The sequence below is a fragment of the Aristolochia californica genome, unplaced genomic scaffold, assembly GCF_029961685.1.
Source record: "Aristolochia californica isolate CCGP_79_NKW_82.1479 unplaced genomic scaffold, dmAriCali1.0.hap1 SCAF_14, whole genome shotgun sequence".
In the NCBI taxonomy this organism is placed as follows: Eukaryota; Viridiplantae; Streptophyta; class Magnoliopsida; order Piperales; family Aristolochiaceae; genus Aristolochia; species Aristolochia californica.
The window spans coordinates 6,909,456-7,033,853 of NW_027181815.1; the positions used below are offsets into that span (position 1 = coordinate 6,909,456).

The window sequence follows — 124,398 nt, forward strand, 5'->3', positions numbered from 1 at the left end:
AATTGGTTTGCATTATCTGCCCATTATTTTGACAGGCATCCGTAATGGGATTCCCATCGGACCTCAGGTCAGTTCATCCTAAACTTTTCAATTAAAAACAAATAAAGAGGAGTTTCTGAATTGAATTGGACTAATTCCTAATGGAACTTCGTATAGGCGGCTACAAAATGGCTGTATGTCTACCCACGAGGAATTCGAGATCTTTTGATGTACACTAAGAAGAGATACAACAATCCAGTTATTTACGTAACGGAGAACGGTATTATTGTACTGTGAGAAATATCCTCTTATTACGAGAATTGGACACAGGAGGAGGCTGAATAAGTGAACTGTTTTCAATTCGCAGGGATAAGTGAATTCAACAATGAGAAACAGACGCTGCAACAGGCCCTGCAGGATCATATGAGAATCGACTATTATCACGGGCATCTTCGTAACGTCCAAGAAGCCATCAGGTTTGAACACACACGCTTGCTTTTGTTTACTCATGTACACATAATTTATCAACATTATCATTTCCGATTCCGAGCACTCTACTCTCTTCTCATAGTGATGTAATAATTGTCGGACATTTAATAGGGCTGGCGCAAGGGTGAAGGGTTACTTTGCATGGTCGCTTCTGGATAACTTTGAATGGGCGGATGGCTACACAGTTCGGTTTGGAATCAATTATGTGGACTACAAAAACGGGTTGAAGCGGCACCGAAAGCAATCCTCCTACTGGTTTGAGAAGTTCCTCAAGGCACACTCAGATGAATCTGCAATCCATGTTACGTAATAATTTGCTCTAGGTGAAACAATTAGGTGTGCCTGTGTGCGGTTTAAATCAAGGATTCTCTTATATACTCTCGAGTAGTTTGGCTTAAGGATTTTTTTATATTTCAGTTTTTAAAGCCCGATCTTATTTACTCTGTATGGTCCTTTTTCATGTTATAGCCATCCTATCTTTTCACAGGAGATAATGGTGGAGCTGAACCCATAAGTTTGGTGGTCAAGCAAATATTGGCCGCCCTATATAAAATAACGTTATAGGTCATTATTACGTGTTAGACAGCATCGTTTCCAGAAGAGATTAGAGATATATCTCATCCAGAGTAGCGAAAATCTTGGTCGACATAAGCGAGGAGCGATTCTCCTTCCTCTTACCAGGTAACTAGAGGATTTTTTCTCTTCGTTGTTCTTTCCAAATTAAGAATTAAAACGCTGCCATTTTCTTTCTTTAAGACTGCCATGAATTAATAAACAACCTTTCGAGCTGGGTTGCCGGGTTCTCATAAAGGTTCAATCGGAATACCCTGGTGCCCCACTGGTTTCAACCCTGATCTGGGTCCGCGGCTAAGAGCGATTCTGCTCAATGAACTACGGATTTCATATATGGTTGGTGAGTGAGAATCACACCACATGGTAATGATCCTTAGCTTCATTGACCCTCAGTCCTTGGTGAGTATCCACTCACCATGAGAGCCTGTGTTGGAAAGCGGCTATCCAGATTCACCCGAAAACAGCCTCATCCTGTGAAAGGATCCTTCGATTTCATCGGATTAAATCACTATACTAATTATGGAACAATTGGCTGTTTTTCAAGTACAAGCAATAACAATGGCAAACAAAATCAGTAAGCAAACACTTCAAGAACTAAAGGAGAATTAGCATCAAGGTACTTGAATTAGACCAACCGGACATATAATAAGGAATTACAAGTCCAAAAGAATCAGAAACATACTAATTTCGGCCATTTATCTGATCGGGAATCAGGTAAATAAACATAAATGAAATACTCTTACTTTTATCAGATGGAACAGAAACAGAATAACAAAACAGTAGTTAGAACAATATACAGAATAACTTATTCTATCTTGTCCATATACCATTTACACCCTAGTCAGGTCCTAACAGAATGATTGATTGACTTCCTATAAGACATGGTTATTACATACTAGAAACTTTTAGGTGGACCAAGCTTTAGATGATACGAAAGAACAGAATAGATATTTTGTTTGTACATGATAACATCTACCAGCAGTTGTTTATGCATTCTGAATCCTTGGTCAAAAAGCTTCTATGTGGAAAGAGATTCATTTGAGGGTACCTTAGGAAGGATAAGAAATTGGCACATCAAATGCAAAGACAGGAGAAAATGCATCTATAACCAAACCAATTCTTTTTTACTGCTCTCTCTACTACATCACAACCAGTGGAGAGCAAAGCATTATAATCGACAGGTAACATTCATGATAACAGATGAATTCCCCCAAAGTTATGTGTGAACTTACAAAGATGGTTAATCTGAACCAGGCAGTCATAACTAACCTCAAAAGATCTTCAACTAGCATTTATACCAGAATAGTATTTTAAAGATATAAAGCAAAAGAATTTGTGGGGAAGAGACATATTTTGTCATATCAAACAATTAACAAAAGTAGTTAAGCAAGAAAGTGAGGGTGGATCATTTAACTTAAAAAATAGTAATAAATACTTCTAAAAAGCAATGCAGCACAAGGCAATGAATGTAATTAATAGAAAGCTGTAAATATTTTCAATGCCCTTTCCTGTTCCACCTTTGTGAACAAGCTTGTTGCAGGCAAAAGTTCAAATTCCAAACATGCTTCTTTACCTACAGACCACTTCTTTTATACCTTCTTTATCTGTACACGGATGGAAGAAAAAACATGCTCTCTTCAAGCTGGGTAAGTGCAGCTCATTGTCCATGTAGATATCTCCCAAAACTGAATAAAGACCCACTTCTAGCTTCGGCTCATGAGATTCAACAGATTCATATCTACCGGCATACAAAATAGAAAATTTTTCATTCACAAGTAAAGCAAAAGAAACTCTTTTTTTTTTTTTTAAATGTATAGTGAAATGTAAAGATCTGAATATCTGATAACTGGTGTCTAAACTGCTGTTTGAAATTTGTAAGAAAATCCATATATTGGAGTACACAGGAATGGCGCCAGATGCACCTAAACTCAAATCCAAGAACATAGAAAGGTCATCTGCACTGACACTCAGTTTTTCGAGTCCCTGAAGAACTCAGATCTCAAGTTTGAATAGTAGATTTTGGTCATATGTAGGCAAAAAGTTTGAAAGAGGAGACCAAGAGGGAAAATCAAGATGGTGCACCTAGAGGGAAGATCTAAAGGGGCAGATGAAAGTTCAAGTGAGAGGGTGGGCAGTAGCAGGGGCAGGGGAGAAACATTTTCACCGATGACAGCATGCTGTCACCACTACAGTATTCACAAAACAGCATTTAATCAAGTTCTGTGAGAATGAATATCTCCTGTCAACACCTTAGTGCCATCCATTGCCGGAACAATATCCTCATCTGTCATGATGGATGAAATGTTATGGGAGCCGTCTGCTCACTAACATTAACCCAGTTACAGTGGCCAGCAAGTGCTTTCGCATGGCCAATATGTAATTCTGTCTTGTAATTTGAGGGCTTTAGATACATTGTCTTGCTCTCATCCCTATTTTTTCAGAACGATAAACCATAAGCTTCCAAATATATGGAGCGTGAGAACTACCAAGAGGAAACAATGAATGTAAAAGCAGGTGATAAGAACAACCTGTTTTCATTTGGTGCAAATTTGGAACAGAGTGTTACACCTCAAAGTTTCAAAGTTGTGTATAATTAAAAAAATAGCCTAAATGTTCAAACTACAGAAATTTATATTTCATGAAGTTAGACTACTCTGAGCAAATGGCCGGATCCTACAAAAAGAAAAAAAAATGGAAAGAATGCCAATGTAAGCCAATTTACATTGATGGCCTGCCTCCAGTTTTCATTGCCTGATACTGCTTTTGAAATGCTGGATTCATCACGCACGAGAAGATTGATGGCTTAGGTTTTTTGGATTTAATCCCAAATATGAATGACCTCAGTGGAATTCGAGTCCGACCCATTGTGTGCCTCATGCTGGGGAAGTGGTACTGACTGTGGTGACTATGTCTGAAGCCTGGTTCCCCATATTTCTTCCTTAATTTGGCAAGGATCTTCTCAACTTCAGATAGAAGACCCATTACATACTCTAGACCTACCTGAAGCTCTTCTGAAACCATATTATTTTCTTGTTCTATGTTCAAAACCTCTCCCTGAAATTTTGCAGCTTGTAAAGCTGTGAATTCTACTTGTGCATTATCCAAACCCATCTTTAAAACTTCTGAAATCTCTTCTTGAACCTTTGCTAAGGATGATAGTTTGAGCCGCAGTTCTTCTTTAAGCATAGCATTTTGACTTAGCCAGCCAGACATTTCAGCCCTTAGTTCCTTCAGACTTCTGTCTACATTAGCAATGTCTGGTTTCTCCAAAGTGGTTGTGGAGTTAGAACTACTGCTTGGTTGTTTTTTCCTTTCCTTAAATTTTGAGCATTCAGTCTTTAACCCCTGTATTGATATCTGGAATTTCTGTATCTGGTGGAAGGAATTACTAAACCTGAGCCAAAATTCTAAGTTTTCAGCTAATAGTCCATCTATGTCTCTTCGAAATTTGTCTTCAACTGATGAAGGAGAATTTGGTTCATCAGCAGGAAACATCTCGCTTTGTTCTTCCGTTGGGAGGGGTCTGATTGAATCGTCTGTTCTTTCTGTTGAACCTCCTATTTGATTGTTGGAAGCCGTTTGGTTTGAATCATCTGTTGTCAAAACAGGCAACGAAGACTGTGATGTGTCAAGCTTGCTTCGCTGCCTGCAATGCTGTGATTTTTTTATTTCTGCCAGATGGCAATCAGTACCTTCATCACCATTTTCCAAAAGATTCATCTTTTGCTTAAGGGACCTAATCTCCAAATCCTTCATGGTGTTTGCACTTTTTAATTCTCTTACTTCTGCCATTGTTCGAAAGATGGTTTCTTGGTTCTTCTTTTCTACTTCAGAAAGCCTTTTCTTGACATCCTTATAGTTTCGAAGAATGGATGTGTACTCTGTTAGCAAGACCTTTTCCCTATTTTCCAACCCATTAAAGAATAATTGCTGCCACACTGGATCTTCGAGCTCCATCTCTGGTCCTTGTCCGTCTATTTTGTTAGGAACATTAGTGCTTACTTCACTCCTGGATGAACTCTTCCTCTCAATTTCCTCCTTTTGTTCAAATGCTTCTTGGTTGACTTCAACATTAGTCTCCTTAAATTGATCATGAGCTTCTTCCGGACAAGGTTTGGGATTCATGGTTTCATTTATTTCTTTTTTTGCTCTTACCATCATGTCCTCTGAGCTACTTGAGTCATTTGGAAGGGATATCTCATATCCATTTTCTTTGAAGGCTTCACTTAAGTGGATCTGGGTCTGACCATTGTGATCATTAACTGAGAGACTGAGATCCAGACTCCCATGTAACTCGTTATCAATCTCTTTTACCTTTTCACTCAAATTACAGCCATTAATCACACCGATCTTATCCTCTTCCAAAGTTTGCAAACTTTTATGAAGTTCATCAGTCTCCAATCTTAATCTCTTTATAAGAGCAGTCTGTGAAGAAACTGAATTATCCAAACTTAGTACTTTGTTCACAAGCTCATCAATCTTCTCTGCCAGTTCAGACACAAAGGGAGAAGCATCCGGATTCATGTCACAGTTTTCTTTTACTTTCTCATGTATAGATAAACCCTCTTGGTGAAGAATGTCAAAATTTTCCACTGAAGTCTTTGTAGCAGAACTAGATATGTCAGTATCATCAAAAATCTTATTTTCTGGAGGATTTTCCAGAGACTCCCCTTTAAGAGCCTTTAGTTTCTCCTCCACATTCTTCACCCTCTCAGATTCAACTTTCGACTCTTCAACAGATCTTTTCTGTTTCTCTTGCAACTGGGCCAAGGTTTCCTCACACGACTTCAAAGCTGTGGCTGCCATTATAGCTCGAGCTTCATCATCCTCAATCACTGAATCTACATTAAACTCATCTTGCAATTTAAACACTTCCTCTTGCATCTCAGTTATGTGAGACTCGATATCCCAATATTTCTCCACGGCACTCTCGTATGAGCTTTTCACAAATTCTTTCTCTGTCTGGAGAACCAAGATGCCTTTTTGAAGCTTATCTATCTCCTCACGTGCCTTGTCATCGACCAAACTGGTACTGAGAATTCCCTGATGTTGTGGTATTTTGGGAGGTAATTCAAGTTTATTCCCTTTCTTTGGCATCCTGATATTTAATTTTGGGATATCTGGTAAATTTTTTGGAGCTTTTGGGGGATCTACATCAGAAACAAGTTTTTTCTGCATGCCGTCTTCATCATCTTCTTCATCCACAGGGAACTGAACTTGATCGGGGAACACATTAGCTATGGTGTTATTGGCATTTTGCAACTCTCCTGAGATATGATCATATCTTTCAGCCAAGGCTCTGTAAGCCCGATAAGTTTCTTCTACAAAATTTATAAGCTCGGGCCTTTTCCTGTAATACATTTCAGCTCTCTTGGCAAAGGAATCTGCATCCTCTTCAATAAGTTTTAGGATGGATGTCACCTTATTCTCCATATCTGCAGTTGAAAAATTCATTACAGATAATCATTACCGTTACTGCCGCTTCTGCGGCTATTACTTCAATTACCTCTATTATCAAAAGTGCTGAAGATCAACAAACTCTTCTAATTGTTTAAACATACTGCGTTTAGGACGAGCAAGACCAAATAGAAGAGACAACTGTATGATGAAATGAGAAGTATTAAGGCTATGCAATTTACTTTTCATTTTTCAGTAAAAGCTGAAATATGTAGCTCCACAAAAGCTGCCTCCCAGGCAGTAGGATGAACATGATGTAGAATTGTAAAGCCAAATAATTTTTTTTTTATATTTGCTTATAAAAAGAGAAGAAAGATTTCATTAAGACAGTCCCCAAGGGAAAGAAAGATACAGCCAAGACAGGCACAAAGAAAAAAAAAATATAAAAAGATATTGAAGAGCACACAAACTATTAGATATTGCAAAACTATGAATTCAACAATTAGAATTTGTTTTGGTTTACTTTTCTTTGACTAAGTTAATAATTTCTAACTCGTTCACTTATATCCCTCTGTCTCCTCTGTTTCTTTCTCCATTTTTTGTTAGATCAATATTGAGAAGTACTTTTCCACCTTCCATTTTTATATTCAACAAAGACTTAGGAACAACAAAATTTTGAGGGTGGTTCAAAACTATGGAAATTCTGTATGGAGAGAAGGGATCTGTTGTCAACTCGAATCACTCAAAGAAACCCGAGAGCATAAGGCTTCACTAACTCGAAATCCTAATGTTTTTGATATCATATATAGCATGCAAGATATCCAGAAACTCAACCAATTCAAGATTTTATGATTCCAAGCTTGCAATAGAAAATCTTTTTTCCGTTTTCTGATCTTTGGAACTATCGTTACGTTGAACGGGTACCATATAGAATGGCGGGTTGTTAGAGAAATGAAGAAATAAAATTTGAATTATTTTCCTTTTGGGTTCACGGTGGACCACAGCAATGAATCTTGCTGCACTTCCCAATTTTAGTGAGAACATATAACCCATCGGCTGAAACTGCCAATCCACTGGAAATTTCGTAACCGGTGGAGAAAACTTTGTCACTCACCTATCCAACAATCAAGGCAAAAGAAGTCATCTAAGATCAAATGACAAGAAACGGAAGCAAAAATACCTTGGAGGTTTTGCTCCAGCCATTTGGATTGTCTTGTTCTGATGTGGCTGACCAACCACCAGGAATATGCATTATTTGCGGCTCTGTGCAGCATATTTCCACTCTCTCTCTCCCTTTCTCTATCTTCTCTGAAAGTCTAGAACAAAGGCATTGACTGTTCCCTGGAAGAGAGAAACTCGAGTCGCTGTCTGCCACTTTTCTTTATTGTACAACATCGACAGAAAGATGGAAATTCTTAAGGAAGAAAGGAGAAGGAAAAGGAAGGAGAGCTAAAAATAGAGAGTTGTTAGTAGCTATAATGGAGGACTGAATTTGTGGGGGTCTGAGGACAAAGAGCTGCGCGAGACTTGTGGGGAGGTGGGTGGGCAAATCGTCGGAAAGGCGCCGAAGAAGGGGAATCCGCATTCTGGGGCGACATTCGCCATCTATAGAATCAGAGAAGACGTGCATGTCATTATGTGTCTCACTTGCCTTCACCTTAATTAATCATTGCCATCTGTTTCAGCAATCGTAATAAAGTAAGCCAACCAGTCATTTCTATTGCTAATTACTATCACAGGAAAGGGCGGGAACGCTGGATTACCCCGAGTTATCCGGGCTTAGTTCGTATGTGACCGGAAAGTTAAGGAAACAATACCGGACGAGAGAAGTTTTGGGCCTTAGGTATTATATAAGCAATTGATTCCAAAACGGCAACTGAGAAGACATAATTGGTTGGTCCTTTCACCATGTTCGAAGAACCCTTTTCCACTTCGTCGTCAACTCTCACGAGGTCTGAAACTCTCCTGGAAATAAAGGTGGCCGTCACTTTCACTTTTCGCACGTTTCTTCCTTCCTTTCCGAGTTGGGAATTTCACTTAAATATTTATTTAAAATAAAATATTTTTAAAAATATCAATGTCATCAAAATATTTCTAAAATTACCCAACTTTGACCGCTTATGTGTCACCACGTCATCTGTGTAATAAACATAAATCGACACGTCGTCTGCCACATCATTATTTTACCATGTCATCTCCCACGTAAGCTAACATGTCATTAAATAAAAATTAAATAATCCTCACTGTATTCCACTGCATTGTTTTTCAAAATAAATTATTTTAAATGCCTTATGTGTTCCCTCCCATCTTTCTCTCGCCCTCTCGCCGCGCCGCTTGGCCTCCTCTCCTCTCCTCTCGCCCCCTCTCCTCTTGCTCTCTCGCCGCCGCTTTGCCTCGGCTTCCTCTGGCCTTGCCGTCTCTCCTCTTGCTGTCGTCGCTTGGCCTCGACCTCCTCTCCTCTCCTCTCACCCTCTCATAGCTGCTTGCCCTCGGCCTCTCTCCTCTCACTGCCATTGCTCAGCCTCGGCTTCCTCTCCTCCCCTCTCCTCTCCCCTCCTCTCCCCCCTCTCCTCTCCCCTCTCGCAGTGCCTACTGCCGCCGCTCCCCATCGCTCGGCCTCAGACTTCGCCCTCGACGCCCCCCTCTCAAAAAATTAAAAAATATTTTAAATCGATAATAAAATATGTTAAATTAGTAAGAGTAATTTTTTTAATTAATTATATATTTATTTTATTTTTAATTATTTTAAATATAAAATAAAAATAAATTTGAAAAAAACATATTGATAAATTTGATTTTTAAACTCAAAACTAAAATTTTCAAAATTTTTTATTAAAATAAATTTTAAATCGATAGTAAAAAGGTGTTAAAATGGTAAGAGTAAGATTTTTTATAACTTATTATTTTAAATATAAGGTAATAAAAAGTGTACTGGTACATTTATTTTTTAAACTCAAGTAAAATTTTTATATTTTTTCAGTTAATAAATATTTTTAATTGATAATAAAAGGTGTTGTAAGATTTTTAATTAAATAATATATATTTTTAATAATTTTATTATTTTTTAATTAATATGATAAAAATTATACAAATAAATTGTATTTTTAAACTCTAAAATAATTTTTAGGCTTCGGTACATAACATTTATTACTTTTGCCAAAGATGAATGTCCAATATTGTAGATATTAGGTAATAAAAAATATATCTGATTTTTTTATTTTTTAAAAAAATATTTAATTTTTATTTAATGACGTGTCAACTTACATGGCAGATGACATGGTAAAATAATGATGTGGCATACGTGCGTGTCGATCTATGTTTACTGCACAGATATTGTGGCGACACATAAGCAGTCAAAGCTTATGTATCACTTTTGACTGCACACATAAGCATTTGACCGGTCAAAGTTGGATAGTTTTAGAAATATTTTAATGACGTCGGTATTTTTAAAAATATTTTATTTTAAATAAGTATTTAAGTGAAATTCCCTTCCAGAGTTTTAACCCGAACATCATGGCCGTGACAGGCCTCTGATCGGAAAACTTGCTGTCACTGCGAACGTATGATAGCTGCCTCACATCTTTTCCGAATCAAAGAATTTTATCGCACCTGCCATTGTTGGGATCAAGATATGGAAACTAAAATCCAATGTCACGTAGGTTGCAGGGACATCTAGAATCTTAGAACATGATGAAATGAACTGCTATGAAGTAATTAAGCGCAAACATGAGATGCGGGTCTGTCAAAAGTTAAGATTATATTTTTTAACTATACCACGCCGGTGTTCGTTGTTTCTCGCCGTATCTATTCGAAACTACACCTGACTAACGATTGCAGTTCGAGGTCCAGTACTTTGTAAGTTGGTGCAAAGTCTTTATCACCTTCTTTCCAACCTTGGAAAACTCCATCATTCTGTTCCTTCTTAAGCTGGTCAAGTCCTTTCCAGTCGTTCTTTTCATCATTTGTCTTGCTGAAGAGTCCTCCAAGTAGAATGTAGTTCAGATCACCAAACCAGAAGACTTTTTTATGTCGAGTTGCATGTCAGGCAACCAAATTACTTTGTTAAAACTTAGAAAGATAAAATCAACATTAGCAACATAAAAAAACATGGAGTGCTGGGAGTAAGATGGTTTTATTGAGATACTTTTACTAAATTACTCGTTTTTAACAAATATTAACGAAAATAACTAACATCCAAACTTAATATAAGTAATACCGAACTTTGATCAATCAATTACAAAGGTGTACAATGGAAGATGACACTCATTTTTTTACCGTTATTGCGGCACCATATCAGCACCCTAAGGAATTAACACCATGTCACCTGACTCATCATCATGTTGCCATGTCATCCGACATATGAACGACATGACATCATAGCACGTCATCATATCCGTGTCAGCACTCTACATGAGTTTACCGTTTTTTCTCTTATTTTCCTCTCATTATTAATTTAAGTTCTTTAATATTTTTAAAAATATTTTTAAAAAATAATTCATGGCTTTAAAAATATTTTTCTTATGTAATCAATACCATACATTACCTATTTAATATAATCTTTGTTAAAAATTTATTTAGTTTTTAACAATCTTAATTTTTGGTATATATTTAATTACCTACTTTTTATAATAAAAAACATAAAATTTATATAATAATTAATTAAAAATTATTTTCTTTTAAAAATATTTATTGGTACGTGTGTCACCTTCTATTTATTGTAATAAAATATCTATTTTTTACATTAATTATTTAAAAAATCTAATGTAATTAACATCTTTTATTATCAATTTAATATATTTTTTAATTTTAAAAATATATTATAATTTTTTTAGTGTTAAAAAATCTTATTTGTAGGTGCATGTTTTATTACCTTCTATATACAATAAAAAAAATATAAAATTAATTTTTAAAAATAATTAATATACAAATTTGATATTTAATACGATTAATAAAAGGAAATGAAACTTGTATCGACAAGTAAGATTTTTTTAAAATTAAATTTTTTTTTAAAAATTAATTAGAAAATATCTTCTATCCATAATGTAAGGTTTAATCAAATTAAAAGAATGTTTTTGTACCAACTAATATAAAAAATTTATATTTTTTTTCAATAAAAACAAGGTAATGAAAAGTGTGCCAACAAATAAGATTTTTAAAAACTAAACTAATTTTTTCCAAATTATTTTTTAAATTAAAATATCTTAAATTGATCATAAGAAATTATTAATCAAATTAAATTGAATTTTTACTAATTAATATATAAAATTTATATTTTATTTCAATAAAAAGAAGGTAATAAAGAATGTACTGATAAACAAGATTTTAAATAAATAAAATTATTTTTAAATATTTTAAAATTTTGAAATATCTTAAATCGATAATGAAAGGTGTTAAGTAGATTATAATTTATTTTAATTAATTACTATACTAATTTTTAATTTTATTAAAAGAAATAGAAGATAATCAAACACGTGCAGACAAATAAGATTTTTAAAAACTAAAATACTTTTTTAAAATTTATTAAATTTTAAGCTATCTTTAGTCAATAATGAAATATGTTAAATAGAATATAATATGATTTTTATTTAATTAATATACAATTTAATAATTTTTATGATAAAAAAGAAGGTTATAAAATATGTACAAACAAATAATATTTTTTAAAAATAAATTAAAATTTTAAAAAATATTGCATTAAATTAAAAAATATCTTAAATTGATAATAAAAGGTATTAATTACATTATAAAAATATTTTTAATTTAATTAATTAATTTTTTAAATTTTTTAATAATGTTAAATAGAAGGTAATGAAGTGTTTAAGATTTTTAAAACCAAAAACTAATATTTTTAAAATATTTTTTAAATTACGAATGAACTTAAATCAATAATAAAAAGAAAATGGAAAAAAATGTATGTTGATGTGGAGTGCTAAAGCGGCCTGTGATGATGACATGTCATTCACTTGTCAAATGACATGGTGATGTGATGATGTGTTAGGTGACATGGCTTTAATGCATTCAGTTGCTGAAGTGGCACCACATTAGTAGTCTAAGCCGATGTGTCGTTTTGGATGGTACACATGGGTTGTTAATCGGTCAAAATTGGGTATTTTTTTTATTCAGTTTAGAAGTTGGTTATTTTTGTTAACATTTGTGGGTAATTTATTAAAATTCTTTTTTATTAACAACTTACTCGTGTCCCAATGTTATGTGGGGAACCTGGATTGTTTATCACCATGTTGAAGTAGATGAGGGAAAGACATTTCGTACGAAAATCTTGGCTACCTTAGAATTCCTTCTCATTTCGTCATCTTTTTTTCTCACCAGAAGTCAAATGAGTTACAATGAAGCAAAAACTTGTTCCTTCAATGCACATGCTTGCTCACAGCTACAAAGCCCTTCATTACCGCAACCCACCATGCAGACCTTTACACAGGGAATTCGGCGTGCAAATACTAATAAAAACATCAACCATCTTGCTCACCAGTATTACGTTGCATCGGCTGTGTAAAACAAGGAAGTTTAGTTTTCCGTATGTTGATTTCTATTGAATGAAGAGGTAATTTATACAAGCGTTTTACAATCTATAATCGCGATTCTCACTATTTTATACAATCCATTTACAACGGTTGAGTTTATCGTTGATTTCTACCGTGATTTTCTCAACACTCCCCCTCAAGTTGGAGAATGAATATCAAGAACTCCCAACTTGCACGTCATAGTTGAGAAGGTTTCCTTTCCCAATGGCTTGGTGGACACATACACAAGCTGATTTGTTAAAACAACATATTTGGTTACAACCAAACCATCTTGTATTTTGTCTTGAATAAAATGACAATCTATCTCTATATGTCTGGTTCTTTCATAAAAAACGGTATTGGCTGCTATGTGTAAGGCAGCTGTATTATCAGCTTCGGATGTAATATTCTCAACTCTATCAACAATGACCATAGCCAGGATAATTCACAACATATACTTGTCATGGTTCTATATTTGGCTTCTGTTGAGGAGAGATACGGTTTTCTGCTTCTTTGTTCGCTAGGAAATAAGCTAAGATCTGTAGTGGATCTACGAATCAAAAAATGCTCGCAAGGATACATCATTTTGAGAAAGAAAAAAGAAACCTTGTCCTAGACTGCTTTTTAAATAACGCAACACACGCAAGACAACTTCCATGTGTGGTTTGCGTGGTGCATTCATGAATATGCTTAACACATGGACCAAATAGGTAATATCCAGTAGGGTGATAGTCAAATAAATTAGGCATCCAACAAGTCACCTATACTGAGATGGACCGTTAAACAATTCTCCTGAATTTGAAAGCTTTATGTTTTGCTCCATTGGAAATTTCACAGGTTTAGTACCCAAAAATCCACCATCTTTTAAAATTTCCAAAGTATATTTTCGTTGTGAGATGGAAATACATTTCTTTGACCGAGACACTTCAATACCCAAAAAATACTTCAAATCACCTTAATTTTTAATCCAAAAATGGCTATGCAGAAAGTTCTTGAAAGCTAATATGGCATTGACATCATTACCCGTAATAAAAATGTCATCAACATGTATCAACAAAGCTGTAAAAGATTTTCCTTTCCGATATGTGAACAATAAGTAATCTGCTTTGGATTGAACATATCCAACTACTTGGATAGCTGTAGAGAATTTGGCAAACCATTGTCGAGAAACTTGTTTTAAGTTATATAACGACTTGTGAAGGCGGTACACAAGATTCTCTCCCTATCGTTGAAACCCAAGAGGTGGAGACATATAAATTTTTTCATGGAGATCACCATGAAGAAAAACATTGTTGACATCAAGTTGATGAAGATACTAAATTTGAACGGCTGCTAAAGCCAATAAACAATGAATAATAACCATTTTAGCAGTGGGAGAAAAAATGTCATGGTAATCTATACCTTCCAGTTGTGTGTAACCTTTCACAACCAAATGAGCTTTGAAATACTCAATAGTACCATCCGAGTGTTGTTTGATTTTATAAACCCAACGACACCCGATGGGTTTCTTACCAGGAGGAAGAGAAGTGAGGGACTAAGTGTGATTGGCTTCTAAAGTGACAAATTCAAATTGCATTGCTTCGTGCCAAAGGAATGAGAAGATACTTCCGTATAAGATGTAGGCTCAATATCTTAATTGACAACAATAATATAAGAATAATGTTATGGTGAGTAAAGATGATAAGAGACAAAATTGCTAAGAGGATAACGCGTACCTTTTTGTGATCCTGATGACAAATGCAACAAATGGTTGGGAGACGTCACTTGGTTGTAGATATAGTCATGTAAAGTCGAGGGAGGGTTATGAGGAAGTTAGGAACGGTCTAAAATAGGTTCGGAAGGAGTAGCAGATGATGGTGGAGAGGGAATTGGAGTTAGTGGTAACGATTGTTGGGAAGGATCGGGTACAGAAATAGGAATCATCGGGGCTGAATTTGAGGGAGTGAATGGAATAGATTCATAAGGGAAAATAGTTTCATGAAAAACAACATCACGGCTAGTGAACATTTGATGAGTGGTAAGATCATATAGCTCGTAAGCTTTCTGACCAAATGGATAACCAAGCAAAATATAATGTTTGGCTTTAGGAGCGAATTTATGGGGGATGTGAGCATAAACAAGACACCCAAAAACTCAAAAATGGGAATAAGAAGGGAGCTTGTCATAAAGTCGTTCAAAAGGAGTTTGGCGGGAAAGGAGTGGTGTGGACAAATGATTAGTTATATGAACAACAGTAGAAACACATTCTGCCCAAAAATGCAAAGGAAGGTGGGTTTGAAAACGAAAAGCTCGAGCTGACTCAAGAATATGGCGGTGCTTGTGCTCTACAACCCCATTTTGTTGGGGAGTATAGACACAAAAATGCTAATAAGTGGTCCTTTTTTGTTTAAAAAATTTTCACAAGGAAAAGAATTATCCACCATTATCAACCCGAATGTTGGCTATAGAAACATGAAATAGTGTTTAGACAAAAGAGAAAAAATTGACAAGTAAATGTTGTCTTTCACTTTTGTGATGCATAAATAATACCCATGTGAATCTAGAATAATCATCCACAATAGTCAAAAAATATTTTGCACTAGAAAGAGAGGTTGTTTTAAAAGGGCCCCAAATGTCGCAATGAATTAATTCAAAAGGTCTAATAAACGAAATTGAACTAACAGAAAAAGAAAGTCTACTTTGTTTGGCAAAAGCACAAGCATCACAATCATTATTAGACTGGAAAGAGATATCTAACAGATGTTTTGCCATAAAATCTAATCTAGAGGAAGATAAATGTCCCAGTCGGTGATGCCACAAGGTGGTGGAGGAGGTGACATGATGATCGGGTGAACGACATGATGTGGTTGTTGCAGATGGAGATGGAGGCATTGGCTTCTCTGATGCTAACACAACCAAACGATAAAGTTCATCTTGTTGTTCACCCAAACCAATTGTCGTTTTCATCATCAAATCCGGCAAAATACACCAATGAGGGAAAAAAGATTACTGAACAATTGAGATCTTTGGTAATTCGACTCACCAGCATTAAATCCACCTTAAAGGATGGCACACCAAGCACATTTTTTAAAGTAACAACGAAAGTCAAAGGTAAATTCCCAATAGAAGTAATTGGAGCTTGTTCTCTACTTGGCATAACAACTAGTGGCAAAAGAGTGTTCTTGCTGTTGTTGGTGAGCAAAGTTGGAGATGAAGAAATGTAGTATGTTGCACCACTGTCAACAATCAATGGATGAAATCTCAATAATCTTTGTAACAATCCTGAGGAAGTGGTAGCATCATTAACATTAGGATTGGCGGATAGTGTTATCCCTTTTCCTTACATAATAGATAGGATTTGTTGGATTTGCAAAGTTGAGAGACCAGTCATCACTGATGGCACTTCTTGCAATATTAGACCCTCCTTGACATTGTTGACGGAAGACTAATGACTATTGTTGCGTTTGAAATGAGTACTTCCTTGAATAGGCCTTTTTGAAGCATGTTTAGGGTGATCTGGTGGGTACCCATTTAGCTTCTAACATGTTTTTCAGACATGATGGTCACGATCACAATAAGAGTAGTGCAAATGTTTTTGATTAGGAGTATAAGAGAAACTTTGTCCACATTGAACAACCAAAGCTACTGGTTCAGTCCGTTGAACAACCATGGTTGAGTTCTCTGTCGTCTCAAGTACAATCCCAAGACTTATTTGCTTCTCTTCTTGTACAATGGAAGAGTCAGCTTTGGCAACATCAAGAAGTGAACTCATCAATAGAATTTGCCCTCGAACTGCACTGTAGGACTCATTGAGGCCCATGAGAAATTGCATTAGCTTGTGTCTCTTATGGTCTGTCCCACAAGAGCAAACCATGTGATTATAGGATCATAGTTCATCCCATAATCTTTTAGGCTTTGTGTAATAAGCCGCAACAATCTTCTGATCTTGATCAAGATAAGCAATGTCCTTCTCAATCTGAAAAATATGTGGGGCATTGCTTTAATAAAAACGATCTTGAAGGTCTTCTATACCTCCTGGGCGGTGGTCGAAAAAATAATGTTGTCTGCAATATCCGATGTGAGTGAATTGAGAATCCAAGAGAGGATCATATCATTACATTTTCTCCATGAAGCATACTCGTCTGGTTAGTTTGTGGCTGTCGACATTATGATGGTTTCATCTATAAACCCTAACTTGGATTTCGCATTCAAAGAAATCATCATGGCTCTACACCATGTCGAATAATTTTCTTCATTGAGAGGTTTGAAAACAAGCACTATTATTGGATGATCGAAATGGTGAATAAAATATGGATTGATAGCATCAAGTTTGCCTCCATTCAAAGCTTGATCGTTCATCATGATGATAGGAAACAGAGATAAAAGGGAAGACAAAGAATAATTTACCTCGAGCAGAGATTGATAGTAGAAAACCAGGTTTGAGTTGACTTGGTAGAAAAACTGTTGTGGCTCAATTCGACTCGGACCTTGGGAAAAGACACTAATTTAATTCAGCGCAGTAGCACCAAGGTTTGTTGTACATCTTCTTGTCTCTCACTTCGGAGCAGAGCAAGAGAAAAAAATTGAAGAAGCAACGAACAACAGGTAAACGACGGTGAACGGAAACATGGCGACGGAAAATAGTGAGCAGCGAAGCTCGACGAACGGAGAGAAAAAAACTTTGGTGAAATTTATGAGAGAAGAAAAGGCTAAAATTGCTCAACCTCTTGGCCGACAAGGGAGCGAGAGTGGCAGAGCGACTGCTCTGATACAATGTAAAACAGGGAAGTTTATTTCTATTTAATAAAGAGATAATTTATACAAGCATTTTACAATCTATAATCGTGATTCTTGAGATTTTATACAATCCATTTACAATGGTTGAATTTATTGTTGATTTTTACCTTGATTTTCACAATACATCGGACTCTCGAATAAAGAGTCCACCTGTAAATGGACTCTTGGTGGGGAGGGGGGTTCTGGTTCTCTCTGCCCGTGAAATAGAAAGGACTTTTCCGACGACTACAGTGCTTGTTGCAGACTTTTCCCTCCAAGGGTATCCATATTTTTTGTCTAAAGTTCTCCTGATGAGTGTGTTCCATCTTGCTGTTGGGGTTGGATCTTGTGTTCTAATGACTTTGCTTGTTTGAAAGGGCACTATCTCTTGAAACTTGCTACAGTTTCTTCTTTTGTGGTTATATTGAGGTTTATGATGAGACCGAAAATCGCGAGTAGAAGACATACCCGAGGACGTAGATGTTAGCTGCATCCCTGAGATTGAGCTAGTCATCTAAATCCACACCCAAGCTCCCCACTGGAGGTCTCCCAGCTAGGTTCCATGTGCCCACAAAGATTCTGACAGAGAGTCGTGACGTTATACTTGGTTGAATCAAATGGAAGCTCAAATAAAACCGTGGCTAATAGACAATCCGTCATGCCTGAGCTCATTGGTACTCCTAATGCCGTCACTCATCTCCATCGACCTAACAAAGTCTTCATTATCATTCGTTGTATTCTGGACAATCATCGTCTGCATTATCTACTGTTAGCGTGAGCTGTTAAACAGGAGGAGGAAAGATCCGTTTATGGTAGTATTCTTTTTGTCATGGAGTATCCATGCAATAAGGAAGAAAAGTTTGTAATTTTTCAAATTCTCTTCTTGTATTGTAAATCAAAGAGAAATTCATTCGGAAATAAAAGGATTTTCTGTTTATCATGGTAACAGAGAGGGTCAATAACCTAGCGATCTGATCATCATTCTTGCTCTAAAAGGTATTATTGATTCTAAAGGTATATCAATTCTGCCAAGAAGAAGCTGAAACCCAGCATCTTACAACACGCAAGGTATATTTCTTTCTCTAAGGAGATATGTGTTAGATTTATTATCAGAAGTTGGATTACTAGATTGTAAGTCGGCCAACAATCTGATTGTCCAAAATCACAAACTTGGAGAGTATGCAGATCAAGTGCTAACTAATAAAGAAAAATATCAAAAGTTGGTTGGTAAGCTAATATATTTATTCCATACTCGACGAGACATTGTTTATGTTATAAACATTGTGAATCAATTGATTCACAGACGTAGTGAAGATCATATGGGAGCCGTAATTTGGATTATTCGCTATCTAAAGTCCTCTCATTGAAAATGCCTTATGTTCTAAAAAAATCATCATCTAAATATTGATGAATACACAAATGTAAATTGGGTTGGGAATATTATTGATAGAAAGTTTACCTTGGGATATTATACCTTCATAGGAAGCAATCTGGTCACATGGAGAAGTAAGAAGCAAAATATAGTGTCATTACCCAATGCTGAAGCCGAGTTTAGAGGAATCCCCAAGGGTATGTGTGAACAACTTTGGCTTAAAAGACTGATAACTGAGATTGGATTTGCTCCTAATACCTAAATGAACTTAAAATTATAAGGGTATTTTCTTAAAAGATTAGGCTTATTTAGACAAGAAACAAAAAAATGTGTCAAACTCAAAATCTTAAAGTTGAAAAGTCTATTGGAGGTTTGAAGGTCCAATCAGCATGTGAACAAAGCACTAGAAGCCCATTATCTATCCTTCCATGAATAGGAGCCAACTTGGTCCAACCTAAATTTAATTTGGGCTCCTCTTTCAAGAATTGCCCGGCTTTCTCTCTTCTTTCTTATGTAGCAAAGTCAACAGAAGATGACCTAACATCCAAAACGGTATCGAAGTAGAGGATCTAGGACCTGTAATTTTTTCACTGCTCACAGATTACCCTTTTGCCATCGATCAAAGATCATGATCTACCTCACAAAGTTCAAATAGTCTGAGTGATGAAGAAACGAGACCTAATCGCTTTAATCTTGAAGCAGTCTTCCTCGGACATAATGCCTGTTTAATCTCAGAAAGCGCAAGAAGAAGAACAAATATAAAAGAAAAATTAGAAGTGGATAGAAGAATGTCGTTTAGCTCTTTGTGATGCCCTGGAAGTTCTGACAAAGCCCTCACCTTTCCCCACTGAAAGCCCTCCTTAACCACCCACAAGAATGTTATAAACTGTCATTCACTTATGGTCCAGCAACAGGCAATGCAAACCGTCCACATGGTGGGTTCCATTAGCAACGAGGACATATGTATTTTTCTCTATTGGTTTAGATATCTACAAAAAAAAAATTATTTTCTAAAACAGAGCTTAGGAAGTTATCTGTATTTTGTCATGTAAAACTCCCCACTACGCATGGAGCCAAAAGGACTGATGCATGATTGCTCCACAATCATGTAAACTCCCCACTACGAAAGCGTCTCTTCCAAGGTCCCATCTGTATTACCCATATTCACAGGGTCAAATCGGAGGCCAAGCAATGATTCTTGCTGGTTACGTTTCAAAAGGGTCACAAGAAGCGAGTTTACTAAAAATATGTTTGGAAAGAACAAGCCACACAGCAGGTCTCAACTACAAAGTGGTTCTACCCACTCAACTACAAAGCAGTTTTATTTTTTGGCTAATGACGTCCATAGTGTAGTTGTAGACTGTATGTAAGCCAAAATGCTAGCAAGGTTGGCATCATTAAGTGAGGGAATTTAGCATCTTTGCATATTTTAAATTTCAACGCCAGAGCTCAGTTCAGAAAATCACAAGTCAACATATGATTGAAGCTGACTGAGTTCCGAACAGTCAAATGTGAGGAGCTACTGCGACTGTAACTATGGAATGAGAAGAGACCCAGAAAGAAAAAAATCATAAAAAGAAGATGAACTTTCTGAAAACGATACCCGCCTGTAGAGTCCATTTTGTCTAGATTTGCGTGAGAGACACATGGCACAGTTCTATAAGTGACATTGGACGTTTTCAAGCATGGATAACAGAATTCAGGGACCGCATATGCGTCGCGCTTGGCCATGTGAGGAGGCTGCTCCTCTGTCAGCCGGCAGAGAGCGACCGATTCCTCTGGACAACGCCCATGTGAATATTTGGATGTAACTGGCAGGCTGCAGCTGTAAATTTTTGTGGCTCTTCAGCAAATAAATCCCGCTAGTGGTGATTCAGATTGTTTTGTAAAGCTCAATCTTCTACATGAAGCACGGGTTTTGGGTTTTCCAGTTTTTGGTAAAATGGCTTTTTCGACTCTCACTCTCAGATAGGGGCTCTATTTGTTAAACGAAACAGATGATGCAGGATTGCGGCCTATAGAGAGAGTTAGCGAGTTGCTTGAACGCGTAACAACGAGGCTGCCCTGTTTAGTTCGACAGCAACTCTTTTGACCACGGGAAAAAAAAATACAAAAATGGGGCCCGACATTGCTAGATCTGAACTCAAACAATGAATTAATTGAAGATAGTACTGAAAAAGGAGAAGTGTTAATTTACATTTTTGACGAGGGTCCTGTTCCAACTACCGACCTAATCAGGTGACTAATTTGCACAATTGAGGACCCCATTAAATTATTGTGTGTTTCTGAAGTTAATTGTACTCTTTCTCAGGTTGTAGTAAAAATAATGAAATTCGATTTTTCTTAACATAAAACAAGAGCGATTTATAGCCCTAGGAGTTTACTAATATGTGGTCAAAAGTAAGAAAGGGGAGTCCATTAATATTTGTCACCTTTGTCACAAACTTTTTAAAAAGAAAGACGGTGGTGCTCACAGGCTTTCTTCAACGTCCAAGTAAACCGTGAAATTGCAGTTTCTGTCGATTCATATATTAAATTTGGTTCTCTTGGAATTGAAGAAAGGCCAGAAAAGAGAGTGAGATACATCACAATGGGTTATTCCGCACCTAATTGTACCGTTCATTCTGGAAATGGGCGTCTCACCAAATGTTAGGAAAATGTCACATTTATTGGTGACCACACAAATATGTGTCTATTAAATGAACAGGAACTTCTTTTTGGCTTTTTTGTCCCAATTTTTTGCTCGGAAATTTCCATAACGAATTGCATCAATTAACGCTCATAAGGATGTGGTAGAAAAACCAATCACATGACGCATGGAAATCTTGTGCAATCCTAAGGTTTATGGGCTTAATAGCCAGCGATCGTGGGATTGTAATTGGAACCGCATACGGCACTTGAAGAACCGAGCTGGCAATGTCCTGTTTGGTTTACTTGTCACCGATCCAGCTCACCAAATAAATGGAATAAATATTTTGGTAATAAATAATGATTAAACAAAATTTGTCAACGACATATTCTATGTACTATTTATGAACTTAGAGATGGTTAATATGAAAATTAAAAATCCATTCATTAAATTTCATATACGATGCAAGATTTATAGGAATATAGCACATGGGAGTCACATTTGGATTAGGGTGGCCCATACGAGACACATGGAGGCACATTGCGATGATCCGGTTTTCCCATGTGGTGGGCCCTGTTTTCTATCGTTTGGTACCTGCATCAGGCGCAAGGAGAGTATCAATCCACCTCAATCATTTGATTGGCTCTTCAAAATGGATAATTAAAAATACATTTTCACATGGATGGAACCCACCCCACCACTCGTTGCGGTTACACTTTCACGGTTTTACCTCCTCGGTACACGCTGGAAGTCCCTAACTAACCCCTCGCGCCCTTTTTCTTCTGGTTTTTTTTTTTCGCGCCACTTTAATAACTTCTCTAATTCACAGCGGCCTTAATTCTGTTTAATTTTCTGAGTTGACAAGTGAATAGAAAGAAGAGAGGAGAAAGAGATAAATCACTCCTTGAACTAGTACAGAAAAACAAAAAACGTAGCCAGCAGTTGAGTGTAGTGAAAAGAAGACTCTCTCTCCGTCTTTCTTCTGCACTCTTCCTGGCATATAGATTTATAACTCCCTGGAGACAACCCGCTGGAAAACCAAGACGACGGAGGGAGGGAAGAAACCCAAGGATCCGGTCGGAATAATCTCCGCCGGTGGTCGGTGGAGTCGACATTCACTCAATCTTAAATGCCGGAAGCTTCCTCGAACGCGCGGTCTTCGTTCTTATCCCTGGCAATGGCGGCCTCAAAGCCTTCACAGAAACGTTCCACTCGATCCTCTTCTCCTGCCGCTGATCTCAAGTACAGAACCATCTCCTGTCTCAACAAGCTTTCAGATCGGGACACCTTCACAATAGCATCCACCGAGCTCGAGGCGATAGCGCTGACGCTGACTCCGGATTCATTCTCTCCGTTTCTTTCCTGCATTTATGACACAGACTCTTCGCACAAGTCGCCGGTAAGGAAACAATGCGTCCGGCTTTTCTCCACCTTGGCGGTGGCACACGAAAACGCGCTCTCGCCCTTTATACCCAAAATGCTGCAGAATGTTCTTCGCCGCCTCCGGGACCCGGATTCCGCCGTGAGGTCCGCATGCGTCGATACGATCAGTACCGTTGCCTCGCGTGTTACAAAGCTCCCATTTTCGGTTTTCCTGAAGCCATTTTCCGAGGCCATTCTGATCGAGCAGGACTATAATTTGCAGATCGGGGCGGCGATGTGTCTTGCGGCGGCTGTTGAGGCAGCGCCGGATTCCGACCCCGCGCAGTTGCAGCGGATATTGCTGAGATTTTTTAAGCTTTTAAAGTGTGACAGCTTTAAGGCGAAACCGGCTCTGATTTCCTTGATAGGGAGTATAGTGAGTGTTGGCGGCTCTAGGAGTGGAAGTTTGCTGGGCGTTCTGGTTCCTTGCTTGGTGGACTTCCTGAGCAGTGAGGATTGGGCGGCAAGGAAAGCCGCGGCCGAGGCGCTTTTGAAGGTTGCGGTGGCCGAAAGAGATTTGGTGGGAGAGTTTAAGGATTCGTGTTTGACGGTGTTCGAGGCACGTAGATTTGATAAGGTTAGGAAAAAGAAACGCGATGCATTTACAGTTTGTTTTCTTATTTTCAGTCCGTATGCATTTTTGTTTGTCGGTGCTTGTTAATTTTCTTTTTTATGATGTAGATTAAGGCTGTGAGAGAGACAATGAAGCAGATGATAGATGCGTGGAAAGATGTTCGTGCCGTTCCCTTGAGTGTTGCCTCACAGCCAGATCAATCTAGGTCGTCTTCCAGAGGTATTGAGTCTTATCAGTATTCATAGGAATCCCTTTGCTGGGCTATTTGATAATTCATTTCATTATTTTGTTCCGTTCATAACTATGCATATATAACCTGATGGGAATCGTAAGAGAGCGTTTAAAACTACGCATACTAGGTTCTTTTTAACAAATAATCAACGAGTATGTCTGTTTATATGGGCTTTATCTTTCATTATAGGCTATGGATGTGCCTTGTTTTTCTTTTTGTTTTCCTTTTATTTAATAAGTAATGTAGGTAATTTTTTTAACGGGTAGCTCATGAATTGTATAGAGAGTGGGGCAAGTCTACAAATTTTAAATTCTTGCTTTTATTTGGAGTTGAAAATCTGTTGGTTCTTGCGGTTGCTTATATTATGGAGAGAACACTGGCAGCTATATTCATTGAGAAGTCCCATCGTTATGCCTGCCTAAGCATTTATTTTGGTGTGATTTAGAAAATGCAAGTGACGGGCACTTCGCTAGTGGTCTTCAAAGTTCCAGCACTATAAAGACAGACTCATTATCTAAGGAAAGAAGGTATTCATCCACAAATAGATCACCTCCACCCTTGGTAGGTAATGCTTCTACTACCAATGGCCGAAAGAATGGTGAGAGAAGAGTCATCTCTCCTTTGTACCAAAAGGTTGACCGCAATAAGCCCACAGATTGGAAGATCGAGATTGCCATTCCACATGATTCACCTTTGAAGGTCATATGTGAAGACAATCACCAGAGCGGTATGAGGAGGGATAGTCAGGTTATTGAACAAAGAGACAGCAACTCAAGAGTACAGCCCGAAGTCAAACGAGATAAAAATTGTGATGAGAAAACACGCAGGTTTGGTGGGTTGAGATCACAATCGCGTGTGGTTCCATTATATGATAGAGAGAGTCCAGAATCTACTGGTGTGGTTAGTAATGTGATGGAAGGATCTCAAGAAAGTCAAAAAGCTGGCGATTTGTCCCTAATCCGTGAACAACTTGTGCAGATTGAAAACCAGCAGTTGAGTTTATTAGATCTTCTTCAGGTATGCCCATGGAAATGCATCATGCTTTCGTTTTTGTGGCTCTTAAAATTTCTTGTCACTTGTAGAAGAGAAACAATTTGCTGTATGGTAAAGAGCTTGATTTTGCTTTGGATTACCATCATTTTGAATCAGAAGAGATAGTGGCAAAGATGTATACGTTGTTGGTTGATCCTCGTTTTTATTCTTAGGATTCTGAATTCATTCAAATGATTCTTCTTCATTTTACTCACGATTTCTTGTGTGTGTTAATGTCTGAGCTTTTGCCCATCCACATACTCATTCTATTTTGCAGCCTTCCAATTGATATCATTGCAAAAGCTCAAGTTGTTAGAACAGCTTAATTTTTGGTTTTATGTTCTGTTTTTTAAGAATTTGCCCTTTTTGCACCTGTCCCACTTTTTTCTTATTGGAAATTTTTTGAAGATGTCCTCTTTGAATAAATGGAGAAGAAAATAGAAGTGCCTTCCACTTGTTTGGTTGAAAGTACCTTTCAACTAATGTGGGGCATTTTTTCGTAGGACTGGATGAAACTTGGCCTGTCATTTGAGTATATCTTTGTTGCAGTAATGACACCTTTGCCTTGCGCACACATGATCTCTCAAGTTTATGATACTATGACAAGTTCAGTTGACTTCAAGATAATGTGTCAATACTCGGATCATTGTGGTCAACCTTGTTTTTGTATGGCTGATCAGGTCACTCATTTGATAATATATTTGTGAAGGCCAAAATTTTTGTTTTAGGTAATTACCAATGGAATGAATGTTATAAACTACTTTTTGTTTTGCCTGCCACTTGTTGGACCGCTTCTGTTTGGGTCCTTTTCTTGTGTCAACAATGAGAGAGAGATTCCACTAAAAGAGATTGTTCTGTTTAATAGATTAAAAAGCCATAAGAAGTGCGGAGCATAGCCTGTGATTTTTTCTTTCCATCATATCCTATGGTCTTTTTGTTCAAAAAGTAAATTATGAATGTTGCTCATAGCGTCATCTCCTTGGGCACTTAATTACATGTAGTTCTTGTAGAAGAGATTGTAGTTTCATTATGAAATGCTTGGCTTGACTTCAATGTTCTGTTTCTCCCATCCGTAGAAATTTATTGGGACCTCACAGAACGGAATGAGGTCTTTGGAGACAAGAGTCCATGGCCTTGAGATTGCGCTGGATGAGATCTCTCATGACTTAGCTGTCTCAACAGCAAGGATGACGAACTCTGACACTGAAGAAAATATATGTTGCAAGTTACCTGGTGCAGATTTCTTGAGTTCAAAATTTTGGAGAAGAGTGGAGACAGGAAGATGCTCGAGTTCTCGGTTTCCATCATCTGGTGTGCTACAATCAGCCGGTGACTCTTATATGCTGGAGAATCGCAGATTCAGATCCCGTGGGGGTTTTGTAGTGAACCCATTGGCAGAAGTCCACTCACAGTCAATAACAAGTTCAGAGGTTTGTTCAAACAGAACACCAGCAAGTTTAGTATCACATGAGACTGGAAGAAGGCACGCTAGTGATGGTGTAAGAGTTCCTGAAGTTGCACCTGTGACCTAGGGTTTGCCAGCCAAATTGGTTGCCAGGTAATGCAAGTCCTCATCATTGACTATCATGAACAGTTTAATTAAGAGAAATATAAGAAACATAATTTTCATAATTGCTGCAGTTGTGGTGGTAGTTTGTGGTATGGGTTTTTGGTCAAACGTGCACCGACGTATGTTTGAGCTCACCAAAATGTGCCTGTCACTAAATTGAAGGGGTTCATTTAGCCAGAAGAGTACATACTGGTATTTCTCCTACAGTGAGTTGTTGTCCAGCTGCATTCCTTTGCTTGGTTCGTTCGCAACAGCTTGTGTTTCTCGCTATCATTTAATCAATCGATTCCTTCGTTAATTCGTCGAAGAAAAAAACACTTGGGAATGTTATTGCTCCTGTTTCAAGTTTTGATTGATTTGTCCAGCTGTGGGAAAATGGCAACCGTATTGATGGAAATTGCAGGCAAGTATTTATTAATGAGAGAGGGGGCGTGACGGATCATTGTTATGAATGGCAATGGAAGCAAATTGAATACAGCATACTCTTTTTAAGTTTCAGCAGTACAGAGTCGGTTGGAGCGATGTACTCAGTGGCAATAAAGTCTTATTTTTATTCACGCGAAGAGTCTCTAAATCCTAGAAGCCAACCAGTGGTTCTGGCTCTCAACTTTTTTTTTATGTTTTACTTTTACTACAGCTGCTAGTTGGCTGAAAACCATGACTATATTAACCAAAACAGTAGCATCTGGCCCTGGGACAAATCTTATGCAAACGCCATTGTTCGATTGTCGGCGAGACTTATTTCGTCTCTTTCCCGTCTGATGTTCACGTTTCATGGTTGTGTCACGGAACGCCACATGGAGTCCTGATGCCTGAAAAAGACAGTGTTGTGTTGGGGAATCTCGCCGACAGTCTCCCAATTTGCTCAAAGAGAACACTCGATTTATTATGAGTTGCCTAAAATCGATAGTTTGATTATTCGGAAAAACAAATAAAAATGAGAGCGTTATTTTGATCCTCGTCGACGTCAAGGCCCCAACTCCTTTTGTTTGATATTTGATAAGCGTGAGTGACTGACAACACTTTATTTTCTCTGTTTTTTGAACATTTTATCGACTCTGTAGTCTGTTCCTGCTGTGTTTTAAGAATTAAGACCATCTTTCACTTCGCTTTACGCTTTATTTCTTTGGATGTGGCAGTATCGCAGAGTGGTGTCCTCTCTGCACAAAAGATTTCAAGGCTCCCGGAAAGTTACCATCTGTCGGTGGATGAACTGTTGTTTAACAACGTCATTATTCTTCTAATTTCGCATGCCTTAGAATACTGATTTCCTGCATTCATGCCATTACAGATAAACAAAAAAAATCCTACTCACGGGTCTATAATGCTTATGAGTTAGGAGGTGGTGTAAAGGAAAAGGGTTTGCTGGATGATCCAATGACATCTGTGAACTAAAAGCGGCCGTCACATATGGTTCATAAAGGGAAGACGAGATCGTTATTTTGGTTTTATCACATCAAGAGTCCTGACAATTAAACATCGACCTGCTTCTCATTAACTTGTTTCAAAACTTCTTACCAAAAAAACTTCATTTTTAAACCCAAATATACTAAAATGGTTGTATGTCGTTTAGGAGTGGCAAAAATCCACCCGTGTATATTTTGTCTCCTTTGAGATTTTCTTGAGCTAGCATCTCTGAGTGAAACAAGTTATCCATGAACATGTGAGATCTGACGACTTTGATTACCATATTATATTTGGGATTTGCTCACAAAACGGTGTGTCATTGGGATCGGATAATACTAGGCCAGGGGAGTTGGACAAATAAGGATACTTCCTATGAAGTTTTTAAGCTATTCCAGCAGCTACACGTTACAATATTGACAATAACAAGAAGATCCTAGAATCCCTACTCCGAGTCCATGTTAAATTCTCATGATTAAGTAATTTAAATGTTTGACTTGAGTGTGAAGTGAGAAGGAACCAAGAAGGGAGAAGAAGATGATGAAGAAGATGCAAGAGTGGGTTAGGGCATGAGTTCGACCCTAACCTCTCCTCCTTGACTTTATTTCATTATTTTGTATGCAAAAATTATACTAATACCCCTAGAATGGGCTTAGAGAACAAAAAGACAAGTAAAAAACGAAAAAACTACGTAACTAGTAATTTGAACTTCAATGAATGATTTCAAAGTATATATTGTGGCTTTGTACTCGACTAAATATAATCAATTTATTTCAAATTAATATGTGCATGTAAATAAATGGGTTTGAAATCTTATTCCCATATTTCCATTTTTTTTTTAAAAAACTATTGCAAATGCCCCAATAAATTAGGATATAAGCATGTAAAATATGATTTGAAAATGAAGAAGGTTGCTAATTTAGATTTTGGGCGGTAGTTAATCTCACATATACTCATAATATAATGGTTGAATAAAAAATGATGTTAAAAACACATGGCACATGTTCAACAAACTGCGTTCCCAAGTACTCAATCAAGGTTTATAATACCAACACTCAAATACTTAGCTCAATGAAGACAACTTCCAAATTTGGCTTGGATGAGGCTAAAATTTCTCAAAACAAGTGTGAGGGCTTAGGAAACTTGGTTATCACTATAGGAAGAGGGAGGGAAAGTTTGTTTGGAGCAAGTTTGGGTTAAATACTACAATTCCCAACATAAAAAACTAAGTCGTTATGAGCGGATAATGTCATTTTTTGAATTTAGTAAAAATAGGTGAAAACAAGGTCCAAATTTTTTGAAAAAATAATCAATAAATCTTGTTTTTATTGTTAGACATGTTGGTAGGTCATTCACAAAATCTGGTGACTTATAGCCTTCTAAATCTGCTTCTGGCATTTTGAAAAGTTGAATTTTTACAACAAGGGTTTGAATCATGTGCCAAAGATTAGATTCCATTCCTTCTAGCAATATGATTTTGTAGTCAAATCCACCTTTGGATTTTACTCAAAATTTCAAATCTATAATTTGTGCCAAAATTTTTGTAACTAGGGTTTCACCTCCTTTGTGTTGTTTTTCACTTAGAGGGGTTTGAATCCACCTATGGGCTCAACTCCTATAGTGTGTGTTTTCAGTATTGGCTTCATTCCATTTTTAATTCCAAAAGTTTCTTTTACTAGGGTTCACATCTCTTTCCTTTCCTCTACTTGCTTTGGGATTTGCTTCCTATCATTTGGGTTCAAATCCTCCTACTGGGTTCTATACCTCACATTGGGTTCTATAACTCCCATTGAATTATATTCCTTTTTTCATAAGAACTTTTTACTCTCTCTGTCATGACAAGGGTTTGAATTCTTCCATAGGAGTCAATTCATTTTTTTCCTTTTTCACCATATGTTTGAGTCTTTTTTGTTTTTTTTTCACTTCAAAGCTTCATCTTTTTCACGGGGTTGCATGAACTTGACTCCTTTAGCCATTGATACTTAATTTGATTGCTTGTTTTACCTGTTTTACTCTTCTTACCTTTTCTTGGCCGGCTTGCTTCCTTGTCTTGTAAAAATAATTCTCCTTCCTCTTGGTTGGGAAAATAGTGTTGCTATGCTGTTTGGTTGGTGTGCTTTAGACATGAATTGCCTATTCCTTTTTTATGTATGGCGTCGTTCAAACAATCTTTTGCTACTCGAATGGATGTACTACCAAAAATTTCCTTTTAAGGCTTATTGAACTGCACAATATTCTCTAACGCACATCATCAGTACTATAGTATTCGTTATCATCAAAATTATTTCAATGAGGATCTTGAAACCAACACCACCTTGTCCCCCTATTCCCTTTCCTTTTTCTCTTCCTCTCTCTTCCCCCCATTTGCTTGGTCATCTTGCCCTATATTCTCTATCTCACTAATGATCCAACAAGATCCCCCTCTTACCATACATCAACAACATCCAATATTAAAAAAAAAACACATATCTAGGTTGCAAAGGAGTGACCCAAGTGGAGAGCTGCTAAGTGGAGATGCTGGAGGAGAGACATCGGGGAGCGATACTAGAGGAGGGCTAGGCAGGGACACCAAGAGCCTCATGGTGAGAGAGAGGATTGCTTAGGATAGCTAGAGTTTTTTAGTGATTTTTTCATGGGAGTACGAGAGTTTTTTTTTTTAACTTTAAGTAATCCTTTGAACAATTAAATGAATAATTTCTTAATAAAATATTCCCAGATATAAGATATTTTTTAATGGGGAAGTTTAAATTTTGTCATTTACAACATTTTAAAGGTAGAATATTAACAATGAAATAAATATTTTGTCATTAAAAATTATTTTTTGAAATTTTTTAATGAAAATTAAATTTTATAATAAATAATTTTTTTTAACATTTTACCAATGAAAGAAAGATTTTTGTCTGCCAAAATAAAATTATAAACTCTTTAAAAATTAAATGATACTTGTCATTAAAGAAGTTCATTCCAGCATTTTAAAGTTTCACAGGGGCGAACAGCTTTTTCTTACAGTATCCTAATTTCATAGGTAGTGAATCCCCTTTTAATGACAAGAATACATTTTCATCATAAAAATTTGTTACAAAATTACTTATTTACCAATGAGATAGTCGGTAATAATGAGATTTAATCATAAAAAAATTTCTTCATTAAACAATCGTTGTTAAAAATATTTTGTTTTCATAGTGAGCTATGCTACATCCAAATTTAGATCGCAGCCCTCAATCATCCTTCTTGTGGAGACATATGAAGCACGACACGAATAGTAGAAGTCCCATAATTCTCTTAATTTAATTATGAACTAATCCATGAGCAAGCACCTTTGCTGGTTCTCTTTCATTTAGTTCAGCTAGCTGCAAGATTTCAAGTCATGCAAGCACCATCACAGGACAAACTGGTTGAATCAAACCGGTCTTTTACAAAATATTGACAATTTAGCAAATAAGCTAACATATTATCCTAATCGTAATTACTCTTGGATATTGTATCAAATCCCTAGCCATCTATTTAGAGTTGTAAAAAAGCAAGAATATTTGAATGAGCACAAGAATAATACATTAGTACATGAGAATGCTAACAAGTTCCCGTGAGTATTTTACTGAAGTCTGCATTTTTATTTTTTTTAAGGGAGATTACTCAAATTAAATCGTCAGAGATCAGTATTATATGCCTAAATACTAAATAATATGCAACTTGGGCAACGGATATATTCCAGCTTGATTGTTGCATGGCTTCAGAGAGTTACCTAAGATAGAAGAATCTGCAATCATATAAGTACTCTTGTATCATGGCTCAATTGAGAAGGCCTTTATTTTTCCTCCTTCCCTGTTGAGAAGATCCATGGTCTTGAAATCATGGGCATTTTTCAAAGGTTCCCTCCCCACCCTCCACCCCAAAGCAGAAAAAACAAGAAGAAACCACTTCATTAGTATCGCATCACCATGACTGCCAGAGGCTACACCTTAATAAAGACTTACCAGTTGGATCAACAGATTCTGTCCTGCAAAGCAACAACAGATGGATATACCACACCTGCACTTGATTTTTACCATGACGAGGCTCTGAAAGCACCAATCAGAGAAAAAAAAAAAAACTGAAAGAAAGAGAACAGAGAACAAATGTCTAGAGAGGTGGATGAAGAGTTTGACGAACTCTGAGAGTGATATTGGCGCGGCTCAATCTGAGATCAGTCTTACAATTGAGTGTAGAACCATCTTCGGATTGAACCTCACCAATATCGCTTTCTTCTCCTTCCCCGCCAGATGTTCTCTACTTTCCATGAAATCGCCGCAACAAAATTGAGTAGGGCCAGAGAAAAGTATGAGCCACCTCCTGTAGCACTAATTAATGGAATTAGAGAACATGTATATAGCGGGATCGAGTTGGGAGTAATGGAAGCGGTTAGTGGTGGTCTTTCTACTGGAAATTGTACTGGAAGAAGTGGAGCACGCAAAAGCATGATTTAGTGATCTGACGAGGACGCATATGAGTGAAGAAGCAGTGAACACAATGGTGACTTAATTTAGGGTTGGGGGTTTATAGTGCACATACGCCCCGGCATGACCGTAACCCAATATTATCCAAACAGAGAAAGAGACGACGGTGAATTGTGGTAGACTGTTGGGATCCTTTAAGAAGGGCTTTGGATTGAGACTAGATTGTAAGGTCGAGTTGGGCGTCTTGTGTGAGCCGAAGAATAGAGAGAAACTCCGGCAAGTACTCCTTCAAGTGTCATGGTCTTGCATGAAAATGGTTTTGATTTGGAAGTATTCCTGCAATGAAAGATTAACTGTGAGTACGAAGGATGGAAGGCAGGAGTGGAAGACTAAGGCAAGGATTGATTTGAAGGGAGGAGGTAGAGAAGTGGGGATGAGGATGCAGTCGAGGAGGAAGGGAATGTATATGAGAGGAGAGGTTGCCTCGGGATGGGGAGGAGGAGAAGGTGAGTGGAATGATGGAGAAGGGAGCAAAACTGCTTTTAGGAGGATGTCATGCCTTAGATTGTACTCATAAAATCAAACCCTTCAAGCTTGCGCATGCACCTGCAATATTCGCCACCAAAAACACCAAACGACCCCTTTTGCTCCTGACCATTCCAACATATTATTATCTCTGCTGAGACTTGGTTTCCAAGCTTGTTGAGTGCATATTTACCCCAAAAGAATTTCGTGATACGAATGTGTTGAGATCCTCTGTGATGTCTGTGGACCTCCAAGCTTGGATCAACTACTCAAATTAAGCACCGGGGAGGAGATTTTGTGTGTGAAATTGAGCATGGTTGACTGTTGACTTGGTGAAGGTGGTCATGAGAGGTTCTGGTCTTTTTATGGTAAGGGAATGATGAATGAATGGGATGGGATATAAAGAAGGAATGTGAGAATCTTGGGAACAACAGCGCAGAATGTCAGCAAAGGGCTTGTCTTGAAAGAAGTTTCGGAAGGTACGTACAAAAGGGAAGGACCCTCTCTCACTCTTACTAAGAGCCAGTAGCCAACCCAAAGCGGGGACAACGCCGCTGAAAGAGCTCTGCTTTGGGCTCTATGAGGGAGACAACATTGGGTTGCTACCCTTTTTATTTCTCCCCACTCTTTCTTCTTTTCTAAGGTTTTTAGGGACCTTTTCTAAAGCACATTGCTCGTATATACGTACCCGCAGAAAATAAATTAAGGGGACCTCTTTCCTCATGATTTGAGTGGCGATCAGTTGGCGTGCCACCTCCCTTTGAGATTCCCTCACGCCTTAAGGTTTTTTTCTTCTACTACTACTATCCAAGGCCTTTCTCTTTCACTCCCTCGTCCCATTTTTTTTGTCTTCTGTTTGAAATCTAAACATTGTCCGCTCTCTACTAATTAACTGAGAGGGAGACCCACCATTTGTGGCCACCATTGAGTATAACAGTGAGACCGAATGTTTTTTCATGTCGATCCCACTGCTTCCACCAATGAGGTTGCTGACAACATGTCTTTTTCAATTTACATCATCCACCAGAAAGCAAATTTGAACTAGATCATTGCAGCATCTCAATGACCTGCTTTCACGTTGAAAGCAGAAACAAGGACAAACGGAGCTTCAGGTATTCATGCACGCCGAGTCCCACCAGCTTCTACTGCACCAATTAAACTAGTTTCAGTTAAGAGCGGTCTTTAGTAATTGATCTGGGTTAGTTGAACCAACAGGAAGCTTGGTTTTATTTGATCAACTGGGTCTATATGTAATCCCTGTAAAAAAGAAGAAGCCTTATTGTTTTTTGACTAATGAAACAGTTTCCAAGTGAACATTATCCTGGGAGACCTGTTAAGCAAAGAGACACCCATGTTTTGCTCTTGCCATAAACTGCTCGCCTTGTTGGGTCCACCCTGGAGTTTCTTTGAAAACCCTCATTCCACAATGCCACCTGCTAGATAGCATGAGCCCATAAAATAATATCACGTACTCCTCTTCCCTCTTCCCAGGGAAGAAGAGTATTCTGGAGGGGTAATCAGAGGATACTTTTTCCGTGCGGTCGACGAAGGTGAGAGATGGGACCGTCTCTCTGTAGCTCCGTTGGGCATGGGGCTCAATAATAATGAACTTTGAAAGGGGTATGTTTCAATCATGCAAGGCAATTAGGCTAAAGTTCTTGTCACTTTGTGGAGACAAGAAAGACACCTCTCCATCCTTGAACTCGAGTTGCTATGCTTCATGTGGGACTCTGCACAAAGTGCAACACTTTTTCTATCTATTTACGAAGTGTAGTCTATGAGCTTCAGAGTTCATTCCATGCAATCCACAACGCCGTGATTCACATTGGCTACTATCCCGTATACTATCACATGACGTATGACAGTAGAGCTGAGGCCTGAGCAGCAGTAAAGGGAAAATTATGCTTTACTGTTTTACGCCTTTTCTTTTTGAATTTCAATGCTCAAACTTCCTCCTGAGAAGATGTCTTTGGTTCCTCAGGATTAAAGGCATTCTTTTAGGTTTTTGCTTTTGGTGTTTTGGACAAGATGACGGTCCCCACTCTTGCTGCACTAAGAAAGGCCTTCTCAGTGCCCAATGTCAAATAGAACGGGCAGTGCTGAACTACACAAATGACCAAACACCAAACAGAGCTTCTGGCGCAACGAAAAAACAGGCCGGCCAAGCGTCCTTGACCTTAAGTGCTTAGTGGAAAGTATATTATATCGGGTTTAAGATTCTGCTTCTTAAAAAGAAAGGAAAAAGCACTAGGGATACCAAATGGGAATGAGCTAGGGAGATACTTGTCTTTCACAAACCTCGTTTGAAGACCAAAATGAATTTAAACCTCTTAATTTTTCCTTATAATATGAATTATCCAAATGGTTTCTTTAACATTTGGCAGAAGCTATTGATCATTGTTTTTTTCTATATACTGTTAAGTTTTCCTTGTGCTTCGTGTTTCTATATCCCATTTCAGTAAAAGAGCAAGGTGAGTTAAATCCCTTATATTGGAATGGAACCTTGAACAAATCTAAATCAGGAAAGATAGAAAACCCAACCAGACCAACCAGTAAACACGAAAGACAAAACGGTTGATCAATGGTATTTTGTTTTTGTGAACGTAAACTAGTAACGGGTGGCAAAATTAAGTTGTATTAGGTCATGATGTTTCTAGCTTTCTGCCATTAATAATGGCTTGGGCTAAATAACACAATAAGGAGGTGTGACCACTCAGGTTTTTCATAGAAACTGGATCTTTCATGGGCAAAGACTTGCAGATATGATTGTTCTTACCATAAAGGGTACAAAAGTCTATCATCAATAAAGAACATATTCGTCCGTCTGTCGTCCATTGAGCAACCAACTCATTTTCCAGAACGAAATGGCAACACGTCACTTGCAGCGGTTGGAGGGAGCATGAGGAAGAAGGGAGAAAGAGAGAGGGGGACAAATTGATCAACTTCTCCGTATAGCTTTCTAGGGAGAGGAGGGTTTTTCAGCCTCTTCTTGCCCGAAATTTCTCTTTAGAAAATGACATGATTTTTTAGGGAGATATATCTTTCCCGAAAATGAGTTTCCAGCATTTTTATATGCTTCCCTCTCGAAGACATTTCATAGTTGACACATCCTGATGCTACGTTCATCTATAGATGAGACTGGGGTAGCCCAAAATAAAAAACAATTCTTATGGAGTAAGACTTTCATCAAGTATGCTACAAAAAGTCAAGCTAACGATCCTGTATAACGTGCAAAAGGAACTCATTTTATGTGCGATACTTGAAGACCATTATCTCATTGATTGTTCATCTGCTAAATATCTACATGATCATATTTCAGTGTTCATGCACCATATAATTCCTCCCAAGCATGCAAAGCTTAACACACCCAAGAGAAATGGAAGCCAAAACCATTTCTTCGGAGGTTTCGTTTTCCCAACTCTGTGATAAAGTATCTTCAGAATGTGTAGCTAGCCTTAGAGACCACATCCCTGAGTTTACCAATTTGGTTGCATTTGGCCTCTGTTTTGCCAGGAACTGTTCAGCACTAATAACTGAATAAAGAAAATTCAGCCTCTTCAGCAGGTGTTCCTCAGCCAGGCAACACGAACCCAACCCTTGTAAGATCTTTTTCTTCCCATGGACCAAAATCTAGCATGAGCGAGCCAATGCCTCAAGAAATGTGTCGATTTGAACTCTTTATGCCTCAAGAAATGTGTCTCCTGATCATTGAGGGTGCAATAGCTTTCTTCCTCTTGATCACCAGCAACTTCTTTTTGTTTTTTAACTTTGCAGTTTGTTCCTCGGACATTTGGCCCTGTCATGGATCTTTAGAGAATGTCATTAGAACCATGATTTGGAATATAGGGTCAATGTTTTTCATTTAACAGATCAAAGAGTTGTGGAGATCCACCCAATCAATGCCTGTAGCTTCCAATACCACTCTTAACTCTACATGCCACATCTGACAATTTAGGCATGTCATTGAAAAGTTATTACATGAATAAGACATGGCAACATTACTGCAAAAATTCAACAAGCTTAGCCATCTGTCGACAAAGTTCAAATGGGCAGTTCTGGCAGAAATGTCCACAACTAGAACAAAAGTATTTGATTGGATGGATAAGGATGCCCTGTTATAGAAAACGTTGCCATGGCTCATCCATAATGGCATGCAATCAACTTTAGATATAGTAAAGAGAGTAGCAAAGAAGATGCCTTACATAGGATGCCCTATGAAAGCTGTGTTTTGATATCTTTGTTCTTTCTTCACAACTGGACTGTAATTAACTGAGATATGCCTAACGAAATAAAGCTGCAATAAACAAAAAAGCGGGTAAAAAAATGGAGAACAAAATGGAGGGTTTGCATAAGGATAAAAATGGAAATAAAATCTATGAGAAAAATCTGGACGGCAACTACTTCTGTTTTATTACAAGTATGGAAGCAACTGAGAGATTAAACCTCATCCAGCTTAGAAGTACATTTAATGTGATGTGTGTATCCCACTTGAAAAATGCAACTTACACTGACACCTAAACCAATTGTGGTGATCATCTGAGAATTTCATTAGTATGCCTACTGTAACAGCTCCAACAAAATATGTAATAAAATAAAAATAACATTATCATTATTAATAAGAATAACAAAATGGATAACCAAAAAGCAGGCCAAAACATTTACCTCATTAAGACAATACAAATATTAGAAAGTGAATACTACCTATAAAAGGTATGGTATTTCCACACAGAAAATACTCTTTCATTTCTAAACCAGCTGAAATATTCCCTTTCTTTTTCCTTTCCTTGTACATTTCGAATAATTTTAAAAGAAATACGAAGTGTAAATTCTTTTATCTTTAGATGGTCCAATTTCAGTAAGGTATCATAGAGAACATGAATGGAACCTTTAAAGAAATTAGATGGCAATTGAATTTTGGGCACATATCTCATGTTCAAGAGATTTTCACCTTCCTTTGAATCTGCATTGTACTATCTACATTATAGAGTTGTGACATTACAAAAAAAGTTAATGTCTGCAATTCACATTAGCAATTGTCTTCTGATAGTCCATTCATTGGATGGTTGATCAAGGATTAGTGCCTTGTCGCAGGTGACCCACTTGTTCTTAGATTTGAGGTATTAGATTAGGAGAGAAGAACCAGATTAAAAAGTGAAGGCCACTTGTACCACTTGAAAGCCCAACATTAGCTATTAAGAGAATCACCAAGAGAGAGGCCGAGGCAGAAAGATTAAAGATGGGGCTTTTCATATGCTGAGGATAATTTTGAAGGAACAGAGAAAAAATTTGGTGCTACATATGGGCAGCTTAATGAGTCTGTTGGGTCAAAGAGACAGGTAATTGGACAAACTCAGATAAAACCTAGTACGCTCCTTAAATTTTCTAGTCATTTGTCACATCTTTGGCTAGGCCAAGAGATTTGAAATAGGAAAAGCATTTAAAAACTGCTGCCTTGAATAGAAAAGGAAGATGCATGACGATTTTATGAAAACTAACCCATTGTAAGCTCCTTCAGTGCATGTAATTTCATGTTTTTTGCTTGAATGCAATTCTCCAAAAAAATTTCTCTAAATTTCAGTGCTTGTCATGAAAATGTGGCAATTCTATCGATTCTTAAATACACTAAAAAGAATTGGAAACTTACAAATCAATTGAGGCTACAACCTGTCAGCAGACATGCATTTTAGCTACAGCAACAACAAAATCATCTTATGATCAATAAAATGAAAAAAGTGTTAGCTGCCCTTTATAACTTTGAAAGAGGTCTTAACAACTTCTCATGGTTTGAAAAGATTATGTTCTTTGTAGAACCAGGAAGTGACTTTTTTTGCCACACAGTGGTGTTTTGGCAATGATGTTAGGACGTTCTCTCAGGCTTGTTATTCAACTGGCTCATATTCATGCCAGGATCATACCTCCTTTACTTATCCAACTCCAAATAGTTCTTAGTAGAACAGTTCTGCATTCAGGAATTGCTCCCAAAAGAATTCTGTAAAATGATAACTCATTAGATTTTTGACATTCATTGAAGTTTACAATGAAGTCCAACCTATACCTGCTCTCTGCCATTTTTTCAGTTCAAGTGTTATGAAGCCAAATCATCCACTTTTCCCCTTCAATGTTTCACTAACCTTCATATCTCAAACATAACTGGCTTGGACTTCTCAATGAAAGAAATTTAAATGCACTTCTCAATGAAAGAAACTTAAATGCATTGCATAGCACATATCTAAGTTTCATGTCAAGCAAACCAATACCCTGATGAAGATACAGAAAATGCGTGAAAAATGAACCTTGTGATAATATGTTATCCCTCCATTTCAAACGAAGGCTCAAATAAAGTGAAGCAATATTGAGCATATAGTTCAGAATGAGCTCTTCTCTTTTAAGAGTTCATCGTTCTCAACTTTCAGCAAAAGCAACGTCAGTTAGAATGTGTGCAATACATAATGGGATGACCACAAGAGTCTTGCATCAATTAATAAATGGAAAACAACTCAAGAGATAGTCTAGTTTGAGGAAAGACATCAAACTCCAGAATAAGAAAAGCGCGGGCATAAGGAGACGACTTAAGAGTGCATGAGCAAGAGAATAATGACGTTTCCAACACAGAGGAGGAGAACAGTTACAATTTATAACGAACATAAAAGAACCAAAGTGCACATAATTCCAGACATTCATCTTCGTAACAAAATTGAGACGAACCTGATCACCATCTTGGACGCCAAACGTACGGAGAGAGACTTTGTTGTTGACCAATTTATCGCTTTTGTAGCATAAGCAGAAATGGCCCCATAGAAGAGACCTGAACGAAACACATTACCCTTGTTGTATAATCTATTATCACAAAAGCCATGACGATAATGCTCCATGGAAATGCGAAAGTTACAGACAGGGGCTGCAAGAATCCAGACAAATTTGGGAAGAAACAAACAACAAATTTGAAATTATGTGGAAATTTGCTTTCGTTTGCAATGAGTGTGTGTGAGAAATATCATATTTTAACGAAGCGGCTCTCAGTCATTACCACGAAATGTTGTCATCCTCCTCATTGGGGTAACGGGAGAAAACCTCCTCGACGGCTTGCTTGAGCTCCAAAACTGATGCCTTCTTCACAACTTGGACATCTGCGGGAAAATGCGTTTGATTTTTTTTTATTTTTTTATAAAGATATATTAATAATGAAGCTAAACAAAGCGGGAAAAGATAGCGAGAAATCAGTAAGAGAAGTACCGAAAGAAGAACCGTCCAATTTGAGGATATTGAGCTTGAGGAAGATATCATGGGGCAGGCGGCAATAGGTGAAGCTTCGTCGTGGAAGGCAGTCATTGCTTATTGGAGACAGAGGCGCACTCGACCAACCCTCCGCCAGAAACAGAGCTCCGTCGTCGCACTCAATTCTTTGCATAATAATCCCTCTAGAGTCCCTCTAAATGTCCCGCTCCTCGGAACACTTTCAACGAGGTAGAGCGGCCGCCAGTGATTCCCGTGAAACACAGCAGACAGATGAGCTGCAGAAGGAGGAAGGAAGATTCCTGGGGGAAAGGAACACGCTTTGTTTGGAGAAACAGTTCCTTCTACTGTGGATATTTTCCTTTTTGGTGGAGACGAAGAAGAAATATTGGAGAGGGAGGTGTGAAATATTGGAGATGCTTGCCGTGGGTTTGGCTGGGCTTGGAAAGCGGGCAGTTACGTATGCGAACTTGGACTATTTGCATTTGACCCAATCAACGCCGGCCCGTAAGCCCTGTTAAAGTACGAGAACTGAATGAAGTTCCAAACGCCTATTAGGCTCCAATTTTGGATCATGCAACAGGAAGCTCAACCAACCAGATTTTTTTGGAACACCGAGATCCCATTTTTTGGTAGTGACAAGATTGGACTTCCTGCCTCTTTAATGGGGTCTTCCATTTCTTCCAAACACTTAACCTTGTCGTCTTCCAGGCTTCCTTCTAAGACGAATATCAGAACGGGTCCCCATCCCAGCATGCAGGGAAGGGAGAGAACAGCAGCAACACCGCTTCGGCCCTCTCAACATTGGAGCTTGTGATACGGAAGTTTCGCTTCCTGTCCAAAGTAATCAAGTTAATGTTACTAATACTAAGCTTCACGTTCTGCATGGCACTCCTCTGGTTCATAATACATTCACTGTGAACATTTGACGCCGAGCTCCCTCTTATACTGTCGAAAACAACGTTATGGATCTTCACACGCAATGGAGACTGCATTAACCAAAGAGAGATTAATCAGAATCTCAATAAAAGATTAAAATCTTTAGAAGACGAGTGTTCTCAATCTGATATTTGTTAAGAGTTATATCGTAAAAATAATACACAATTTACATTACCTCATGTCAAAGTTTAATGCTTTTTCAACGTTATTTAAATCATTCCTTTAATGGATTCAATATGATAATCATATTTACTGCAGAATATCAGTAAAGTATTCTCATGTCATTGTTGCTAATTCCATCTATTCTTATTTCTTATGCTTCATTGAAGAAAAAACTATTTCATCTTCATACTGGATTACTGCAGAAGCGGAAGACAGGATGCATTCTTACCTTGAGGCAAACCTATATAAATCTTGTTGTATTTCCGTGCTTGCTTTTTTTTTTTCTCTGCGATTATTATTATTATTTTTTTGCTAGTTTGGAATTTGGGCGTCTAATTCCTAAAAAAAATTAATGATCTAAGATAGAATTGTGAACCTGGTGTGTCTTTAGTGTTAATGCTTAGTTGTTTCGTGTGTATTTTGCCTTGAGCTTTAAACTTTCATAAAATTTGCAAGACACACTAGCTCAAAGAATTTTAGTGTGTGCACACCTATTCAACCCCTCTCCCTCTGTAGGTTTATACCTCTTGTAACCTAAAAACACATGCATGAACTATTTAATTACTTCTCCCAACTAATTTCACAATGACGAATATCTATTATTTAGAAAGTTTTTCAACTTAAGATCAATTAAAGTTAGTAGTGGATCAAGCTAGACATAACAAAATTGAGAACATGAATAAATGGTCTAAAAGAGAGGATAACTCTAGATGGATTAATGCTCTCAGTTCCTCCCTTTATTTGATCCCTTTATAGTTAAACTTAAAAGTAAGACTAATTTCACAAGTTCATATAATAGATTTAATTCAATAAGGGATAAGATAATATTCTCAATCTATGGAACAGACGATTTAGTTGAACCTAGACTTAATGAGCTAGATTCACCTAGAGTGAATATAACAAAAGGACCCTAGTGTAGAAATGTTCCATTAAGGTATAAGAAATCTTCTTTGGCTAAGGTAGAAATTCAACCTCTAAAGTGAATGAATCAGTTAAGCACATATTGAGATTTAACTAGCTAGTATTAAAAATAAAAAAAATAAAACAAAAGAATGAAGAAGAAAACAAGAAAGAAAGTGAACCTGACATTGATCGTTTTTAAAGTTGTTAAGCCACAAGAGAACATTCTATTAAGGCCCAAATGCTCATGAAAACTAGTCATAAAAATAGTAAGAGATATTTTTTATCAACCAATCAAAATGTAACTAAACCAGTAAAACATATTGAATGAATTAAGCTTTACTCAAAGTGGTTATTATTTTACAAACATATTCTATAAAAGCCCCATAAATTATGCGGGAAATGAACCCTTAATTGTATCCTTCTTGAAAGAAGTTCTTTTGCTATTTGACAGAAGCACAAGCTTGATTGTACTAGCATATCGGCTCGATCCATGCTTGCATCTGTAACTTCTAGACTTGGATAGAAAGGGAGTATTTCCCTTATCGAAATGACTCTACCATATGGCACAATCATGGTCGTAACTGAACAAGTACAAAGGTGTGAAGTTAGGTCCAAGGCACATCCCAAAATGACTAACCAACTTAGGAAGTCTCTTTCCGAACTATTAAACTCAAAATCTTTGTATGGGAAGATATGGAGGATTGTCATTTTATACGAGAAGATCATATACATCATTTGCAACAAGTTGGGAGTTCATGATATTCTCTCAACCCTAGCTTGAGGGGGAATGCCGAAAGATGGACCCGAGCTCACACGACCAAGAAAGACCCACATATCCAAGAGTGTTGGAAGAGGGGCCCAAACCCATAAGATATGGACCCACCATGATCACACGAACTTGTGAGACCCACCATGATCACATGAGGTGGCATCTACATCAGCTGTGAATGTTCACGTGAGGTAGGACCCACAGGTGATGCAGTGGAGATTTCTTTATTCTACAATCCAAAGAGTTGTGACAAATGTCTTTTCTGGTTCAACCTAAAGACTATTTTCAGAATCTTCTTTGTTGTCAAGAAAACAAAGGGTTTGTCGTCTAAGTATATTATTATTTAGACCTTAGATACCAAACTTGCGTAATTAAATGCAGTAAGATACCACGTTGAAGAGGCAGATTAAGAAGTCTCAAACAGGAGTCGGTGAAAGCATCTGCATCAGCTTTGAATGTTCAGATTAATTACAGTGGACGAAAATACTTGTCTAGTGTTGTCAAAAAGCCGTGAGATTCTCGCAGTCTTGAATATGATGGAATATATGATTAGATGATTCAGAGATGCCAAGACTTAACCGGAATATAAATGGGCAAGGTAACGCCGGTTTCTTACGTTTGCCTTCTCGAATGAATCACCCAATTAACTTCATCATTGGGGTACTAATTTGAATACAAACCCACCGCTCTTTAATTAGTCTATACCGTAAAATTTGTGTTAACATCTAATACCTAGGAATTAGAAAGCAGAGATGGAGTAGAGAGGATCACAGCAGCACTTACCCTTTTCCATCTTCCTCTTTCTTCGATCCGACGTCACGTCGATGGGGCACCCACAGTCTGTACCAAGACTCAACCGAGATCCAGATTAATTTGATTTGTTTAGTGGGTGGCTTTTTGGATATTTCTACTTAAGGCGAAAATTAAACTGACGGCGAATTTCAGTCAAAATTTTAGAAGTTTTGAATATGATATAAAGAGTCGTCACGGACCGGGATCTTTTACTGAATTCGATCAAATTGTTAGTCTTTTTCCCGTCACACGCAGGCAGCTTTCGGCTTCGCCAATGTCACTGATGTATCTATTCAATCGATTTTGATTCCTGGAATGATGCATCCAGTAGGGCCATTTTAGACGACTTTTCAACTGTGCTAGTAGATGCATCCAACTTTCGAAAATCTAGCGCATTTATGTCATCCAGATCATAACCAGGAAGATGAATAGAATATCACTGCTCGGACGTAGGAGAATTCAACTCAGTCGTTAGATGTTGATTTCCGGAATCATTGATGTGTTGTCATGCATAATTGATTGTTTTTATTGAATTGTTTGTTTCTGATAGATAGGAACAGACACAAAGAACCAGCTAATAATACATGATTTCAGCTCATGCTTAGTGATGCTAATGCCGAAGAGCAAAAGGGATCTCTTTCTTCCTTTCATACATTCACATTCTTACAGTCAGATTAGCTCGACTCTATTGATCACCAACCCCTTGTTTTATTTGCACGTCAAAAGCTGAGTTTTTTTCTTTACAAACCAACTACGGCTAGATAAAGAAGAAGGCAGGGACGAAGAATAATTCAATCTTCCGCTTAGATCGGATTCCTTGACCCGATACGTAACGGTGTTGAGAAAACCATACACTGATTTCCTGCAGACTAAGAATGATATATCCATACGATTTATAACTTAAAAACTTAAGAGAGGTAGAATTCTAAACGTCAAATGGAATATTTTCACAGATTCTGACCGTTGACCGTTGGATCATCCTCCGTGCTCGAGCTTGAAGAAGGTCGCCGAAATTTTTGAACTTCGTCATTCTATTTCTTCACTTCCAACAACTGTACCAAATACAGGTACTTTTACATTGCAAGCGAAGGGAAAAGGAAGGTAACCAACGCAACCCGCTTGCGATGGAAAACGAAACAGTACTCATCGTCATTTATTTGTCACGACCTGTGATGCAACCATGGGTGACGCACAAAGAAATGAATGTCGTCTAAGAAGATTTTTAGTGAACAATTACTGATAAGATCTGGCTCATTAATTCCAAGTGGTGGCAGCCCTCTTTTTTTAACCCAAGATTGAGAGCTACTCTAATCTTCTTATGAGAACTCATTAATCACTTAAATTTAAATGAATCTCCAATAATAAAAATCATCTTTTGTCATCTTAATAAATTCTCATCAAATTTCTACTCAACCATCATAAAGGAATAAACGGATAATTGGCTCTACTGAGTTAGATGGGTTTTGACTGTTAAGTAATAGTTCTATACGGATTAGTGAATATAAAGATATTGAGTTTATTAATTGAAAAAGAACATTTCTAGAGTGGATCTTGGTCAAGCGATGGAGTCGGCTAAGCATCTGCGTCAACTGGATGTTTGGATTAAATATAGTGGAACCTGGACGACCAAAAAACACTGGGGACCATGGACTTTCCAAGTCTGCAGCTGACATATCACAAACAAACTTATTTTTATCCTAAATAAACTTATGCATGCATCCAACACCCAGATAAAATTTAGACATTTTTGTGCAGATAATGACCTAAATTATATATATATATATATATATCTTTGTCGCCTATATGCCCAAATCATACTTGTAAACGTTTCAATGAGGTCTTTATCGGAACTCGGATCAAATAAGAGATGAGTGTCGTTAATCTTCCCATTTTCCCCAAAAACAAGAAAAAGGAAAACACTATTAACGATGAGCGGCTGACGAGTTTGGGCTTGGGGACGATGATCATCGAGTTAAACGGAGCATTCTTTTCAATTGTTATTTTCCTTTTAAGTTATTCAGTGCGATGTCGAACGTCTTAAGCAGATGTCCAGTTCACCAGTAAGAGGAACTCATCATACTCTAAACTGAATCGAAAAAGAAGAAACAAAGAAAGAAAAACTCACAAAACGACATCCATATATTTAAAGTATAATATGCACATACCAGAGCAACCAAATCATCCCCCCTCCTTTAAACATCCAAGTCCGAAGACACGCATATAAGTTTTTATATACAGACACGACGACAACCCTAACCATTTATCCCCATTCTAAACAACCAGTGCTTAATTGCACTCTGGACGCAGAGATACTATTACCCTAGGATGAAGACGAGGGAGGAGGAGGCTTTGGTGCATTTGATATTGGATTCGTCCCTCCCAAGCAGGAAGTATTTTCACGGAAGACGGATCCAACGCCGTGGACGATGGCTGCAGCTGCTTTCTTTGTCACTGAACCTCTCTTTGGCGGAAACCTCGCAGTCCCAACGTTCCGTTGGCCTTCTTTGCCTCCTTCTCCATCCTGCTCAGCCCAGACCCTGCTCGTACTCGCCATGGCTCGACTATCTGTTTTGTTTGCTGAGAGTACGACAGAGCAAGCACGACGATATGAGTCGACACGAAGAAGATGAGTCGATTTTATAGTAAAAAGGAAACTTAGCGCACAAGAAAACATCGACGTCTTGGATGTCCAGAGATTGTGTTATAGTCACGTACAGGCGCACCTAAACTATGATGTCACTTCAGTTTCTAATAAAAACGCTAAAGCTGCCCAATCTCCTGTGTGAAAGGCAGTGATTCTCGTACTTGACTGTAATACCAGGGTTTCTCATGCTTTCACTCCATAACTAACAAGCCCATTCAGGTAGATCATAGTTGGGGGCAATTATATTGATGGCTTCTTCCAAAAATACTCCATACGATCAGGCCACCATTTTTAACATAAGCTTCGTATAACTTTTAATAGGGAGAATTAATTTATTCTTGGCAGAAGAAAAGATAAGACCATTTGAATTTATTTAGAAAAATACCCAATTTTGACCAGTCAACTGTACATGTGTACACAACTTTGACCGGTCAGTTGTGCATGTGTATAGTCAATGGTGACACGTAGGATTTGACCGATTATGTGTCGCTACATCATCATGACACATCAACACTCGGTGAGTCGATTGACATGTCAACTGCCATGCCACCATTCTGACACATCATCACCCAAGTAAGATGCCACATCATTAATTAAAATTTTTATATAATTTATTATTTTAAATATAAGGTAATAAAAAGTGAAATGATAAATTTGATTTTTAAAATCTAAAATAATTTTTAAAATTTTTTTAATCGATGATAAAAGGTATTACATGGATGACAACGCGGTTTGCCATGTTATATTTTAAACTGTGGGGTTTTTTTTGTCATTTAATGACATGGCATCTTACTTGGGTGATGAATGGCAGTCGATGTGTCAATCGACTCACCGAGTGCTGATGTACCATGATGACATAACGACGCGTAATCGATCAAAGTCTACGTGTCACTTTTGACTGTACATATGTATAGTTGACCGGTCAAAGTTTGGTATTTCTCTAATTAAGTTCAAACAATCGTCATTCATCTAATTAACTTTTAAAAATTGGGAAAAACCCTAAATTTCTCTTATTTGAATTGTAAGAAGTAACGAGAAGTAAGTTATTATTAATGTTTATACTTAATTTTTAAATAATTTCGTTTCTTTTACAAATGCATAATTTGTAAGACTAAAACTTCTCCGAAATGAATAAAAATGTCTACATAATTTCGTTTTAAACATATTGAAAGGCGGGTAACTCAGGATATATACCACCCAAATTATTAGGTCTACTGGACTGAGCATCTGCTGTGGATGTCGCAAACTAAGTCTTTATCAAGACTAGTTCTGGATGAAACAATTTTGTTTGATTTGTGTAGTAGGTTATTGTCTGCATATCGGCTGAATCCAATTGGATGGCTGGTCAAGTTTAAATTTAGAAGGTTGTACATCGGTCCATAATCAACTAGATGAAGTCAACTGGTTTGAATATGAAATAGAGTTAGGCATCTTATCTTTACTGTCTTCCAATCGTGCTACCATCTTTTGCACCGTTCATACGGGTCAATGGTTTGAAACATGCTTGATGGGTTTCCATTCAGATGACTTTTCAAGCTGAACTAGCAACTTGTAACTTTCAAAGATCTTGCGCCAATCACCCAGATCGTATTTCATATCTGGGAAATCAAGACAGCACGGCTAAGATATTGGAGAGTTCAATCAAGTAATTATAACTGCACTTGGTTGTTTTATTGAAATGCTGGTTTCTGAGTAAAAACCAGCAGCTCTCCTATATTCGCACACTCGCATTCTTTCAGTCAAACAGACTCCTGACTCGTGAGTCTCCAGTCCCGAGTGCTGTGTGTTGATCGATCACCGACGTCCCTGTTTGTTTTATTTGCACGTCAAAAGCTGAGTCTGTTTCTTTACAAACCAACTACGACTGGAATAGACCAGGAACAAAGAATCAATCAGTCTTCTGCTGAGATTGGAACCACTACTCAAGCGAGCAGAGAATAAACACAGGAGAAACGGAAAAGGCCCAGGTAAAGCAGGTAGGGGACCAAGGGGACCACAGTGCCGTGTCCAGATTTGCTGCTCGATGGTCTCATTTCATATTATGCAAGATTATACTCTTTGAATTTCTCCCTTTTAGACCAGCTGTGCCATGGACCATATTATTGTTTCTAGAACCTTAGTTCGCGCACTGCAACCCACAAGTTCATTGAACTCAATTTTGACTTGACTGTGGTCAGTGATTCTGTCTTTTTTGCTTGAATCGGAAACTTGAACATGCAAAATTCTTCTGCATTGGAAAAGAGAAAAAGGAAAAGAAACAGATGTGCCAATATTTTCTTGTCTTTGGACCATAACAGTAGTAACTGTTGATTTTAGATGAGGTCGATTTAATCAGAGACAAAAAAAGGGGAAGAGTGAAGAGAGAAAGAAATGCCAAGGAAGAAGAGAGAAAGAGAGAGGAGAGAGGGACGATTTGCATGAGAGGAGATAAGTGGACGTGGAGAATGGGAGGATTAGGATTTTGAGAGTTTTCCCTAATCTTCCCCCTTTAACCTTTATTTATATGTGTAAATGAGTAATATTTATATTAATACCTTTTACCCTAAATAGTGTGGAATACGGAGAAGAAATTAAGAACTTTTACATTAATGCTACTATAAATAAACTACCTTATTGTGTTATAATCTTAGTATAACCCTTTTTTTTTCTTACAATGAATATATCATTGATTATAATTTTGTCCGTGAAAAAAGACACCACAGTATACCTCAAAGTTCACCATATTCTTATTATTGATTAACTCGCCGACATATTTACCAAACCGCTCTCTCACAATTGGCTCTATATCATTAGCAACAAGTTGAATGTGTGCTTTGTCTCTCGATTCAGCTTGAGATGGGCAAGCACTCCTATGAAAGGCTCACAACATAAATCTTAGCCTCACCATGCATGTCCACGGTCTCATTCTATGAAAGAACCTACTTGACCTAACCATGCACGTTTACCATCTCATTCTATGCAAAAACCAACACAACCATGAGTCATGTATGTACACCTCATCACTCCATGCAAAAGACAAAATCAACTTCCACATGTATTGATTAAGAGTGATATTTATATAATTTATAATTACGGAGATCTCATCTCCTAAACTAAGGGATAAGGATAAATACAAATTGAAGATAATTCCTTCATCGTCTAAATGATAACTACCGTTGCTTAAAATACTTTGGATAACGTTTCTACCAATTTGTAATTAGTAATTCGTAATTGTTTAAGTTAATGTCCTTCTTGAAAGGAAAATAATGATACGATGATAAAGAAGAAGCCGGCATTGTAACGTCAGGCCGGGGTCATGCTGTGACGTCTGCTGAGCGAATGCTGGAAAAAGTTGTCGGCTCTTTATGTTCACAGTGCACACAGTGGAGATGTGCGGATGAACTGTTGAGAATTAATAATTCCTCCATGGTCTTTTTTTCGCAAGAACATCAGGTCCCAAATAATTCCATTTCAAAGGAGATGCTTATACGGGAGACGGATGGAACTGAGGAAGAACTAGGAAGGAAGCAGAACGGACTTAGAAAGCCGAACTCTTTTATGGTTTTTTCTTCTTCTTCTTTTTTACTTGAAATGGATATGAAATGAAATTAGAAAGTCAGAATCGAATGGCGATAAACCCAAATAAGACGGGGAAAACCGCGCTCGCCGCTTACCACCCTGAATCGGACATATGAACGGGAAGAGGCAACATCAAGGGTATCATCGGATAAGATCTAGTAAAACGTAACGGAGAGGCGACATCAAGGGTATCAGAGAACATACTTCTCGATATCGGATAAGATCTAGTTAGACGTAACGGAGAGAATACATACAAATCACCTTCTACACGGTGGAAAGCAGCCTCGCTGGTGCTCTTATGATGCAACTAAAGCTTAATTACAACTAAGATGAAGAACGGTTTGGTCTGTTCGAGGGATCGTTGTTGAAAAGGAATTCAAAGTCATCGCGGATGCTTGAGATAGTATTCTTTAACACCTCACCTCTCTTTGGCGGCAGTCTCGCTGCTGCCGACTGTCCCCCAGCTTCTTCACCTGTTTGGGCCCCTTTCTTCTGAGCCGCTCGAGCTTCTTTGCGTTTCTGAGAATCCATCTCTCCCAAACTTCCCTTCCTCTCTGGTGCTGTGACTGGTTTCGAGTAGAAGAGTGAAAAAAAAAAATGGAATTAAAGAGCTTGAGAGAACTGCAGCTCCTTTATGGTTCCGGCGGCCGGGGCCACCACGTCCTGTTGTTTTTTGTTCGTACCAAAGTTTAACCGTTGCTTACTTAACCCCCAGGGTCATTTATTACTAGAGGCACAATTCAGGAAGTCTCCTGACTTAAACTATTTTCTTTCGTGAGAAGGTCGTAAGTTAATTCCCTGTTCGTCTCCTTCGCATTGAAAAGTGGATGTCGGTTCAGACTTTTACACTGCATAATTGGGACTCTGTTCTGTCTTTGATATCGACTAATAAAATGCTGGAAAAGTAAAAAGGAAGCCTCGGCAGTCGGCACTGCACTGGATAAAACAAAACGAAACGGGCAAAGCAATTTGGTTTCTTTCGTCTTCTTCCTCCTTTACTGGTGAGTGGAGAATCTTCGACATGCTTGGCTTCCAATGAAGACGATGCCGTGTCAAAGTTAAAAAGAGATTACCTGCCCAGGCCACTGAGTGCAATTACTATTTTTCTTTAAAAAAAGAAAAAAAAATGTGCTCTGTCATCTGCCATGTCATTGGTTTTGCCTACGTGGATTTATACATGGACCCAATTATTGGTTACATATTCTCCATCTGCCATATCCCAAATAATTTTGACTGATAAAAAAATAAAAAAATTCAAACATTTATTTTAAAAAGAAAAGCTTATTGTTTTTATTATAGACTACGTTAAAAGACATGAGGATCAACTTTCCCTCGTTAGAGATAAGAGTTAAAAAAAAGGAAATTTTTTAGTCTTGTGATTAGGAAGAAGATTAAGCAATTCCTTTCTGTAAACTATAAAGTAGGACGGAAGACTTCCTATGACTATGGGGAGGCAAAAATGACGGAATTCCGTGCGTGTTCCTTCGAAAGAGGAACTCCTTGACGAGCCAACTTTAGTAACGCTCAATTGTGGCAAACCTTAAACTTTGACGTTTATAAATTAACACAGAAAAAACCACGTTAGTGCTTTTGTAGCCTGCTCCGTGGGATTCCTATGCAAGTTGTCTTTTCTTTCCCTAGCCAGGTTTTGGAAATAACGGGCAAGAAGGCCTTACCCTGTGTTCCATATCACAGTATTCAGGCACATAACACAGAGTTCCCCGAGTCCGGACTTGTGTTCAAAACCTGTGGTTAGAGAATTTTAAACTTACCATGAAAACTGAGACACCAGGTGATGTAAAAATTAAAATAAAAGTTCGAAATTTGGTACAGCATAAATGTATCATCTTCCCTGATGTTTCCAAATGCCGCAAATATTTTGGCCTTGATCTAGTATCGCTACCCTGTAAGCACTTTCGAATTTCTTGATTGGGTTTTACCAAAACTTTGCATTCTGTTGCCACCACCACGATTAGCATTTCCAATCGGAGCTGCCTTGGATACTCGCACTCTTTGTCTCCTGAGGTCGTCATGTCTTCTCATCTCTTCTCTTGGTCCCCTACTAACCCGGGTACTCTGCCTGGCACCCATTTCCTCCTCTTCATCCTCCTCTTCACTCGAACCATCAAATGATCCACTGGAATATCCCTCTTCATCATCATCTTCCTCACTGCCCATGTGGTTATCCTCAATGCCTTCCAAAGCATCAACCCTGGTACGTTTTGAGTTAGGTGCTGAAGCACGAGTCGCCGTTTTAGCAGTGTTCCTGCCCTTATTCATGAGGTGTATGTAATGGTATCTTAAACCCATCAAAGGATGTTTCTTAACCAACAAATCTCTCTTGTAAGCTTCCCTTAGAACAACTGTATGGGTCCGAATCTTGTTAGAAACGTAGAAAATGCCTGGGTGATGTGTAAATGCCCTCTTAAATCCAGATCGGAGCCCCCAATGCTCCCCAAGGAAGAACATAGTCTCCCTCTCTGCCTTCTTTGCAACAAATAGATGAAAAAGCTCATGCAAGAGACCCACCGACCACTTCTCACCAAGATCACTTTTTGGGTTCAGATGGGTCCCATCTTCATATGGTGTAATATAAGGCAATTTCTGCCACTCATCCACCCATTTCTTCACTTTTTTATCCATTTCAAAGCCTCGTGAGTATTGAAGGGGGAAGGCAAGAGGCATCCCCCTCTTATAGTCAGTGATGGTACTAATGGCAGACCTCTCCATGGCAGATACAGCAAGATCCTTGTTCCACCAGACAAGGTCAAGGACAAGCTCTTCAGGAGAGCCTTGACGTTGGAGTGGGCAGACATCAAAATAGTCAGGGAATTCAGGAAGTAGAGACAGCAGATAATCATCAGGAAGACCCAAATCCCATTTGAGGCTATCAACAACAGAGAGAGGAAGCTTCTTGTGCGGTGTGAGCATAAGGAGTTTGAGGAGGCGATCAGCTGTCTCAAAGCGGCAATTCTCGTAGATGGATTGTTCATCTTGATGAAGAGCAAGGGCTTCAGGAGTGAGGCGAACATGAGGTCGACGGTAATCAGTGGGGCTTGGGTACTCGACAAAAATAGTTGGGTACTTTCGTATGAAATCAATGGCCCTGGTGGGGAGGGCCAGTTGAGGTTTATGCTCAGCCACCACAGAAACAGGGAGGGATTTGGAGGGCTCAGAGAAGATGAAATTTTTTAGAGCAATCAAGCAACGGAGATTCTTTTCCTTCTCAACAGCATGATCAAGACCACGGTCTCGCACCCATTTGACCTTCACCTCCACAAAAGTTGCATTTTGAAGGTAGAGGTAGCTTTGTCTTTGATGGCAGTGCAAACAGCGAAACACATATTGCATCATAATCAACTACGAATGAACTAGCATGCAGAACTTGAAGGCATCATATCTTTCTTCTTCTCCACAGTGGCAGCAACAACTCTTTACAAACAGATGGCAATCTGCAATCACTAGGCCCACATTGCACATCAATTTGGATCAGATGATATAATCAGTTATCTAATTTGTATAATTTGTAACCACTAATTAATCAGCCAGTATAAATCTGAAATAGTGCAAATAATACTAAGATGGGCCACAATAAATAAAAAAAAGTAATCTAGCATACTATTATGATGATAGTAAGCACCAAATGAAACCAAGTGCCCATGCTAAATGAGTTTTCAACACCTAATGGCTCATGACTAGTCATGAAATCCTCCAGACCTATTATTACTACTTGTTGGGTAGGAAATGCTAACAGAATCTAAGCACTTTAATGGTTGAATCGGGGAAGAGGATGCACATCAAAACATGTGGAAGCAGGAAGTAGCATACAGAAGAAAGCAATTATGTTTCTCAAATTTTACTTTCTAAACTGAAATCTAGGTGCGCTCTGAAATCTAGATGTGCTCTGAAATGTATTCTTACTATATTTTAATGGTAATTTCAGAAAATCCAAAGTGGTTTCCAAACCTAAGTTAAAACCCTTACCTATATATTTCCTCTAGAGAGAAGAAGGAAGAAAGAAAGAAGAAGAAGAAGAAAAGAGAAGGAAGAGAGGGCAAGTGTGCTTGAGGCAGCACATGTTGAGACTCAAAATCGAGCCCCCTTTCTCAATTAAATACCACTTTGAGTAAAATCGATACAAGATTATATAAATGCCCTTTATAACTTAAACCTTCACAAATTTAACGAAACTTGGACTATAGACTTCTAACATGATATATAGCTTATTGCCACTTCAAGAACTGAATATCAGGAAGAAGCAAATGACTAAAATAGACTACTACTAGACGAATGACTAGAAGGAAATGACGCTCTTATTTGCTTCCCAAGCTTACATGACTCACACAGGAAATCAAATTTAGATGGCAAGGCAGGAATTAAATGAGATAACTTAACTAGTGAAGGATGTTTTAGTCGAAGATGCCACTAGAAGGGTGTAACACCTACAATAAATGCAAAAGAAACATAATGGGACGAATCCTCCAAGAGATAAAGTCCATCTCTCTCATGCCCTGAACCAACCATCCTCCTCGTCTGGAGGTCCTACAAAACAATATGAGTAGGGTAGAAAATTTCTGAGTAGTTAAAAGAATTTGTAACCCAACTAACAGAAAGAAGATTAATAGGAAATTTGGGAACTAATAAAACTGAATTTAGGAGTGCAGAATAGGTTGAATGGAGGCTACTCCACTAACCAATAAGGATGAGCCATCAGTAAGTGTAACATGTTTACATGGTAAGGCTTGACTCAAATTGGAAAAAAAATAAGACATACCTAACATGTATGAGTATGTACCAGAATCGATAACCCAAGTAGACACTGGACCCACATGTAAAGCAGATTCACCTAATTTACCTAAAGCGGTTATAGTTGAAGAAGTGGAGTGTGGTGTGAACGTAGAAGATGAAATCAATTGGGCCATCCTTTGGAGTAATTGTTATCTCATCTAGAGTACTGTGCACAATATCGACTACATAAGCTATGGAATTTTCAATGTTTCTAAGAACAGTGGAGTTTGCCCATACTGGTTTACGAAACTTCTCCTAACATTTATCTGAAAAAATGTTTGGTATGCCACAATGTACACACCATCTGTCACCTCTACCCTCATCATTGCCTCTACCACGACCAGAACTATGGCAGCCTCGTCTTCTACTACCTCCACCACGAGGTACAGTTCGTAGTGACTGCAAAGTCATATAGGCTCTGTTAAATTAGGTCCAAGGCCCTATCCCAAAATGACTAGCCAACTTAGGACCAAAAAGGCCCTTCTTTCTTCTTTATAATCAGGGTTTAAGTGGAATTTTATAATAGGACAAAAATGCCCCTCAATACTCAAAATTACATATCTCCTAAAATACATGTCTAAATTGAATGAAAATTTAACTAGAGATAAAATAAGACATTCTCTATCTAATAGCCATACTATAAAAGAAAAATGTAATATTGAAAATATAAGAAATGACCAAAATACCCCTGAACTTGTATTTTAACAATCCCCCTCAAACTGGAGAGTAGATATCAAACAATCTCAGCTTGTCACTAACGGATACATGTTCACGTCTCCCCAAAGGCTTGGTAAATATATCTCCCAACTGGTCTAAAGACTTTACATAAGGAGCTACCACCTTCCCCTGCATAACTGCATCTCTAATGAAGTGGCAGTCAACCTCTATATGTTTCGTTCTTTCATGGAATACAGGGTTGCTGGCAATAAAAATGGTTGCCTGGTTATCACAATTCATAACCATAGGGTTAGGTAACATAAAACCAAACTCAATTAGCACAAACTTAATCCACATAAGCTCACTAACTGTATGAGCCATTGCTCGATACCCGGCCTCTGCACTGGACTCTGGCAGTGCATAAGTTGACATCAACTTCCCTTCAAACTGAGAATTTCCCCATACTTCGAGTTAAGGATGAGTGATGAACACTAGTATTGGGAAATTCTCAGTTTGAAGGGAAGCTGATGTCAACTTATGCACTGCCAGAGTCCAATGCAGAGGCCGAGTATCAAGCAATGGCTCATACAAAATCTGTGTTTCTTGAGTTTAGTTCTATGTTACCTGACCCTATGGTTATGAATTGTGATAACCAGGCAGCCATTTTTATTCTTTATAATCAGGGTTTAAGTGAAATTTTACAATAGGACAAAAATGCCCCTCAATACTCAAAATTACATATCTCCTAAAATACATGTCTAAATTGAATGAAAATTTAACGAGAGATAAAATAAGACATTCTCTATCTAATAGCCGTACTATAAGAGAAAAATGTAATATTGAAAATATAAGAAATGACCAAAATACCCCTGAACTTGTATTTTAACAAGCTCTACTAGGGGTGTTCGGTGAATTTCGACTTGATGAGTGTGTTTTTGCATTGTTCTAGTCATCTGCAATGGAATTAGTTTGATTAATTTGTAAATGTTATAGAATGTTGTTGAATAATTTTGAAGTGCTATGGAATGATCTTGCCATGTGGTGAGGAGATTCGGATGGCTTATAAATATCCATCACGCGGTTTTTTAAGTGGTTGTTTGTGTTTCCATGTGTCCCTAGTTACTATGACGGGTAAAGGTTGTCTGATAAAGTTTTTTCCATGAGGACCATCTCGGATTTAGATTATAAATGGCTGGAAGAAGACAACATACTATTCGATCATATGAAATTTGGACCTTCGGTGAAACGAGGGAAGAGGAAAGGGGGAAGAAGGAATTTTAGGGTTTTAAATAATATGCTGACATGGTGCCACAGTGGACAGGTTTCAGTGATGTGGCAAGTTGAACGAGTCACATGGATTTCAAACTTTGAAATCCGGTAGTTTGGGAAATAAGTGTTGGAATTTGATATCTTGGTAAATAGGATTTTCAAATCCTAGTAACCCTTATGATAAATAAAGTTTCGTCGTTTCCTTTTTTGGGTATCGGGCTCAATTGAGAGAAAGAAGGTACAAGGAAAAAGTCGACCAAAAATAGAGAAAGGGTGAAATCAAAGAGGAGAAGCCCCTGGCTAGAGAGAACATTGGGAAGTTTTGCTGCCACCGCCGTTGCTACCACTGTCGCACCACCAATTCCGTTTCCGGTCATCAGCGTGTCTTGAGGTAGGTTTGAGAGAAAGAAAGAGGGGTTGCCATCCCTGCTTCCCTTCCTGAACTGTGTAGTTCACATTGGAGAAGTCTCTCTTTCCTGCTGCATCCAACATAAGTCTCAGACAGATAGTTGATGCATCCTTTGAGTTGAACTGCTGAATTTGCAAACCAAATCCCTTTTAAAATGATAACAGCTCCATAGCATATGTAAGATATTTTCGTAGCCCAACAGTCTGTAGTAGTTTTTGTGTCATCCATTTTCAGTTGTAGCCTTGCACCAACATTTATCAAAATGGAAGCAAAATAAATAAAAACATAATAAGAATAGTTATGCCACTTGCTCAGTTGGTCCTTGTTTCCTTCTCTGGTAGGCAGGAAGATTTCTTACAGTAGGTCTACATCATTAACTATCAGTATTTGAGTGGGCCAACATGTGACCTTCAGAGCTTCACTCATCCTATTATTTTGTCAGACTGTACCATAATATGTGTTTGTTAAAATGTCTACTGACATGTTGTAAAATGACTTTAGTATGGAAGAAACCAACGATTGTATACTTATTTAAAATTTTTGTGTGAGGAAAGTTATTAAAAGTTCACCTTTACCCGGACAGGGAACCCTTGTCAACATTATTCTATTGGTATATCAGTTTTGTCTATAGAGAAGTTAATGCCTCCTTTTGTTTATTTTTCAGTAGTGAATAGGGAAGACCTATTTATTTCTGACAGTATGTTCTGCTAATATCATAGTATTTTTTACTCAATAAACAGGATGTTTTTTAATGATACATATTTTAATGTCTGGTGGCATTTTGTGAAGTTGGATCATTTTGCTTCTTCAATTTCTTCAATTTCTTGTTCTCATTGGCATCCTCCTGTTTATATTTGAAGATGGTAATATTTTACTGGATTTTGGTGGACTTCCTGGTTATAGAATAAGAGAGGTATTAGAACTATGCAAGGGTATTTTAATTATTTCCTTCTTCCTGATATTCAGTTCTTGAATTAGCAATAGTCTATATATATCATGTTAGAAATTTATAGTGCAAGTTTGATTAAATTCTGAATAATATTGAGTGAGTTATGAAGATTTAAGTTATAAAGGGCATTTATGTAATCTTGTATCAATTTCACTGACGTGGTACTAAGTAGAGAAAGGGGATTGATTTGGAATCTCAACGTGTGCAACCTCAAGCACACTTGCCCTCTCTTCGTTCTTTTTTCTTCTTCTCTCTTCTTCTTTTTTCTAAAGCTTGCACTTTTACATGATATCAGAGGAGTGAGGTCCCTATGAAAGGCTTTCTAGGTTCTCTTTTTTCTTCTCTTTCAAGGTTTCATCTAATTCAAAAAAGAAGATTTCCATAATTCTGACTGATTGAAGTTAAAAGGTTTGATTTTTCTTCTTTTCCTACTGCCATAACCTTAGTTTTCGGTTTCACTGCTAAATAGAGCAGTTCTATGTTAAGATTGTGCCCGAGAGGGTTATATGTAAGGTTAAGTACCTATGTCTTCTGCTCCTAACAGGCCGATCTTTTGGGTAGTATTAGCTAGGTACCTAACATTTGGTATCAGAGCTGGCGCTACATCCCGAGTTCGACTCCCGCGCGAAGCGTCTGTGTATGTTAATCCCGGGCGTCCCGATAGTTGCGTGTGATTAATCCCGGCCGACGGCTGCGTGTATTAATCCCGGCCGACGTGGTCGTCGGCTCGTGAAGGTGGGTGTCCTGTTATGGTCCTGGGGTTAAGTACCTATGTCTTCCGCTCCTAGCAGGCCGGTCTTTTGGATAGTATTGGCTAGGTGCTTAACATTATAATAGTGGGTTTCTCCCAATTTCTGCCTGTGCAGGCCTCTATACCATGCCTACTGCTTACATCACTTGTTTGGAAGGTGATGTCATCCTCATTTGTCCAATTTTTTTATGGATTTGGCTAGAATTGGATATATTGCCTACCAAATTGGCCGCTTATACTTGAGTTGAAGTTTTTTACTACCCAAAGTGGTCTAGTGTGGGACCCACATAGCCTGTGCATATCTTGTTGTATAGGGTTACATGATCTTTTGAGACATAATTGTTTGGATCAGATATGGCTGATTCTGGTGAAGTGTTTACCCCTACCAAAGGGCCAGAGAAATGGGAAAGATACAATTGTGATTACTATTAAGAAACTAAATGGACAAAACTATTTAAGTAGGTCAAAATCAGTTCGGATGTATCTGAAAGCCAAGAGGAGGACAAACTACATAAGAGTTAATCCTTCTGTTTCGGTAAATGATGACGGGGAAGCAGAAGACATGTGATGACTTGACTACTCAATATCATGGATTTCAGGCTTAGGAGCTGAATAATGAATTGTGAAACAGTCATAGAGATGTGAATATCTCTCGAGTCTATGAATGCTCAGGAGAGTAACTTGTCCAAAATTTATGAAGTATATGCCAAGTTATTCAGGTTGGAAAGGGGTGACGAGAAAGTTATTTATTACTACAGTGAGCTGCAAAGTATATTACAACAGATCAATATTTGTCATCCTTTTACTACTGATGAAAAGGAGCTTCAAGTACTTATGTAGTCAAGCTTTTGGATGGACTGAGGTTGGAATATGACGCGATTTGAACTCAATACTTGCCTCAGATGATGTTCCCTCTCTTTCTAATACCTTTAATAGAGTCATGCATTCAGAATCTGCTGTGATTATACTTGGTAAAGAAATAACTCCCACTAATGTTGTTACCCTTAATATTCAACATGCACCAAATCAATTCGAGTCCACCAGTGGTCATGGTGGAGGTAGTAGAAGACGAGACTGCCATAGTTTTGGTCGTGGTAGAGGCAAAGATTAGGGTAGAGGTGATAGATGGTGCGTACATTGTGGACATACCAAACATTTTTCAGATAAATGTTAGGAGAAGTTTGGTAAACCAGTATGGACAAACTCCACTGTTCTTAGGAACAATGAAAATTCCATAGCTCATGTCCCTCTTAATTTGCCTATCTAACCATTCAAGAGCGCAAAACTTCAACTGTATCGGTAGGTCCAGGATTTCCATGAGGGCTTCGAATCAATTATTTCCGACATTACCATCTTTAGGTTTGACAGCATCACTAAATACCGTGGCGATTTCCTTCATTGCATCCATGAATATGCAAGTGTCATCAGTGGACATTTCGGTTCTCTTTTTACGACGAGTTGAAGTTGACTGGTTACCACTTTGAGACTGATCAGGCGCCGACTCATTCCCGCTAAGGAATGATGGAGTATCCCTACCTAAATCGACATCCTCGAGCATGTCCAAGGGTGAATGTAACTCACGTTGGACATCATTGCACATCTCTACGCTAGTTTGACTTATTGTCCCCATAGCTATTGAGTTTCCCCCTACCAAAGCCAATTTGTCGTAAAGCGGGCACCCTTCACGTCTATACTGCTCAGCATCTTTATACTCCTACAAGAAAGAAACATCTTTTAGACCTCTTGGAATAGAGTTCTAATAATACGAAAAACATACAAAATGTTTTGCAGTTTAGCATGATTTACTGACCATGTTGTAATCTTGCCATACAGAATAACATGCAGAACTCGTTGTGGTTGCATCCCAGCCAAACCCACTAGTGTTGAGACAGCTCGATACTGTTTGGTAAGTTTTCTTCTATGATCTTGTTTGATTCTTTAATCTGCTCAACAGTTTTTTTATTAACTGCGTCTTCATTGAACCTATTGACACAGTCCATATACACCTCATGCTTCCAAACCCCATTGGGCAAGTTGTTCCCCATATTGACTTGCTCAACCAAGAGATCGAACATTTTGTTGTCATCCTCAAAGGTCCAAATATCATATGATCGAGCAGTTTGCTATCTTCTTTCAGCCATTTATAATCTAAATCCGAAATGGTCCTCATGGAAAAAACTTTATCAGACAACCTTTACCCGTCATAGTAACTAGGGACACATGGAAACACAAATAACCACTTTAAAAAAAAAAACACGTGGTGGATATTTATAAGTCATCCGAATCTCCTCACCACATGGCAAGATCATTCCATAGCACCTCAAAATTATTCAACAACATTCTATAAAATTTACAAATTCATCAAACTAAATCCATTACAGGTGACTAGAACAATGCAAAAACACACTCATCAAGTCCAAATTCACCAAACACCCCTGGTAGAGCCCTATATAACTTCACAGTCACTACGAACCGTACCTCGTCAGATGGGGATTGGGTTTCGTTGGCTAATGGACGCCCGTGTAGGCGACTCAGCCTAGTTTGAACTGGACTCAACCCACCCATTAGCCCCATATACCATAAACCCTAAACCCACCCTCCATTAGCCCCTAAACCCTAAACCCTAACTCTAATAGCCCCTAAACCCTAAACCTAACTTTTATTAACCCTGAACCCTAACTCCATCAGCCCCTAAACCCTTAACCCTAACCCTAATTCCAGAACCTAACCCCTAAATTTTTTACACTAAATCCCCTAAAAGCCCTAAACCCTATAACCCCAAACTCTAAACCCCTAAACCCTAACTTCTATTAACCTTATCTTGACCGCGCTTTAAAAAAAAAAAAAAACTCTAAACAGTAAATACCATAAACCCTAAATACCCTAAACCCTAAACCCGAAATTATACCCTATAAAGACGAAATTGAACCCTAAATACCATAAACCCTAACCCTATATCCCAAAATTATGTAGAAACTAAACAATAAATACAAATACCGCACACGGAAATTAAGATTAAATCAAATACAACAGTAAATTAATTAAAAAAAATTAGGGTTTAGGGTTACCTTCTGAAATTTGGCGAAAACCGAAACCCAATGGGGAAATCAAGGGAAATCGAAATAGAATCAAAGAAATTGATGCTGGAATGTGGAAATCGAACCCGAAATGGATTAAATCGAAGGAAATCGGAAGGATTTTTAGGGGAAAAGAGAAGAGCGAGAGGGAGAAGGGAGAGGGAGCCCGAGAGTGACAAGGAGAAGAGATGAGAAGAAGATGAAGGGAGAAGAGATGCAAAGACGATGAGAAGGGAGAAGAGATACGAAGACAACGAAGGGAGAAGAAGCCGAAGGTAGATGAGAGGAAGAAGAGAGCGGGAGAAAAAAAATTCGGGGGAGGAAGGCTGAGAGGGAGAAGAGAGCAAGAGAGAAAAAAAATTTCGGGGGAGGAAAGACACATCCCAAACAATGGCTTCAAGTGGATGATTCACAATTTTGGGCTGAATCCTGATTCCACAATTTTAGCCTAAGACAATTACCTACGTTTTTCAGATGACACTGGCACTGGTGCACCACTAACAGCTTCATTGAATGAACTATGTAATGCAGGTGAACTTCATCTGCTCTTCAATGTTGAGTAACACCCCTTACAGTTACAACCACTTTCATTTCAAGTAAATCAGGCAGACCACTTGAGTGAATTTACAACAAACCTCACTAACAAAGAATCCTCCTCATCTCCATAAAACTTCACAAAGAATCATATATGCTTCATTTTTTCTCCTTAAACCTCCGAAATGAACAACACATTCTGTTTCATTCCCTCTCTCATCGTTGCCAATGATTCAAACTAGGCTAAAGGTTGAAAGAAAGCTCTGACATTGGTCTGTTTCACCACACTTGAGCATATCAAGCTCGAAGTCACCAATCCAGCATCAATGCAGCATATCAAGCACTTTGTCAACAACCCAGCAGCTTGATAAGTACCCATTTCCGTGCTTGATGTACTTCTCAATGTCTACTTACAAAGCCTTTTTTTTTTTGGCAAATTTCCGTCCACAACACAGGCTACACGGGAAATATATAACCATCAAACAACATGAGCCACTTGTTAGAAGGGCAATGAGACAACCTACTTTTGCACAAAAATGTTTAAAATCAAGCAAAGAGAACCAACATGAACCAAACAGAAACATTTCGAATAGTATGCACTGAGAACATACTACAAAATTAAGCAAAGAGAACCAAATGTTCCCCAAATTTAAAATCGTGACTTCTCCAGGTACGATTGAGTAAGAAAAAACAGAAACATTTCGAATAGTATGCACTGAGAACAGACAAATTCAAAATAAAAGTACCTGGTGATGGAATGGGAAGACCATCACTGGAAGAAAACCTCCGGTTTTATAAACGAAAAAACGGTTTGAAATGTGGAAGAAATACAGACAGTTTTAAGCAGCATCAAAAGCAAAAGGGAAACAAATCTTATACGAAAAATAAAATGAGAGGCAGGAGGAAACAAATTCCGAACCAGGAAGAACAATTTAGCCTCATACATTCGAATTCCAGGAAGAACAGTTTACCCTGATACCTTCGAATCAAGATGGTGTAGGAGACAGTGCTCGCGGGAGATAGATGCTGTAAAGAATAGCTGGGGACGGCGAGAGAAGATTGCTGGGGAGAGAGGTTGCAGAGAGGGGGAAAGAAATCGCGGAAGGTCGTCTGAAACAGTGCTGCTCGCAGAAGGAAGGTCGTCCGTGGCACGAAGCGTTGGGGACGGCGAGAGAAAGAGAAGAGGTTCCAACAGGAGGGGGGGGGGGGGGAGTGGTGGTAAGGTTGCGGAAGGGTTTCAGAGCTCGACCCGAGTGAATTCACTGTGACTCGGGTTTATGCGTAAAACGGGGGAGAGTGAATTACATTGTAGGTATTGAACTTTAGCTTCAAATTCATTTTAATTATTTAACTTCAACTTTAAATTTATTTTAATTATTTAATTTTAATTTTAAATTTGGCGATAATATGGACGAGTTCATATGCATTAATTAGTGTCCCAAAATGAAAAAAATATAAAAAAAATAAATAAATAACTTATAATAGTATACTAAATTAAAATATAATACCTAAACCTCAAATTAGGTAAAACAAACATGATTACTACATGAATAAGTAATTTAATGTATTATTAAAATATATTAATATATTAATTAATTAAATTAGATATTATATTATTTAATTATTACAATTTATTATATTATAATTACGTGAACCAATTAATTGTACACATGATTAATTATAAATAAATAAATAAAATTAAAAATAACATAAACTAATATAATAAATTAAGTTATTAATTTATTAATAACAAAAGATATACTTTAATATAAAAATAAATAATTATAAAAAAAATTGATCAAATGCTAATATTTTTATGTATTATTAATTAATAATATTTTTCCATTAAATTTAAAATAATGGGTTTTATTAATTAAATTAAAATAATTGATCAAATGCTTGATTTAATAATATTTTAATTATCACTATTAAATCATTAATATAATATAATAATTAAAAAATAAATATAATGAATAAATAACGCTAGTTTAATTTTTGTTAGGAAAAATTAAATCAATAGCGTTGTCTTCTTCACGACACCGATAAGTGCAGGAGACAACGGTGGGCTAGCTGGCAATGGCGACGGAGGCGGCGCTCCGACGGTACGCCAGAGGCAATGATACGCTGGAAGCAACGGCAATGGTACGCTAGAGGCGTTGCAATAGAGAAGCTCCAACTGGATGCTTTGCAACGCGTCTCTTGTCGTTGGCCACCGTCTCTCATTGCTCATCGTCGCTCGTCGCTGGCCTTTGTCTGTCGTCCCTCGTTGGATGAAGGGATGGCATTACTCATCGCGGGTCGAGAGGGAGAAGAGTGCGAGATAAGAAGGAGATTGAGAGAGGGAAGAGTGTGAGAGAGGCAGAAAAAACACAAAATTGACTAGCTTCATCCGAATGATTCGTAATATGCTATAGAATCCGGATTCCCCAAATTAAACTATGGGTGTTATTTTCGGATTTATCTGATTCATCAACATGAATCGAACATGGGTTTAGGAGATGAACTGAATAATTCGGCTAAAATTCATCTCCTGATTCAAGTTCATCTCCTGTTGCGATTTGAGGAAGCGGGGAAAGGGACAATTGAGAAAAAAAAACGCCAATCGTCCATCACAAAATCAAAAGTTGTTCTTTCTTCGATTTTTTTTTTTTTTGGTCTCTGGAAGGATCCATCGTCCCTATCTTCCTTTGTCGCTTAACGTTGATGATTTAATTTAGGCGCCATTATCACGAGCGGCAACAGCTCTTCCCGCTGCTCCAGACTCACCGAGCATTCCGTTTCCATCCATCGAGCAGCAGAGCCAGTACAAAGAGGACGGGAGAAAATGAATGAAGAGGGAGACAGAAAAAGTCCTTCCAAGTTAGAGAGAGGGAAAGGAGCAAGGACACTCTCCCATCTGATATCTCTGACTCTGCCAAGTTCATACTGGTTATAAAATCACTCCCTCAAGCCCATACTGATGACACCCCATCGGTCTCTCCCAAACCGACATCGATGCATTCACTAGGTCCCTACCCATTCACAGAATGGCAATACTTTGGGTAAAAATTTTATTCACTTTTTCATTTAATCATTGGATATCCAGGGATCATTTATTTTAAAAACCATATGATCTTACTCTTATAAACAAAGGAATAAGACTAAAATCACAATTTCGAAAGAGTGCAACACTATGGAACTAGTTATTTAATCAGAGCAGAACCGCCACTCTGCTTCGTTGCCCGAGCAAAGATCGATACATAAACCTTTCATCATGTCTTGTGCATTTCAGAGCCCCTTTTATATGTCTTTCAACTGAGGCTTTCTTTGACCTTCACAGAAGCATAGCCAAATTGTACAAGACCACAGGTTAATGAGAATCAAGCAGCGAGATCAAAGGAAATACTTGCGTAAGTGATATCCAAATTCAGGGAGCTCAGTTATAACTGCGACTACACAACTCAAAGACTACCTCGCTTGACAAATACATTTTTTGTATCAAGGCTCCGACTTCGTCACCTCCAACCTCATATACCATTTGGGCCAATGGAGAACAGACTGACAGGCCAGGCATGTTCTTGATACAAGGGGAAATGCAACCACAATGTCATCATCTACATTGCTGCAAACCCATGTTAAATGGAGAATCTTTACTGTTTTTTCTCTGTGTATGAGTCGCTTGCCTGGTCCCATCTGCTTTTTTCTTGCGTCGTGCCAGTTGAGATGAACGTGGATGAAAAGACAAGATAGCCAAGTCGTTTAGATCCTGCAGTGGTGTTAGACCTTTAACAACTTCATCCATTGAAGGACGAGATTTAGAGTCCCTGCTTAGGCAGTAGTAGGCCATTTGTGCAACCTTCTGCACTCCTTTAATAGAATAATTAAGCTCCAGTCGAGGATCCACTAACTGGTAAAGCTTTCTTTTGTCTGCTAAGTATGGACGCGCCCATGCAACCAGATTTTGCTCCCCACTAGGCCGATTCTTATCCATGGATCTTCGACCAGTTAAAATCTCAAGCAAAACAACCCCAAAACTGTAGACGTCACTTTTAGATGTTAAATGCCCTGCTCAATAGAAATAATATACAGATTTCAGTCCTACACTCGGCACGAGGTTTAAAAAACCAAAGGATAAGAAGACAAAAAGTTCCACCTTCCCATATATTACTGTCTCAATGGTTGGATACTCGCCAAAAGTATTTATGCCCCAAAAATAAAGCCAAAGCATCACATCAATGACAATTATGTACCTGTCATCACATACTCTGGAGCAGCATATCCATATGTTCCCACAACCCTTGTTGATACGTGTGTTTTGTCACCCTGGGGCCCTGCTTTTGCCAGTCCAAAATCTGAAAGCTTTGCATTGTAGTCCTACAAAGAGAAGTTTCAAATTCTAAAAGGCAGAACAGGAAAAGCACTGGAAGTAACACGAGTCCAAGGCAGTGCCACCTACGGAGTCCAGGAGAATATTAGATGTCTTGAAGTCCCTATAGATGACTGGTTCAGTGCCTCCATGAAGGAAGGCCAATCCTTTAGCTGCACCTAGTGCAATCTTTATTCTGTTTGACCAAGGAAGAGGTAGTGCCCCTGTGGAAGTCAGAAGAGTAGGGGAATTTTTTTTAAAAGCTATTGCACTAAACAGTTGCAATAAAAATCTATTGCTACAGTCAGGAACATCATTGAAATGGGAATTCCATTTCTGGAGCTCATTTATCTTTACTTTAAGCTCAAGCTTTGTCCCAGCTCATGCTAAAGGTAAAGTCACGTAAAGATTCAGTACTTTCTTAGAAAAATGACAAAGTTCAAAACTTTAAGCTAATAACACTGAGTCAAGCTCTAGCAATAATATCAGTGACACTTCTGGAATCAAGACAATATGATGCTTGAGTTAACTACGAGGCCTCATCAGCTCAGGTAGCTTCTAAAATTAGCCTTTAAAAGAGTATGTCATAGCTTGTTGAACATGCCATAGCAAGCCCACACTCAATACTCAGAACATCAAAACCAACAGGTTCAGCTTTTAGGTATGGTGGCTTCAAACAAGTAGAGATAGCACAAAGTTTCAGACTATAAATGATTTCTCATCTAAGATGCTTCAATGATAGGTGAATTCAATGCCAAGATCTATTTCAAATTATAATACCTCATCTTACAAAAGTAAAATCGTATCCAGAGGGTACATACGCTTCTATGTTTATTCATCCATTAAATAGGAAACACAGGAAGCACATTTACTTGTGTCACAATTTTGCAGAAGTCATGAACACATTTTATATGAGAAATATTATCATTTTGTCTGTTTGATCTACTGTAGGCCTATGATTAAGTCCCCTCAACAGTCAACAGAGGCGCATTTCAGAAAACTGCATGCAATGTTTCATCAATAAGTTGGTAGCTTGCATAGCCAAAAAAAGCTGCTGTTGCTTCTGACCAATTAATTAATACTAATAGAGTTCAAATAGATTGCATGAGTTCCATACAAAAGAACTAGCGATTGTAAGAAGAGATACTTCCTGAACATATAAGTCCAAGATCTTCCAGACTATGGCAGATGCAAGAATTCTAGTTACTTACAGAGCTAAAGAGAAAATATTCTGATAGACTAGCATTGCCTCCTTGGTTGGACAACAGGCGACCTTTGTTTTTGCTTCAAATAAAAAGAAAATCATGCATGGGCATATGGTATTTGTTTCTTGATATCAATTGGTTAAAACAAAACATCAATAACTTTGTTCTCGTTATATTAAAATTCACGTTAAAACATCATATGAAATAAAACTGAACCCAACAGAGGTTTGAACCGGTCATCATGTGTAAAGAAGAACAACGTGCATATGGAGCCTGAGTAGAAAACAGACTCCGACCAAGGATCAGAAGCATTCATGTCCACACACAGTATGTATAGATATTAATTTGATGAAAAAGGAACCATCAATATTACATAGGAAGCACACCACTTAAGTGACCATACACTTCCTAATCTAGTACTGGCAGAACTACCTATCAATTATGGAAGTCATAAATGATTAAACTGGACCTTTCTCTGCTTGCAAAAGAGTTGGCTGCTTGCTTGACTTCCTAATTTAACGATCAATCACACCTTTCCCTCATTGTATCTTCCTTCTTTCAGTAGAGCTGTTTTTAAGTGAAACCACCATTGCTTACTACTTAAAAATTATATCTAGTATATTTTCTACATTAGAATTGGAAAATATCTGGGTCCATTCTATACAGGACTATAATAAATTAGGTTATAATGCAGGCACAAGCGAATCCAAGTTCACTCATAGTTCAAATGGAGTTGAAGTTCTCTTAAAGAAATTGTTGTTCAATGTTTGGATGATCAATGTTTAACCTCCACTTAGTCCTCAACTGAAGGGAATACTCATTGACATTTGAACTAACCAAGGACACCTATGAAGCATATTCCAGTTGAACAATCTCAAAGGGGCAAAGCAATAAAGATACTTTCTCTTAAGGTTAAAAAAAAGGGTGATTGCTGTATTGAATCAGAATATGAGCATATAAAAGACATTGTACTCGAGAAAAAAGACCCTGGGCAGGACAAGATAAAGAATAACAAATGATTTTCTCAAACTAAAATAAAGATGCTCAAGCTTTCCACATGGCATAGCTGAATAAATTTGGTAACTGAGTAAACATCGGTATCTTGTTAGATATGGCTTATAGCTTCCAAGGCCAAGGAACAAAGTTAAGGAGGTCTGTTCTAGAAAAGGGTCGGGAACCTGGGGCTCCAACGCCCTCAAAAGTTACAGCCTCTGCCTCTTTGGAAATCCTTGACTTCCTATTTTCAAATAATAAGAACAATCTGCTGCATCATAACTCACCTACACCCACAGGTCCAGTTCAACTTCCAACAGTAGGGAGTATATAGTCAAACAGTTCTGAACTTTTTGTGGTTATAATAATCTAAAACAAGTAAAAAAAATCTCCAAACTTGATATTAAGATATAGATGAATCTGAAAATGTAAAATTTGGTGGAGGGCCAAGGAATCACACATGAAATGCTACTGGTGATTTTTTATTGGAAGAGAGTTTTATCTCTGTATGTGCTATAACTTTCTCCCAACAGATTGAATATAAAATTGCAAGACAAAAAGATTTCAAAAAGTTCTCCACAAGGCATGAAAGAACTCAGGCTGCAGTTAACAATGCTGGAGCTAGGCATACCCCATCTGATTTCCAGAGCGACCCAAAAATATTGACAAGCTCTCAATCATGTAATACAAATCACAAGGACATCATCGGTTAATAGGAACTTAGCAGGGAAGCACGTTGGTCTGGTATCTCCTATCACAGTGGTGAAGGCTTCTAATAGTTAGAATTTTTCTTTTTACTGGAGCACAGAACAAAAGAAAGGTCGTGGAGGGTAAACAAAGACAAAAATCTTCTAAAGGCAGGAGGCAGGAAAAGAGTCAGAACAGAGTCGTAGCTAATATATGGAGCTTACTGTAGAACTCTTATTTGGACAGGGAAGCCAGGGACAATCTTGTCTTAGTCTTTCTAGTTTATTCAATATACAACGTGCTGAGAAAGGCAGAAAAGCTGTTGGAATAGTACCCCATCAATTTGATGTCAGGCCTCTCTGATGGAGAGTCTGCACTAACCATGCAGCTAGTGCAGAAATATAAGCAAAAAATTCGTCCAAAAGACCAAATTAGAGTTTGAGAGATTGCTTTTTCTTTTGTTCAAGAGAAAACTCTTCTGGATTAATATCCATATGCTAAATACAACCACTAACGAATTACTTACTTCTGAAAAGATGGTTCTCAAGGCTTCCACGTGTCATAAACTCATAAACAAGAAGCCTTTGATCGTCCTCAATACAGTAGCCAATAAGTTTAACTAGATTGGGATGGTGAAGCTGCCCAAGGAAGTCAACTTCTGCCTGCATTTGAAGAACCATTAAACTATTCAATTAAACCATGTCGATTCACAGAGGTAAAATGATTTCTTACCAAAAAAGAGAGGTTTTAATGATTAATTAACAACAATTTTAACACAAGGAAAAAAAAAACTTCTCACTAACCACCCATTCTCTATGGCCTTGAAGAGCATCTGGCTTCAAGCTCTTAACTGCAACAGTGACACCTGTCCCTGGTTTTGCAGGGGCAGTGCCATTGGCTTCGATCCATCCTTTGAAAACAAATCCAAAACCACCTTCACCAAGAATGCTATCAGGTCTGAAGTTCCCAGTGGCAGACTTCAGCTCTTGGAAAGTGAATTGAAGCAACTGAGGAAATTCTCTACCCTCAAGTTTGGGTGGTTGGATGTTGTCAGCTGACAAGTGAGTTTCTTTTGGATCAGAGAGCTCTCTGTTGCTGGCGTTCAAGTATCGGGTCTCAGTTACTGTGTCTCAAAAATTAAAAGGGTTAACATCCTTGGTTAAAATACTTAAAAAACTTATTAGAGGTCCATTGAGAAGGAAATAATGCAGAAACATGTCACAGAAGAAATCTAAGACACAGACGTAATGCTTGAGAAGTAGTCATCGATGACCAACCATCTTTTCTGTTTAATTTTCCACGAAAAACAGGTTCAAAATCCAAACTTCCGAACCTAGGAGATCTAAACTGAGAAGAACTATACAACAGCAAAAATCTAATTATACGACTAGAAGCATCCGTTCTGCAAAGATGCAAAATGAATTACCGATTTAATAATGGAAGAAAGTAAAAAGAACGAATCAGGCAATATGAAAGTAGAAGTTTAGTTTACTAAATCAAAATTCGAAAATTGCGTAGTGGCTGCCACAAGCCAGGAAATAGAACGAGACAGCAATCGGTAACGGCAGATAAAATATCGTTAAGTTCATAACTAGGGAAAAAGAGCAAAAAACAAAGAGAAGAAAAAAAGAAAAAAGAGAAGCCATATCAATTTCGGAAAGAACATGGTAGTCAGTCATGGCCAAGATTGTATCAGACGATACTTAGCTACAAATACGACACGCAGACATGGTGTGATGAGTGATCCTACAACCTCCCTATGAAAGACAATTGATCAAAATTGAAATTCAAGAAAGGAGTTGGGCCTTTGCTCATTTGAATACGGAAAAAAACGATTCCTAGGTGGGAATGAACAAGCGTCCAATATCGTAGAAACCCAGAAACAGAACGCATACTACGAAGCAATCACCTGCATCGTAAACAAGGCTAGTTCTAGGGAGAGTGTTAGCGTTTTCTCTGGATGAGGAAGGCTTGCAGGCTCCCTTTACTCCGCGTCTAAACGCACTCCAGCATCCACAATTATACTCCATAGCTCTTGCTTCTCCGCTTCTCTTCATGGGTTAAACTGATGAAATTAAAACAAGAGAGACGAATGTAAGAGAAAGCAAGGAAAAACTCTCCCCCACCAGGAACTGCGGAAGAAAAAAACAAGGATAAAGCGAGGTGGGGGAATTTGTTTTGAGAATGGAGGCATCAAAACTATCATCATCACGATCATCGTTATCATCATCACAGCATGTACAACAACTACTTTTTCCCACCATTCTATTCTCTCTCTCCAAAAAAGTTAAGCTATTCTCTCTCTGTTTCTTTTAGTGCTACAGTGAATAATTTTGGAAGGGAGTTGTCTTTGTGCTCTTTATGTTTTTCTTAGTTTCCTACTTTGTCTCTTTACAGCTTAATCTAGTGAAAATTTTGGAATTTTCTTGGGTCTCTCCTCCAGTTTGGAGCTGTGGGAGGTAGTGGTGCTCCACTTATTAATGTTGGACAAGTTTTTCCTGATTTAGGAGGACTAATCTTCCAGTTTTCCCAATTGAGTGCTGAGTGTGATCCAATCTTGAAGTCCAAACAAAAATTGTGTTTCCACTTTCCCTTTGAGCATTTGAGATTGATCATACGTTGAGGTCTGAGGGCGTTATCTTTTCCCATTTTTTGACTGCTAGAAAAGTCAACATGCCGGGATGGTCAAGGGTATATTTGATTGCAATGACATGATCCACATCTAGTGGGTATATGGATCTGTTTACAGAAGACCGAAGAATAATACTGGTAAGAGCACTCATGTTGACAAAAAAAAAAAAAAAATTGCAAGAGGCTCCATGCATGAGAGACCAAAGGTGTGAAGAGAAGTTAGATTCTCTGAAAATGGAGGAAAGAAAGTGGGAGGGAATATGACCAGTTACGAAATCTGTCCATGGGTTGGTGGAGGGACTGTGGAGAGGTCACTTCATGAAGCAGCCGTAAACAAACTCTATGATGCTGCTGGAAGAAAAAAAAAAAAACAGAAGAAGCATTTTAAGATCCCCATCTTGTAAGCTGTATTGCTAAGCCTATGTGGAAAGCGGCGATGCCCATGTTAGGAACACATGGATGGACGGCCTTAGCTCTCTGTTTGTGGCCAGAGTGCACCCCTACCAGTTTTGATTTTTCTTCCTTCCTTCTGTGGACTGTGGGTCCTTTGTCCTCCACAAATGCCTCTGTCATTGACTCGCATGCGCTTCTCTACATTTATCTTAAATTTTACTAATAAGATCTCCAACTTTACGTAGATGGGAGTAATTAACTACAAATTTGCCCTTTTTCCGTCCAGATGTAATTAGTCTTCATTACACAACATGTGCTTGATTTAGAGTTGTCTCTCACTTGGTTCCCTTTCTAATCATATCTCTCTCCTTTTCTCTAATGAAATGATAATCTCGAAAGTGGTTAATTCCATGAATGCTAACTATTGGAGAAAAGGGTGACCCTTTTTCAGCCAAAAACCAAGATCAAGCATCAAAGGATCAGGGATTAGAAGTTGGTATCAGGTTGAGTTAAACAGATTAGACTCAGAATTAGATGTGGGTATGGGGCTGGGTCAAACAGGTAAGGATCAGAATTACTAGGGGTTGGGTTCAACTTTGATGACTTTTGATGATAACAAATACTTAACAATTACTAATTGTGAAATTTAAGTAAGCACAATTAACCAAAAAAAACACACACCTCAGACAAGACCGTTTGACTAAATGTTCAAATGGCTAGTCAAAGAAGGCTAGAAGAATAATCGAATGGAGCTAAGTGTGGGCAAGAAGTGTACTCAACCGGACAGAGATAAGTCAAACGGGTATGAGAGAGAAGAGGCTTTATATGAATCCATTCAATCAACTATTAGGATGGAATTAAGTTTTGGTGGTGAGTCTTTTAAATTAGATTCTTCTTTGGAGCATTTCATAACTATTTTAAACAAAAAAACTCTAATTATTGAGTTTTCAAATCTCACTGTGCTTATACTTTAAAATCATATTTGAATGCAGCGTAGCCAGTTTATCTGGTCCAACCTTAAGTTCGTTTGTTTGGAGTGGACACTGCCTCGGTTGAGAAACAAAATAAAATATGTTGAAAGTACAAAATACGGAACCTGAATTAAAATTTCGTCTTTTCCTGTAATTAAAGAGTCAGTTCCTTGCATAGTAGTGCCTCTCTTGGAATAATTCTCTCTCTGAATTTGTCCATGGAATCTACCTACAACCACTCTGCTAGTAATCTTAATTTTCACGCGGTGTAGTAGTCTTCTCCAGACCTGGTTTCTGCAACTTCCAACTACAAACGCCCATGATTTACCGTTATTATAGTTTCACGCGGTTTGTGAGATCAAACGTCGCTTGCAGCTTATCTCTCTTCAGCTTTAAGGCAAGGTCTTTGACGTCCCCACACGCTCTTTATTCTTCTTCCTCTATCTTCGTCTTCGTCTCTTCGTCTAATTCGTGGACATCATGATGACCCTTTTCTTGCTACCGGCGCTCTTCTTTTGTGGCTTAGTTTGTTTTTTCTCTACATCGAAGTTCATTTCCTGGGTTTCTGCTCTCCTCCCCATGCCCACTTCCAGGAAAGTCGTCGCTGCGCCGACCAGAGACCCCACCACCAATATAAGCCACATCGACAAGGAGGAGCTGGAAATGGTCTTCGCCACCTTCGACAAGAACGGTGACGGGTCCATCACGAAGCGGGAGTTGCAGGAATCACTGGAGGATTTGGGCCTCTTTGTCACCGAGGAACAGATTAGTACCACAGTGGAGAAGTTCGACTCGAACAAAGATGGTCTGATAGATTTACAGGAGTTTTGTATTCTGTACGAATCTATGGTAAAAGGGGAAGAAGATGGAGGAGAAGGAAAAGAGCTGGACGATTTGAAGGAAGCTTTCGATGTGTTCGACGAGAACGGGGACGGGTTGGTAACCGCGGAGGAACTGGGTCTAGTTATGGCTTCTTTAGGACTAAATCGAGGGGCGGAAGACTGCAAGAACATGATCAAGAAGGTGGACAAGGATGGCGATGGTAAAGTTAATTTCGAGGAATTTAAGCTCATGATGCAGTCAAGAACAAGTCCCACCTAGTGCCTCTCCAACCATACTTACCTTGTAAATAAAGCTTGTAAAGTCGTTCACCACTCTCTTTTTAACTCCCAACTTGAAAACCTGAAAAATGTAATGATAGATTGTCGTGTCCAGTCACTGTACTCTCTTCCCATCTTTTTAAGTTTTGATGACTAAAAACATAACAGCGCGAAAGGAGGATACTATTAAAAAAGGAGAATACAAAAACTTTGGATGTATTTGCAAGCATTGAAGACGTTTTTTTTTTTTTTTAATTTTCAATTATTGCAAGCATCGATTGATGCTATACATCTCTTGCAGCACCTTCATTCTTCAGTAAAGCACCGATTTTGATCCAAAAAAGATGCACCGGGTGTGTTAGAACAGTTGTTTTCTTGCATCAGTATTCAAATCTTGGACAGCAAATTATTGATTACTTGCACCTAATGGCTTTGGCCGAAGTACCCAAAGATCTGAGGAGGAAGGCGCAAAGAAGCGAAGGAGAAAATGATGACCATTACCAAGTTACCATGCAATCATCTGAATGAACAAGATATATAAATCGTTGTCTGTATAAGCAGTATTAAGAAGAATTTACGCAACACAGCAAAGCACAGACCAAATCCCTTCTTCTCCAAACCACGCTTTCCAATAAGTATACAACAAAAGCCTTTCTTGCACAAATGATGAAAATACACGTTGGCACAAAACAAATCAATCAACCACTTTTTCTACCCAGGAGCCGAAACAGACATCACTAGGTAAGTTTTAACAAGAATCCTATCAGGTTGTCCGCCCAATTTATATTGGGGACTACTTTGTATATGAGTTCAAAACACCAAACAACTACTTGCTGCCATCAGTAACTTCACCTCCAGAACCAGTAACTTGTTTAACCTCTTTAAGATCCTTTTCCTCCGAAATGAACTCTGAGCTATCTTCCTGAAGGGGTGAGTCACACCTGAATAATTCATCATTTTCCAAATTAGATAATTTCTCTTTTGACTCTCCTTTTAGCAGTTCCACCACCTCAAGTATTGTTGGTCTCTTCTCAGGCCTACTCTGAGCACACACAAGTGCTACAAGCACCACCCTCTTCAGTTCTTCCTGCACATACTTTCCACTCAGCTTTGGGTCTGCTACTTCATCGAATCTTTTCTCACGAACCAAAGGGAGAGCCCAGTCAGTGATGGTTCTCCTAGTTGTGAGATTTACTTTCTCAATGGGTTTCTTACCACTAGCTATCTCTAGTAGCAGTATGCCAAAGCTGTACACATCACAACTCTCTGAGGCTTTACCAAGCATGGCATATTCAGGAGCAAGGTAGCCAAGCGTACCTTTTACCCTTGTTGTAACATGAGTTGCTCCATCAGGTATGAATTTTGCAAATCCAAAATCAGCGACTCTGGCCTGAAAATCTGAATCCAGCAATACATTACTTGCTTTAATGTCCCTGTGGATTATATGGGGAGTCGCATGATGGTGGAGATAACTACAAAGCACAAGAACTTAGTCAATAGATACAAGAGAAAAAGAAAAAGAATGCAATAACAAGTATCAAAACTAAGAAGAGCTGAGTGGTTTGTCCTCGTAGAATTTGTCTTTTGCAGTTGTATTAGTTTAATGGCAGGAACAACAGGCACCAGAAGTTTTTCAACGTGATATGTTGATACTAGAATGATCTGCCAGTAATACAAGCATCATAAAAAGCGCTGAATGTGAGACTTACAAGATACCATCAGCTGATCCAAAAGCTATCTTCATCCGTCGAGGCCAATCAAGGAGGCATTCTGATGAATGCTGTCCATGGAGATGAGATAGTAAACTCAGATTGGGCATGTAATCATAGACTATAAGACGCTCTTGCCCTTCAGCACAGTAGCCACGCAAACTGAGCAGATTTTTGTGTCTGACTCTTCCTAAGATCTCAACCTCAACAGCAAATTCCATTTCAGCTTTGTTGCTCCAGACTTTCAGCCTTTTAACAGCAATCTGCAAAGGTACCTTAGTTAGATTATCCATTCTTAGAGAAAGTTCATAATTAAAACTCAGTAAAATGTTTAAACACTTGGATGCCGAAATATATATTGATTTCCGCAAATTGAATTTCAATAATCTTATGTCAAGAAACGAACACCTTAGCAATTTGAGGGTAAAAAATATAAAACAGCAGAAGTTATGGTAAGAGAACTAAATAATTTCTTTAACATGCAATGTCAACAACCCCAAAAGTAGGAAGTTCATAAAAAGAAAAAAAGGAAACCTAATTTCACTACTTTAAAAAATAATAAAAAATAAAAACCTCATGTTCAAGCACTTTGGTGATTTTTTAGTGCAGAGACCTAATAGTACAACAATCTGAACACTAACCTATGCTGAAGATCTTTTATCCTAGACTTTGAGAATTGCAGAACTTAAAAGATTTGGAAAAGAAAGAATCAAACAAAATCGAAGCATGATCATCACCTGCTTTTCAGAAAGCTTAAGCCTCAGAAGCATTTCAACTACATACAAAAACCCATCAGACAATTCCAATCCCAGTATACATGTCTCAATTACAAAAGGTTCCCCAAGAAAATAACATCAAAGATAGTCATGGAGCATTCAATTCATTCTTGTTATCATATACAGAAAACTAGATAGACCCAAAAATTATTAAATTTTAATATCAGAAGTGATAATAATTAAAATTATGCATTACAATATTAAATCAAACCATTTTAATTCCCTCATAAAATAGAGTTCTCATTCTCAGAAGATATAAATAACAGATTAGAAGTTGGGATTGATTCCACATTCCACAGACAAAATTTTCTACATTCTACACAATTGCAACAAATACAGTAATTCTAGCCAAAGAAAATTGTATCCAGCATGAGGAAAACACCAGAACTGATAACTAAACTGATTTGAACAATTCATCAGACAAATAACATAAATGAATAGTTTAAAGCCCACGCCTGCAAAATGAACTTGTTCCAGAACAATAAAATAATGGCTTAAGAAGGAAAGAATACAAATTTGCAATTATTAAACTACTCACCCTATATGAAGTTGATGTTCAAAATAACTCATTAGAAAATGATGAAGGGAGATATACAGACAGAGCATCATTTTCTCAGTAAAAAACTAAGACAAAAGAACTAGTACAAAGTTTAAATGACAAAGAACCATCTCCTATAAGACAGTGAATCCTAAAGACATGTGATCAAGAGCCTTCAATATTTTTTCTTGAGAAAATATCTAGAGCCAATTTTTAATCTAATGAGAGCCAGATTAATGGTTTATTCTGCCCACTTGACCAATAAATAGTGTATGGAAGTTGCTTCAAGAGTCTATTGTTTGAATTATTTTAAAAAATTTACTTGTTCAAGCAGTTAGCATAAGTGTCTTTCCTAGAAGCATATGCAGCTTTCTACCGATGAGTTAAAAGTATCAGAATAAACCAATAATTTTTAAATCAGATTAATCTCAGAAATTTTCCCCCTTTGCCAAGGGTTCAAAATTCCATCTGTCCAAGTGAAAAGCGATCACTAACAACACATTTGAACAAATTATCAAATTCAATAGGTATATTATATCACCTTCTATCAGTAATAATGATCAGTATAAAATACAAAACTAGGGTTTTAACAATAAATAAGGGCAATAAATTAATGTTCTAAGATATTAGAGGAAACAAATTAATGACAGAAAACCATAAATGTTTCTTTGTAAATCAGAATAAAGAAGTGTTGGTTACATAGTTGAGACAAGTGTCAGGAGCCCTAAACTCCTAAAAAATAACAAGGCAACTCAAGGATCCTTACCTCCAGTATATACAGCAAACAGCTCTCCCACATTTGATGTGAAGCATCACCACTTGACCGTGACATAAAGGTTGTTGTGGTGGTGGCAATAATGATAATGATGATATATTTGTTTTGGTTTCAAAACTAAAATCTGAAGCCCAATCACTACTTCAATTTATTAAAATTAAGACACATATTGGGCTAATTATCTTCAATAGGCAGGCATTTCTTGTACTGAATTCATATAATTATGAAGCATGCCTAACCAAAGCCTTATGATCTGAAGAAAAATAAAATTTAATCATGCTTAATACAGTTTGAAAGAGTCAAGAATAAAGAAAGACTTAGTATTGTAAAAGATGGCACAATGTGTGAATCAGCAATTACCAGGATAACCTTGTGCCAAGGCTATGACCAAGGTAATCTTGTACCCAGATAAGAAAGAATTATCTTATCTCGACAACTAAACAAGTTCGGAGTATCTCCCCAGCTAAATTCTCAGGGACTCATCCTTGAGAATAAGATCGTCATTCTTTACATCTCTCCTCCTCCCTCTCTCTCTTTCTAACAGTGGAAGGCACTCCCTAATATGCCCCAGAATGCATCTGGACGTTGTCTAGAGAACCGTGACAATCTATTTCCTTTTATTCTTTTACTTTTCATATGGAAAATGGGAAACAATTTCAAGTAAGACTAAGAAGCATACATAAGAAAAACAATCTCTAAAAATGAGTTGGACTGATGAAAGGGAGACTTCGCTTTCTCTAAATAGGCAGTTAAAACTGTTTTGGATCTCTGAGAAGCAAAAAGTGCAGACATCACTGCAGGGAAATTGCAGAAGATAGTATTTTAAGTTTGCTGTAATTGCTACAACAGTAACCCAAATTCTCCTGATCCGTATGAATTAATGGACCAAAAATTACTTTTAAGCGCAAACAAAATTTGCCTAAGAACTGGCAGGCCAGTGTCGCCACCCATAGGAACAATGAAGAAATCTATGACATGACATTGGCCTACACCTGCTATTTGATCTTTCTAATTTGAGCAATAGAATTCCACCAATCAGGCTGCTAACTTCTATAACTTTCATAAAAGCAAAACCAGAACTTGATTATTTGCTACCAGTGAAGAACACAGTGGAATTCAAGAGAGTAACAAAAAACCACAGCCAAAATGCAATCAGTAAGAACAACGAAGTAAATCAAAGTAATGGCATAAGGAAAAAAAAACAGAAGTAGAGTATATAAGACACAATGATTCCGTACTTGTGATCCATCCCACAGCTGTCCCCAGTAGACACTTCCAAATCCCCCTTCTCCAAGCTTGTTGTCATAGTTAAAATTGTTGGTCGCAGAATGCAATTCCTTCAAAGAGAAAATCCTCCACGTCGTTCGCTTGTGCTCTTTTCTGTAATACCGTAAAACATTGCCAAATAAATTAAAAGCACCAACTACAACCCTATCCCAGACATCAACAACCACTCTATGCAGCTTATTGCTATCCAAGGAAAAAAAAAAGGAAGAATAAAAAACATAACAATTCCATATCGGTTCTTATCTCTCTTTCCCTCCACCTACCGATCCGAGTCCTTTCGACAGCACAACTTAAAACAAGAAGCCATATCGAAACACGCGATTTTGCCGTTAATGAGGAACAGCAGAGAGCATCACAGAAGAGCCACTTCTTCTGCAATTCCTTGTGCTTACAAAGTGATGAGAGAATAAAACGACGAGCGGAACGGAAGCGTTATTCACATAATGTGAGCAGCCATTTTGAGCAAGGGGGGGGGGGGGGGGGGGGGGGGGGGGACGAAAGCGATAGCCCCTACGGAGAGGGAAATTACAACGGAAGCAAACGAGTAGCAGCCTTGGCCAAAAATTATTAACGCTCAAATCAAGCACATGAAACGGCCTGTTTTTTCTCCTCGTGCTTTTGCCCTTTTCCTTCCCTCCCGAATAATCCCGAGAGTGATTCAAAGTAAACCGCACCGGCGCAGTTTACTTTACCTTCTAGAAATAAAACACCTTCTTTCTAAAAATTCAAAACGACGACGAGCCAATTTGCCTTCTCTGACGTGTCATGAACTCCAAGCTAACCTTTCCTTGGCGTACAGCCGTCCATTCCAAACAGGGCCCGCTCGTAAACAAAATGTATTGGCTTTTACCCCGGAGCAAGTACCGAACAGACAATAGACACAAAGGATGAGATGGGAAGGATCCGGGATAAAATTGCCACCAGGAACACTTTGGCTCCCACGACAAAAGCGGGCCCGGTGGCTGGACTCGAGAACCGAGAGGTTGTCCTGTAATTCAATCACATTATAGATCACAAAAGACGTAACAAAAGTGGAGGAATTAAAAAACGAATCTGATTTGTATTATTAAGGTGGGAGCACACTCACAGATGAGCTCGGGCTAGGGATGGATTGATTTCGGCCCAAAAGCCCACGTAAGTGGGAGTGCCATCAGCTATCACCTATACACCACCCTCCTCACCCGGAAGGTCCCGGACGGGTTCGATCGAATAAGCCCTAAACTCAGGGTGCGGCAAGAGATACTTGAAAGCCGAGAAGAAAAGACTCTTTGCTCTTTGGAGTTCTCATGGATAGTGATGACGGCTCTGATGCTCCGGAGGAGTTCACAACCGAGCAGGTTCTTTTTACTTTCATCTTCCTTTCCTGGCTTTTGGATTTCTAGAAGTCTCTACAGTAAATCCTTTCGTTTGGCTTTTCAATAGCACCGTTAATCGGTGCGTACTCATTGAACATTACATGCAGGGAATCAGACAGGACGGTGAAATCAAGAAAATTCAGTGGGAAAACAAAACAAGGTACATAGATTCTCGAGATAAAATAGTACTTGATCTGCTATGTCTATCTTTTGTTGAAGTGAAGCCTTGAAACCTAGTTATAGGCATTTAAAGATGTCGGAACTGCTGGACTTTTTTACTATCTAGGAAATAAATGTGTTCATTCACTGTAACATGCATCCTTGACATCTCCGGGTGTCCTGACCATTCCTGTAATATTAGCAAAGAAATCCCTTTAACTGCCCTTGAACAATTAGAACAGAAATACTCTGATTGGAGATGCATGCACTGCTACCACAGGGTTGATCCACTTCTCAAGTTCAACATGTTGTGTTAAGCCGTAGTTTAATATCAGTTCACCGGTTATGGAGCTAGTCATATGGATTAAACAACTTGTATCATGGTTTTTTTTAAGCAATCTCAATAGGTTTTGTTTTTGGTGAACTTTGCTGCATAAGTAAACTGAGGCTTTGGAAGCAAAGACTCATAATTCTTAAGAGAATGCTCACTAGATAAGTGTCTGCCTCTGGATTAATTCCTTGTCTACCTAATTCCATCTAATCCAAGTTTAATACAAGTCATCTGTGTTTTCATCCAATAAACTGGCGTATATGAGTCAGGAGTATTTCTTTGTCTATGGTTCGATATCACTGTTGGAGAGATGTGCGTCGATTAATGTACCTCTTAACCTGTTGATGGGGCAATAATTTGAGGTTTACCCATGGAGGAAAGAGTTCTGAAGAAAATGGCCCAATTAAAAATTTCAAGTGGAAAAATCCCTATGATTTCTGAGAGCTAAAGCCATTGCTTGCTCATTAAGTGTCCTATTTAGTGACTTCCTTACCCCCCTCTTTATACAACATCAACTCTTCCCTTCCCCTTGCTCTGTCGAAGAATGGTAGTAGCTTCAGCTCAATTTGAGCTCAAGCTTCCCAGAAGCTGTCAGAACCTCTTCACCGCTGCTTCCATGTCCTTCTCCGTGATATGGAACATGGATTGTCCTTTTCTTTTAAGTAAAAAAAGGATGTGCTTATGGTCAGATTTAGCCATAAATGGGAAAGGGGATCGACACAGGATACTATAGCTACCCATAACTCTGCTTGGATTTTATGCAAACCAATTCTTTTTTGGAGGTTGTTGTTGTGTACCTTTTCCCTGCATAGAGCACAGGGTACTCTGATGTTAGCACTGAACTGCTTAATACTTCTTTTTTATTGAGGCACAATACTTGTTTTTTATTGAGGAACATATTCCTCTGTGTATCTAAAGGAATTGCCTCATGGGTCTCGTGCCAAGATAATCTTCATCTTTATGGCAAATCGCGTGTTTAACTGAGAGAAAATGTGGGAAAACAAACTTTTCGCCCTGGTGTTGGAGCTGAAAAGAGAGACAACATATAAGAGCTATTTTGATAGAAATGGCCTTCCCAGACCATGAATCCCAGTTTAACTAGTACTGCAAATAAGAGTAGGTCAGCAATGTTCTACTTTATGTGCCCCTGTATTTTTTCTTAAGCTCATTTGAGGCTTAAGAGCACGAGCCTTGATTTCATCTTTGTTGCTGTTGTTGGTCCTCCACTGGTTTAAGCTCTCACTCCTTCAGCTTGCTAATGCCTACTTTTTACCTCTTTACAGACTGGTTATATGTTTCACCAAGTTTTTTTTGCAGTTACTTGAATGGTTGGTCAGTTTTTTTTTTTTTTTTTTGTGTCCTCAATGTGAGTGGAGTTAACATTGCTGGGTGAAGTTCAGAAATTGTATTCCTATTTACTTCACTACCTATAACATTAAGCTTCTGTTAGAGCTTGCACTTGGGATTCTTTGGACTTCATTAGTTTTCTCTCATTGCCTAATGCCCAGACAATAGGATATTTCAAAGTATTATTTTATTTTTCTTTGAATGTTGATGTTGATTACACGTGCACAAACATCCCCCCCCCCCCCCCCCCCCCCCCCTTCCTTCACTCCTGGTGAGACTGAACTCAAGATCTGACACTTAATTCCCCCTCCCTCCCCTCTTCAATGCCTAATTATTATTAGCTCTTGTTGTAGGACCCTACTTAAATTGGTTTTTTGTCTCTTTTTATACCCAACTTGCAGTTCTACTTCTTTCAAATTACTTTCACAATCCGAGCTTTCCTTGGGCATCTTATCCTATCTTCCCTCACACAGCTTGAAGTTGGTTGTACAGTCCTTATGTCAGCCTTGTGGAAATCTCTTGTTGTCTTCATTGTAGTAATCCTTCTTACATTTGATAAAAAGTTTTGTCCTTTCAAAAATTCTCTTATTTTTCCTTATGGAAGGAGTTTGACCAAAAAAAAGAGAAACCATGGAAGAAAGGATTGGCAAGTTGGTTGCTGTTTCACACACTTCTCTCTTAATTTTTTTTTTCTTTTTTCCAGATGGTGTTTCCAACATTTCTTCATGCACCAAATTCACTTTTGATGGTTAATTGGAAAATTTTGATCACCACAAGTTGGACTTTGGATTTAGTGGAGATCTTAGAAACCATGGAGAGGCTTGTACAACTTTTTAAAATTGTTATTGCTTTTGTAAAATTTTAAAAGGTTATAATGTGTTTTTGTGATCAAATTTGGATGTGTTGACTGATGGTAGGATTTTTAATATACCTGTCAGTGTCTTTACTGGGGCAACCGTTACTTATTCTCTTATTTGAAATAAGGTCAATGAGTTGACATTTTTGGCAGAGATTCTCAATGTAAAAACTGGGCTTGCAATCCAATTCTTTACTTTCTCCTAAAGTTGTGAATGTCTTCAAAGAGAGCTGTCTCAAATTTTAGATATCAAAATTGATTCTATGGCACATCATTGAACAGATTTAAGGCATTGTCAAAGGTCTTTTAGATATCAAACTGCTAATTGCATAGCTGATAGTTAGCAAGGGAAGGGACTGACCAACTAGTCATTGCGCAGGGTCTTCCCACTTCCTATAATCTTGTGTGTGTGCCCCCCTGGAAAAGAGATGGCTTACTGCTGTACTTTTTTTTTTTTTTTTTTATCAATAAAATTACAATCATTGAAAAAAGAATAATATGTACTGTTCATTTTGATTTCTGCAATATATTTACACCAAACAAGGCTGCAGTGTTTTTCCAGTCATATGTGATAATTAGAAGCAATTTATACAATAATTACATCTGTCTATGCAGAGTTGCTCGTGAGGCTAAAGAAAAACGGAGGAAGTGGGCCCTGAGAAAAACACAAGTAGAAGGAGAGACTGTTAGCAAAGCAATTTCAGAACCAGAACTGCCTCAGGAGGAGGAGGAGGAGGATCAGGAGGGGATGCATGGGATGCTTCCAAAGCACATTGTTGATGTTCTTGCAGCCCGTGAGAAGTATGTGTTTCTTTGTTATATTTTCTGTTTCAGTCTGTCGGTGGTTCATTTCTTTGCAATGTAGCACAAGTGCGACCCTTGGATGGGTTCTTTTAGGTTCCCAAATGCAAGGATGCACGTCACTACACAAGTGCGACCCTTGGATGGGTTCTTTTAGGTTCCCAAATGCAAGGATGCACGTCACAATTTAAAAAAACACCACACCTAGATTAGGAAAGGAACTTTTCCAGAGTGATGTTTTGTTTATTTACGTTTAAGTCACAGAAAGTGCTCACATAAAGCCAAACATATCTTTTTCTTCAACCCTTGCCTTATCATATTTGCTCTGGCCTTGTATTAGTTAAGTCTGGGTGCTGTTGGGTCTGAGATTCTTGTGGTTAGACAACCTGTTAAATGTCTTCTTTTTAATCATATTTCTGTTTCTTCTTTTTTTCTATTCTGAGAAGAACGGTGAAATTAAACAGTTTCACTTAATATTATTTTCTAAGTAGTTTCCACTCAGATGGCCTCATTCAGTGAATCTTAATGGGTTCGTGGCAGATCTAAGATAAACTGTTCAATATTTGCAGACAAATCTTCCACTCAGACTCTGAAGATGAGTTGATCGACAAGAAAAACAGATTGAAGAAAAGAAAGACTCGAAAATCTGGGTAGGCAGCTATCTTCCTTAAGTTTATTTAAGTTGAAGCCCTCCCTTTTTCATGACAAACAACAGCTTCCTTTTTGTCAGTTAAATTGGTCTGCAGTATTGTATCGGGGCAAATGACATTTGTTAAACTTTGGTGTCTTTTGCAGGTCTGATCCAGTGATTTTGAAGGACATACCACCTGCTCATTGTGTGCAGAACTCCATGGAGTTTTTAAAGAAGAGGAAAATGAATGTTTCAAGATCTCATGCAGTTTTGAAGAATTCTAACCAGGCTTTAAGGCTTCTCTCCACTACTGTATTGCTGAAGTAAAACATGGAAGTAAATGTATGATCTTTCCAAATTGTCACAGCATATACCAAAAGAGACGACAGAGCAAACCAATTTCTCCTCATTTGGTTTTTGCCTCATGTTTTATTTAATCTTCTTGAAGGAATTCTAGTTATTCGGTTTTGGGATTACATTTAGGATAATAAGCATCATTTCCTAGAGGTGACGGATCCTAATGTTTGATGTGATACAAATCGCGCTTTCTGTAGGAGAGAGGAAGGAATTGATAGGCTTCCAACTCAGTACACTAAAGGCGGAAGACCTGGTCCTTGAAGTCCAATGTGTATTGGTTAATTATATTTAATATCGTGTGTGACATTGGATTGTCTTTTCTCGGAATATTGTTATTGTTATTCAACTTTTGTTAGTGAGTTCCTCTGGTAAATACAGTGATCTGTTTTCTTTTGTAATGTACATGTATCACTGTAACGTTTGTAACGTTTGGGCAACGTAATACGGGGTGCGTCTCATTTTAGACATATTGGGTTTTTGACAAACTGATACATTTCTGAAAACCAAAATGTCTACTCTTACAATGAACCTGTTTAGAGCCAGGGTTGGAGTCCCTAAATATTAAAAAAAGAAAGATATAACGTATCTGTTTAGGGTATTGATACTTTCAAATGGAAAATATACACAAGGAAGGTCATTTGCAGGCTTATATGCCCTTCTCTCCTGCTGTTGTATTGTTGAAGCTAACTGAGAAAATTTGGATCATCTCCGCTCCCAAGTCGAGCATCATTAGCGCATCAGATAATCTTTCCCAAGTCTGCTAGCCCCATTAACCGTTTAATCCTTATAACAACTTAGAGTCGCAAAGATCAATGAGAGGATGTAAACCAGAGGTTGGCCCGCAACAGGGCGGCGCACTGTCGACGAAGGCGGCAAGCCAAGTACTGATAGAAGGTTTCTGGTGAGAGATCGTACAGAGGTTCAGAGGGAACCGGGCATTAAAGCGTGCGTGTGCGGCATGCAAGAAGAAAGCCGCTGGTGGTGCAATAAGTTAATAGACGACGTTGTCATTCGTTTGGTGGAGGACAGCAGCTGCGACGACCACTCCGCCTCTCTCACTCGCTGCTGCTTCCCACCCGGGTTTCTTTTTGAGACAGGTACATGAACGCTGCCCACCCCCTAACACTATCGCTGTCCATAAGAATTTTTATGTTTTAAAAGTATAATAATCTTATGACCCTAAAATAATGTTATGTATTGATCGTTGAACTGAGTTTAATCGAAAAAACTCAGATGCGACCAGCAAATTGAACCGAGTTTATTCTTGCTCAGGTAAGCGTAGGATGACATCACTGGAGAAAAACGGGGAGAGCAATCCGACGAACTTCGCTGACATGCAGGCCAAGTTGGCATCTTTGGAATCGGCACAGCATTTATTTACTTATCCTCCTTCTGAATCGTCAGAACCTTTTCTAGCCACCGTTAAAAAATCAAAACCCACTTAATAGTTCAAACATTGGATCGCCTTTCACTCGAATGCTAACAGAATGATCGATCGCGTATTCAGTCACTCGTAAACGACTACCAAGACCATTGATTTCTGCTGACTGCGAGATGTTCAGCTGTAAAGAAAGAAAAAGTGCTCCAGACGCGAGGGGTACTGCGTAACCAATCCGCGTCCAGACACGGAAGGGAACTGGCAAGAAAGTACAAATGCTTTAGTGTTGAGAAGGAAGAGGGAGACAGGGGAACTGGGCATTAAAGTCGGCGTGTGGGGAGTGAAGTTGAAAAAGCACGAAATGAGAGAAGGGAATAGAAGCAGATAAGTGTCGGTGTCGAGAGCTGCTGGAGCAAGAGAGTGATAGACGACATGACGCTGTCTTTCGTTTGGTGGAGGACAACCGCCGCTACGGCCACTCCACAATTCTCAACCGCTGCTTCTTGCTCGGGCTTTCTTTGTGGGCACTTAATGCCAACACCGCTACCCTACGCTAAACCTTATTGCATCTCGCTGCTTTCGCTGCCCTGCTCATTGACTAGCAACAGACACACAGACAAGATGTTCGGAATAATTCTACCATTGCAGCCCATTTCAAGCTTCCTTCGAATGCCAGTTTTGTGCTTCGAAGAAATGATAACAAAACGAAGACAAGATAATAAATCTTTGCACAGAATCACGCGGCAAGCGATCTATGCAATTGGCCCCTGCATCCTAGCCATGGAACAATGACAGGATGGTTCAGATTTTACTTGTCCGAATTTTTTGGTTTGTAGATTTTTGTCCGTGGTAAGCAGAGATTGTTGGAACGAAAGTTTCCAAATCCTGAAAGAGTAATCGAAAATCTTGAAATCCCTTTTTGAGTTTGAGCAGCTCAAGTGAATTAACTAAAAAAATTTTGAAGCTTACAGGCGGGTTCGTCCACTGGAGTTTGTCGGAACATTATACATCTTACATGAACTATAGAATAAAATAAAGAAGTAAAGGAGATAAAAAATAAATAAATCAGGGAGCTGTTATGCGAATAGGATATCAAGTAGGAACCAGAGGCCAAAGAAATGATAAGGTGTTATCTTGTTTTAGCTACGTGTAACACTCACGGCTGGGCAATCTTTTCTACTTCCTTCCAGCAATGGAATCTAAGACTTGGAAGGAAAATCTACCTCAAATCTTGGGCAGTTGCTGCTGGAGCAACTCCTAGATCATCTTTTACTGGTAAAGCTGTTTTATCTTGTCTGCTCATATCAAGGTCGGAAAAATGATAAGAGCACGTAGTCGAGTAAAAATTACAGAATAAGCGAGTTCTTTGTACTAGGCACAAAAGTCCAATACTTGATGACTCAACCGGACCCACACTGCCACCTGTTCCACAGTCCGACATCCTCCACGACCTACATGCCCACAAGTGTGGATGTGAGGAACAATAATGGGGTGGATGGTTGTGCCCTGAGCCAGACCCTGGGCTGAACTGGCTCCTTATCCGATTGACAGTTGGGGTAGATAAGCAATTGCCGATGGGTCCTCTTTACTTCCCGAGATGGTATGGGCGCATTAGTTTAAGAGACATAAAGTGGGCCTCAGCCACACGTGCACAAGTCCAGTTGTGGGTGATTGGACTCAACGACCCATTCCGATTAGGAATGTGTGTGATTCTCCCTACATCTGTCACATGATCATCACATGGCCTCGGTGGGCCTTTCTAACCTAGCTCCATTGACACCAGCTCAAAGTAGTTTCATTACTTCTGTGGGATCATGTTGAAATTTTTTGGCAGAATATTCAGGGAGGGAAAGCGTTAGTTTTAATGGTTTTATGGCTTTGTGCCCAAACTTGCAATCAGCCCGTGTGTTGGGATCTGTCATCTCTGTCGTCCATGATTCCAAAAAATTTTAAGCAGAAGAGAAAAGACCTCTAATGATGGCATTAAGAAACAATTATAAAAGTGAATCTCATCATCAGATGGCAATCAAAACCAGGTCCCTCTGGCTTTCACTTTCACTAGTCCAGATAAAGGCATCACCGACGCAAGTAGAAACCTGCAACCGGAGTTCTCAGGGGCCAAATCCGGCAGTGTTTGGAAGTGGTCCTGCACGCTGGTATGCATGCGGATGGCATTAGGTGGGATGGTTATATCACGGAAGTCACAAAGCTTGTCTCTTTCTTGCAATTTAAGGGGCACAGCTATGGCAGCTTTGAACTGGAACCCTGTGTCGCCAGGCTTGCAGCTCAAGTGGTCCAAGACCACTACTAAGGTCTAGTCTCCAGTCTGCCCTCCCCACCAAATACGTGAAAGGAGAGAAACTCAGAAGGTCTTCCTCTCCCATGTCTGGTGAGGGAAGAAGACAGGGAGATGAAAACGACTCTCTCCGCAAAAGGGTCATCTATAGGAACAGCATCGTATCCAGTCGGGAAAAAGACCGACAGAGAAAAGGACGCTGGTAAAAGGGCAGCAGAGTGCACCCAGACCACGACGCCCTTCTTCTAAGACGGCCTCCAATCCCCTGTCGGTTCCCGTTCTGCCCGCCTCTTATCTCGCCCTTCCTGATCTCCTCCGGGTATAAAGCCCTCCAGCCCCTTTGTTCATCTCTCTACCTAGTCATTACTCACCAGTCACCACCCCGTCCTGCGCTTCTTGCCTCTTGTCTGCTCCCAACGTTGACCGATCCTTTTCTTGCTCGAAAAACTATGGAACTTGAACTGGGTCTGGCTCTTCCCGACCATCCCACAAGTTTCTTTGATCTCAACTGCGACGATCCCAAGGAGACGAGGATCCTGACCACCAAGCGCCCATTCTACGAGGCGTTCGAGGATACACGTTCATCGACTCCCACGCTCCCGCTGTTGTGGACCCCTCATCCTCGGAAGGACGACGACGACGAGATCCCCGCCGACTCGTCCTATGCACGACCCAAGTTAGTCTTACCGCTTCCGCACTAGAAAGACCGAAGTGTTTCATTGATCGGTTTGTCACTAACAAGCGAGATTAGCGACCCATTGTTTAATTGTTTCTGGTGTCTCTACAGCGAGAAGAGTGTAGTGGGATGGCCCCCCGTCAAGTCATGGAGGAAGCGTCATTGCACTGGAGGAGCAGCACCTTATAAACAGGGAGCCGCTGCGCAGTCCTTGTACGTGAAGGTGAAGATGGACGGAGCGGCCATTGGAAGGAAGATCGATCTCTCTAACTGTGATTCTTACCAGAAACTCACGTCCACCTTGAGTCGCATGTTCGGAATTGGTAAGCAACTATCACCATCCCTAATCTTTTACCACTCTTATTGACCTGTTTGTTAATCCAACTGATCATCTACTCTCTCTCTCTCTCTCTTGCTGGACCAACAGATGAGACCAGCGCCATCGGCACCCATACTCGTTACACTCTCACCTACCAGGACAAAGAAGGAGACTGGCTACTCGTCGGGGATGCAACTTGGGAGTATGTCTTCTTCCTCGATCATCTGATAATCTTAAATAAATTCATCACTTTTACCCATTAATTTCAATCATCAAATCGTGTCTTCGGGGTGGGTTCATTTTTGTTAATGGTGAACTTATTTCTTCGTGTCGCAGAACATTTATTGAGTCTGTACATCGTCTGAAGATACGGAAGAAGGGACAGTAGATGGAGACCACTCCGGTAGGCCACATCTATCTACGTACCAGATTTCGAACATCTTGTGCATCTAAGACGGGGTGTATATTTATATATATATATATGTGTACACTAAGTAGACCTCGGCAGGATTTATTTAATTTGATCCAATGTTATGTAACGTGTATGTCCGTCTTCTTCGAAATAAAAGGGAAGAAAACGTCTTATATCGTGTGCGAAGAGGTAGCATAGTTACCTTTCATATCAGTCAATTGAATCATTCTAAACGATACTCTTGAATGTATCAAAAACCATTTTAAGTTTTTTTTTTCTTATTTTTTAATAAAATATTGATGTTTAAATTTCGATTAAGTATTTTTTTAGTTTCTAGATTTGGCACTAAAGATAGTAGTATATTCCCAAATATGACCTTATCATTAGTAAACCTTGATATAAAGTTAAAATCATGCAAAATAGCAAGAATTATATTAGTTATATAAAAGATAAATAAAACTGTATATAAAAAGACAGTGGGATTAATGTTAAGGAATAGTTCACATGGATTAGTAAGTAGAAAGATCTTGAATTTATTAGTTAGGAAAAAGACTTCCTAAGTTTGGTTAGTCATTTTGGGATGGCCTTGAGATTGACTTTATTCCTTTTTATCGCATAGAAGGGGGAGTTTGGTTGCCTTTTCCTCTATTTTGTGAAAAGTAGAGGAAGAGAGGAGGGCCAATGGAGCCCCTAAACATGCCCTTTTCACTTAAGACTCCTTAGTTGATCTCTCTCTTTCCTTTCCTCTTCTCTCCACATGAGCCTCTCTCTTCCTTCTTCTCTTCTCCTTTCCTTCTGTTCTTTTCTCTTCTCCTCTTGATCTACCTTTCTCTCTTCTTCCAGATCTCTTCATCTCTAGCTTTCACTCTTTTCTTGTACTTGGCTGAAAAGAAAAGACCTTTTTCAAAGAGATTTCTATCAAAGAAGAAAACCCTCATGCACAATTCCAACACAAATAAAATAAAGAAACCATAAATTGGTGAACAAGAAGCATGAGTTAAGGGTAATTTAATGTTTTCATAGTAAGCTTGTGACTTTTATATGTTTTTAAGTGTAATGGGATGATCTAGAATAAGAGAGTCTGATTTTATTCTTTTATTTTCTCTATTTATTTATAATTTGTATGTGGGTAGATGAGGAGGATATTTTTTCCCCGTTACTCTAATGTCTTACTTAAGTGGATTAATATAAAGGTTAGAGGTCAAGATTCAACCCCTAATGAGCTGCTTTCTCTTGCATGCAATTCGTCTTCTTCTTCTATTTATTCTCTTTCTTATCTTTCTCTGAATTATCTTTTTACAGACTACATACCTAATACAAAGTTAACAAAGAAGACTGATTATTTACCCCTGCCTTAAATACTCTCAACTCTAGTTTATGATTGAAATGTCATTTCCTTTCCTTCTTCTTTCAGGCACCTTAAAGCAAAGCCACATAGGAAGCACTAGGAAAGAAAATGTAACTTAAGTGGATTGGAATGGTAAGGATTCAAGTTGTAACTCCTGTCCCCTTGCTAGTAGTTACTGCGATGATCCGTGACCATGACGGTATGTTACCCTTTTGGGGTTTCAGTGTGTTTGATTAGTGTGCAAGTTTGTACTGATAAAACAGAATACGTCCACACTATTGATTGTATTCTAATCACTTTTTGGTCTGATATTAATATTGAGGTCTTGATCCTTGAGATAGGAGTGTTTTTACCTCTACATGAAAACCATAGAAAGGGCTCATATGCCGAACAAATTGTGGGAAAGGGTTAAACTGCTCCGTAAGTATGAGAAAGCACTGGGAATCGTTGATAAACATTTGGTATATTTGTTCCTTCCACAATTAAAATTTCTGAACTATCTTGTTTACACCCTTGGCATGAGATGCTTCTTCCTTCATTCTCATTCCGTTGGGCTGTGGCAGGAGCACTGGCCTAAACTTTTTGTGCACAAAAACTAAGCAGCGTAGGTGCTTCTCCTTTCCCATGGTTGGGTTGCAGAAGTTTTTTGAACCAGAATAGAAGGCTCAGCGTGTGTTTTTTTTTTTTTTTTTTTTTTATTTAATTTTCGGGGTAAACTTCAGATAAACATGTTCTATACCATATATTATTCTGTTCTCTATAACAGCTTTCTGTCTTACCGGTAGAGAGAAGACAATGACAATTCCTAGGAACGAGAACGCTGAAAAACGCTGCAGTTTTAGACGAGGTTTTTGCTATGGTTATTTAGTCTCCTTGGATGTCTAAGTAGTTGTTTATAGAATAAAAGTGGGTGCATGAAGTCTTCATTGTTCTGGAGATCTAATCTGCTAACCTGGAGTAGTCCCTTTCTGTGACTCGAGAGTTATGATTGGTAATTCTCAACTCAAGAACATCATGCGGTCGAGACGGCAATTGCATCTGCTTCTAAATCTTTCTTTTTCCCTATATTGAAAAAGTAGAGGATGGCTAAACCAAATCACCAATACATGACCCAATGTACTACCTTCAGGTAAATACACCAACGGAAACAGCTCACTAACTGCTAGTTTAGGGTGATGAGTTTATTTCTTCAATCTCTAGTTTGAATGAACGGTTTAGAACTAATAAATAATGACATCCGTCATAAAACGCTTCTTAATATAGCCATTTTGGATATACCACTGGACATATAACCTTTTGCCAAACTTCTAATTTAACATTTGTTTTGTTGCCATCAGCACATTTCAGAAAGCAAATCATCCTTTACAATCTTATATACAGGCGGAGAACACTGGTGACTTAATAGTTTACATTGATGGTGGTAAAGTTACACTTACAAAGGCTCGTCTTTTAATAAAAAAGAAAGAAAGGCATTAAGTGTGGTATTACCTAAGCTACATCTAAAGAAATAATTGTGTGCGTCTAGAAAAACCTGTACAAGTTCATGGTGCACCCTCCATGGAGAGTTCTCTTGTAGGTTCTAAAGTGCCCAATGGACTGGCAATCGGGTAACATTTGTGAGTTCATCCTGCAAGTTCACTTATAGGCGGCCGGTCCATGATATTAGCTGCTACCTGTGCATTATTTTGCAGTGAGGTATCAATATCTGGCAACTTCGGAATCTGCAAACAGCCAACACCAAATTCAGTAAGTGATAAGAATTCATAAATAATTTCTTCCACCTCCTCTCTAAAGAAATGATTGTTCTTAGCAAATAAATTTCTATAGGAAAAAGAAAGAGAATCAGCTGTAAAAGACAAATGCTTATCAAGGCAATGTTGTAACAAGAGGTAATTACTTCGGTTTTTTTACTTATCCATCAAGCCACCGTTTTGGGTCTGTTACAATTCATAAGGTCCATTTTTTCCTACAGTATGTAGTATAACTAAGAAATAAGACCATTTCATAATACATACCTGAGCCAATAGATCAATAGTTCGTCGTAAGAGACGAGCAAGATCTCCATCATCCATTGCGCAATCCATCATGATTTCTCTCCACGTTAATCCTGAAGCCCATGCTTCAACCATGCCAGAGAACTGGGAATCCAGTCCACAAAGTATCTGAAAATTAAATTTGATTACATTAAACAGTAACTATCAATTCAGAGTAAGGTGCATCGTCAAAGGCAAAAAAGGTGTGCTAGTCTACTCACATTTGTCCCATGTTTATCCTGCAGTTGCAAGAGAGAGCTCCTCTGCTCGTCCAAAATCTTGATGACATCAATCACAGTAGGAGAAGGTTCATATATGTAGCTGCATACATCAAGTTCTAGACTTCAAGACAAATCCCTTTTAATTGTCACCAACCTAGTGGAGGTTTTCATGATATTACTACATGTTGATATGTATGTCCCTATGGTATCACGATAAGAGTATACTTGGGGTTCCCCATACTACAATTTTCTTGTAGTAACCGCAAAATGATTTTCACCAACATTTTAGCATAAAATCGTAACCTGTGGCTAAAAGTGAGACTTGCTTCCAGCTCTCACTCACACTCATTCTGGTATTTTTAATAGACGGTTTTCCTCGACTAGTAGTGGAGGTGTGCACATAAGTAAGCCTTATTGGACTCTAAGCCAGCTTGACCACTAACTGAAGCTATTCAATAACCATTCAGATACATAACTAAACATCGCAAGGTGTATGTTCATACACTCCTAAATGTCAGCCTTTGTAAAGTACTTGTTGAAAAGAGAGTAGAAAGAATGGGAAAGAAGAAAATTGCCTCTCAACACCTCATAGATTCCTCCGTTATTAAAGAAATCATTCTTATGTTTTTCAAAAAAAGAAAAAGAATAATAAGAACGTGTTAGAAATTCGGATTTGATTGAAATCCCAAGATTTCTGTGAATAGCAGTAATTGTAGGGTCAGATTTGTATTTCTAATTATAGGAGATTAGTTGTAAATTAGTAGATAATAGTTTCCTGATTTCTAGAGATTAGAATCAGATTTATATTAGCTGTAAATTAGATTTGTATTCCTGATTTCCTAGATTAGCAATACCTTGCTATATAAAGTCCTTGTATTCGATCTGTTCAATATGAATAAAACTTTCAGAATTTACTTCAAAAGGCCATAGACTACAAGCAAGATCTTATTTTTAAAAAGGTTAATCATTTTCAACCCCCTAAAAAATCTCAAATTACACTCAACTCTGTAAGAAATGTTAAATTACTATCAATCTCCTACTTTCAAATTTGTCTCTTGCATCCATTCTTTTCACTTTTATGCAAATAAGACAAAAATGCCCTTAAATTTTTTGAATATCTTATTAATTTATAACTATGGGACCTTGTGGGCCACACCATGTAGAGAGCAATCTCCCCCAACTCCCTCTTTCTCTTGCTGGCCATAGAGAGAGATAGTGGAATGGCCCCTCTTCCCCTCAGTCTAGAAAGAGAACGGAAGTGGAAGGATGAATATTCCCACCTTGGTTTAGGCATTGTTCTCTAAGAGTGAGAGTTGTTGTGTGTGGGAGAACAGTCTCACATTGGTTAGGATTTGAAAAGATCCAATGCTTATTAGTTGGAAAGAGGCCCCCTAACTTCAGCAAGTCATTTTGAGAAAAACTGGCCCAACCTTAACAAGATATCAGAGCCAACCAAAGCCCATGATATGTCCTATATGACCTTTGTGCTTGTCCTCTATGTGTATGTTCTCCATCTTTTGACCCAAGCTGTTAGAATAGGTTTGGATGTAAGGGAAAGTGTCGGTGGGTAAATGTAACTGGTCTATAATTATACCTGTGCTCTCGACATCTCAACTTAGTTGTCTAAGAGTGAGAGCTATCGTACACAAAAGAGTAGTTCCACATTAGTTGGGTCTTGAAAAGATCCTTTCTTATTAGTTGAGAAGAGACCTAATTTCGACTAGTCATTTTGGGAGGAACATGTTGTTATGCACCTAGCCAATACTACCCAAAAGACCGGCCTGTCAGGAGAGGAAGACATAGGTACATAACCCAGTATCCCATAATCCCTCAGTGGCACAGGATGCCCATAACATCACCCCCCCCCCCCCCCCCTTCGCAAGCCGACAGCCCCGACGGCTCACTCGTCGTCACAACGACACAGGCCCGACCCGGGTTCCGTTACCTGGTGTTTCCCCCGACCCTACCTGTATTTAAATCCAGCCTATGCGCATTGGGTGGCTGCCACCGGGATTCGAACTCGCGACGGAGGGAAGAAGCTCTGATACCAAATGTTATGCACCTAGCCAATACTACCCAAAAGACCGACCTGTCAGGAGAGGAAGACATAGGTACATAACCCAGGATCCCATAATCCCTCAGTGGCACAGGATGCCCATAACACAGGTCTAACTGTGATAGTGATAACTAGTTCAAAGCAGAGCCCTCATTCGGGACTCCAATATGTATTACACAAAATAGATGACATCTGTGTGCCATTAAAGATAGTTTGGCAGCATAATCTTCATGCTGCCTATAGAAGTGAGAGATTAAGAGAGAGAAAAAGGCACGAGTGTGAAACCTGAAATACTGCCATGACTGACACTAGGTTGGGGGTCAAAAGTTGACCTCCAACCTTCTTAAATATCACTGAAGTAAAAAATAAGTACAAAGAAAGAATACCCCTCTATACTAATATATCATAACTTTTAAAATCACAAAAATACCCTTGTTACATATAATTTAACACTCCCCCTCAAGGATGAGCAAATATATCTAGTAACCGCTACTTGTTACAAAAGATCCCAAATTCTTTTTTTCCCAAAGCATTGGAAAAAATATCACCAAGTTGACCAACGAATTTGACATAGAGAGTGACCATGGCACCACTCATCATAATATCATGAATAAAATAGCAATCAACCTCTACATGCTTGTTTGTTTCATAGAACACATGATTACTTGCGATAAAGATAGCACCTCCATTATCACAATGTATCACCACAAAGTCCTTTTTAACGAACCCAAACTTGGGCTAAACAGATCGTACCCATATAAGTTCTCTAACAGTGTTGTCATTGCCTTATATTCTTTTGCACTGGACCCAAGCCACTACATTTTGTTTTTTTCTTTAAGATTTCTTCCAACAAACATACAATATGCAGTGTTTGACTTGCTATCCAACTGAGATCTAGTATAGTAAGCATTTGAATACCACGCAATTTCCAAATGGCCATGAGGTTCATATAGTAAGCCTTTCCTCGATGATTCTTTGAGATACTTCAAAATTCTGTGTTGCCTTCAAGTGAATCTTTCTAGGAGTCTCCATGAATTGACTCACAACACTAACAACAAATGAGAAGTCCAGTCGAGTCACTATTGCATAAATCAATGTGCCCACAAGTCTTCTGTACATGGTACTGTCCTTAAGTATTAAACTTGTGTCTTCATGAAGGTTCTAATTTACCACCATGAGTGTCTCAATCAATTTTGCTCTCAACAACCTATATTCTTGCACCATGTCTCTGACATACTTTTTTTGTGTTAAAATAATTCATGTCTTACTCGTCACTACCTCAATACCAAGAAAGTACTTGAGTAACCCGAAGTGCTCGTTTGAAAGTAGCTCCTAAGATGTTTCTGTACTCCTTCGATCCCTTCATGTCTCTTGAAAACAGCATTTAGTCATCAGCATACACTATTGATACCCCTAGACCAATTGGCCTCTCTATGACAAATAATGAATGGCCTCAATAACTTTTGATAAACCCAAACAACATAATCACTTTATTGAATTTGTCAAACCACACCCTCAGACTTTATTTAAGACCATAAATAGTCTTTTTGAGTGTACACACTTTTCCAGTCTCCTCAAGTCAACATAAAAAAATACATTTTGAATATCCAACTAAAAGAGGGGTCAACCTTTTTTCATTGTGACGGAAATAAAAATCCAAACTGATCTGAACCTTGCAACAAGAGAAAAGAACTCAAAAACATCCATAATATAGGTTGGGGTCTAACTCTTAGCCAACTACTAACCATGCTTTATATCTTTTGATAGATACATTAGCATTGTACTTCAAAGTATAAACTTAGCAGTAGCCTACAATGGCTCCATCTAGTGGTGGGTCACATAATATCCATGTGCCCCTTTCATGTAACACATCCATCTCCACATCCATGGCTTTCTTCCACTTAGGAGAAGACATTGCCTCTTGTACAAAACGAGGAATAGCACAAGATGATAATGATAAAGCAAAAAATTTTAAAGGACCCAGACGAAGAGTTAAAAGAAACATATTTAGAGAGAGGATGTTGAGCACATGCATGGACACCAACTAAGAGCAACAGGAAGATCTAAAATCACTTACCTCAAGAGCCACAGGAAAAAAGAGAGCTGGCAAGGATAGGCAAAGGGTCCTTTGGAAGGCATCTTGTGTAGTTTCCTACTCTAATAAACTTATAGAGTTTGCTTCAGTTTGATAGTTGAGGGCATAGGGCTAGGCAAATCCTCCACTGGAATGGGAACTACCACATCTATGTCAACTAAGGAGAAATTGAGTACTCACTAGACTTGAAAAAGCAAGGACATCTTCAAAAAATGTTACGTCTATAGATATATGTTTTTCCTTGTGCAAGAATCATAACATTTATATCATTTTGGAGTGAGAGTATATCCAAGGAAAACACTTTTAGAGATCTTGGTGACAACTTATCATGAGAGGGACAAAACCCATGAACATAACACACAACACCAAAGACACGAGGACACCGAGGGAACAAATCACTGGTGTGCTTGAGAATTTGCAATGGAATTTTGCCTCCTAAGACATATGAGGCATCCTATTAATGAGAAAACAAGCAGTGGCACTCTAGCCCCAATAGGATTTAGGAACCTACAATTGAAAAGGCAAGGTTTGGGCAACCTCTAAAAGATTGCGACTCTTCCTTGCTGCTACCTCATTTTGTTGTAGGGTATAAACATATAAGATTGATGAATAATACCTTATTCTTAACAAATACAAATCAAATTTATTGTTCATAATGTCTTAGCCCATTGTTAGTTCTGAATACATGAAGTGAAGTATGCAAAAATTTAGAAATACATCAAATACTTTGAACTTCTACTATGGGAGAGAGGCCCATATAGACCTACTAAAAATCAACAATAAATGAAACAAAGAACTGATAAACAAAAACACTAGGCACCCGAAGGGTCCCATACATTAGAATAAACTACTTCAAATAAACTAAAACTTCTTCGACTCTGACATGTTGAAAATGGCGTCCTATGGTTCTAACCAAGTTGACACAAATTCACATTGAACTCGAAGGAAACAATAGAATTGGCTCGGCTGGGGAGGGATGTCCTAGCCTCAAGTGGCAACTTGTAAGGTGATATATCCGCCTCTAGATCTAAAGAGGAATACGTTAGTGTACTTTCCAAGTAGTAGAGCCCCTCTACCCATGCCCTTAACCCATTGTCTTCCTCGTCTAGAGGTCTTGCAACAAAATGAATTGGAAAAAATGTCGTAGTATAATTCATGGATTTAGTGATTTGACTAACTGACAAAAAGTTGACAAGGAATTTAAGAACAAATACGACAAACTATAATTGGCAAAGACCGAGTTGGCTGAACCACCTCTACACCACTCACTAGAGAGGAGGATCCATCAGCAATAGTTATGGACTTGAAGAATGACAATTTACTAAGAAAAGTAAATAAAAGGACATACAAAACATGTGAGTAAATGTACTAGAGTCAAACACACATGTAGGAGAAGGGGTAACATGTAGAGCCAACATGCCAGAACTGGCCATGGTGGTTGTAGGTGAAAATCACTACACAGATGTAGTGGAGGATGTCAACTTAGTCATCCTCTAGCCCAACTGCTAAAGCTCATCTGGAGCACTAGGAATAATGCCTACTATATGGCAAGTTGAAGTCTCACCCTCTGTTGAAACACTAGAATTAGCCCATGTTGGTTTGCAAAACTTGTCCCAACATTTATCAAAGAAGTGGTTGTTGTGCCCACAATGCGCACTCCTCCTCTCACTCCTCCATGGCCTCGACCACGACCAGGTTCATCTCGGACTCAGCCTCAACCAGCCCCTTCATGTCCATGGGGTATCTAGAACTGAGTAGAAGCAGGCTGAATATTGAGGGGAATAGCTTCTCTCCCCTTGCTTGCCTTATTGCCCATAGGCACCATATCACTCTTTTAAAAGCCTTCTTCAAGTGCACATACATCATCAGCTGCTAGCATCTAAAAGCCCAAATAGCATCGTACTCAGGATCTAAGCTATCCAGGAATTTCATTACATTGATCTGCCCATCATTCTTACAGAGTTCTTTCTCATTGATAGTGAAAGGAAGATATATACTGATCACTTGTAGGATCCCTTGTAATTCACTACAATAATGAACAATAGTAATATCTCCCCTCTTGAGACTAAAAAGCTTGGCACATAACTCATACACCTTGACAAATTACTTTCCTGATCAAAAGTGGATTCCATGGAATTACAAATTTCCTTAGTTGTCTTACAATTCTTTACTTGACTTTGTTGCTTCACATTCATACTATTAACCAACCAAGTCATAAACTGACTGTCCTCTACTTTATATTCTTCTGTCATAGGAATAGGTGAATATCCCTAATGAATTTAAATTTCCTTTTAGCGTTTAGGTACATCTATACAGATTTGGGCCAGCTCAAATAGTTTTGTCCATTCAACTTCTGAGAAGTAATTTGGATGGTGTCTTTACCATCGGAATTTCCAGAATCTTTAATAGGAATGATAACTTCTCTAGAATCTGAAATTTTATCTCAAAACAACAATCTAAGGTCAAAGCATACACTTTTCTGCTCAAATAACCCAAAAATTACCGTGCACAAACAAGGTGGGGCGACACAATACTAAAATTAAGGCAGAAGAAGTACAATTGGAATCACTATAATATTTTACGCCTTAGTCAAAGAAATCAAGTTCAGGGGAAAGGAAGTTGAGGCTGCTGTCAGTCCAAGGGATGATGACACATGCAATTTTGCAGGTCAAGAGGACCTATGCAGGAGCAGTATTAGGAAAACAAACAAACAAACAAACAAACAACCCTTTAGGGGCACAGAGAACACATTAAACTGCCTAATCAGCGGTACAAACTATAAACCCTAGGGTTATGGCACAATTGCCAAAGAAAAATCTGACCTTTAACTTCGATCAGCAGGAAAACTTGACAAAGATCCTTCTTTTAAAAATCGCACAGCAGTAGAGAACTAGTCATTTCTTAAATTCTTCCACAATAGGATTCTATCACTTTGATACCACGTAGAAGTAAGAGAATAAGAGGAGAGAAGGAGAAAAAAGAGAGAAGAAGAAGAGAGAGAAAGAGAAAATGGCACGAATATGAAACCTAAAGTGCTGCAATGTGACACATCAGTTGGGGTCTGAAGTTGACCTCCAGCCTTCATAAATACTTTTAAGTGAAAAAAGTACAATAACAAAAATACCCCTTTATACTAATCTATCCATAACTTTCCAATTACAAGGCATAAAAAATGTAAATTTAACCAACTACTAAGTAATTTAGAACACTTTTCATACTCTAAGTTGGGTAAATTGGTAGGGTAAAATGACCAAAATGCCCTTGTTATATACAATTTAACACTGCCAATAATATTTTGGATGTTCCAGCAAAAGAAGGTGTATCCTGGCCATCCTTAGGGGTTAGGGAATCCATCCCCCTCGGTGCAGTCAATTGAGGCATGGCCTCTTATTCTTATATGTACTATTTTCTATTTACAAATGTAATACTCTACAATTTCAAAATAAATTACCTGTTACTTTTCCAAGGACGAATCTGTAGTCAATTGAGGCATGGTCCCTTACTCTTATATGTGCTAATCTCTATTTACTAATGAAAAACTATAATTTCAAAACAAATTACCTGTTACTTTTCCAAGGACGAATCTTAATTCCTTCAGAAACCAAACTTCCACAGACAGCAGCAAGCTGGGCTGGCTTTAGGCCTAATAGATTTCTATTCCGGAGTACCATGGCAAGCCATAATTCATTTTCACCTCGAATTGCTGCTGCAGTTTCACCAAGAGGAAATATCACATGGGTGTTGATGTCCAGCGCTCTAGCTTCATGGATGACATTGCTAATCTGTAAAACATGATAGATTCAGTCACATATTCCTGAACATATAGGCCTTTCACCATTTTGTGCGAGACATACAGTGGGCAAAATAAAAAACCTACCACTTCACAGGATCAGAAATTTCATTAACATTAGGCCAATACAGGAGTCTTGTAATAGCACTAATTTTCCGGGAAGAACAGAAGTCATTTTATGGACCTAAGACTGCTGGAACTATTAAGCTAGGAAAGTTGTATGTAGAGAATGAAATAGAAAGCCATAACAATGATCATAAATTTTCCCAGGAAAAATCATACGACTACTTCTACTTCTTCTCTACATGAGGCTAATCAAACATTATTCCTTAATGAAATAACATACTAAGAGACTTCTAACACATCAGTCATAACATTTACGGCATAACAAGCATAGCCACAATAAACACTCAAAATAAAGTTGACCCGTGGATAAGTGAAATCACTTTTATAATAAAAGTAAACAAAAGTTTACAGTTAGACTCATCTAACAGAAAAAGCAAAATATGTTCCATAAAAATAGCTAAAAAGGGAAAAATGCATTTCCATTTGCCACGTGGCAAGTTTGATGTTCGCAGAAAATAACATCCTATTTCAATTTCATCCAAGCATCCCAGTAGAGAACACATTAAGCTTACAAATACAAGTGCATGTTTTGGAAGGATAAATATTACTAAGATGAAAGCATGACATTGCCAAGTAGTACCTGGAGGAATTCCTTCCACCCAGATGGTTCAATCTGCTCTATGCGATTCGTCAAACGTTCCGATCGAGCCACTAAACGCTTAATCTTATCTTTCGTAAAGTTTGTCACATCAATTATCTTTTTATACTCTTTAAAGCCATCAGTGCTTCTAATCTTCTTCTTCAAACGGGACACCTTAGTTCTTTGTTCCTTGTAACAATTTACAGCTTCATTATATGCTTCTGATATTTGAACCACCTGATATCAATGAAGATACATCATAAATATCCAGTACACTGTTGTCGTCCAATTTGAGGAACCAAGTATCTCTATTACTAGGGAAAGATCAGACCTATACTAGCACATGGTAAATTCACTCTTTAAGATAATGACTTACTTTATCATCATCTGTAAGGCTACTCAAAACTGGCACATTTAAACTCCAAGACCATGTCTCAAGAGATCCTCCCATGCACCATAGAACCCCAAATTCAGAATCAGCAAGTTTCTCCCACTGCATAGGTTCTTTCTCAAGGAGCTTCCTCATAATTTCACGTGGCATGGCATCACCTTCAGTTAAAGGTGTATTAGGAAAACCAGACTTATGTATACTTTTGACCCACTTCTCAGTAAAGAGATACCAAGAATTATCGGAGCCCAGGGCCACATAATAAGACGGTTCTGCATCAATTTGTCCTTCAATGTCTCCAACATTTGGTTTTGTTGTAATGGTATTTCGTGCGAAACATTCATCCATAAAAACCTGCCATTAAATGAAACATTTTCAAAACAGGGAACTTTTTAAAACAAATCCAGAGAACAGCAAATCAAATGAAACTAATCAAAATGTCATTCAAAGACAATAAAAATATTAAAAAGATGAAATGAGAACAGAAATGTTAATGCTAATTCATTAGTAGAACATATTGAAAAGATTAAAATACCATCATGAACAGTGAGGACAAGAGAACTTAACTCAACTTACAAGTGGTCAGTGACATTAGAATACCTCAAGCAAAGAGGTATCACATGCATATAGGAGCAGAAACCCAAGGATTATTATCAATGTAAACTTGAAGATAATCTTTCAGACACCTATCATAATGACACCTATCATAATGATAAACGGCTCGTCTCACTGTGAGCTTATCTTGGATTCTCTCCCCGCAGGGGCAGAGAACCCCTCGCTGTCTCGGCTGTACTACCAGGGGCTCTGGGGAAGTCAGAATAGGAAAGCACTCATCTTGGGGTGGGCTAACTAGTACTTCATATGAAAAGAAAGTAAAACATCCTCATCCAATCATAAGAGGTTTTCAAATTAACTTAAGTGTGATACTACATGAAGTTAATTGAGAGCAGAGACAACAGTCGGTACATAAGGAAGACCAGCCCTATTGGGGAAAGTATTTCTCAGACCACTTTCTTGCAACTACTACTATTTTATTTTACTGTAATTGCAATTACTAATTATCAAACGCCTAGCCAATAGGACTTCCTAAGAAGTCCTATTAGCTAGGCGTTTGACATGGTATCAGAGTTGGGCACCACGTTCTGCATTCGAATCCCGACGAAAGCGGTAGGGAACGGGAACAGTGGGTGTCAAAGCTAGGTGGTTCCGGTCCACCTGGGTTAGGTTCCGTCCACCCCTGGTCCACTAATGGGTTAGGTACTTGGCTTTCCGCACTTAACAGACCGGTTTTTTGGGTTGTATTGGCTAGTCGTCTGACTCAGAACTTTGAAGTTAAGCGAGCTTGGGCAAGAGTAGTACTAGGATGGGTGACCTCCTGGGAAGTCCTATTGGCTAGGCATTTGACACTAATATCAAAATAATATAATTAGGAATTGATAAAGCAACAAGCTCCCCAATCAGTGGAAGGTGATCCATATCCCTCTGATCATATAAAATCTTTCAGAAAGCTTCATTGGCAAACCACAGATTCTAGGTCTTCAATAAGCCCACTTAGAAATTTGGATAATAAGTCTTTGACGTTACTTAGCACCTGTCCTATTGGCTAGGCGTTTGACACTAATATCAAAATAATATAATTAGGAATTGATAAAGCAACAAGCTCCCCAATCAGGTTGAAGGTGATCCATATCCCTCTGATCATATAAAATCTTTCAGAAAGCTTCATTGGCAAACCACAGATTCTAGGTCTTCAATAAGCCCACTTAGAAACTTGGATAATAAGTCTTTGATGTTACTTAGCACCTGTCAGTGTTATGATTCCATTAGGCCATAAGTTGTCATTTAGCTGTTCTTTCGCAGTTAAAATCCCCTTTAAAACTTTTCCTTCTCCCACTTCTGCCTACTCTGACTAAACTTTCTTATTGAAAGGAAAGAATGGTTATCATATGACTGCTTTCCTGCTTCCACATGACATGTTAAGGTCATGCACCCCTTTTTTTTGTTTTGTAAGACTATAACTTTAGTTGTTCTAATTCAATGTAGGGATAAACAATATCCAACCAACGCCTTAGACCATACTGCTTACCATGTTCTTTAAGTTGGGAGAAGACAAGGACTCAACATTTCCTATGTAGACAGCAGGGACCACGTGTTGAACTGCATCAGTATCTTTATACTGCAAACAAATGAAAGGTAAGTGTCCAGTTCCTAATTCATGCAATAGAGGCTTTAGAGCAATCATTCTTAACAACTCCATCCTTTGCCGTATTTCAGTCCGCTTGTGCTTCTCTGCCTGAGGGAAAAATCCAAAGAAATATATATCTAAGTATATAATACCAAGTTAAAAAAATATATTATAAAAACATAACATACAATATTGTAAAAAAAAAGGAGACATGTCCCAAACAATATCCATGCTGCATCATTAACAACAGATGCTATCACCTTTTTCTAGCACCAACCTGTACAATTTTAGCTGCATGGTAAATGACCAACTAGCAAACCATAGCTAACAAAAATACAGCGACTACATGAAGAAAAATTCTCAGGTGCAGAATGGTTATGTTTGTCGTTCCCAGTGTTGCCATTACTATCTGTATTTTCCCCAGAGTTGCTTTACTTCACAAACCACTTTCAACGCTATAACAAAATGCTGGCTAGGAAGAAATTTGTCTCAAACACCTTTTTAGACATCGACCACTGGTCCAAATAACAATCAAACACCAGAACTGCTTGTTGACTGGTAATTCTTTGCCTCCTATGTTTCTCACAAATTGGTTTTAGTTAATCAGGGAAAACTTGTCCAACAAAAAGTAATTCAACATCAATCTTGTATTATTGTTATTTTTCAAAAAAAAAAGTCATATTATTTCTACGTCCATTTTAAATATAGCCATTGAAAAAATACTGAGCACTTTTAAACCAAACAATCTCATAACAATTCCTTGTAGCAAAGTTCCCAAAGTAAATCCAAAAAATGCACTCAGTACTGAAAGAATGAATAAAACAGTTTGTTGACTTCAAACTAGAATCAGAGGCTTTAGAAAGATTTCAATATTTGCCAGGAGCACAGGATCTTGAACATGAGTAGAACTGGCCATCTGACATCATTGATATGTGTGAGAAAATCTGCTCAGGGATATTTTGGTCATTTTACCTCATCATATGATATATATTTCTGTCATCTTGTTCTACATGCTTTATTATGTTAGTGGTTTACTTTTCATGTATTTTGGATATGTAGTATGGGAGATATAAGGTGTTAAGTGGTTAAGTGCATAGAAGTGCATTTTAGTCATTGTACTAAACCTTTAATTAAAAGAGAAGGGGGATCGAGCTCGACCCCCAACGAGACTCAAAAATCAGAGCCTCTTTTCTCCCTTCTTCTCTCCTCTCTCATTCTCTCTCTTTCTCCTCTTCAATCTTCATTTTTCACAATATGCTATCTTGAGCAATAGAATACGATGTAAGTCACTAACACAAAGGGAAAAGCCAGAAAAACAGTATGTCAAGTTGCATCAAACACCCAAACCCACCAATCTGTGAGAAAAGTGGGGGGGAAGCAAATTTAAAATCAAATGAAAACGGCCCTCCAGAAATAGTAGGAGAAATAGATTACATCTAGCCTAATGTAACTTAGAAGAAATACCCTCAATTCTTCCTGCAGGTAAAAGATCTCCTTATATGCTTTCTCAGATAACTGATCCTGGCACTTTCTATCAATAGCTTCTTCACTGACTTCCAACATCAGTAACTCAATTTCCCTCTGAATCTTAGAGAGCTCTTCCCTAGCAGCCACCATGACATTGCTACCAACATAGTTTCCAAAACTTTGCTCAACCAGCTTCCTTGCTTCTTCCAATGTCCGTCCAGCTTGGACAAGCTTCACAACTTCTGTTTCTTTGCTACGAGTAACTTTTGCTCCCTGCACAACATGCAATTCTTCTGATTTTTGCTAGTTTATTCCTATTTGAAGTTTGAGAAACTTGACATTGAGCAAGTTGAGTTGCCTAAGATAAAAAGGTATATGAGACATACCGAGAGGAGATTAAGCACCATTCCATATGAAGCAGTAAACTGCGAAACAAGAGGCTCAAGGCCAGTAAACAGAAGCTTGCAACACTCATCAGCCCCTTCATAGGGAGATTGAAGTAGAACAGTATGCCCCTGCTCATCAATTCCTCTACGCCCAGCTCTCCCTGCCATCTGGAGCAATTCATTTGGGCTTAAGGGAATCCGGCCGGCTTCAGTCCTTTTACTGAGGGAAGATATGACAGCCGTGCGAGCTGGCATGTTAATTCCCGCAGCAAGAGTTTCTGTAGCAAAAACAACTTTAACAAGACCTCGCTGAAATAAATTTTCAATAAATGACTTCCATAGAGGTAAACATCCAGCATGGTGAGCTGCCACCCCTTGTGAGAGGCCTTTTACAGCAATTCCGCGGACAGCATCAGGGTATTGCATCCGGAACCTCCTCAAGGCCAGATCAACCTCACCCATCTCGCAATCATCTAAGAGCTTGCAATCTTCAAGATATTGAACAGCTGCATCACAGCCTTTTCTGCTGAAAATAAACCAAACAGCTGGCAGCATATCTCTCGTCTTAAGCTGCCATAAGGTATCTCTAATTTGAGGAACCTGAGATAAAGAAATTAAAGTAAGCACTTGGAACCTATAAATAATTCTATTATGCACATAAATGGCTAGAATAGTGGGTAACAAGCAAACAATATTAGGGATATTCCAAGTCATAGTTGATATGTCTTGAGAGCAGGAAAATAAATTTGTAGCATTGTAACTCTACAGCCAAAAGTCAGGGTCATTCATATCCACTGAGAGAGACATGATTTAGATGAATTTCTCTAGACAGATCACAGGAACAGATACAGAGCTGAATGAAAAGAGGAACAACAGTATATGGTGTAATATGACTTTATAAGAGTGGCCACTAAACCACCAGTGCAGCTGCCAAAACAAGATGAACATGTAAACCACATTTGCTAAGAGTTTTGGGCCATTCAGAGAAGTGGGGTACTTGTCTTGTATGTAGCCTTTTGAACTTGCACCTTACTGAAACTTCCTCTTGGTATGCATAGAAAACGTGCCATGTTTTGTGAGCAACATTAGAGACTTGGTAGTCCTTTTTGTGTGGTCACTCAGTGTTCTGATGTCTTACACTGGCATTGCTTCGGTTTTTATCCATGCAAAGTCCAGACTAGAACTGTTGATCTTCTTATCTTATTGAATCTCTCAAAGTTCTTTCACATTCTAATTTGTAAACTCTATAATGATCATGAAATGAGGTATAATCTGGCTGATGTTTGCAGTCAATATTCCAGTCAAAATGGAGTCAAGATTGAACCCTGATGGTTTCTGATTTTGTAAAGAACTTCAAAATTCTGAGAACTTGGGGATTAGGCATTTGGCACAACGGCCATATGGGGAGGTTTCTAGTGTATGTTCTTGGGTTCAAAACTCACAAGAGGAAAGGGGTGTAGTGTGAGTGTGTGAAAACTTAAAAAATGAAGATTTTTCTTTTTGTCAAAATTTCCCGATATGAATGAATAAAAAGAATAATAATATTAAAAGAAAAAACTCAATTCCTAAACAAGAAAAGAAACAAGAGTTATCCTTCACTACATGAGGACAGGTTAATGTGTACACTTCAAACAATTCCATGCATTCTAAACCACCCAGAAATCAAGGGGCAATCAAACAGATAAACACAAAAGCCCATGGCTCGGATCTGCATACAGGACACAATAATACTTTTTGTTGCTTCAAAGAAGTTCTGATTATGTGGAAACCACAATCAAGCGTCACAGTTGTACCGCGACATTTAATGTATACTGCCACATTAGATAGATCCCAGTCACAGGGCGCATCAAGGAATACATATATGCATGATCATACAAACACCAGAGCCCAGACAATTTTACTTGTATTCTCTTTGTTGCCTGGGAACTCAAGAAACAAAATTGTCATTGATAAATTTCCAAAACCTATCACTACTGAACACAAACATCCTTGAACTTGTTTATTTACCTCACCATAAGTCTTTCCTGTCATTTTTAAGACCCAAAGGTGTAATGTCAATTGTAAAAGAGAGTCATAGACTTAATAAGAGAACCTGCTCCCTATAAATCACCAGTAATATTATGGTTCTACATGTAGCACAGGTGCAAACAACAAATAAGCACCAAGATATGCATCCTATGGACTTTGTCGTTCATGATCACCCAATTCTATTTCAAAAGAAAAAATCTCTCAACTACAAAACAAGCCTCTTTCTGATCAGTCTATGCAAAGGTTAACTAGGATCAATTCAGAAATGTTTTTCTTATACAGCCCCTTCCATGCCAGATCCTTCAACTAGTGCACTCGGTGTACCTACCACATGTCTCAAATGTGCAGTTTGAAGACAAATCATTCACAACAGCAAGGATCCAACAAGGATGATACTTGTCCTAAAAGTAAGGTCACAGAGATACTAGTAAGCATTATGATGTCTAAATTTGATAACGTATTCAAAGAATTTTTCCGAGACAACACGTTTGCAATTTTAAGTGAGGGCGTACTTGCGATCGACGAGTTGCATAGATGTCATTCTTTGAAAGCAGTGACTGCATGCTTGTAGTATGATTGTAGCTTCGCTCATTGTCACTTTTTCTAGAATTTCTCCTTCTCAAACCGTCTTCTTTGTAGGACTTCACGCCTGTAATAGAGTGTTGAAGATAACTCAGGGACAGTTTCCTGTTTCAAGAGGCATAAACCAAGAGATTTAGATTTTCCAGTCAGACGTTCCAGCATACACTTCATATTCAGTTCAGAATATGAAAAAAATAAAAAAACAAGAATTATGATCAATGATTCCATAGTACTTGTTACCTTCTGATTGGAACCCCACTAGTGCACGTGTAAAAGAGTGAATTTTAAGGTTTTAGAGAGAAAGAGAGAGAGAGAGAGAGAGAGAAATGAAGAAGAATTCAGAGCATTGGAATGCTCTGGTTGGGGTCGAGCTCGACCCCCGGGTCTTTTATAGCATTTAAAAGCACTTAAATCCTTATATCTCCCTACATACTTATTCAAATTACATGAAAATTGAACTACAAAAAAAACTAAACACAAAAAGCAAGATAGTGTAGTTTATGGACTTTATAGTAACCGCAAAATGATGATCATTCCCTTCAATTGATTTTCTAATACTCTCTCTCAAGCTAGAGCTTATATCTATACAGCCCAGCTTGTTGCAGAACACCTAAAATTCACGTTTGCTTAGTGCTTTAGTAAACATACCCCCAATCTGATCACCAGACCGAACGTAAGGGGTTACAACTTTATTTTTCATCACGGCATCTCAAATAAAGTGACAATCTACTTCAATATGTTTCATCCTTTCATGAAACACTAGGTTTCCAACAATGAATATAGCAACCTGATTGTCACGGTACATAGTCATTGATCCCTCCTATTATAGGTTCAATTCTCTGACCATAGATCTTACCCACAACAATTTACTGACTATATGAGTTATGGCCTTATATTCAGCTTCAACACTACAATGAGTTACAACATTTTCTTTCTTGCTCTTCCAGCTTGTCAGATGACCTCCCAGAAAGAAGCAATAACCAGTGATAGATTTTCGGTCAAGCTTAAATCCGGCATAGTCAGCATCTAAGAAGGTCTCTAGCTTCATGTGATTGTGAGGCTTAAAAAATAATCCTTTTCCCCTTTAAGATATCTTAAGATCCTCTAGGCAGGTTCTAGGTGAACCTTGCAAGGAAACTCCATGAACTGATTAACAACACTTACAACAAAGGATATCTCAGGACAAGTGATAGTAGCATATATGAGTTTTCCAACTAAACAACAATACATTGTCTTATCGCAGAGTTTATCACTTTGTCCATCATGAAGGTCATGTCCAACCTCCATAGGAGTTTCAACAAGCTTACCACCCAACAATCTATACTAATGTAACATGTTTGTGACATATTTCCTTTGAGTTAGTACCAGAACAACCTTGCTTCTAGCTTCTTCAGTTCCCTAAAAGTATTTTAGTCACCCCAAGTCTTTAGTCTGAAATTGCTTTGCTAAATGTGTTTTTGTGTCCTCAATACCTTATTCATCACTGCCAAATAATATCATACCATCTATGTATACAAATATATACTAATATCACCACAATAATTAGACAATCTCCTCATGACAAAGAGTGAATGGTTAGAGTGGCTCTTGACTTGACAAATCAAATCCAATAGACAAACTAAATTTCTTCAACCATACCCAGGGTCTTTTTTTGAAACCGCATATTGCTTTCTTTAGTTGGCATACTTTGTCAATCTCCCCCTGAGCAATATACCCAGGAGGTTGCTCACTGTAGACTTGTAAATTCCAAAAAATAGAGAAGAATGAGTTTAAAATGCATCATTAGTTTTTACATCTTGTTTCAATGCATCAAATTTTTAGTGATATAATAGTTTTGACTTGAAACCCTACTCTAAACGTTTCTCAAAATGGCGTCGCCACAACAACCTGTCAATCCTATTGCCAAATAACATAAACTAATTGGCACCCATGCTGCTTCTTGTAGCAGTTAAGTCTTGTATTATATTAGAAAATCCATTGAAGGGCGATATCATCTTTTTACATTTGCTATAATGTCTAGAGTTTACATTATCTTATTCTACACGTTTAAATCTACCCTAGTCTTATTTTAATGTTATTTGAGTATGTATTTTTGGGAGATATAAGGGTTTAAGTGTTTTGAAGCGTGTTGAAATCACTTAATAAAAGGCTGGGGTTCAAGCACGAAGGAGATTCTTTATAGAACTCTCTTCTCTCCCTTTTCTTTCTCCTCCTCTCTCTCAATTCCTCCCTCTATACTTCTCAGTTTTATACTTTTTCATGGTATCAGAGCAGTAAATCTTGGTTGGAAGCCATCATTCTTCTCCAATCCACTCCATTGAAGCTTGCGACTTCCTACAAAGGGGATTCTTCGAAATTTGGCCTAATTGGTTAGTAAAAATGTGAAGTTTTGTTTTCTTTTATGCCAAAACCCTAGGGTTAATGGCCTCCATTGCTGATTGAGAAGTTCTGAGATTGATTACTGTCCCATGAGGTTTTACTGGGTAGAAATCTACCCCTTTTTGCATTGTGCACACCCTCAATTAGGTCCTTTGCCTGTATCATCCTAAGGTTGGCTGACATCAGCCCTATTCGTTGAAGTTTTTCATAGCTTATGCTGATTTGATTGCATAAACTAGAAATATTTTGCTTCTTGTGGTCGATGGACATTGGAATTTGCCCTAACTCTAATTTGCAAAGTGGGGCCCACCTAGTTGTGATTCATAGACGTGTGTGGGAAGTGAAATTAGGGTTGAATTGGAAAGTATTTTAATCTGATGGCTGATTCTAGTGGAATTATCACCCATTTGAGGGAATCTGGAAACGCAGAGGGAAAAAATGCAATTGTGATTACTTCTAAGAGACTGAATGGCCAAAACTATCTCAGCCGGTCAAAGTCAGTCAGAATATACTTGAAGGCTAAGAGGAAGTCCAAATTTACAAGAGAAGACCCTCCTGTTCCTTTGAATGATGACTAGGAAGCTGAGGACAGTCAAATTATGACCTAGGCTAATTAATAGCATTGATTCCAAGTTAAGGAATCAAGTTATGAATTATGACTCTGCTAAGGAAATGTGGGTATCCTTAGAGTCTATTTATGCTCAAGAGAGCAATTTGTCACGAGTATATGAGAAATATGCCTGATTGTTATGCCTCAAGAGAAAGATCAAAGATCTATCACTAAATACTACAATGAGTTCGTTGGTATACTGCAGAAGATAAATGTTATCCATCCCTTTACTATTGATGAAAGGGAATCTAGAAAACAGCATGGACAAGTACATATTACAAAATTTCTAGATGGCTTAGGGCCAGAACTTGACGTTGTTAGGGCAAAGCTATTAGCCTCAAAGGATGTTCAGTCTTTCTCCACAACCTTTAGCAGAGTATTGTGCGCAAAGTCTACTATTATATCCCAGTGAAGTAAAGATGTAACTAGTGTTTTTGTATCTGCATTTAATACTCTAGGTTCCTCAAAATCATCTAGAGGTAGAAGAGGAAGTGCTAGAGGCAAAGGTAGAGGCAGAAGTGATAATAGGCCAGACAAGAAATGTATTCATTATGGCTGCTCCAACCATTTTCCTGACAAGTGTTGGACGAAATTTGGTAAACCCACATAGGCTACCTCTCTTATTCGTGAGAGCACAAAACCGTCCACTAGACCTATAGTGAATATTGAGCCTGGGGCATCAAATGAAATGCAACAGTTGATTCAGTGTATGGCACAATTGATTGTTGCCTCATATTTAGTATTTGTAGTTCAATCTTCCACTCCTACAGCCACACTGACTAATTTAGGTACGTCTTCCCTTCATGTGCGTCCTTCCTCCACTGGGTTCTTGACTCAGTAGCTACTACCCACATGTCAGGTATGTTCTCTTTGTTTTTTAATTTAAAAGAATCAGCTACAATTAAACATGTCATTTTGGATGATGGATCCATTTCTTTAGTGCAAGGAATGGTTACAATAGTTCCGTCTCCCTTCATGTCACCTCAGTCTGTATTATTTGTTCTTAAATTTTCTCTCAATCTGTTGCCAATTAGTCAACACAAAAAAAACATCTCGGCACAAAATTCGGACCACAAAATGAATTTAGAAGTCCAAACATGAAACAAATTTCTAAAGAAAACATAAGGAGCGGATCTTACCAATTAAGAGAGAGATCGATATGGCATGGGAGAAGGTAAAAGATATAAAAACTTATAGGAGGATCTATACTGATTGATCCAAAGAGCACAAAAATAAAAGAGATCAATGAAAGAAATACGAAAACAATAACTATCAATTCTACTCAGAAAATTCCCCACAGAAAAAACCAATATATTGACTACCAAGTTTGACAGCAATTGACCTAAATATTAATGCTAAAAATTGACTAGGCAAGAAGAAAACACCAAAGGTCCGATTAATTGAGACTCTTGAGACTTCAAGCAATACCCATGAACCAGTAGCAGCGGTACAAGAAAACCAATAACCAAGAACGTCAAAAATAATTTTGCTGAGAATAGTTTTTCTTTGCTTTGTTTTTGGCACTGGGCATCATTTCAACAGATCTACTCTGTTTCCGCATGCCAGATGGGAAAAGAATAGCAACTATAACCTTTGATTTCTGCAACTACAAGCTTTGATTTCTGCACACTTCTAACCCACTTCATGGAGAAAACAGAAGATACATTCATTCCTGCTTCTTTTTAATTTTTCTTTCCTTAAGCAACGTGGCATTGCCGTGGAAGGACATCTGCTTCATTGGCATCATAAAGGACCAGCAGCTGACAATGTTGAGCACTTTGAATGATGGGCTGCAATCCTCTTCAAGTTTAACTCAAGTCTCACCATGTAATTGATGAACAGCTGTCTAAAATATATGAAGGTAGGTGGGCTATTATTTGAAGATGAAGGTTTGCGAGAAGCTGGAGAATCTCAAAGCAGTCAACTTTTGCAGAAATTCGTTTTAGGGGGACCTATCTGGAGATTCTATGATATGTAACCTCAATGTGTCTCCTGCATCTTGGAGCCTTGGTAGATATCCACACCAGCCATCAATGGAGACGATGAGAAGTCGAGAACAATCAAGGACACCTCACAAGTTTGTGAAGAGTTACTTGGGTCTTCTTAAACACTTAGGCAAGATGGAGTGCTTCCTCACTCAACCGACATTGTCAAGACCAGAAAGTTAAATGAACTTGCCCCTTGTGATCCCTATTGGTACACCACATTAAGGCAGCCATGATAGACGAGCCTAAAAACTCTCTATGTCTATCACCTTCTCAATGATAATAGCTGGTTGCCAGAGTAAAACCAAAAACACGAATAGAGTATCTGAAACGACAAGAATCAAAAGAATACTGGTAACTCCAGTAATTGGGGAAGCTGTGTTTGTTGATTGTTTCTCATTCTGTTGGGAGATCTCTAAAGGACAATGACATGAGTACAGACACTAAATAGTTGAACAGGGCAGGCAAGTAACTGATTATGGTTCAAAACCACATTATTTATGAGCTTCTATGAGGTGGGAGGGAGATGAATATAACAAGTATTCTGCCTACAAAAAGCTGAGATAAAAGTAGAGAGAAGATGGACTAAGGGACGCAGGAAAAACTGAAATTAAGAATCCGGAAGAAACAGACATTAACAGACAAAAACAGCAACTTGAATCAAGACAAAGTCAACAAGGAAAAAGTTCAGCTGCAGCAGCAAAAAGAAAAAAAACGACACAAATAGACAACCTTGATCATATACAAATACGTCAGCTTTAGGTTATTACCCTCCTTTGGACGGAGGTGGAAAAGATAGAAAAGAAGAGACTCGGAGAACCATACCAGACCAAAGAGAAACAGCTTAAGAAAGGAAAAGAACAATGGAGAAGAAGGAACTTCAGACATCATCCTAAGCTTCATGATTTTGGGAAAGAAAAGTTTCATTGCCTTTGTAAGTTGAATCAACTCACAGATCTTAGATGACAACCTGCTTTGATACCATGTAAAATTTTACAGAAAGAAACTATGGGAGAGATTAGGGTTTATAGACCCTTCTCTCCTATAATTTAAACAATAATCAAATTACATCCATATCCGGCAACCTGTAAACCCTAAGAATCTACTTTCTACTTAGAAACACTTTCCTATAAATTATAGAAAACTAAATTAACTCAAAATAGTGACTACAAACACCAATTTTCCTTTCATATCATGGAGGACAAAAACATGTAGTTTTTTTTCACTCATACAGCTTCAAGGTTTTGTTCCATGAGAAGAAGCAATAATAAAACTACTTGGTTACAAGTAGACAACATCTTTTGGTGGTAATTTAGACTATAAACTCAACAAGACAAGTTTGATGTTCATATCAGAAGCCATTTTATGTTGAACTTGTTTCAGAACTGTGACTCATAACTGCATCATTTGTACTGCTAATTGACTCTGTATGGTAAAGTTTTTTAGTGATGAGAAAAGTGGATAAATCAATATACCTACCAGGGAACTTTCAACAAAATTAATCACATAATTTTCACCCACTTAATATCAACCCTCTAAATTCACCATCAAAACTAGAAACTGTCTCTGCAGTAATTCTCGATCTCAGGATTTACTAAAAAGAAGTATTCAACACCTAAGACACAGGACGCTAAATTAATGTATCACAAGATGCAACAATTCGAATTTTTCCAAACAGAAGCTGCAAAAGAAAAGTCTTCGACAAACAACATGGCAACTGATTGACAAATTATTGCAGTTACAAACAAGGAAAAAGAAATGCAGCCAGGAGCATCCATTGAAGAGAAAAATATGGCATACCTATTCATTCTCTTTCCTTTCTCATCAAGAAGAGGTAAAAGAGAGTTCTTTGTAGAAAAGTACCAAGTCAATGGAACTGGACGCTTTGTTGATGTCACTAGCTCTGTTTTACCATGAATCTGGAATTTAAAAGCAAAAAAGAAACAAAATATTTAGTGCACAGTTGTGTCAATATTTGATGCACACAGGGTACATACTAGGAATAGGTCTTGTCTAATTCCCTACAACTGCATCTGCAGAGGATCGATATTGAGCTTTAGCAGTTATTTTATGGCATAATCATTAAAATGGATCTATTAAAAAAGATGAATGTGACTTTTATGAACTACTCTTTTGGAGTTTTTTTTACAAGAATGGATATTTTTTGCAAAGAGAAAGATGGAAATAGTGGAAATGCAAGACTGACACAGAAAAAGTAAGGGACTGAAGACAGTGACGCTTTGAAGACAAATGTGTCAGGAGCTAGCCAGTGCTAAGGGGGGTTGGGATAAGTGGAAAAAGTCCATCAAGGATTGGAACATGGCTAAGCAAGAAAGCTTAGCAGAACAACTCTGGGGCTACAAAACCCACCTAAGATACCATGTTTGGTTTTCCCTATCTATACCATATATAGCTCAATGAAATCAAATTAATCACTACAGTCATTGTTCCAAAGTGAGAAAATTCAAAAAACCCGAGATTTAAGATGGGTATGCTGAGTAGGTTGAAGGGGGTTCAGCCTATTTCTTGCCTCACTGGCATAGTTGGGCCAGGATAGGGTTCACTAATAGGGATAAGATAAACACATTAACCACAAGTTTCCCCAAAAAAAGATGTTAATCACATAATAAGGTCAATCAAGGGCTTATGTCATGGGCATAACTTGAAATCAGCCTAGTTGTCATCCCTAGCTTCTGGCATCTATACTCTGCTACCATCTACTCCCACATCCAAGTTTCCATGTTACTCTGCTACCATTTAGTCATTATACCTCATCGGAAGCTTTGGGCTGGCTTCTCCCAAAATGAGTAGCCAAAGTTAAGAAGCCTCTTCCCAACTCTTATTTAGAGGAATTTTTTAACCTCAAATGTCACCTAGAACAACTTTACTTCAGATAACTAGACTGAGATGTGGAATCTTGCAACAATAGACTAATGGACTCTTTTACCCAGCAATACTCCTTCTCATGTCCAAGTCTAAACCAATGACCTGATTCAAGACATGGAGAACATAGACATGCAGGTCTTACAAAACAATCACAAAGGCCTCACAAAATACAAGTACAACTTGGGTTGGCTTTGATACAGTTTTAAAGTTGGGACGATTTCTCCCAAAATAACTAGCCAAAGTAAGGAGGTCTCTTCACAATTTATAAGCTGAAGATTTTTTAAGCCAAAATCAATGTTAGTCTCCCATACAAACTCTCAAATAAATTGATTGAAATGTGGAGTATATGTACAACTGTAAACTGGTGGACTCTTTTAACCACCAATATTCTCCATAAATTTGTTAGTCAAGTCACTAATTTACCCTCATTTTCTTGATCAAGGTATTCAATCAATTTTCAAAAAGAAGAAACATCTACAGCAGGAGTATGAGTAATGCAAAAGGAGCTAAACAATTACATCACCTAATCATCCAAAATCAATACAAAAGATTAAGTTACAGTAGAGAGTCCACAAAAGAAAGAAAATAAATAAAACACCTGAAATTTCACAGACAGAAACCCATCTTTGGTACCCAAAAAATGTTTTATGGTTAACCTAACACAAGGGTTTTTAAAAAAAAAAACTTCTATGAAATAATAAACATTAAATTATCAGTAGGTCGATAGGGTGAGTGCAGCCCACATGACAAGAATCTACAAAAGCCAGTGTTCACCAGAAAATAAAATGCTTGCTTTGAAATGATATGGTCATAGTCTGACATAGAAGTGAATAAACAAATAAATTCAAATAAAACTGATGTGAGAGCAATGCCTATCATCTTTACTTTAGGTAAGAATTCTAGCACAATATCCATCTAGTGAGCATCCCAGAACCTTTTCTTTCTTTTCTCTTTTGTTTCAGAAGGTATAAAGAAGTAAATTTGCAAAGTATAACATTAGAGACAATCAATCCAAAATGGAGAATTGGTTTAAAAAGTAGAATAGTACATAATCAATCCAAACTTTGGCATACCTGTCCAATCCAACCAGCTAGCTCATCTGGATTTGCAACTGTTGCAGAAAGGCAAATTAATTGAACTTCTTTAGGGCAATAAATAACCTGAAAATTGTGTACATTAGACAGACTACTTCAGCAAGTTTGGTTTTGACAACTCAAAAGAGTAAGGAACATTAGTATCACGTACTATCTCCTCCCAAACAGTTCCCCGAGATATGTCACTGAGATAATGCACTTCATCCAAAACAATCGCATCAACATGGAACAGCCTACTTCCTGAAGAAAGCATACCAACACTGCAAAACAATTATCTGTAAGAAAATAATAGCACTATAGTTATCAATAGCTGCAGAAAATTTTAGAATCTCAGAGATGCAATTTCTAAATACAAAAAGAAGATCAGAAAGTAGGCATGCACTTGTTTTCTGTTCTATCATCTTTCAAGAATACCTCTGATATAACATATTGCGCAGAATCTCTGTAGTCATTATTAATACTTGAGCATCTTTGTTCACAGCAGCATCTCCAGTCAAAAGCCCAACATTAGTCTCACCAAATGTGCCACTGAGGACATTAAACACAGTAAATTCAGTTCTGGTTTCACACATCTAAACATTAAATAAATCTTGAAGCATTAAACATAACTAGCTGAACAGCTGTCATTATTTAACTTGTCAATATCATTTAAAATGAAGAAATGTCTTTCAAGGCAGAGAAGAACATGACCCAACCATAAAAAAGAAAACGAAACAAAACATACAACCTTTTTTGCCTAAACATAAGAACTAAACAAAAATTAGCTGAGTTGAAGGTGGAAATTGAAACATAATGTCATTGGAAGAGAAGATATATACAAACACAAATAGATAAATTACATCAGGATGAATAACAGTTAGTGAGCTCATTGTGCTCTTTTCCTTTTGTTTCTAGAGTACTATTGTGTGTGGTCATGCATATGAAGATAACATCACTGAAGTTGCTCATGCAAGTTCTTTCCTTCCATCAGTAAATTCCCAAGCAAACATAAACCTGACCAGAAATCCCTGAACTTCTGATTTGACAAAGCCTTCAATGGAGTTGTGTAGAAGAGACGTCTTCCCCTTGCCACCGTAGCTACAGCTGCAGCTTCTGCTATTAAAGTCTTACCACTACTGGTTGGTGCAGAAACCACAACAGAAGAGCCCCTGAGGAATGCTTGGATTGCTAGCCGCTGCACAATATGTTCCACTATTAATTCACAATACATGAAGAATATAGTCTAAAAGAGAGATGAAAGGCCCATTGGGTATACAATGATTTTTTAAGTCCTAATAAAAAACCCACTGTTTTTCCAGATAAATATGCGAACACCACAAACTCATTCACACTTAGTAGGAATACTGATGCATTAACAGTACAACGATTTTGTTCCTAGAAATAAAGATCGTCGACAAGTTTCCTTTTTCGTATAGTGACAGAAAAAAATTTACTACTATCTGCGGGGAGGCTGTGAGAAGAAAGAAATTTTGCTGTAACAGTCTTCCAATCAACGGAAAGGATGAGAAAGAGAGAACAAACAAATTTTTCATTCCTGTGCAGTTCAAAACGGTAAATCTTCGATTCACAATTTTGTTAGCTCAACCATACCGGTGTTGGAACATCGGTGCTGGCAAGCACAACATATAAGAGTAAATAATACATCAACCCAACAAGCAAAAACAAAACCATAGGAGGCAAAAAACAAAACCATAGAAGGCACGAATTCTGTAGTCGTTTGAGAGCAGTTTGATTTTTTTAATTGATAGAAAATCATCAGAGGAAATGTAAGTGCTTTTCCTAGTAACTGGTCCTGACTGCTCAAAATACTACTATTACCGCATGGAGCAAATGAAATATTAGGTCCAAAAAATTCAAATAAATGCAGCTCCCACCTGAAAATTCTTTTCGAATTAGGAGTTAATCCAAAAATCAATGAAGTTAAGTTGTCAAGCTATAAGAGTACATCGTCTTCAACAAAGTCGGAAAAGAACCTGAAATTTGTCAATGGGGAAGTCATAGATATCCGCAAGCTCGTCCATGTCAATGATTCCTTCACCAAACTCTCTAACTTGCGATCTCAACGTCTCCACTTTTTGCCACTTTTGTTCCTTGAACCGATGGTTATCCGGACCAGCAGGACCCGGAGTGTCGTCGTCGTCTTCTTCCTCGTGGTCAGAAAGAATGATCAATTCGCTGTATTCTTCAGCAGCTTCATCTTCGTCATCGTCCTCGTCTTCTTCTTGCTCATCCATGTGGGGGAATTTCTGTCGGTTATTCGATGTGAAGATAGATGGAAGAGGATTATGACATAGAGAACGATGAAACAGCTTCTTTCTTGTTCTATCTTGACACAATGCGGAGCCTTGAGAACGTCTAGTGAACGGGAGATACGGGTGGTGAGGCTTCAAGTGACAAAGCGAAGGAAGCTCTAAATGCGAGAATTCTGACGACAGAGAAGATGCAAAAGACACCATGGCGGGAGCGGTAGTGGATTGGAGAGCGGCGTTTGAGCTTATCGTGTGATATTTAACGGCTCCAGTTTTCGTACTTTCTTTACATAACCTGTCGAAACTCGAAAAGGTCGCAAAATAAAAGCCAACACCGAACGGGACGCCCGTTCCGGTTGAACCAGTGGTTGTCAATCTGTCAATCTCCCCTCATTTCCGCAACTAGAGGCAAAAAATTAAAAATTAAAAATCATCCTACAATAGACAATATAATGTTCTCTAGCTCCTCCGATTGTTATGCTTCTTCTCCCCACTCTTGGCTTATTAATTCCAAGGGTTTTAGGTCATGCAACAGATAACTCCTCTTTTTGCTCCCTTCACAAGGTTAAGACAATGGATGACTTTCCTTTTGTCATTTCAGTTAAAAAGAGATTTCATGGGGATTACTTTGTGCTGGTTGATACGATGTCTTCTGTCAATTTTCATTTAGCATGATGTGAAAAATCAGTCAGTCGACTAATGTAGCCTAATATTATTACTTGATAAATCTGAACGTTTAGCTAACTTAATGGAAACCCTCAATGACGCAAAGGCTATTTATTGCATGTTTGGTTACACGAGACATACACTCGGTGGGTGCAACGTTTATGGAAGGCCGGGACATTAAAGCACAGGTTCTTTAACGGTTGAAGAAATTCAATTTCCTTCGCACTATAATCTGATTATCAATGCCCGGGATTCAGTTGATCACAGCGTCTTCAGTGCTCTGATATGACCGCAACAAGGAAAAAAAATAAAAAAGGCAGCAAGCCAGAATGGAAATGTAAGAAGAAAAGAAGTCCTCACTTCTATGATAACATGGTATCCTGCACAGCCACAGCTTCACAAATAAAACAAAGGATGTTTTCTTAGCATTGCTGATACAGATAATGTTGGAACAAGTGTTTTAAGTATAAAGCCTAACAATCATTTTTAACACAATAGTTCAAATGACGACTAAGAAATCATCCTGATACACTTGCAGGCAACCAAGTAAAAACAATAGTTAGAAAAATAAAACAAACAGGGGCTGTTCTGAAGTAAATGAATAAAAATGGAGGATTAACAATATCATAAGAAAAGAAAAGTTGACAAAAGAAAAATGCTTATTTTCAGGACAAACAACAAAAGGAAAAAGGAAGAGGCTGGAAGAAAGAGCACAACGAGTCCATCCAAACAAGGAATTTTGCCTTTGACTGCAGTTGAACTGATTATATGCACAAAGAAGAGCCACATCTTATTCTGTAAACAGTTTTAACTACCAAATGGATTTTCCCAGATTAATATCAGACAGCACCAAACCAGGGTTGTCCACGTTCAGACCCACTTACTATCCCTACCTCAAATACCTTCGATGTATCGGTCACAAACAAGACCAAATCAACCTTTTTTTTTTTTTTGTAAGACTACATCAATGACGCATACAAGCGCAAATGCCAGTAGAAGTGTAAAAGCTGATTCTCCAAATACCCTTTCCCACATAAGGAGCTCAAATAGTGCGGTCTTGGGATTGATTCTGGTAGAGTTTGAGGCATTTTATACATCTAACCAACATTCAAAAAAGGGTAGAAACTACCCAAATCTTCAAATCAATCACCATATTTTCCAATACAATGCACTATCGAACTGTCAATCAGTCCATCCAGTTACTCTCAAGCAAAAGACTCCAGACATTCCCCAGGCTACAAGTTCAATAAATGCATAGGTTTTCAAAAAAAATTTCCCAATTTTTTGTTCATCAATTTGTCATACAAAAGTATCAACACATAAATGTAAAAGAGTATACCTAAATTCTGACCATTAGCAAAATGTCCCACAATCATAACAAACCCACATCTATAGTCTGTACATAATTAATCAGGAATGAGTATATAGATGCCCACTGACTTGTCATTCTAAGACATCCCTGCCCCTCCCCACCCATGCTTCTCTATATGACAACCAAATATTTATTTAACATGAATTGGTTCACGTAGTGGAATGGTGAACATACTGTCAGATATTTTTGTGTAGTTTTAGTTTTAAATGTATAAATGAGAGCATTTGGATTAAAATTTGTTACCTATCAAACTAGGACATTATAATGCTGTTAAGCTTTGTTTCTTTTAGTGCTTCATTTAGTCTTCGATCAGCTATGCTCCTTCTCATGCTTCTATTCCTCATAACACCAAGATCCTATTTCTGCAGTTTTCTATTCCTCCATTGGTAACAAAAAAATCCATGCCCATTTCTATAGGAAGACAAACAAGTCTAAACAGGACAACATAGACAATGAATCTACTAAAATAGGAAATATTTAAGTCAATATCATAACAGAAAAACATCACCATCACACGACATATTTCAGCAGCTAAAGATTTTTGCCATGTTGAAGAAAATTTGATGAAAAATTCCCCATATACATGATATTTAGGTTACTTAATATTATGAAATCATTCAACAAGGAAAAATGTCACCAAATAAGTATCTTTTCTAGTCCCACAAAAGCTTATTAAGCATGTGAAAATAATGTGGAATTGTATCAAGGAGGCATTATTATCGTATTTAACAGGGGAATGACTTTACCTCCATCCATTTCCCCACATGCTAAAATAATGAGTATCTAAGAAGATGCAGAACCAATTTTTTTCCAGGATTACCTCTAAGTTCAGCAACTTTAAAGTATCAGTCACACCAAAGAGTTGCCTCTCACACAACTTGCATCATACCCATTAAAGTAGAGAGCAACAAAGACAGGCAGACAATAACACAGTGAGAAATATATATACCTAATCTCTGGCACTTATCTCGTGCGCGAAAGCAGTATATTAGCAGAAAACTTACAAAGTACACATAATACCAAGAGAGAACACAATTTTGGCAACATCATTGTTACATTTGAAATTTCTCCCTACTGGACAAGATAGTCAAAGAGAAATGGCATGATAAATTTCCTTGCAAGTACCATAAAATCAAATTAAGGAAAGAATAGGGCCTAGTTGACATGAAGATCAGTGAGAATAGCATCCTTACCAGATCAAAGCCA

General features: G+C 38.1%; 11 protein-coding genes across 16 annotated transcripts in view; 5 read left to right on the forward strand and 6 right to left on the reverse strand.

The window, feature by feature from the left end:
- Nucleotides 1-823, forward strand: part of LOC137950336 (beta-glucosidase 12-like) — a 3,178-nt gene extending 2,355 nt beyond the window's left edge. Inside the window, exons 10-13 of the mRNA XM_068796741.1 lie at nt 36-67; nt 157-259; nt 347-455; nt 580-823. Of these exons, the coding sequence (XP_068652842.1) occupies nt 36-67; nt 157-259; nt 347-455; nt 580-778 (443 nt within the window). The 3' untranslated portion in view covers nt 779-823. The remainder of the gene's footprint in view (nt 1-35; nt 68-156; nt 260-346; nt 456-579) is intronic.
- A 2,818-nt stretch (nt 824-3,641) lies between these two features.
- Nucleotides 3,642-7,800, reverse strand: LOC137950802 (protein NETWORKED 2A-like). The gene is made up of 2 exons (XM_068797428.1): nt 7,619-7,800; nt 3,642-6,476 (listed from the first exon to the last, which is right to left on the reverse strand). The coding sequence occupies exons 1-2, from the start codon at nt 7,710-7,712 to the stop codon at nt 3,760-3,762; spliced, it is 2,811 nt and encodes a 936-aa protein (XP_068653529.1). The 5' UTR covers nt 7,713-7,800; the 3' UTR covers nt 3,642-3,759.
- A 14,835-nt stretch (nt 7,801-22,635) lies between these two features.
- LOC137949905 (TORTIFOLIA1-like protein 4) lies at nt 22,636-27,149 on the forward strand. The gene is made up of 5 exons (XM_068796149.1): nt 22,636-23,711; nt 23,816-23,927; nt 24,386-24,957; nt 26,049-26,530; nt 26,614-27,149. The coding sequence occupies exons 1-4, from the start codon at nt 22,842-22,844 to the stop codon at nt 26,502-26,504; spliced, it is 2,010 nt and encodes a 669-aa protein (XP_068652250.1). The 5' UTR covers nt 22,636-22,841; the 3' UTR covers nt 26,505-26,530; nt 26,614-27,149.
- An 8,978-nt stretch (nt 27,150-36,127) lies between these two features.
- Nucleotides 36,128-40,492, reverse strand: LOC137950796 (uncharacterized). 2 transcript variants are annotated; one of them, XM_068797419.1, is made up of 5 exons: nt 40,138-40,492; nt 39,932-40,031; nt 39,610-39,709; nt 37,107-37,198; nt 36,128-36,711 (listed from the first exon to the last, which is right to left on the reverse strand). In XM_068797419.1, exons 1-5 carry the CDS (start codon nt 40,310-40,312, stop codon nt 36,462-36,464), a joined length of 717 nt encoding a protein of 238 aa, XP_068653520.1. In that variant the 5' UTR covers nt 40,313-40,492; the 3' UTR covers nt 36,128-36,461. The 2 variants fall into 2 exon arrangements, with proteins under 2 accessions (XP_068653520.1, XP_068653521.1); XM_068797420.1 differs by lacking the exon at nt 36,128-36,711 and adding an exon at nt 36,727-37,016.
- An 11,205-nt stretch (nt 40,493-51,697) lies between these two features.
- LOC137950036 (protein WHAT'S THIS FACTOR 9, mitochondrial-like) lies at nt 51,698-63,540 on the reverse strand. 4 transcript variants are annotated; one of them, XM_068796378.1, is made up of 2 exons: nt 63,318-63,540; nt 51,698-53,356 (listed from the first exon to the last, which is right to left on the reverse strand). In XM_068796378.1, exon 2 carries the CDS (start codon nt 53,256-53,258, stop codon nt 51,804-51,806), a length of 1,455 nt encoding a protein of 484 aa, XP_068652479.1. In that variant the 5' UTR covers nt 53,259-53,356; nt 63,318-63,540; the 3' UTR covers nt 51,698-51,803. The 4 variants fall into 4 exon arrangements, 3 of the variants coding, with proteins under 3 accessions (XP_068652479.1, XP_068652481.1, XP_068652482.1); XM_068796380.1 differs by having other exon boundaries at nt 51,698-53,365; XM_068796381.1 differs by having other exon boundaries at nt 63,310-63,540.
- Nucleotides 63,541-65,694: 2,154 nt separating this feature from the next.
- LOC137950097 (serine/threonine-protein kinase PBL34-like) lies at nt 65,695-71,745 on the reverse strand. The gene is made up of 6 exons (XM_068796473.1): nt 71,478-71,745; nt 70,372-70,691; nt 70,095-70,230; nt 66,774-66,907; nt 66,568-66,691; nt 65,695-66,382 (listed from the first exon to the last, which is right to left on the reverse strand). The coding sequence occupies exons 1-6, from the start codon at nt 71,623-71,625 to the stop codon at nt 65,928-65,930; spliced, it is 1,317 nt and encodes a 438-aa protein (XP_068652574.1). The 5' UTR covers nt 71,626-71,745; the 3' UTR covers nt 65,695-65,927.
- Nucleotides 71,746-74,142: 2,397 nt separating this feature from the next.
- On the forward strand, nt 74,143-74,664 carry LOC137950337 (calmodulin-like protein 7). Its single transcript, XM_068796742.1, has one exon. The coding sequence runs from the start codon at nt 74,143-74,145 to the stop codon at nt 74,662-74,664; it is 522 nt and encodes a 173-aa protein (XP_068652843.1).
- A 524-nt stretch (nt 74,665-75,188) lies between these two features.
- On the reverse strand, nt 75,189-80,211 carry LOC137950053 (PTI1-like tyrosine-protein kinase At3g15890). The gene is made up of 4 exons (XM_068796404.1): nt 80,012-80,211; nt 79,700-79,841; nt 76,373-76,635; nt 75,189-76,135 (listed from the first exon to the last, which is right to left on the reverse strand). Exons 1-4 carry the CDS (start codon nt 80,053-80,055, stop codon nt 75,490-75,492), a joined length of 1,095 nt encoding a protein of 364 aa, XP_068652505.1. The 5' UTR covers nt 80,056-80,211; the 3' UTR covers nt 75,189-75,489.
- Nucleotides 80,212-80,928: 717 nt separating this feature from the next.
- Nucleotides 80,929-85,891, forward strand: LOC137950572 (uncharacterized). The gene is made up of 5 exons (XM_068797120.1): nt 80,929-81,085; nt 81,211-81,263; nt 84,412-84,597; nt 85,167-85,247; nt 85,393-85,891. Exons 1-5 carry the CDS (start codon nt 81,035-81,037, stop codon nt 85,553-85,555), a joined length of 534 nt encoding a protein of 177 aa, XP_068653221.1. The 5' UTR covers nt 80,929-81,034; the 3' UTR covers nt 85,556-85,891.
- Nucleotides 85,892-89,495: 3,604 nt separating this feature from the next.
- On the forward strand, nt 89,496-92,331 carry LOC137950825 (auxin-responsive protein IAA31-like). 2 transcript variants are annotated; one of them, XM_068797453.1, is made up of 5 exons: nt 89,496-89,935; nt 90,047-90,258; nt 90,363-90,456; nt 90,591-90,657; nt 92,081-92,331. In XM_068797453.1, the coding sequence occupies exons 1-4, from the start codon at nt 89,709-89,711 to the stop codon at nt 90,640-90,642; spliced, it is 585 nt and encodes a 194-aa protein (XP_068653554.1). In that variant the 5' UTR covers nt 89,496-89,708; the 3' UTR covers nt 90,643-90,657; nt 92,081-92,331. The 2 variants fall into 2 exon arrangements, with proteins under 2 accessions (XP_068653554.1, XP_068653555.1); XM_068797454.1 differs by lacking the exon at nt 92,081-92,331 and having other exon boundaries at nt 89,507-89,935; nt 90,591-90,874.
- A 988-nt stretch (nt 92,332-93,319) lies between these two features.
- LOC137949771 (DExH-box ATP-dependent RNA helicase DExH15 chloroplastic-like) lies at nt 93,320-121,562 on the reverse strand. Its single transcript, XM_068795953.1, has 16 exons — nt 120,879-121,562; nt 119,904-120,079; nt 119,320-119,433; nt 119,057-119,165; nt 118,885-118,971; nt 116,726-116,844; nt 109,882-110,056; nt 107,342-107,941; nt 106,953-107,228; nt 105,390-105,596; nt 103,292-103,657; nt 102,916-103,152; nt 101,981-102,201; nt 94,269-94,368; nt 94,030-94,176; nt 93,320-93,735 (listed from the first exon to the last, which is right to left on the reverse strand). The coding sequence occupies exons 1-16, from the start codon at nt 121,359-121,361 to the stop codon at nt 93,637-93,639; spliced, it is 3,516 nt and encodes a 1,171-aa protein (XP_068652054.1). The 5' UTR covers nt 121,362-121,562; the 3' UTR covers nt 93,320-93,636.
- Between the last annotated feature and the right edge of the window lie 2,836 nt (nt 121,563-124,398).

Coding starts and splice junctions, on each gene's coding strand:
- LOC137950053 (XM_068796404.1), bottom strand. CDS start 80,055: ATGGCTTCTTGTTTTAAGTTGTGCTGTCGAAAGGACTCGGATCG. Junction 76,636..79,699: donor AGCTGTGGGATGGATCACAA/GTACGGAATCAT, acceptor GTACCTTTGCAG/ATTGCTGTTAAAAGGCTGAA. Junction 76,136..76,372: donor GGATCAGCTGATGGTATCTT/GTAAGTCTCACA, acceptor TGTGCTTTGTAG/TTATCTCCACCATCATGCGA.
- LOC137950796 (XM_068797419.1), bottom strand. CDS start 40,312: ATGCAAAGAATTGAGTGCGACGACGGAGCTCTGTTTCTGGCGGAGGGT. Junction 39,710..39,931: donor GAGGATGACAACATTTCGTG/GTAATGACTGAG, acceptor TGTTTCGTTCAG/GTCTCTTCTATGGGGCCATT. Junction 37,199..39,609: donor GCGTCCAAGATGGTGATCAG/GTTCGTCTCAAT, acceptor TGTTTATTGCAG/CTTTATTTCGTTAGGCATAT.
- LOC137950572 (XM_068797120.1), top strand. CDS start 81,035: ATGGATAGTGATGACGGCTCTGATGCTCCGGAGGAGTTCACAACCGAG. Junction 81,086..81,210: donor AGGAGTTCACAACCGAGCAG/GTTCTTTTTACT, acceptor CATTACATGCAG/GGAATCAGACAGGACGGTGA. Junction 85,248..85,392: donor AGAAAGACTCGAAAATCTGG/GTAGGCAGCTAT, acceptor TGTCTTTTGCAG/GTCTGATCCAGTGATTTTGA.
- LOC137950802 (XM_068797428.1), bottom strand. CDS start 7,712: ATGCTGCACAGAGCCGCAAATAATGCATATTCCTGGTGGTTGGTCAGC. Junction 6,477..7,618: donor GCTGGAGCAAAACCTCCAAG/GTATTTTTGCTT, acceptor TTTCAACTGCAG/ATATGGAGAATAAGGTGACA.
- LOC137949771 (XM_068795953.1), bottom strand. CDS start 121,361: ATGGTGTCTTTTGCATCTTCTCTGTCGTCAGAATTCTCGCATTTAGAG. Junction 103,658..105,389: donor CTCCCAACTTAAAGAACATG/GTAAGCAGTATG, acceptor ATTTAATGGCAG/GTTTTTATGGATGAATGTTT. Junction 94,369..101,980: donor CGTCCTTGGAAAAGTAACAG/GTAATTTGTTTT, acceptor TGATGTATGCAG/CTACATATATGAACCTTCTC.
- LOC137950097 (XM_068796473.1), bottom strand. CDS start 71,625: ATGAAGAGAAGCGGAGAAGCAAGAGCTATGGAGTATAATTGTGGATGC. Junction 70,692..71,477: donor TAGCCTTGTTTACGATGCAG/GTGATTGCTTCG, acceptor TTTGAGACACAG/TAACTGAGACCCGATACTTG. Junction 66,383..66,567: donor TCCAGAGTATGTGATGACAG/GTACATAATTGT, acceptor TCTATTGAGCAG/GGCATTTAACATCTAAAAGT.
- LOC137950337 (XM_068796742.1), top strand. CDS start 74,143: ATGCCCACTTCCAGGAAAGTCGTCGCTGCGCCGACCAGAGACCCCACC.
- LOC137950036 (XM_068796378.1), bottom strand. CDS start 53,258: ATGATGCAATATGTGTTTCGCTGTTTGCACTGCCATCAAAGACAAAGC.
- LOC137949905 (XM_068796149.1), top strand. CDS start 22,842: ATGCCGGAAGCTTCCTCGAACGCGCGGTCTTCGTTCTTATCCCTGGCA. Junction 23,712..23,815: donor AGGCACGTAGATTTGATAAG/GTTAGGAAAAAG, acceptor TTTATGATGTAG/ATTAAGGCTGTGAGAGAGAC. Junction 23,928..24,385: donor ATCTAGGTCGTCTTCCAGAG/GTATTGAGTCTT, acceptor GGTGTGATTTAG/AAAATGCAAGTGACGGGCAC.
- LOC137950825 (XM_068797453.1), top strand. CDS start 89,709: ATGGAACTTGAACTGGGTCTGGCTCTTCCCGACCATCCCACAAGTTTC. Junction 89,936..90,046: donor TCGTCCTATGCACGACCCAA/GTTAGTCTTACC, acceptor GTGTCTCTACAG/CGAGAAGAGTGTAGTGGGAT. Junction 90,259..90,362: donor GAGTCGCATGTTCGGAATTG/GTAAGCAACTAT, acceptor CTGGACCAACAG/ATGAGACCAGCGCCATCGGC.